General features: G+C 36.3%; 12 protein-coding genes, 2 long non-coding RNA genes and 1 other non-coding gene across 25 annotated transcripts; 6 read left to right on the forward strand and 9 right to left on the reverse strand.

Moving 5' to 3' along the window:
• Nucleotides 1-1,601: 1,601 nt before the first annotated feature.
• Nucleotides 1,602-5,438, forward strand: LOC121801642 (integrin-linked protein kinase 1-like). Of its 2 annotated transcripts, XM_042201176.1 has the most exons (11): nucleotides 1,602-2,056; nucleotides 2,240-2,314; nucleotides 2,718-2,834; nucleotides 2,989-3,083; nucleotides 3,377-3,497; nucleotides 3,594-3,673; nucleotides 3,858-3,917; nucleotides 4,117-4,238; nucleotides 4,325-4,410; nucleotides 4,499-4,614; nucleotides 4,998-5,438. In XM_042201176.1, the coding sequence occupies exons 1-11, from the start codon at nucleotides 1,784-1,786 to the stop codon at nucleotides 5,125-5,127; spliced, it is 1,275 nt and encodes a 424-aa protein (XP_042057110.1). In that variant the 5' UTR covers nucleotides 1,602-1,783; the 3' UTR covers nucleotides 5,128-5,438. The 2 variants fall into 2 exon arrangements, with proteins under 2 accessions (XP_042057110.1, XP_042057111.1); XM_042201177.1 differs by lacking the exon at nucleotides 2,240-2,314.
• Nucleotides 5,439-5,578: 140 nt separating this feature from the next.
• LOC121801560 (transmembrane emp24 domain-containing protein p24delta9-like) lies at nucleotides 5,579-7,628 on the reverse strand. The gene is made up of 4 exons (XM_042201074.1): nucleotides 7,258-7,628; nucleotides 6,633-6,842; nucleotides 5,931-6,007; nucleotides 5,579-5,850 (listed from the first exon to the last, which is right to left on the reverse strand). Exons 1-4 carry the CDS (start codon nucleotides 7,474-7,476, stop codon nucleotides 5,706-5,708), a joined length of 651 nt encoding a protein of 216 aa, XP_042057008.1. The 5' UTR covers nucleotides 7,477-7,628; the 3' UTR covers nucleotides 5,579-5,705.
• Nucleotides 7,629-10,062: 2,434 nt separating this feature from the next.
• On the reverse strand, nucleotides 10,063-11,917 carry LOC121798073 (thioredoxin-like protein 4B). The gene is made up of 4 exons (XM_042196900.1): nucleotides 11,730-11,917; nucleotides 11,464-11,621; nucleotides 11,027-11,125; nucleotides 10,063-10,334 (listed from the first exon to the last, which is right to left on the reverse strand). Exons 1-4 carry the CDS (start codon nucleotides 11,859-11,861, stop codon nucleotides 10,313-10,315), a joined length of 411 nt encoding a protein of 136 aa, XP_042052834.1. The 5' UTR covers nucleotides 11,862-11,917; the 3' UTR covers nucleotides 10,063-10,312.
• Nucleotides 11,918-12,185: 268 nt separating this feature from the next.
• LOC121798071 (rhamnogalacturonan I rhamnosyltransferase 1-like) lies at nucleotides 12,186-15,946 on the forward strand. The gene is made up of 8 exons (XM_042196897.1): nucleotides 12,186-13,035; nucleotides 13,431-13,498; nucleotides 13,578-13,666; nucleotides 13,746-13,908; nucleotides 14,137-14,426; nucleotides 14,644-14,848; nucleotides 15,086-15,243; nucleotides 15,336-15,946. The coding sequence occupies exons 1-8, from the start codon at nucleotides 12,783-12,785 to the stop codon at nucleotides 15,607-15,609; spliced, it is 1,500 nt and encodes a 499-aa protein (XP_042052831.1). The 5' UTR covers nucleotides 12,186-12,782; the 3' UTR covers nucleotides 15,610-15,946.
• Nucleotides 15,947-16,016: 70 nt separating this feature from the next.
• LOC121798072 (ribulose-1,5 bisphosphate carboxylase/oxygenase large subunit N-methyltransferase, chloroplastic) lies at nucleotides 16,017-18,158 on the reverse strand. The gene is made up of 6 exons (XM_042196899.1): nucleotides 17,575-18,158; nucleotides 17,476-17,504; nucleotides 17,113-17,324; nucleotides 16,885-17,010; nucleotides 16,396-16,806; nucleotides 16,017-16,328 (listed from the first exon to the last, which is right to left on the reverse strand). The coding sequence occupies exons 1-6, from the start codon at nucleotides 18,066-18,068 to the stop codon at nucleotides 16,113-16,115; spliced, it is 1,488 nt and encodes a 495-aa protein (XP_042052833.1). The 5' UTR covers nucleotides 18,069-18,158; the 3' UTR covers nucleotides 16,017-16,112.
• A 360-nt stretch (nucleotides 18,159-18,518) lies between these two features.
• LOC121800363 lies at nucleotides 18,519-22,785 on the reverse strand. The gene is made up of 4 exons (XM_042199934.1): nucleotides 22,604-22,785; nucleotides 21,601-22,523; nucleotides 20,293-21,501; nucleotides 18,519-20,185 (listed from the first exon to the last, which is right to left on the reverse strand). Exons 1-4 carry the CDS (start codon nucleotides 22,783-22,785, stop codon nucleotides 18,519-18,521), a joined length of 3,981 nt encoding a protein of 1,326 aa, XP_042055868.1.
• A 3,839-nt stretch (nucleotides 22,786-26,624) lies between these two features.
• LOC121800364 lies at nucleotides 26,625-27,638 on the reverse strand. Its single transcript, XM_042199935.1, has 5 exons — nucleotides 27,634-27,638; nucleotides 27,398-27,518; nucleotides 27,080-27,319; nucleotides 26,881-26,991; nucleotides 26,625-26,798 (listed from the first exon to the last, which is right to left on the reverse strand). Exons 1-5 carry the CDS (start codon nucleotides 27,636-27,638, stop codon nucleotides 26,625-26,627), a joined length of 651 nt encoding a protein of 216 aa, XP_042055869.1.
• Nucleotides 27,639-27,689: 51 nt separating this feature from the next.
• Nucleotides 27,690-29,149, reverse strand: LOC121800530. The gene is made up of 4 exons (XR_006050530.1): nucleotides 29,034-29,149; nucleotides 28,089-28,173; nucleotides 27,885-28,002; nucleotides 27,690-27,786 (listed from the first exon to the last, which is right to left on the reverse strand). It is a non-coding gene; the product is annotated as an uncharacterized LOC121800530 (long non-coding RNA).
• LOC121797919 lies at nucleotides 28,981-32,093 on the forward strand. 3 transcript variants are annotated; one of them, XR_006049986.1, is made up of 12 exons: nucleotides 28,981-29,160; nucleotides 29,296-29,357; nucleotides 29,488-29,532; nucleotides 29,742-29,810; nucleotides 29,915-30,028; nucleotides 30,614-30,708; nucleotides 30,758-30,907; nucleotides 31,092-31,220; nucleotides 31,302-31,375; nucleotides 31,457-31,549; nucleotides 31,631-31,679; nucleotides 31,982-32,093. It is a non-coding gene; the product is annotated as an uncharacterized LOC121797919 (long non-coding RNA). The 3 variants fall into 3 exon arrangements; XR_006049985.1 differs by lacking the exon at nucleotides 29,296-29,357; XR_006049987.1 differs by lacking the exons at nucleotides 28,981-29,160; nucleotides 29,296-29,357; nucleotides 29,488-29,532; nucleotides 29,742-29,810 and adding an exon at nucleotides 29,536-29,556.
• Nucleotides 32,094-34,248: 2,155 nt separating this feature from the next.
• On the forward strand, nucleotides 34,249-34,322 carry TRNAI-AAU. The gene has a single exon. It is a non-coding gene; the product is annotated as a tRNA-Ile (tRNA).
• Nucleotides 34,323-36,814: 2,492 nt separating this feature from the next.
• Nucleotides 36,815-40,305, forward strand: LOC121797999 (phosphate transporter PHO1 homolog 3-like). The gene is made up of 10 exons (XM_042196807.1): nucleotides 36,815-37,539; nucleotides 37,621-37,984; nucleotides 38,059-38,179; nucleotides 38,255-38,384; nucleotides 38,464-38,584; nucleotides 38,674-38,932; nucleotides 39,012-39,311; nucleotides 39,398-39,676; nucleotides 39,749-39,885; nucleotides 39,974-40,305. Exons 1-10 carry the CDS (start codon nucleotides 36,960-36,962, stop codon nucleotides 40,071-40,073), a joined length of 2,391 nt encoding a protein of 796 aa, XP_042052741.1. The 5' UTR covers nucleotides 36,815-36,959; the 3' UTR covers nucleotides 40,074-40,305.
• A 2,326-nt stretch (nucleotides 40,306-42,631) lies between these two features.
• Nucleotides 42,632-46,039, forward strand: LOC121801585 (phosphate transporter PHO1 homolog 3-like). Its single transcript, XM_042201105.1, has 10 exons — nucleotides 42,632-43,275; nucleotides 43,454-43,784; nucleotides 43,867-43,987; nucleotides 44,065-44,194; nucleotides 44,280-44,400; nucleotides 44,489-44,747; nucleotides 44,826-44,930; nucleotides 45,025-45,498; nucleotides 45,568-45,704; nucleotides 45,794-46,039. The coding sequence occupies exons 1-10, from the start codon at nucleotides 42,696-42,698 to the stop codon at nucleotides 45,891-45,893; spliced, it is 2,358 nt and encodes a 785-aa protein (XP_042057039.1). The 5' UTR covers nucleotides 42,632-42,695; the 3' UTR covers nucleotides 45,894-46,039.
• Nucleotides 46,040-52,930: 6,891 nt separating this feature from the next.
• Nucleotides 52,931-55,732, reverse strand: LOC121797881 (transcription factor MYB106-like). Of its 3 annotated transcripts, XM_042196641.1 has the most exons (5): nucleotides 55,483-55,732; nucleotides 55,164-55,293; nucleotides 54,199-54,818; nucleotides 53,771-53,807; nucleotides 52,931-53,167 (listed from the first exon to the last, which is right to left on the reverse strand). In XM_042196641.1, the coding sequence occupies exons 1-4, from the start codon at nucleotides 55,613-55,615 to the stop codon at nucleotides 53,782-53,784; spliced, it is 909 nt and encodes a 302-aa protein (XP_042052575.1). In that variant the 5' UTR covers nucleotides 55,616-55,732; the 3' UTR covers nucleotides 52,931-53,167; nucleotides 53,771-53,781. The 3 variants fall into 3 exon arrangements, with proteins under 3 accessions (XP_042052575.1, XP_042052576.1, XP_042052574.1); XM_042196642.1 differs by lacking the exon at nucleotides 53,771-53,807 and having other exon boundaries at nucleotides 55,483-55,729; XM_042196640.1 differs by lacking the exons at nucleotides 52,931-53,167; nucleotides 53,771-53,807 and having other exon boundaries at nucleotides 54,004-54,818; nucleotides 55,483-55,728.
• A 31,688-nt stretch (nucleotides 55,733-87,420) lies between these two features.
• On the reverse strand, nucleotides 87,421-91,448 carry LOC121799228 (mitochondrial uncoupling protein 3-like). Of its 6 annotated transcripts, none has more exons than XR_006050211.1 (3): nucleotides 91,086-91,448; nucleotides 88,574-89,489; nucleotides 87,421-87,932 (listed from the first exon to the last, which is right to left on the reverse strand). XR_006050211.1 is itself a non-coding variant. In XM_042198557.1 (2 exons), exons 1-2 carry the CDS (start codon nucleotides 91,413-91,415, stop codon nucleotides 88,947-88,949), a joined length of 873 nt encoding a protein of 290 aa, XP_042054491.1. In that variant the 5' UTR covers nucleotides 91,416-91,448; the 3' UTR covers nucleotides 87,421-88,946. The 6 variants fall into 6 exon arrangements, 1 of the variants encoding a protein (XP_042054491.1); XR_006050215.1 differs by having other exon boundaries at nucleotides 87,421-87,962; XR_006050214.1 differs by having other exon boundaries at nucleotides 87,421-88,466.
• Nucleotides 91,449-92,651: 1,203 nt separating this feature from the next.
• LOC121799227 (transcription factor MYB106-like) lies at nucleotides 92,652-94,749 on the reverse strand. Its single transcript, XM_042198556.1, has 3 exons — nucleotides 94,543-94,749; nucleotides 94,331-94,460; nucleotides 92,652-93,536 (listed from the first exon to the last, which is right to left on the reverse strand). Exons 1-3 carry the CDS (start codon nucleotides 94,682-94,684, stop codon nucleotides 92,837-92,839), a joined length of 972 nt encoding a protein of 323 aa, XP_042054490.1. The 5' UTR covers nucleotides 94,685-94,749; the 3' UTR covers nucleotides 92,652-92,836.
• Nucleotides 94,750-103,289: the final 8,540 nt, after the last annotated feature.

Consider the following 103,289-nt stretch of genomic DNA (forward strand, 5'->3'; position numbering starts at 1 on the left):
TCGCTGATTTTTTCGTCGCGACCTTGACGAATAGAAAGCAGCTGAGCCGAAGTGATCCGGGCTTCCGCTTTCTGAAAGAACCTCCTGTGGAAAGCATCCATTAGATCTCGGTAGGATCTAATGCTGCCTTGAGGAAGGCTGTCGAACCACCTTCTGGCGTTCCCGATGAGCAGCTCGGGGAACAGCTTGCACATGTGGACCTCGTTGAGACCCTGGTTCGCCATGTTATATTGATAGCGTCCCAAGAAATCATGAGGATCCACGAGTCCGTTATAGGTTATCGACGGAGTTCGGTAGTTCCGCGGCAAAGGAGTTCGGGTGATATCGTCCGAGAACGGAGTCTTTAATGCTCCGTACATGGCGAACCCGACATCTCTTCGGTACGGAGGAGATGGAGTTCTCCTGTGGTTCCGGTACCGAGGAGGAACAGGAACATGTCGGGGTTGAGGATTCTTTCTCCTGGAAGACACGTCACTACTGCGGTAGTGACTTTCATGTCTGGATGAGGAGGGAGAACCCGCCGTTGTCTTCTCCGGCTGTTGGCTCTTCTGCAGGAAGGTTAAGAACTCCTCCTGCTTCTCGGCCAAGAACAGCTTGACAGCTTCATTTAAATCGGGCTGCTGGGAAGACTCGGTGCGATCTCTCTTGGAGTGGCTTGTTCCTTCTTCGTGAGAACCGGAGGTAGATGTCTCCCGAGGCCGTTTTTCAGACCTGCGAGCTGGACTAGCTTCCTCACGGTTATCACGAACGGCATTATGGGTGTTACGTGATCTGGTACGCATTTTTGGGGTGGAAAAGGGTCAAAAATTCGCTTTATCACAAATTTTGTTCTTCGTTTCCCACAGACGGCGCCAGTGATGGCTCCGCGAATTTTCGACGGTGATGAATGCAGGAAGATGCAGATCACGACACAGAGATTTTACGTGGTTCGATTTACTGAGGTAAATCTACGTCCACGGGAAGAAATGAGGGCAGAGTTGTATTGCTTGATCTGTTTTCTTACAGCTTACAATACAGACTTGCTATTTTGTATTTGATCTCTAGAAAGCGAGAGAGTCTAACAGAACTTAACCCTATCTATCTGATCTAGGTTCTATTTATACATTGAACCTAGATCGTGGCATGCAGCCATTTACTAGGTAGTGGATGTCGTGGAGATCGTGGCGATCTTGCATGGGTCCACTATCCTGCATGAGTTAATGACTGCTTGACACCACTAAATAGATCGTGGGTGGTGGAGGTGGAAATCCTGTATGAGTCTACTATCTCCTAGTTCGGTCGAATACTGAGACCGAACTGCTGAATTATGGCCGAGCAGCTTTTGCCGATCTGAGAGTAGAGCTTGATGCCGACCTGAGAGCAGAGTTTGATTGGTTGGCTTTTACCGAGCTGTAGGCTGGGGCCGACCTCTTTGGTTGTGCCGAACTGAACTCTTTAGTCATGCCGGACTGATACTCTTTAGTCATGCCGAACTGATACTCTTTCTTGGGCTTTAGGCAGATGGGCTTTACTGCTGTTGGGCTTGTTTAGTACGTACTCCATCATAAAGCATGCAGCCAATTTGTAGTTTCAGTAGTTTTAAGCGTTTCCACAACGTTTTCTCATAATTTTCCGAAGTTTAATTTCTTTTTCGGACTTGAGTTCTAAGGAAATTCCAATTTATACATATCAATTTTATTTTTAAAAATTCCTCGTTTCCAGATCTTTCATTGATTGCCAACAAAATACAGTTTTCGTTTCTCGTTGATCGTTAAGAAATCGAAGTGTGAAAGAGCATCGGGCGATGAGCGGAAGTGGCGGATCAGCGGAGGATATGGAGAAGAAGAAGGAGAAGGCGCGGGTGAGCAGAACGTCTCTGATTCTGTGGCACGCGCATCAAAACGACGTCGCGGCCGTGAGAAGGCTTTTGGAGGAGGATTCCTCTTTGGTGAACGCCAGAGACTACGATAATCGGACTCCTCTCCACGTCGCTGCTATCCACGGCTGGGTCGACATTGCCAAGTGTCTTCTCGACTACAAAGCTGACATTAACGCCCAGGATCGATGGAGGAACACGGTGAGCCTATATTGTGTGTCCATGCAGCTTTTCATTACTCGATTTCGATGACCTGCTTGGCTAATAGTTGTTGCTGACTGAATCGTTGTGATACTGTTTGTTTCAGATATGTTTGATTCGTGAATTGCTGAAAATATACTGTGGTTTTCTGTTAACTATTTTTATAACTGAATTTTGTAACAGCCTTTAGCTGATGCTGAAGGAGCTAAAAGATCTCGGATTATTGTATTATTGAAGTCGTATGGAGGACTGTCTTATGTAGGTTCTTCCCTTTGTCACTATCTTACAGCCTTGAAGATTTTTTATTAATGGTTTTTTGCAAAGACCTGTTTCTGATTGCACATAGATTTGTGAGGTTAGTATAATTATTTTTGTTTATGTATTTGCTGATATCCTCTGTTTCCCCTTTTACTTTCTGTCTTGTTGTTAAGCCGGAGATTTTCTGTTTCTCAAGTATAACTTGGGATTGAAATTGAAATCATAGGATGCCATCTTTTATTTTTTTCGTGGAGCTTCTCTACATGTTATCTTTCCTGACCTAAATGAATCATCATTTAATGAGACGAGATGCATGAGATGGCTGAATTATTAGAAAAATTTAATATTATAAACCCATTCTATAGTTTCTTAGTTTGATACTTTGAGTGGGGGCATATTGCAGGGCCAGAATGGAAGCCATTTTGAGCCAAGGCCTGTTGCACCCCCTCTACCTAACAAGTGTGACTGGGAGATCGAGCCTTCTGAGCTGGACTTCGCAACCTCGACTCTGATAGGGAAGGTCTGAATTCATGTGCAGAACACTAATGAATGTTTCCTGCTTGAAGCAGCAATCCTATTCACTATATTCCTTTTAAGTATAGTAATTTAGAAAGCAATGCTCTTGTTTTGATATGTTACTAGAAACTCTTGCTGATGACAACTTATATTGTTAGGGGTCTTTCGGGGAGATACTAAAAGCTGGTTGGCGAGGAACACCTGTCGCTGTGAAACGCATCCTGCCCAACCTTTCAGATGATAAATTGGTGATGTATGTCTTCCACTCTTCCTCAGTAATGATATCATTCATACAGTGTGAAACTTCCCATTTCTGCCTTTTTTCATGCATTTCTGATTCCTGAATGGAGCTTGTGGTCATACAACGTTGGCATATCTTACTTCTGGGTCCGAAATTGTTCTATAGGATGTGCCATTTATTTTTGTTTGGCCTATCAATGGCATCATTGATATGAAGTTTTTGAGTTGACACCACACTATGTGTTATTTCTGGCCTTTTCTTCCTAGCATTAAGATAGTTATCTGAATCTCTTGCTCTGAGTTCAGCCAGGACTTCAGGCATGAGGTCAATTTGCTTGTGAAGCTTCGTCATCCAAATATTGTCCAGTTTCTAGGAGCTGTTACTGAAAGGAAGCCCTTAATGTTGGTTACAGAATACTTGAGAGGGGTAAATGAATGTTCTATCTGTCCGCATTAAAAATTATCCTTTGAAATATGGAAAGTTAATATAACCTGAGCCCTGTTTTATAATCATTTTAAACAGGGTGATTTGCATCAGCATCTTAAGGGAAAAGGGTCGCTCACTCCATCAACGGCAGTCAATTTTGCACTAGATATTGCCAGGTACTCAATCTAGTTAATAATCTTTCACTCTGTTCCATAAAGAAAATCAGTCATCTGTTTATCAACCGCTGAATCTACTACTTTGGAGGACTACTTTAATTTTGTTGCATGAGAAAGAAATACCTGTTAGATACATAGAATTTGGAGCATAGTAGTTTGATTTCTGCAATTTTCTTTTGGGCAGAGGCATGGCATATCTCCATAGTGAGCCAAATGTTATAATACACAGAGATTTGAAGCCAAGGTTAGTTTCTTTTATGGCGGTAAAAGGGTAAATGATTTTCTTAATACATCTACATTGTGCTGCCTCTCATTGTATCACGCAAAATACATGTAAAAAAATACTGTGAAATTTTGGTGTATCATCTGTATGCTGAACCTCAGAGATACCCAGTCTCCCATCTGAGGTTACAAGGCAATATCTGTGTATGGTTTGTTTCCAGGAATGTTCTTCTTGTCAACTCAAATGCCGATCATTTAAAAGTAGGAGATTTTGGGCTAAGCAAGCTCATAAAGGTGCAACATTCTCATGATGTATACAAATTGACTGGCGAGACTGGAAGCTGTGAGTTTATTTAGAAATGTGGTTCATTCAAAGCTGGAAGTTATGGCTAGTCCTTAACACTTTACCTTTCTCTGTGATTTCATTAGATCGTTATATGGCGCCTGAAGTCTTCAAGCACAGGAAGTATGATAAGAAAGTTGATGTGTACTCTTTCGCAATGATATTATATGAGGTATTTTGTTGTATTTAATCCACAAAAAGATATATGAGGAATTTGTGTATCATCAAATCCACCATCAAGGAACTATATACTATTGCAGATGCTTGAAGGTGAGCCACCAATGGCAGCTTATGAACCATATGAAGCTGCTAGATATGTGTCTGAAGGACACAGACCGATGTTCAAGGCCAAAGGCTACACATCTGAATTGAGAGAGTAAGTATGAAAATAGTGAAGTAGCATGATATGAAGTGAGGCTCGTATATTAATTATAAATGGCTGAACTATTTTTTTTTGTAAAAATCTGATGAGATTGTTTCAAGTTGACGTGAACATAGGCAATAAATTATTTACTGAGATCAGAACAGTGCTAGAAGTGTTTACTTGAACTGTAGGATAGTGATCTGCGTACTTTGATAATAATAAGAATGTTGGTCACAGAAGATCACACCTCAGCAAAAATGTCTATAATGTTGGTTTTTGAGGAATGCATTGTTGTTTTCTGTATCTGTTTTGTCATTAAATGTCTGTGAGTTCACCATCCTTATAATCTGAGGCACACATGAATACTTATTTTGTCGACCGATTTTTTCTTTTAGGCTGACTGAGCAGTGCTGGGCACCAGACATGAATCACAGACCTCCCTTCTTGGAGATTTTGAAGGGACTTGAAAAGATTAAGGAAACACTGACGTCTGATCATCACTGGCACCTCTTTTCATCTAGCTGAGGTGCTCAGTTGAACTTACGCTGTCTAGTTTCTCCATTTTAATTTGCAGCATAACATGTTGGGGTTTGTGAATAGATTACAGCAAAGGTTAGCAACATCCTACAGGTGTATGACGTTTATTTAGACATTGGGGAATCTCCATTTTCAAGTGTTTTATGTTGTAGGTTCCCCAAGTTCTTTACTCCCATTACTAATACCATTAGTCATGTTGTTCATCTTTCTTTTTATTTGATTTTTACGCTGGTTGTAGCTAAGATATTCAAACAGCTTGATAGAGGGAATTCTAAAATTTATTCAAATTGTAAAGTTCATCTTCTGATTTCTCTCTTGGGTTTCAGTTTGATATTCTCAAGTTTATAGTTTTACACTGGGTGTGGCTGAGATATTCAACTTTAGCCCATAACAAAGACAAGTTAAAATATAAGTATACTGTCTAAAATAAAACCGCCTATAACAACACAAAATGAAATTTATTACTGTTCCGTTGCCAAATCGAATCAAAACTGTAATTCATCTCTTCTCTAAGTAATTTTACAGTGCGCAGAAATGCTAATAAATTACACAAAAAGTACAATAGATCAGATGAGCTTCTTCTTCTCGAAGAAAGATTTCAAATGCCATAGCTGGATTCCAGATACCGATAGGCAAACAAGAATCGATAGAAAACTAAACCAGAACATCTTGCTGTTAGTAGCTTTATTCAGCAGCTGCATCTCTTCCTCCCTGCAATAAGATAGCATTAACTACTAACTCGAACACAGCAAATCAACATACTTCAATAATAGAATCTTGACCTGACTCACCTTTCACGTAGGTAGAACATCTCGTCGTGGATGGATTGGACTGTTTCTAACATTTTCTTCAGTTCTATTTCCATCAACTGATCACAAGGGAAGAAAACCCAAGAAAGTTAACAATCAATGTAGATAGAAGGGAATGATTTCAAGAACCCTAAATTTGATCAAATCAGAGAGGATCACAATCAAAATTCAAAAGAAAATAGTTCAAATCACAATGCGACATTTGATTTGCGAAAAGGCACATGGAACACAAGAGAACATATAAAGCCAATTTGAAGTACACTGGGACTAGGAAATGTGCCATCGGAGAAGAAATACTCTCAACACAATAGGAAAGAGCAGAAACCATTATGGTATCAACACAACCATTTTATGATGTCATATTTTGCTGCACCATTCTTGAGTGAAAAGCAAAAACCACATTTTTTTGCATCATATGATGGAAGAAATCTTTTCAAAGGTAGTCTTCTTTGTATTTTCATTAAATAGATGATTGCAGGGAATTCAAGTAAGATTTAGGTTTAAAGTGACAAGTAAATTACCCAGCAACTAAACCCTATTCAGCAACCCAAAGAAGTGAAAATCATGATGCCAGCAATGAAAGATATACCAAATCGACAGCTTATACAAAAACATGCCGATGAGCAACCAAAGACGCAGAAACAAAACAGAAGAGTATTGTGTATGCTGTATACAATCACTTACTTCAACGGAACCTTTCTTGGCGACACTGGTCCACTCCTTGGCAGCAATGCCGGACTTCCAGTCAAAGTCAACAGTTACGGTAGTAGAAGGCTTGTTGTCATCGGCAAAAAAGCAAGCCATGTAATCACCTGCCTCGACTGCTTGAAATGCAAAATGCCCCTCGGTGACATGTTCCGATGAGTGATAACTGTTTCCATATGCTGATGTAACCTGTAAACATACATTCGGTGTATGCAATTGAAACAATCAAATAAAAGAATTTTAAACTAATAAAAAAACCAGTCCAAAACCTCCATTTAACAAAATTTACGAAAGAATTGATCGCATAGATGATCCAAGAAACGATTTTTACACTAATCAACCTGCCCAAAACATTATTAAGCAAAATATTTTCTAATGATCATTTCCCAAGATGAAACCTTTCCTATTCATCAACTCAACCAAAACTAATCTGATGCCAAACAAAGCAAAACCTAGAAAATTATGGCTCAAAACTGTCAACATCATGAATTGCTCTCGAGATATATAAATGGCAAAATCATATAGAAATTGACAAAAAACCGCAACAGCACAAAAAAGAAAAGAAAAAACAAATAAGTTGAGCTTCATAAACAGAGAAAATTACCCGAACGGTGACTTTGTGAGAGTCAGGGAGAGGGTGTCCTTCGTTGGGATTCACAATATGATATTTTCCAACAGTCATAGAATTGCTCTTGATGTCCTCCGATATGCATTTGGTGTGGCCGGATTCCAGATCGAACCGAATCGATTCCGCCGGGATCCATAACAACAAAACTGAAATAAAAAGGAGCAAAAAACCCGTTCTTTGGATTTGGATTTTCATGTTAACGATGATGAAAAAACAACCGATAGTTTCGAGAGAAAGAAGGGATTTCCCCCCTTATTTAGGGAAATTATTGATGTCTGAATTCAGACCAAGTAATTGAGTTTTCTCCCAAAATTCACCGATTGATCAGAAATTGCAGTCAAAGTTGAATATGCTAATTGCAATGTTTTATTGCTCTGCTCTTTTATCGCGTCACAAGCTATTCGATATCCAATGAGATTGTTCCACGTAGGATTTTAGTACTTGCCACGTTGAATCTATTTCACAACTAAAAAATCTACTGTACTACTTTCACATGTGCGTTACAGTATTCATTTACCTTCCATAATTATGAATACATAATTAAACAATAATAATTGCATTAATCCAAGAAAAGTTTTAAGTGAATATATCCAAGAGTAAACTGCATCAAAATGCCCTAATTTTTTGCTGTTTAACAGCAGAGGCCTCTAACTTTTAAAAATCCCACCAGAGGGATCTAACAAAATATGTAATCACACATCGTGTTTTTTCGGACCATAACAACCTCAGGGCTTGGAAGGGCAAAATCGCCCTTTTGTATGGCCGCCACTGCTGCATGCACTGTTGATGGGATCTGCGAAAGTAATTGATGTGACAGCAAAGCATGGTTCTTGTCCCCTATTATTTTCCCACGCTCGGATCTGCATTGTAATTTTTTAAGCCGAAGTTTAGTTTCATTTCACCCGCAATTTTTTGTTTTCATTTCATATTTATTTGACTCAGTTCAAGTATTTTCGAAACCATTGATTATTCAATTCCCTTTTTAATGTTATATGGCATTGTTGTTGACAAATTGTTAGGATAAGATCATCTATTAATATGGCACAGTATAATAAAGTTGACTAATGAAATTTAAATAAATCATAGAAATAAAAATAAAATAAGCATTTGTCCTTATTTACATTTTTTTATTAAATGGTACGTTTTCCACTTTAATGTAGTACTAGTAGCTTTTAAAAACACAAATAACTTTTTGAATATATACTTACTATTTTAACATGGGAATTGCAGCATTAAAAATATAAATATTATGAATCCAAATCAATTTTTATAAAAATTAAAAGGGATACTGTGACACAACATCCCATCGGACTTTCATCTTCATACGTGACTAAAATCCTATTCTTCTGCTGGGCACATTTGTTTGCTCCAATAAAAGTAGTTCACTTTTATATTTTATTTTATTTTATTTTATTTTTTTAATTACGTATTTCTATTTTTGATAATTTTCTTTCTATTACCAATTGACCATTTTCCAGAGTAATACTTCACTCACACTTTTTTTCATATCTGTCCCATATTATAAATTTCACATTAGAACTTACAGCACACGTCTTCCAAATTCTTTATTTTTTAGAAATTGGAATAAGTATTTATCTTGGTTATGTCCGTTGTTTAATTTGCAAAATAAATTGATAACAAGCCCATGTTATTTTCTCGATGAGAAAGGACCGCACAGAGTTTATTTAACATAATCGAAATTCAGAGCCAATTAATTCTATATGGAGTACTACACCATTACCTAACTTCCTCCAATGTAAAAGCCACAGCACGTTTGCATTTATACCAAACAGCTACATCAATTAGGAGAATGGAATTATGAAGACTATACTGTTTGACAAGACAGCCCCTGCACATGCAGACTATGTGCAGGCATAGGGAGCAAGTGTAGTACGTAAAAGGCCTAAACTGCCCTTCAACCTATTTGGGCATTTTTGTCCGAAAAATGACAAAATATACACGTTTTGTGATTACATATTTTGTTAAATCCCTCTGGTGAGATTTTTAAAAGTTAGGGGCCTCTGCTGTTACACAGCGAAAAATTAGGGCCTTTTGGTGCAGTTCACTCTATATCCAAATCAAATTTATGAAAGTAGAATCCGTAGAAGTTCAAGTATCTAAAATAAATGATTATTTGTTGTAATTTTATAATACGCCAAGGCCCATTTAAACTCCTATAAAAAATCGTTGTCCGATAAATTTAAAATCTCATAAATATTAGTACAACCCATTATAATAGCACAATGATAGATCTAATTGCTTGACGCCTCCTCGATTAAAAAATTATCTTCAATTGATTTTGATACAAGCATTGATGGAATAGTATAACAATCTCACATAGTTTGATCAAACTTTATTCTTGTGAAGTTATGAAATTGAAGCATGACAATGCCTCCTTATTCGTTCATTTCTTAAAAATAGAAACTTTGAAAACAACATAAATGCAAAATTAATAAAAAAAAAGAAAATAAAAGAAAAAGTAGTAGAATTAGTGTCGTGGATTGTGAGGTCCATTTCTAAAATGGAGATTATCTATTTTAGGAAACATACTAAAATGGAGAGTATCAAATTGATCAATTACATTTAGCTAATGAACGCATTGCATGTATTTTGATAAGTTATCAATCCAACCACATTCACCAGAATAAACAAGGGATTAATGTAGTACTGTATCAAATTATCGAGTCTTGAAGAGAGGGAAAAGAACATCAGTTGAAAGTATTAAAAGATTTAAACTGATAGTAATCAGTACTAAATTTTTCAGGAGTCACAGGAACAAAATTCCAAAAAGAAAGTGAAAGTATACCTGAGAAAACTTTTATACACAAGAAAGTTAGATGGTAGAACGAAACAAATACTGTAAACTCAATAGGTCTTCGCTCGATACCATGCAAGTGTTATTGCATTACAAAAACAGAGATTTGTTGTTTTGGTAACCTTTGTAATTGTATCTCCTAAACATCTTTATATAGCACCTGAAACTTTGGTATTCTCTCAGGAGGAAGCGGGCAGTTTACAATCAGCTTGCCCTTCATTGCAGCTCTATATATCGCCTGCAATTACAACGTCTAAATTTACATCCTTGGACCATACGTTCCTTCAAAGTCAATATACACAACATAAACAAGAACGAGCTTTACATATGCATACACGGCCAAGCAAACGAAAAAGAAAGAATGCAGTGTACGAGCAAGAGCTAGAGTTGGGATCAAGGCCTCCGATTAATTCATTTGTAGACATTGCCTCCTTGACTGCTGACAAAAAGACTCTGCCTTCAGCTACTTACCGAAGCTAAGCCAAATATAACAATGCCTTCATTTTCTAGAAGTCCTATTAGAGATATTTTCAACCACTATGGATTACCATCAATCTCTACATCTATTTAGATATTTAACAAAGAAGACTAACTAGAAGATTCTCAGATATTCAAAGGTTTCCATGTGTTACTTCATGTGATATCATATTTCTGACATGTGAAACTAGCCATGGTTAGAATTCTTCAAAGGGGCTCAAAACATGAATGGGTGAGATCCTATGCAAAATAATGATTTAAGACCGTCCTTAATTCTCAAACATGGATGGACTGGCAAAGATGCCATACTATGAAAAAGAAATCGGAAGTTAGCCGGCTAGTTGGTTTATGATGAAATGTTAAGGAAGGATGAGATTGCTCAATTAGGAAGTAAAAGTGATGAAGCATTCACTCAAGAATCCAGTGACAGGGAGAGAGAGAGAGATGAGATACTTCCCCAACATCCACAAAGTCTTGCTTTTTCTGAAATGTACCATCCTATTTAGTGTGATCTGCACTTCTGCAATAGGTAAGAAACAGTGATCTGCACTTCTGCAATAGGTAAGAAACAGAGATGAGTTATGCAACTGCACATGTAACACAAGAGACTCTAAGCTATTCCTATGCCAAGAGGTGGATAAAGAGAAATGATTCCACTAACATCAAATCATCCTCAAACTATCAATAAACAAAATGGAGTACAAAAATATAGATTATCAAATAAATGGACAATACACATTCCACTTGACTAAAGTTGCATTTTAGGGAAACATGAGAATTCGATATTATCTTTCATCCTTCCATCACAAATTCACAATTGAAGATCCTTGACGGTGCAATTGATTATATAAAATCAAATTAAGGCGAAAATTGAATTGAGTGAGGAGTACCCGGAATCCATTTTCATGTGATGAGCATTGAAGAAGAAGACGATGGAGGGAACATATGTAATATCGAAATACTTGAGATAAACTTGAATCTCCTCCGCCGCCGCATCCACTAGCGCCACCGTCGCGAATTTCGACACGTCTTTCGCCGATTTATACAGCTTCCGACCAATAAACATATGGTAACATCAAATCAACTATGATTCTGAATAATAATCGATGGAATTTGGGGGATATAGGAAGATTTAAGGGAAAAGGGGAGCGCGTACGACGTCGTCGAGCTGAAGGCAGACGACATCAGAAGAGAGACCGAAGCGAAGGACGAGGACTTTGTCTAAGGTGTCTTTGATGAGAGAATCGACCTCTTGCTTCTTCCTCAGAGTCGGCAGCAAATACTCCATTGTTGAGGTTCTGGAATGTGAAAATACACAAAATTTGGTTATATTTTTATTTTCTTATGAATTTTGAAAATGTAATACACATATTTTAACTGTTATCACCATTATTTACTCATCACAGTCACACGCATTAATCAACGCCACATTAATCGTCCACTTAATTGAAACCTCATAATTTGGAAATCCACTCTAAACTCTCATATCCCATATTCCCATTATCAACAATTAGTTAATCAAATCAAGAAATTAAATAAATTAATGGATTATCTTGGCAGGTAAGCGCAATTAATATTCTTAGTCTGAGACTAATCAGTGGAAGGCTGGAAGCAAGTGATTTTGGAACCGAAATTCCTCAGTTTTTTATACAATTGCAGAAAAATATTAGATTCAATTCCCACATTCTCTAAAAAAGTTGTGTATCAAATTTAGGCCACCAAACAAAGGACTTCAAATCTGCAAGAGCCCAACAAGAAATCGACTAATGAAAGTGAAGAAAACATAGAGTGAGAGAAATTAAATACGAATAACCGTGCGTTTCCCTCACTCTCTAGATCTTGTTGAAAACAAGATAGCAGTTTTGCAGTTCGTTTCACACTTTCCTCTAAATAATAAACCATTTCCCGTCTGATTTACTCCTCATTTAATTTACTCGATTTTCCCTCGTGAAATCAACCGCTCTCTCGCTCTACAATCTAGATCCCCCATTTCTGATTCCGATCCCATTTCTTTAACCTATTCATAAAAATTCATTTTTTGAAGTGTTTTATGTACTAGGCCTTCATTCAAACCAAGGGCGCTTGAATCTTTACCAGCGCCCACCTCCGAATCTCACGCAAATCACATAAAGATCAATTCTTTTTGCACGAATTTAGGTTACGCTGACTGTGACCGAGATGAAGATTTGGCGATGGTAATGGGGCTTCAATGGAGGCGGCTAGATTAGAGAAAAGTGTGGAGAAATCGCCTGCAATGCAGGGGCTGCCGGCGATGCAGAGGACGAGGTTGCAGGTGTGGTTTATTAGGGTTTGTTCTAGTATACTAATTTGGACGTGCTTGGTTCAACTCGTGGCGGTTGGGGAGCTCTGGCACCCTCGTTTGCTTACCGGAAATCCGGGCTCCGAGAAAATGTCGGCCCATCAGGAGAAATCGTTGCCTACTCCGCCTCCGCTGGCAGCCAGTGAGTAGCATTTTCTTAGAATTCGTGGTGGATTTTGGTGTGGTACTTTGTTGATAGGATGTTGTGTTTATGAATTATGAGTTGCTTTGCTATGATGTGAAGAGAAATATGCCAATGTAGAATGATGTATGGGTGGTTATTGCAATTTGATGAACATAACAGATGAGTAATGTTTGAGTAGGATGAACTACTTTTATGGAGAATTGATTGAATTGAGTTGTACTGGTTTGGGAAGAAGGTGTTTTGTTGCTTACTTTATGAATACATGTTGTTTCATATTAGGATCTTGCACTCGCAGTTTCTTCCTAGGGATTGAGTAGAACTAGAAGCAACGTTTCGTTTCTGGAGATGTCATTTATATCAAAATTTTAGCATTGACAACTACTTTTTTTCAGGGAATTACACAAGTAATGGCTTTCTTAAAGTATCATGCAACGGTGGCTTGAATCAAATGCGCTCTGCGGTATGAATTTGTGTCTGATTTCTCATTTCCTCTCTAAGTGTGTTTCACTTGTCTAATTTTGCACCTTTTGGAGTTTCAGATATGTGACATGGTGACAATTGCTCGCCTTTTAAATCTCACACTGGTTGTTCCGAAGCTTGACAAGACATCATTCTGGGCCGACCCTAGGTATTTGTCGTTATATGGATTATTGCTATCTTTCACTCATAGGCATTTTCAAATGGTTTGCTAATTGCTACACATGCAGCAATTTTGAGGATATTTTTGATGTGGAACATTTCATCAATTCATTAAGAGATGAAGTCCGAATAGTCAAGAGGTTACCAAAGAGGTTTGGCCGACGATATGGATATCAACCACTTGTGAAGGCTCCTGTTAGCTGGTCAAATGAGCAATACTACTTACAACAGGTCCGTAAGTTTATTTCTGATGATTTTTTAAGAATCATTGCAGGACCTTGATTCCCCCCTTCTATAACTAGTGTTTATGATTTCTACATAGAAACTGAGAACACTTTGGAACCTTGAAAAGAATGAATGTATTGTAGTTTTTGCCATGTTAAATCAAAATAAATGTATTCTTATTACCATTTGTTAATCAGAAGTTTGCTGGACGAATTTTAAAATCGACCTCTGCAGATTCTTCCACTCTTTGCTAAGCACAAAGTGTTACACTTCAACCGAACAGATTCAAGGCTGGCCAACAATGGGATTTCCCTGGAGCTTCAGAAGCTTAGGTGTCGTGTCAATTTTCAGGCACTAAAGTTTACCCCTCAGATCGAGTCACTGGGAAACAAGTTGGTCAGTATTATCCAACAGAAAGGACCCTATTTAGCCTTGCATTTGAGATATGAGATGGACATGTTGGCTTTCTCGGGATGCACACATGGATGCACCGAAGAGGAAGCAGAAGAGCTCAAACGAATGAGGTAGTTGCTTCAGCAAATCTGTCACTTCTTTGGTGGAATGATGATGTCTAATTCCTGAGATAAAACGAGAATAGAATTTAATTTGTAAACTCGAGAGAATGGTTCGTCTATGTTTTCGGTGTTTTAGGTGCATGATGTATACTCATCCTTGCCATTCATTTACTGCTGCTTAGGTTTGCTAACTTTCCTTGCTTCGTTCTTGACTTCTATGCATCAGGTATGCATTCCCTTGGTGGAGAGAAAAAGAGATAGTATCTGAAGAGAAGAGGTCACGTGGCTTATGCCCTCTTACTCCGGAAGAGATGGCTCTGATTTTGCAAGCATTGGACTTTAGCAGAGATACGCAGATCTATATTGCATCTGGTGAGATCTATGGCAGTGAACGGAGACTTGCAGCACTAAGAGATGCTTTTCCAAGGATTGTAAGTCAGTTTCTTTGTGCCTGTGTGTGCTCAAATTTGTTACCAGAAAACGAGTATTTACCCACAATATTTGGTGTGTGGATACTAAGGCTGGTGGACCGTGGACAGGAGTTTCAAACAAACACAAGTTCATGAAATTAACTGTGTTCTATGTGGATCTCTTTAGTTTATATGGTGCGTCGCTCTTGATATTTTAGGTCGCTACTCCACTAAGTTTCCACCATCTTACAAATTCAGGTGAAAAAAGAAATGCTGCTAGACCCTGAAGATTTGCGGCAATTCCAAAACCATTCATCTCAAATGGCAGCGCTTGATTTTATGGTTTCTGTTGCCAGTGATATCTTTATTCCCACGTATGACGGCAATATGGCAAGGGTTGTAGAAGGCCATCGTAGGTACGGGGATGAACTCTTCTAAGTGGTGGATGCTATATCTTAATCAAATCTAGTAACGCAAAATAAGATCCCCATTTTCTGATCTTTTGCAGATATCTTGGGTTTAAGAAAACATTCCAACTGGATCGTAGACGACTTGTGGAATTGTTGGATTTACATCATAACCGAACTCTCTCATGGGACGAGTTTTCAGCTGCTGTGCGGCTAGCTCATGAGACAAAAATGGGACAGCCCTCTCTCCGTAGAGTTATTGCAGACAAGCCCAAAGAAGAAGAATATTTCTATGCGAATCCTCAGGAGTGCTTGCGTGAAGCCACGAGCTGTGCTAACTTGTCTCCAGTTGGAAATGCTACCATGTCTTTGTGAGATTCACCTCCCAACGAGGAGCTACTGAGATATAATATGCGGATTGAGCATGGAGTGAGAGCATTGATGCCATTTGAGAAAGCAAAGGCTTCAACTTGGCAGAATGCTTCGACGAATCCTCTAGAGTTAAATAGCAAGAGACCTAACTTATTGATAGGTATGTGATTTTGGTCGTCACACGGTGTGATATATGAATTGCATGAAGAAATGCATGAATACTAGAATTGCCTTCATTCATTTTGTTCATAAGCATTTCTTTTCTGCTGCTGCTGGTGGCTGCAGTTTGTATCACATGATTCCCTGCTATTTATATATAAGTTGCGCCAGTTTGTTAATATCTTATTTTCTTAATACATAAGAATTCATTAATGATCTTCAGTGAATAGTGTTGTAGAAACTCTGAACCCTAAATATAAATACAAATTCTTAGCTTAAAACTTGAAAGGGACATCCCTTCCAAACAAGCATCAACTGATAAAAGTGTTTTGGACTTTGAGAGTGTTCTATTTAGGCTCCCAGAAGATGATATCACCTTGCTCACCAACTAGACCAAGATCCTTGAGCCTTCTCTCTTGGTAATACTCAAGAAAATCTAACTCTGACTCTCTCTCTCTAAAGATATCATCTATCTGCTGCAACACCTTCTTCTCTCCTCTTCTTACCCCAACTGCCACTGCTAGCCTTGAACTGAGATTCCCTTCTTCAATCAGCTTCTCATCCTGCAAAATTCCATTATAACGTAAGCTCAAAACGATCCTGCTAAATAAAAAACTCATTAGTTGTTACCTCTTCAATGGAGGTGTGGTAGCCAGCTAGTGCAGATTTGCATGCACTGCGAACTACTTGGCATATGAGTTCCTCATTGGCACGACTGACTGGCAGCTCGAGAAATCCCCATAGTTGGTTTCTGAATATAGACTCTAGGAGGAAGGCATCAGTCCCACCAAGCGCCAGTAGCCGGAGATATTGAAGCATTTCTGTTTGGAGAGCTTGTTGGCCATCCTTGATATCAAAGTAGGCAGATTCACCCAAACCATTCATCTCAGCTATGTCTAACTTGTCCTCGAAAAATTGATCAGATTCAGATATTTCAAGTGTCAAAGTGAAGCCATTACGACTGGTGTTTTCCAGTTCAATAAAACCATAGTCCAGAGCCATATCTGCACTACTTTTGTTGAGATCATATTGGATGAAAACCTGCCCAAAAACAGATTACGAAACACGAAAGCTCTGAAACTTATGCTAGAACTGCAGAAATGGTGATGGAAAATGCACCTGCTCACCAGCCTTGAGAGATAAAGGGCTCCTTATTTGAAACAGATAATCCCATGAGAAAAGCCCTGCTGCCCCTCTAACCTCGTGCGCATGATCTTCGGTTGTAACCTTCATGCTGTGGTTGATCTGCACAGGCGATCCAAGAAAGTTTCCTAACCACATTTCCTTGTATATTATATACTACATATGAGTGAAACTACTAAAGTCACAGAAACTCAAAGAGGTTACCAGGTCAGCAAAGGGGATGATAACAAGATTTTGGTTGCGAATGCGCGAAAATGCCCTCGATCTGAGCATTCCAAATGCCCAGAAGAAATCATCCAGTGTTATAGGAAGAGGGAAGAGCTGTTTGTTTGGGAGTATGATTTCCTTTTCTACGTTCAGAAATTCATTTTTCACATACTCTTTTATACTCAATGTAGTGCTCAACAGTTGGGTTCCTGCAAAACAAGTAGTAGCATATCAATCACAACACCTATATTTCATTCATCAAGGTAAAGAGTAAAAACCTAGTTTTGAATCGAATCAAATCAAAGTAGTAGGTAGCATAAAGATGAATTTTTTATGATGAAAACAAATGAAGAAACTGACCTTGAATCTCAAGAAGCTCCTCTTGTGACCTGCACTGGAGTGGAACAACACTTATGAATATAAAAACGAACAAATGAAGAAAAAACAACGAAAACCCACCAATATATAGTAGAATCAGTTCCCTGTGGAAGAACATCAAGGTAGTATTTCCACTTAGAGTCGTCCCCCTTGAGCCTCTCCCGCAGCAAAAGTAGAGCAACGGAAATCCACGGCTTCAATCCGGAGCAAAGGCTTCCGATATCGGAGGTCGCGGCGGCGTCTGGATTAATCCAGAACTTTCTCGGGACCTCCAGAACGACGCCGTTTCGCGGGATGTCGCGCGTCGCGACGAGCCCGAGCCCCTCGGGCCCGATCCCCGGCTTCACGGGGGTCTTGGACGAGAGTATCCCTTCGTCTTTGAGCCATTGCCAGAATCTATCGACTGTTTGCGGGATTTGGGGCTCGGTTTCTGTGGAGGAGGAGAGAACGGAATTCAGCGAGAGTGATCGGTTGTTGAAATGATGAAAAGTTGGTCTCGTTTTGAAGCGGTAATCTTGGGGGGGTTTCAGTATAGATGAAGGTTTTAAATGGTGGATGGTGGAGAGAGACGCCATTGATGGTTTCTTCGATTTGGTTTTGTGTGGATTGACAGTTGGGAGATGAGGTGGTTGTTGATCAAGATTTTTGGTTTTGGATAAACCTCTCTCCACTTTTCCTCTCTTTTCTTATTCTTCTTTTAGAAATAACTAGTTTTACCACCCGTGCTATGCACGGGCCATAAAACTTGTAAAAATTTCTAAGATAAATGAACTTAAAAAATGTAGATGACAAAAAATCCATAATTATGCTTGTAGACGGAAAATATCAAGACAAATAAATAAGTATCTATTTCCAATGAACAAATAATTTTTTTGAATTTGAAACGCATATATAAGTGAACTAAATAAAATACAATACAGAATAAAGATGAGATAATGATACTTATATACATACATTATGCATAAATGAACTCTAAACAAAAAATTTTAAATATGAAATTACGCAAATATCAACAATACAATAGTTCATAAGTTTTGAAAAACTTCTTTATAAACAATGTTAACAGTAGAATCACCATTGCCTTCACCTCGTTCATCTTTACACACTAAAATCTTCAAACCTTCACGACTTGTGACTCTTGATATAGCAACATACAGTTGTCCATGATTGAAAACAGGTTTTCTCAAAAATAATCCAACATGAGAAAGTGATTGACCCTGACTCTTGTTAATGGTCATTGCGTACGACACTGCCAAAGGAAATTGTCTTCTTCGGAACTTGAAAGGCAATCTCGGATTAGATGGTATTAAGGACATTCGAGGAATCAAAACTTTATGGCCAATATTATGGCCACCCAATACCTGTCCTTCTAACACATAATCACCTAATCGTGTAATTATCAGTCTTGTGCCATTACACAACCCATTTGACATATCTATGTTCCTCAACAACATCACAGGAGTACCAACTTTCAGCAACAATTCGTGGTTAGGTGTACCAGAACACTTCAAACTATTCAAAAACTCAACAGAATGTATCTCAGCAAGACCATTTGATGTGGAATCAGAGTTTGAAATACTATCACAACTAAAGTAAACTCGACCTTGAGACTGATCCAAAGAAATCATGAATTGGTTAACCTCATCAACAACCTCTAAAGTAGGAGCAAGTATAGCACGACCATGCAAACAACTAATCAATTCTTCAGGATTCATGTAAGAAGGATAGACGTTTGAAACAATGGTTCTAAGAGGATCACCAGAATTTGACAAAACAATGTCAATAGGAAGTTGAATAGCCACTTCACCATCATTTGGACCACCAACAACACCATCGCCAATAGAAGCAACCCAAGAGGAAAATTCCTTCAATTTAGAGGCCTCATCAACACTCTCCACATTCAAAAGCCTCATGTTTTTTGTCAGCCTTAAAACTGTGCAACTCTTCCAAAGATAAGATGAGTTAATGGTAGCATTCACAACATCTTGACGACTACCTTTAGGAACAACTGGCAAGATCTGTCTAAAGTCACCACCAAAAACAACCGTTTTCCCCCCAAACGGTTTGTTCCTATGTAATTCATCACATACACGCATAATATCTCTTAAAGTTCTATCCACGGCTTCTATGCAATGTTTATGAATCATCGGAGCTTCATCCCATATAATAAGTTTAGCTCTCACAATCAACTCAGCAAGTGCACTGCCTGGTTTAATATTGCACATAGAATCTTCATTCACATTAATGGGAATTTTAAACCGAGAATGAGCTGTTCTACCACCAGGCAATAATAAAGATGCTATGCCACTGGACGCCACATTTAAAACAATATCGCCCTTCGAACGAATCCCTGCAGACAATGATCTCCAAATGAAAGTTTTCCCAGTACCTCCATATCCATAAACAAAAAATATTCCTCCATTATTAGAATACACAGACGACATTATAGTGTCATGGACAGAAAGTTGTTCATCAGTAAATTTGGAAATAAATTCCAAATATTCACTTGCTAAACCCTCGCGATCATAACACAACTCATCCGTAATCAGTCTATTTTCACTTGATTCAAAATACTGATTATCAGGATACGACAAACCATGAAAATCACGTAAAGTTTTGCCAACATTCTGCAACAATTTCTCAATTTCTGCCAATGCAAAATTCTGAATTTCATCCTCACTCAAGATCAGACCTATAATAATTAAGAATACGTTGCTATAATTAAACTTACATATACATTGAAAATAATAACAAATAAAATAATAAGCATGCAACAAAAATAATTAAAAAATAACTTACCAGGATAATTTGTTAATTTCCGGCGATTATAAAGAACATCTTCGGATAAATATTTCCAACAACTTTGCCAAACAAAGTCCGGGCGTGAAATAGATTCCGATGTTAACAAACTCACAAAGAGCAATCTCAAAGAGTGAGCTGAAGCCCAAAAAGAAGCCTCTACAATTCCATCGACATATTCCTTATCATCATCCAACAACCCTAAAGCAAAGCAAGCATCTCTAAATGTATCATACTGAATGCCATTAACAGATCTGATGTCTTCATAGGAAGAAGCTCCTTTAACAACATTCAACAAACATCTGAGATAATACATATCACCAGAACCAGGAGCAACATAAAACAACCTTCCAATCGAATATCTTTGTTTTCTAGGTTCCCAGTGATTCTTCTTCCATACAAATTTCGTCGGAAATTCACCATAAGTGAGATCCCTACCTTGAGAATATATCTTATTTGCTTCCATCCAAGCCAAAAACTTACTCTCATGAATTGTCTTACGATTCAAAACAGTATCCAAGTCATCAGCTTCATCAAAAATGACATGTTGTTGATCTGGAAGATGAAAACTCAATCTTTCAACAGGAGGATCCTTATATTGAATTTCAAATCCAAAAATTCTCCAAGCAGCTTCACAAGACGATATATACCTACAGTCGTAGTACAAACTTACTTCATCAATACATCTCTCAACACCATCCGCACCAGATTGGAAAAAAGAAGTTGTCACACGGTCATAGCCCTTATTTATATACTTAAACAAATACTTAATAGATTGCGACTGATTGCACCACTCAACGTTGACATGACCGCCATACTTCATAAGAAGAAAACGATTGTGGGGAACAACATATCTATTATCTAAGGGCACACCATCCTTCATAACAACACGACCATTATCTCTACGCCTATAAGCAGGATAGCCATCATCATCAATGTTTGTGGCCGCAAGATATTTCTTGGGAAAATATTTGGAACAACGTCCATTGACCATGCAAGGAGATGATTTTTTTACAACACCACACGGCCCATGCATCATGAATTCTTTCACATACTCATGATAGTGAGGATCAGTTACTTGGTCAGGAAGTTCAGCTGAAATTATCTCATCAATGCGTTGAGGCTTAGGCTGTTTGTCCTCATTGCTTAAAAACAGCAAAATATGGGCATGAGGCAATCCACGTTTCTGAAACTCAACGGTGTACACAACTGCACAAATTAATTTAACTAAATTACTTTTTCAAAAATAACTTATAAAATATTTTTAAAGCAATGTCTTTATTTAGAACCAACAAAACTCAAACATACCTGCTTTCACAGCTCCAAATATTTTTTTACTCTTAAGATCTCTTATCAAATTATCCAACTTGACTTTAAAGATCCTACAAATAATATCAGGACGATCATCTGATTTCAAACCCTTAGATGCAAGATATCGACATATCTCTGGCCACTTAGGATTGCACGTAAAGGTAATAAACAAATTTGGGTAACCAATCCACCTACAGATCGCCATAGCATCTTGATAATTCTGAACCATATATCGAGCTCCACCAACAAAACTTGAAGGCAAGATAATTCGTTTCCCATGCCTTGAACCATCTGTCTCACCACGAAGAACAGCTTCCGCTAAACCACTATACAATTCAGCCCGCAACCTTTTTTGATGGGTTCGTACAAAAGTAAGACGTCCAGTCTCAATCATCGTATAGGCATCAACAACAAACTGCTGAAACAATCGCCTTCCAAATAAAAGAATAGAATACTCAGAAATTCTTTCATGTAAGCGAAACGCAAAAAATTCTTTAGGACTAATACTTTTTCTGTGAGTCGAAGAAGAAGAATTTCTAGAAAATCCAATATCTTCTCTATAACCATCCTCCCCATAAGGAAACAAAAGTGGATACTGAAGTGGAAGATAAGAAGGATGCAGTTCACTAATGCGTTGTAACTGCCCTGACTTCTCTACAACAATAATATCTCTGTCACCCAATGCTTCATCAGAATCCCCAACGACAAGCACAGCAACCTCAGAAACAGAAGGTAGGTTATAAGTTCTTCCATCCCTACCTCTCTTACCAAGCAACCTTAAACTTACATTGGGTCGATTTTCATGTCCAATCATTTCTTTGGCCATACGAAAAGACTTTACTAACGCATTTTCTTCATCCAACATATGTTGCAAATCACTAACAATCTCTAGATGAAGATTATTCACAGCATCCCTTTGCCTGTTAAACCAAATTTACTATATTTAATTTTTAACAAAAAAAATATAAATTAAACGTGTTAAAAAATGAAAACTATTTACCTCACGGACGTTATTCTATAATTGATCTCATTGTCCGTGTCATACACATATAACTGGGCAAACTTTGGTTCGCAACCATCTAATGGTAGTAAACTTCCAATTAAGTGGTAATTTTGCCCGTGTAAACGAAATACAGGCGGACCACCACCGGTGTTCACACTATGATCAACTTTCCCTCCCATGGAGGTAAAACCAAACATCGAATTATATGAACGAATATTTTTCAAATAGTGACTACTTTTCGCGTCATTAGAGAACATTAGTTGTTGCAAAACGGCGGGTGGAGAAGTCAATTTTGGAATCTCAATATTTCCATTCATACAACAACCCGAATATCTTGGATTAATGGCCTTATTTGGTTTGCCAAGACGTTCCTCATACCAAAATAATGCCCCACAATGTGAACACATATACGAAGGATCACCAATATCCCAAAATTCTATAAAAAAAAAATGTTAGTAAAGCATAAATAAAAAAACTAATTATATTTTAAATATACAATCAAGCAAATAAGAAACAAAAAAAGTAACCAAGGTACGATAAAAAAATACCTCCAGCTCCATTAAAATTGAATGAACCAAAAGAGCTCTCATTGACAACACACTGATTGCGTTCATCAAGCACATCATCACTTATAACAATAGGACTTTCAAACGATCCACACACATCAACTACAAAATATATACCAAAATTAGTAGAAAATTAGTACACAATATAGACGTACAATATCACTTTCCAAATTAAAAGATATACAATAGATTGCTAATATCATTTAAAAATAATTTCCAAATTGTTCAAATTAATTTAAACAATATTACAAATTACCATCTTTAACCAACAAATAAATAAGAGGCCAAATCTAATAGCCCAACATATATATTAACATAAATAATAATAATGAATGGAACATAACAACTGAAAAAAATTAATTTCAAATATAATCATGTAATTCACATAAAATACAAAAATATTATAAATTATATTTTGTACAAAAAAAAATTAAAGACATAACCTTTTTTAAATACATAAATAAGAGGCCAAATCTAATAGCCCAACATATATATATTAACATACATAATAATAACGAATGGACCATAACAACTGAAAAAAAATAATTTCAAATATAATCATGTAATTAACATAAAATACAAAAATATTATCAATTATATTTTGTACAATACATTTCAATTACCATAACTGTTAAATAATGGAAAAAAATTAAAGACATAACTTTTTTTAAATACATAAACTTTTTCAAATAAAAAAGTCTTTTTATATACATAAACTATTGATTAAATAAATAAAACAAAACATATATACAAAATTCATACTTATTAAATATACATAATACACAATTTAATGGCCCAACACTCACAAACAATTTCATTCTTATCAAATATGGCTAATACACAATTAAATAGCACAACATATTAAAACAAAATTAATACTCCGAATTATATGATATTATGAATGAAAATAAATACAACAAACTTTATAATTAATATAGTAAGTATTAATTTAAAAAATAACCAAAAATAATATTTAAATAAAATATTTGTTTTTATATAAGTGTTAAAGACAATTATTGGATAATAATTATACATACTAATACACAATTAAATGGCCCAACACATACAAAAAAAACAAAATATATAAGCCCATCTCTGATTTAGTACATTGGTCCATACATCTAAATAATGAAGGCCCAAAACATAAGTCCAAACGTATACAACATATAAGTGGGGAATTATTTGATTTAATTAGCCTAAAGTTTCTTTTAATTAACCCACTTAAGAAACTAAACCATAATTTATAAAACAGATATAAATGATTTTCTCCTCATTCTTGTCGGCGCAGATCAAGAAACCCTAGCTACTTACTCATCTCCTCCACCGAAATTCAGGTGATCCGTCTTCAATCGCCGGTGGAGGGGGACAACACTACACCTTTACAGCCAAGACCATCTATTTTCCAGATTTGCAACTACAATCCTACCAACACAATCTCAAACCTTAGAATTATCTCCCTGTAAAAGCCCCGATTTCATTTTCAACCTAGACGACGGGGAGTGGCGTAAAACCGGTAAACCAAAGCAAAAGGCCATTGATATGCTACTAAATCAAATCAGATCAGATCCGGATGAGATAAGTTTCTCACACAATGTTCATTTATGGAATATTTTTCTCAATTACATTTGGAAATGTTGTTGGTAGATCTACTGAAGCAGATCTACATTTTTGTGACTATTAGTATAGATTTGTAATTCTTGTCGAATTCAAGTAAATTTTAAAACATTTACACTGATACATATGCACATCAGTTAATCTGAATTCTTAATCCGGATTCATAATATATTGAAAACGTTGCTAATCTATGAGATTATCATTTGCAGATTATAATGTATATGTATTCTGTATAACAGTCATCCAAAAAAATTCAGAAGTCATACATAACATCCATGTAATAAATGAGTTTTATGTAATACGTCATAGAGCTTCAGGGAAAATTTCAGAAAAGTAAAAGTTACATAGAATACCTGATGTTGTAGCTGTTAACTGTTGATAAGAAGAACTCTTAAGTATAGCAGATCTTTTTAACTTCTTCATTGATTAAGAAGGTAATAACAACTAATATGTGTCTTAATGATGTTAAAAAACTTCAGAGTATAGTGAGGCCATATTACTCTCTGCAGAACTGCATATTTAAACCTTTAAAACTCCACAAATACCAAGAAGACCTTTCAGATTATCCCACAAAACAGATTATCTAAATTGTTATTTAAGAAATTATAAGGCTGAAAGCCTATCTTAGAATTTTTCACTAACAGGATTCTCACATTAAGCTTAATATTGAACTTAGCTAAATGGCAAAAAAATTAAAATAGTACTTGTTTTTGGTACCTGTTTAATGACAAATGATCTGATTTCCTCGGAATTAATACTCTGAATTTACATATATCAAGAATAATCAATAAGTTTTACAGCCACAATGTTCACTGGAATGTCTCAAGTAGCTAAAATCCATGCATTTCTTGGATTATATAGGATTTTCATTGTGTATGATTATCCCCCAAGAAACTTAGTATTTAAAAGGTAATGTTCTTGTTACATTTATCTGATAGTGAAGGGTTTTTGCAGATTCAAACTCATCTCCTATAATTAATGACAACACTTTGATAAAGATGATTGGTAGGCTGAATGAGACCACTGGAGTGCTCCATGATTATTTGCAAGATGCAAAAGCAAGATTATCTTCATATACACAGGTATTAATCCTAAATTCAAATCTAATGTTTAGGATATCCCACTGAATGAGATGATGTTAAACAGTGTTAAACCTATTAAACAGGTGTTAAATTTGATTATGATTCTTCATAATATTTGATTACATAACTCCATCATGTTAGATTATGAATGAGTAATATATTTCTTTTAAATTTATATATTATTTATGTATCTGATTTGACCTCATAACTCATTGGGTAAGACTTGTGCTGTTTGATTCTTTGCATCCAACAGGTTGAATATTAATTCTCAAATTAAAATTCTTAAAATTTAAACTTGTAAAAAAAATTGACTCCACATATGCCATGTTTAGCTTACATCAAGGTTTATAGATAGTTATGAATCCGAATGCAAATAGATTACTTCAATGATCAAGTTCTAGAATTGCCTTTATGTTTATACATTTAATTATACTCATCTACTGACCTTCATCACATATTTCAAAAGTAAACATTGTCAAAGATGCAAATACAGAATAAGGGGAAAAAAATGAACAATAACTTCAACACTTCATTATAAAATTAAGGGACAACTCTACCTTAAAAATTCTTGTTGAAGATCTCAAAATACTAACTTGACTACATGGAAACCATGCACATGCCCAAAGAGCATCAAAAAATTGTCAAGTTCAGTGACAAAATACAAAACCAACACAAAACAACAGAGAATGAGAATTGTTTTCAGATACAAATAAAACAAAACAGTGCAAATAGTAAACACCAACTATGATTGCCCCTCTAATAAGAACCATCAATTTTCTCTTTCTTCTTAATCTGAACTTCATCACCATGATCACATTTGTCAAATTCTAAATCCAAGCATCGCTTCACAGAGCCTTCAACACCCCATCCATGATTTGTATCATTAGAAATAGCGGACAAATCAGGTGTAACAAACACTTTCTGAGAACCCTATATTAATTCTGAAAGTTAATTATAAAACAGGAAAATAATTACTAATTAATCAAAATAGCTGAAATTTATACACAAATACCTCAGCAGCATCAACTACAGAATTAAATTCAGCTCCTTCAACCAACAATTTACTGATATTCTCATTAGCTAGAGTGGACAGATCAGTTGTAACATAGGACTTCCGAGAAACCTATAAGTAAAGTGAAATCAGGTAAAAACAATATGAACTATTTCAAAATAAAAAAAACAGTTAAAGATTAATAAGAAACTATAAATACCTCAGCAAGATCAGCTCCAAAAAGTAGATGAGATAACTTTGTATCAAATTTAAAGATCTGTTCACCCATGTCTTTAGGAGTATACTTGTCAACTATTTCAGGGAGATTACAAACTTTGTTGACAGTAAAAGGGTAACTTCTATAATACTCAATATGATTTTTCAGCTGAAGTTTAAACAATACATTCTGACCCACAAGAATCTCTTCAATAAGTGCAGGAATGGAATTCTTAGGAGCAACCTGCTGAAATAGAAATGAAATTAGAACTCACCAATGATAGAGAACCAAGATTAAATTTCAGTATTTAAATGTACAAACCTGACCACCATTTCCTAAAAAATCAGTCACATTTCTTCCTAACAATTGACTGCCTTCCCTATCCCACAATAACAGAGAAGCATTGCTGGTATGATCAACAACATTCACCACAAACTTGAACCTAAATAAGACAATATTTTTGATATAAATTACTTAACTATATATGAGTTGAATATATATATATATATTATAATTAATAAATATACAATCAGAGACCAAGTATCATACCTTTTCACTGCATAAGTATGAGTTTTTGTACAGCCCGAACAGTTAAACTTATTGTCCACTTCTCTGACCTTCTTAACACAAGTCTTACACGCCAAAAAATACCATTCACCGTAATGACACTCAACTGACTCGATTTTACCGAATACCCAACATGAACCTTCCTGTGAATCACAAAACGAAATAAACTATTGAAATATTACACAAAGTACTTCACTTGTACATCATCATAATCACCATCAGATTGATACTTATTCAATACCTCTAGGCAAGACAAATCCTCAAGGGACTTCACTTGTAGATCATCAAATTCCCCACCAAGTCTTTGTCCTCCTTCAATGACAGAAATTTGCTGAACAAAACTGCTGTCATCTTTAATTCTACACAAAAAATGAAAAAATTGATAAATGTAGTAATTAACTTCAGAAACAGTTGACTTGAAAATCCAATACATAAAAATGAGTACCTCATCCTAAAATCTTTAACTTCTTTAACATCAGCATTAATCACAACCTTAGAAGCTTGAAAATGTGTAGAAATGCGAATTTCACCTAAAACATAAACACTACAAAGATTACCACAGATAATGACAAATAAATAAGTAAACAATCACAAAATATCAAAATAATGAATAACCTCTAAATAGATTGCGCTTGCAAAACTGAATAATCACAATTGGAATTGTTCCATCACTCTTTTTCAGTTGATCTAGGTATAAGTCAACATTGGATTCCCATATTGTACAAAACAGTTTGTTATGGCTGTTAAGAAAGAAATTCAATTAGTTTAAGAAAAGCTGCTAATAAAATGTGACTGCCCAAATAGTAATGAACTTACTTCTCATCACAAATTTCAATCTCAATCAATCTATACTTAGATTGAGAGATAACTCTACCAGGTCCGGTTATCACACCAATGACATCTAAAAGTAATTCATTAAGATGGACAGAACATAGGTTCAGTACATACAGTGCAATAGATGGTACATTGAATAAGCACACTAAAGTAAATGTCAATAACAAAAAACTTCATACCAAAGAAGGATGAATCATCAACATTTTCATATTGTGATATTTCAGCAAAGGGCTTGAAGTCAAACATTTCTCTCAAAAACCTAAGATCATTAACCTCAACCATCTCCGTCTTGACATTCATTAGCAATCTGAACTGGTGGTTTGATGCTTTGTTTCTGAGAGTATTAGGTCTGACAAAGAAATTTTTAATACAAAATATCCCTCCTTCCCTGATTAGATTTCCAAAATTTTGTACTAAACTGTTGGGAAAAGTAGCTTGAATTCTAGTACCCTGAAAATCAATAGCAAAATATATGTTATAAAGAATAACATCTGTTCTTACTTATACTTCAGAAATCAGAATGTGCTAGCTTGCATATTCTGCATAGATTATCTACCTTGGAGTCATGAAACACACATTCTAAGCTTTTGTCATTCTTATCTTCAGGTAAACCTTGAAAAGCCCGAACACACCTCACTTTGATTGTGGAGGTGGTAATTGCCTTGCTGAGATTGTTAACACAGGTAATGAATGGAGCCATTATATCAGAAGTGGTCCTGTAAAATGCCAATTATTTGGTTCAATTATATACATACAAATTAATAATATAAGCAACTCACACAACTCTGTTATTAAACTCTCTACTTAATGATCTGCAGGTACCTATTTCAACTATCAATAATGCAGTAGTGAAATACTACAATGAAAGATACAAAGAAATGTAATGAAACCATCTATTCACTATAAAGACTGATTAACTAACAGATAGATGATAGCAACAGATGATGAAGTAGAGTTGTGAACAATGTATATTACAGCAGCCCATAACTATAGATTCCACATATGTGCAGGTATAATGCATCAAAATGGGAGATATCATTGACAGAAAAGGGAGGGTAAGAACATCTTTTACCAAAATGGTAACAACGTATATTACAGCAATCAAAACAATTCCATTCAAAACACTTTTTCTTCTTTCAGTTAAGCAAACCTTATTTTGAATACTGATGTTTACACCTTTTTCTTCTTTCAGTTAAGCAAACATTAGATTTGTGAACAATGTATATTACAGCAGCCCATAACTATAGATTTCACATATGTACAGGTATAATGCAACAAAATGGGAGATATCATTGACAGAAAAGGGAGGGCAAGAACATCTTTTACCAAAATGGTAACAATGTATATTACAACAATCAAAACAATTCCATTCAAAACACTTTTTCTTCTTTCAGTTAAGCAAACATTATTTTCAATACTGATGTTTACACCTTTCAGTTGCATAAACCTGAATCTGAATTCTATTAAAGATAAAAGATGGTGAGAATGAAGATCAAAGGAAATGAGGACCAAAAAATAAGGCAAAGAACATAAGATGGCATATCATCAAAGGTCAGATATACTAAACTAAACTACTGAAACAGCATTATCGTTTATGAATATTGAAGAAGTAAAGTAGAGGACAGTAGAGCTGCAATATAACAACAAATTATTAACTACAGATACAGCCTATATCATTAGACAAAACAGTTGATGAGTATGAGAAATACACAATGGAAGTAACATATACCAAGTAAAAAAGGGATTTCTTGGTTCTTTTAGGAAGATGTTGCAGGATGAGTAAAAGAGAAGCACACTTGGGTATTTATAGATGTTTGGTGATGTATATTTGCAAACACAGCAGAATAAAATAAAATAAACATTGGAAAACATACATAATTATAGGTGAGACCTTTCAAATAACACAAATAAATTATAATAACAGAAAATTAGGTATTTAGAACTAACTTTCGATTAAAAAATAGATGCAGCAACCCTAGACTAAGTTAGTTAATAGAACAATTTAATATATACACACTCAGATTAGATTTTTGTGCATGCTCTATTAATTATAGGCCGCATTAATTGGGTCACATGTCAGCCGCATTAATGACAATTAGTGGCTGTTGCCATATTAATATTAACCCTATTTTGCAGGTATACCAAAAAAATAAACAACTCCTACTGACAGAAGAGCCGCATCTAACCTTGAAAAAGGAAGGGAGAGAAGAATGCTGCAACCAATAAAATAGGTAACCACAGATAAAGGATGCACGCCTATAAGCCTCTTCACATCTGCAGATTTGTGTCTTTGTGTAGGTGAAGGAGAGAGAATATTAGGTTTCATCATCACACAAAGAAGAAAGAAAGAAGATGTGTGTTAGATCCGTTTATATTATACACTCTACATCGAGGAAAAAGAGAAAAGCAAGAAGAAACAACACAAAATAGGTATCTACTTCCATTTATTAGCTTGAATACATTTATTATTGCCAGTTTAACTAAGTAATTCATACTTTATTTTGTTTACACTAAACCTTAACAAAGTAACACAACTAAATAACATAGCTAACTACAAATAGATGATGCACGCCTATAACCCTCTAAAGGTCTGCACATATGTGTCTTTGTTTAGGTGAAGGAGAGAATAATAGAGGCAATCATTACACAAAGAAGAAACAGAGAAGATACATGCTTAATCCGTTTATATTCTACCCTATACAACGTGGAGAAGAGAAAAGGAAGAAGAAAAAACAAAAAATAGGTAACAATTTCCATTTATTATCTCCAATAAATATATTATTGCCAGTTTAATTTTTTAATTTATACTTTAATTTGTTTACAGAAAATCTTAACCAAATAACACACCTATCTTTTGTGGAAAATAGAAGAACATGAAGAATAATTTGCAATTATTTGGTAAGACCTTTAGTTTAAAGAGCTTTAAGAAGTATATTACATGTTTCTGTCATACTAATCAAAATCTGATTTGATCTGCAGGTTATAGTACAAATAATTACATTGAAGCTTGAACACTATATCATTACACACAAAACTGTGCAAAACAGAAGAGGAAGAAAAAGCAAAAAATAGGTAACAACATGAATGTATCCCACTTTAACAACTCTATTATTTTCAGATTAAGATACTAATGTACAAAGGATACATTTGCAGGATATTTGAATCTTAATCTTACTGGAAAAATATGAACAACCAAAAACAGGTACTATTCTTATTTATTAGATTTGCAAACTTGGATATTGAAATAAGGACACTGCAACAATATGAATTCAATGTCTAAGTTTTTCAATCATATGCTTATAATGGACTGTAGATCTATTAAAAATAACATTAAATGATACATTTTGCTTACGCGGCTGAAATTCTTAAACATTAAATGATACATTTAGATTATGCAGCTTTGAAATTATTAAATTAGCACTGAGATATTAAATTCTTAATTTCTATATATTTATTATATTTGTACTCATATTTTGTACTAATATATCCTTTATACTTGTTCAGGTAATTGAAGCATTGGAATTTGCAGAATATATGTAACTCAATCACATTTGAAAAGTTTGATATATTTGATAGATTGCACAAAATAGGTTTGAGGATTAATAATTCAAACATAGTGAACTGCACAAAACAATCAATAAAGCAACCAAAAACAAATAACAAAAGCAGCACAACAACATTGGAACCATAAATGACAAACAATTTTCGTGAAAACGGCAAAAAAAAAAATAAAAAAAATTGGACCTCATTTTCCCGCCAAAATGCTGCCAGGTGGCAGACACAAAAACTGTCCCTTTAGATATTGATAGATATCACATTCACTTAGACTAGTAAAAGTAAATCTTAATTAAAATTTAAAAATTGGTTTATGAGACTTTTCTTCTATAATTCTATTCACAACCATTCAACCAAAATCATTAAAACTCTCACATTAATCATTGGTTAAACTTATATTTATATTTGAGGGAACATTTTTTTTTCCACAAACGTTGTCAAAGTATCATTTTAGGTCCGTGAACTTTGAAAATATCATTTTAGGTCCGTTAACTATGAGTTAATATCATTCTAAGTATATTTTTACTATTTCCAAGTTTTTCTGGACGAAAATATCCTCAATCCATTGAAGGGTATATATTTTTAATAAACTTATCATATACTCATATTTTTTATGAATATCTTTACTATATACTCCCTCGGTCCCGGATAATTCGTCTCACTTTGACCGGGCACGGGTTTTAAGAAATATAATGAAAAGTGTGTTGAAAAAGTTAGTGGAATGTGGGTCCTACTTTTATATATTAGTTTTATAGTAAAATGTGAGTAGGAATGAGTTAGTAGAATATGGGGTCCACTACAAAAAAATGGTAAAAGTGAAATGAGACAAATTATGTGGAACGGACCGAAATGGAAAAATGAGACAAATTATCCGGGACGGAAGGAGTATTTTTTATGAATTTCTAAATATAATTTAACCTTCAATATTATCACTTAATTTTGTGACATGCAAGAAATGTTCCTTATTCAACTTTTTATAATTAAAGAATTTCAAAATAATTTTAAGATATGTATACTCGTAAAATTAATGTCCCAGTCAATAGACGATACTTAAATACTGATATATTGATATTATTTTAAATAATATATTAATATTCAAGTATCGTCTATTGACTTTGACATTAGTTTTATGAGTATACATATCTTAAAAATATTTTGAAATTCTTTAATTATAAAAAGTTGAATAAGGAACATTTCTTGCATGTCACAAAATTAAGTGATAATATTGAAGGCCAAATTATATTTAGAAAATTCGTTAAAAAAATATGAGTATGTGATAAATTAATTAAAAATATATATATCCTTCAAGGTATTGATGGTATTTTCGTCCATAAAAACTTTGAAATAGTAAAAAAGTACTTCGAATGATATTAAGTCATAGTTGACGGACCTCAAATGATATTTTCAAAGTTCACGGACCTAAAATGATACTTTGACAAAGTTCGTGGACCAAAAAAAATGTTCCCTCTTTATATTTTCACATCATTTTACTTTTCGCAATCATTACGGATGCAATCAATATAATACTATAAGTTAAACAGATAGGAAAAGATCCCTGCAAAAAAGTCCATTTGCAACTATGTCTATAAGCAAACATTCAACACACCAATCACACAATTAGTTTTACCCATAGATATCTATAGCTTTTTGTTTTGTGAATGCATCGTCTTTTTTCGTGATATGTGTGTGAAGGGAAAACTAAAATGTAGTATATGTGTTTTGCTGATCATTCTATATGATCAGTGTTCAATGAAGTGTTAATATTGCTGCCGATGCATCATATGCATACCCTTAAGTTGGTACATAATTACTGAATTACTTTGATTAGATGTCATCGATTCGTCAAACCCTCTCTCCATATATTTACATACTCATAGTCCATAGACTAATTATGAAAATTTACCCGTGATTAAGTATCATGTTTATGCCCTTCGGTTACAAGGAAACAATTATTATTATATCTTTTTTCCTAAAAATTGTTGTACTATTAATTTTAAAATTTATTGTATTTTGTGTATAGACTTTCTTATCCTTTAAGCTATTTATTTGAATTTTGTATAGAATTTCGAAATAAAATATAGTATGATTTTTTTATTATTGAAGTTTTAAAACAAATCTAAATTTTTATGCAATTAATTCCACTAATCATTCTATACCATTAAAACATTACTAGTATCTATATTGTATGTCATTATAATAACAGTGTGACCACAAATGGCCTATTAGCTCAGTTGGTTAGAGCGTCGTGCTAATAACGCGAAGGTCGCAGGTTCGAAACCTGCATGGGCCATCCATATATCTATTTTTATTTTGATTTGATTTGATTTTATTTTATTTGACATTGTGATGCGCTATATTTAATTTATTGATTAATTGGTCATATATTTTAGTGCGCAACGATTTTAAATGTGCTGCTTTCTAGTTCGCTATATTATAATCTAGTGATTTACTACTTAGCTTAAATATTTTATTTCTCAGACCCGATTTTTTTTAAAGAAAAAACTTCTATTGCGAATTATCTTATTATTTTTTTCTATTTAGATAATAGTACAACTTTGTTATATGTTTCTATTTAACCTATAGATAAATTAGATTTCTAGGATTCCAGCCTTCTACTTTTATGAATAATATTGATTGATTTATCTCTATCAAAATCAGCTAAGAGTACATTATTCAAGACTCAAGACATAAACTACATTTATTGGAAAAAAAAATTCGAAAGTCATATACTCCTATAAAAACTGATTTTAAAAAGTACTGGATGGATTTTATAGCTTAGATAAACTTTATGAAAAATTCATTTCCATAACAATATCATTTTGGCCAGAAGAATATTTTTCTACATTTTTTTTGTGGCAGTTCGAGATTTTGCCATAATGTTCTGATTGTTGCCCATTGGAGAGCAACCAATTGAAACCGATACAATTATTGATTGGTAGTTTTATAAGCATTTTATTGTCAAAAAAGTTATTCAGTGACTGAATGCACAAGATTATTTTAATAAGATAAATTAATAAAAATTGACTATTTGTATAAATTTAGAATGAATCTATAATTTTAGTACCTATAATTCTATAAAACATCCCTCTTGGTGAGCTATAATAATGCTTTTTTTAGAAAAAAATTGAAGTGTTCGAATATATTCAAGTCAACAAATAAGACTAAAACCCTTCGATTAAGCTAGAGAACAACCCCCCCCCCCCAAAAAAAAGTAAGAAATGAAATCTTTGAACTACTTTTCTTAGATTCTCAATCTAATAATAATGCTATTTGTAGGTCTAATTTAAACTACTAATAATACACCTATAAAAACAAAAGATATTAAAATCTTTGAGCTACTTTTCTTAGATTCTCAATATAATAATAATGCTATTTGTAGGTCTAATTTAAACAACTAATAATACACCTATAAAAACAAAAGATAGAAACACTGCCACGTACCAACTTATTCCAATTATTTAACATCATAAAGTAGTATACCTCATTACATTTGATTTGAATTAAATGATAAATTAATAATTTCGAGTGTTCCAAAAAAAGAAATGCTTTTGATGCCCTTCCCCTTTATACTTTATATTCTTAAATCACGCGTTATCCTTCAAGTCACGTCGCCTTAAGTTTTAATTAGGGTTTTCATTTCACCTCTATTTTACCAACTTTTTTTCCTAGCTTATTTAAAACATGTGTAACCAACAACATTACACTATTGTTCTCTGTATCACATGTTTTAATGTTACAAAAGCTACGCATTGAATTAAATTATTTGTAGCGTGGGCATGCAAAAGCCAAAAGCTAGAAAATCATGAGATATGACTCATTATTGCATTTAGCTTTTCTTTATTAATTCTCTATTTTTATGGCCATACTCTATGTTTTAATATAAGAATTTTCGGTTACATATTTTCTATGTTGCTGATGGTTCTCGATTATGGTTAGTTATTCTATAATTAGACTTCTTATATATTAAGTTTGATTAAGCTTTTTCTTTCTTTCACGGGGTAGGACGGGGAAGAACCCTAGACCTCGTTCGCCCTTTGGATATCCCTGAAGAAATCCGAAGGGATCTCCCCCCACACGCCGTGCACAAGATAAGCAACTAGGTCAATTTTACATGTGCATGGATTGAAATTCATACACTTATTGCATATAATTCATGATTTACATCAATTAGCCACTACCAATTCATTCGTACGCCGTTTTACCTTATAGCAGATTGTTTCATTGATTTTAAAATTATTTCATTTGTGGACTAATTTCGAACATCTTGTCAACTCCCTTTTCAAGTTTTTGATTAATTTAGTTATACGTAGAATATATACGTAAAATCAATGCATGCATTTGAATTATTAAAAACGGTTTGACGAGTATGGGTTTGACACTAATGACAATTGATAGTTGAATTAGGCAAAAGATGAAACGTTGAAATCTTGCTTTTTTCTTAATCCGTGGTTAGTGAACTTAAATCACAAATTTATAAGCATAGATATGAATTAATAGATTTACGAACATCAAACAAATAATCAGCAATCTTGACCACTGTCAAAATATTGGTTTGGTGTTGAAAATTCTTTAAACAAGTGGATCTGGAAAACGACAAATGCTCAACAACTTTGTCACATTTCAAAATTCCGACAAAGTTAAAGTATATATCTAATGTGTTGTGCTTAGACACTGGATATGATAAATATTATAAATAATTGGTGCAAGGGTCAAACTATTTCTGCACTGTGATATTTTTGTTAATTTTTGTCTGCGTATATTTAAATATAATCATTAACTATATATAATACCTTGCAGCGTTGAATGTTCACAAACATCACCTGATTTTGAAAAACTTCTCATCTAACAGTCTTCTCTTTATATACACTGCATTCCACATTTGCATTCTTATCCAATAGCTGGTAAGTAAATCTATCACCAAAAAAAAATGAAGTTTGGCAAAGAATTTGCCTCACAAATGGTGCCAGAGTGGCAAGAAGCATACACAGATTATAAGTTCTTGAAAACTCTAGTAAAAGAAATCGAAATTTACAAGCAAAGGACCAGATTGGCAATGCCGGCCGGTCCGGTGCGAAGCCACACTCTCTACAGAGCCTTCAGTGGGCTAACACAGAGGGTGAACTCCCCGGGAGCTCATCAAGCGGCAGGTGATGTTGAAAACCAAGCCATTCTGGTGCAGAATGTGAGGCGGGAAGGGGAGGAGCGCTCGGAGACGATGTTCCTGGGGGCCGCGGCCGAAGGAGGGGAGTATGAGATGGTGTATTTCAGAAGGCTGGATGATGAGTTCAATAAGGTGCAGAGGTTTTATAGGTTGAAAGTTGATGAGGTGATGAAGGAGGCTGCAGTGTTGAACAAGCAGATGGTGGCGTTGATCGCGTTTCGTGTGAAGGTGGAGCATCCTCAGGGCTGGACTAATAGTGTGGAGGAGACTACTCAGCTTGCCTCAGATGCTGCTGCTTCTTCAGCTGCATTGTTTGCCAACACACCTTCTGCAGTCAAAGCAAGCAGTGAGTTTGGTTCTACTAAATCTTGTTTTCTTTTGTCTGTAGCTGTGCTGTGATTCATGTTAGAGAGTTTTGGTGGTGCAGGAAGGGTTCCGATGGCTGTAATAGATGAAGAAGGTTCGGTAGCGCACAGGGAAGGGCAGTGTGATGAATCACATGAGGATATGAAAGATGGCAATGGAATTGAGGTGGTGAATGAAGGAGTTCAAGAAGTGAAGCAGAGGAATGAGATCAAGGCGAAGAAGAGGCCGCCGCCTTTGGAGATTCTTGATCGTGTGAAGTTCAACACGAGTCAAGAAACTCCTCGTTCGACAATCAAAGGATTCCTCAATCTTCCTAACCAGGCAGATTTGAAGTTCACTGAAGATAATTTGAGGAAAGCAGAAGATCAGCTTAAGAGGGCTTTTGTTGGATTTTATCAGAAGCTCAGGCTTCTCAAAAGCTACAGGTATTATTAAGGCTGCTAATATCATTATTATTTTCTGATTTATAATTTACATAATGTTTGTGTGATTGCGACAGTTTTCTGAACATTATGGCATTCTCAAAGATCATGAAGAAATATGATAAGGTTGCTTCAAGAAATGCATCAAAATCTTACATGAGAATGGTTGATAATTCCTATCTGGGCAGCTCTGATGAGGTGAAAATCATTCACAAATTCCTTAGTTATGTAAAATAGTGCAACTTGAAAAATAAGGTTATCATGTTGGTATAGGTAAGCAAGCTGATGGAAAGGGTAGAAGCCATCTTCATCAAGCATTTCTCGAACTCGAACCGTAGCAAAGGAATGAACATCTTGAGGCCTAAAACAAAAAGGGAATCACATAGAATCACATTTACCATGGGTAAGAAGTTGGGCATTTTCTGCCTGGAAGGTCTATTTTTCATGGGATGTTTGTTCCTAACATGCAAGAAAACCTGCAGGATTTCTGTTTGGCTGCACCATTGCTCTTATCGTAGCACTAGCTCTGATTGTTCGAGCACGTAATATAATCGACAAAGAAGGCAGAGTGCTCTACATGGAAACCATGTTTCCCCTCTACAGGTAAGAGAAATCAAACCTCTTCACCATCACGCCATTTTTATTTAAATTTATTCCAACTTTTCACTAAGATGAATGAACTTGTGTGACAGTTTGTTCGGATTCATCGTTCTCCACATAATAATGTACGCTGCAAACGTATACTTGTGGAGGCGGTATCGAGTGAACTACGCCTTCATATTTGGATTTAAGGAAGGAACAGAACTAGGATACAGAGAGGTTCTGCTTCTTGGAGCCAGTTTAAGTGTGCTGGCTCTAGCAAGTGTTCTTGCTAATCTAGACATGGAAATGGATCCAATCACAGCTGACTACAAACCCATTACAGAACTCCTTCCTCTTGGATTAGTATTGGTAATAATCTTAACCATGATTTATTTAATGAAATATATGCATATGTTGAAGACTAAACATTTTTAATATTTTTGCGCAGCTTGTGATTGTGACTATGCTGTGCCCTCTCAACATCTTGTACCGTTCGAGCCGCTATTTTCTACTCGTCTCCGTCTTCCACTGCCTCTTAGCTCCTCTCTATAAGGTTACATTGCCAGATTTCTTCCTAGCAGACCAGCTAACAAGCCAAGTTCAAGCTCTAAGAAGCCTAGAGTTCTACATTTGCTACTACGGTTGGGGAGACTACAAACGCAGGCAAAATCACTGCAGATCGAACGATGTTTTCAACACCTTCTCCTTCATCATCGCTGCAGTCCCATACATGTGGCGCCTCCTTCAGGTGCATACATAATATCAAGACCATAAATAATCATGTTAATTAAACTGCAAAAGGAAGCTGATGGTTAATTTCTTGATCATGTGCAGTGTCTACGTCGTGTATACGATGAGAGAGACCTCCACCAAGGCTACAACGGGGTGAAATATCTTTCAACAATCATAGCCGTGTGCGCAAGAACAGCCCACACCCTCAACAAAGGGCCAAAATGGAAGATCATAGCCTGGATCACCTCGATCATCGCCACCATCATCAGCACTTATTGGGACATCGTCATGGATTGGGGGCTCTTCCAAAGCAAATCCAAAAACAAATGGCTGAGAGACAAGCTGCTTATCCCACACAAGAGTGCCTACTTTGCAGCCATTGTAAGTTCATCATCACTAATATTTTTCGAATAAGATCAAGACTTTTACACTAATATATACGTTTCGCTGCAGATATTGAATGTGTTATTGAGATTAGCATGGATGCAGACTGTGATGAACATCACCGTTTTCTCATTGCATAGGCAGACCATGGTTGCGCTCGTGGCTTCCCTAGAGATCCTTCGTCGCGGTCTATGGAACTTCTTCAGGTTAGTGTTATTACAGCCACAACATGATGAATTTGGATGGATGATGGATTTTGTGTAATGGAATTAGTTTGTTATAATGTACGCGCAGGCTGGAGAACGAACATCTCAACAACGTTGGCAAATTCCGAGCTTTCAAGTCAGTGCCGTTGCCGTTCAACTACGATGAAGATGAAGATAAAGATGAGTAGACTTGGCAGCTACACACAGTTGTATAGAGATAAGACTAAGAAGTTTCACATACTTTTCATCTGCACCATGCATGAGAGTCGTAATATTCTTTCATTTTTTACACGTAAGTCTTCAGTCAGATTCACATATTCTAACCACAAAGTACTGTTTTTTTGTCAACAAATTCAAAATCTGCCAACTTATCGTACAAATTCAAAGATAAAAAAAAATGTCAAAAGACTACTTTTCTCACTTCACTAGTACTTTATTTAACTACCAAACTCATTATATATTTACCTGTGAAGTGGAGTAAATATCAAAATCACGCAAAATCTACCAAATTACTGTGGAGTAACCGTTGCTCAAAATCACGCAATAATAATTTAATTTTAAATATCAAATGATTTAGTACTTGCCCATTGATGAAGAACAAAACCACGGTAATTAAGTTAAGCATGAGACGTGTTAGGTGACACCAACCGACTCGACCTCGCTTTTATAATAGAAGTAGAGTTCAAATTCACGTTCCAATCCCCAAATCAAAATTAAATAAAATGTAAGCATAACGACGTATATCTTAGGGAATTAAATATACGAATTGTGTTAGCTACTATAATGACCTAAGCTTTAATAAAAAAATTGTAAAAATGGCTATAACTTTTTAAATACTATAAAATGCGAGATGAGATCCTCTGTTGTGCAAAATGCCACAAGCAAAAGGGGATGCTGTGGTGATCCAAATCATTCATTTCTGAAATAAAAAAATGTAATACAAGTACGTAAAATTATAGAAGGTGTGGATCTCCACAACATCTCCTGCTGTGGCATTTTACAAAGCAGGGGGATCCCACCCATAAAATGCTTCAAAGTTAATGAAGCATTGAAATTTGTAAAAATGGTCGAATTAGTTTTACAACTTGTCTCAAATTCATGCCATTTTTTTTATTCTTTTTCAGTTTCATATCATTATCCAAAATTCTTTACTAAAGCTCAAGGAGAACTCCAAAATCCTTGCTCCTATAGTCATATATTCTTTTGGTTTGAATATATGATGAATTTTTACTGGTAATTTCAATCCCGTATGAAGTTTAAATTATACTCCCTCCGTCCCGGGCTACTCGCTCATTTCCTTTTCGGCTCGGAGATTAAGGAATGAGTGTATAGGAAAGTAAAAAATGACGGCTGTAGGTGAAATTTTTTACTAAAAATAGAAAGAGTGCAAGTAACTTGGGACGCCCAAAAAGGAAATAAGTGCGAGTAGTGCGGGACGGAGGGAGTAACTAATTAAGTTTAGTAATATCCAATTAAAATTTATTTATCTTTAATGGAAATTTATTAAGTTTGATTTAAAACTAAAAAAGTTCTAATTTGGATCAATTATACGTATAATTAAATCGTGTGAACACACTGGGTTAATAACTTAATACTATGACACTTTTTGACCCCTAACGACATGTAGACAATGTACTTTAATACGGTTATTTCCTACGTACCGTGTCAAAAGTAGTTAAAACAATTCACCTTTAAATTAAGAGGGAACATTATTTTTGGTCTACGAACTTTGTCAAAGTATTATTTTAGGTCCGTGAACTTTGAGTTAGTATCATTTGAGGTACTTTTTACTATTTCCAAGTTTTTTGGACTAAAATACCCTCAATACCTTAAAGTGTATATATTTTTAATAAATTTATCATATACTCATATTTTTTTATAAATATCTTTACAATATATTTTTGACAAATTTTCTAAATATAATTTGACCTTAAATATTATCACTTAATTTTGTGACATGCAAGTAAAATTGCTTCTTTAATTTTTTATATTAATTTATTTAAAAAATTGAATAAAGAACTTTCTTTAATAATAAAAAATTGAATAAAGATCTTTTTATAAATATCTTTACAATATATTTTTGACAAATTTTCTAAATATAATTTGACCTTCAATATTATCATTTAATTTTGTGACATGCAAGAAAAGATCTTTATTCAATTTTTTATTGTTAAAGAAAAGTTCTTTATTCAATTTAAAAAAAATTAATATAAAAAATTGAAGAAGCAATTTTACTTGCATGTCACAAAATTAAGTGATAATATTTAAGGTCAAATTATATTTAGAAAATTTGTCAAAAATATATTGTAAAAATATTTATAAAAAATTATGAGTATATGATAAATTTATTAAAAATATATACACTTTAAGGTATTGAGGGTATTTTCATCCAAAAAAACTTGGAAATAGTAAAAAGTACCTCAAATGATACCAACTCAAAGTTCATAGACCTAAAATGATATTTTCAAAGTTCACGGACCTAAAATGATACTTTCACAAAGTTCGTGGACAAAAAATGATGTTTCCTCTTAAATTAAATAAGAGTTAAACAGAATAGATCAAAACCAGCAATCTTGACCACAGCAATATACAATTTTAATGTGTTGAAAAATTCAATAAATTAATAAAGTTTACGTGTGTCGGAATATTCACAAAGACCATTGGATCACCTGATTTGAAAATTCTTCAGCTGAATATTTCTATTATTGAAATAGTTTCCTCATCTCTTATATATACTGCAACCTATATTTGCATTCTTCATCATTAGCTAACTAACTAAATCTGTCACACACACTCACAAAAAAAGAAACATGAAGTTTGGTAATGAATTTGCTTCACAAATGGTGCCAGAATGGCAAGCAGCCTACACAGATTATAAATTCTTGAAAAGTCTTATAAAAGAGATCCAAGTTTTCAAGCAAAGAAACAGACCGGCCAAACCGGCTGGTCCGAGGCGAACCCAAACTCTTTACAGAGCCTTCAGTGGCCTAACACAGAGGGTGAACACCCCAAGCTCTCATCAGGCTGCAGCTGACATTGAGAGTCAAGCCATTCTGGTGCAAAACGTGAGGCGAGAAGGCGAGGAGCGTTCAGAAACGATGTTTCTGATGGCTGCAGATGAAGGAGGGGAGTACGAGATGGTCTATTTCAGAAGGCTGGATGATGAGTTCAATAAGGTGTTGAAGTTTTATAGGCTGAAAGTTGATGAGGTGATGAAGGAGGCTGCTGAGTTGAACAAGCAGATGGAGGCATTTATCGCGTTTCGTGTGAAGGTGGAGCATCCACAAGGCTGGACTAATAGTGTGGAGGAGACCACTCAGCTTGCCTCAGATACTGCTGCTTCTTCAGCTGCATTGTTTGCCAACACTCCCTCTGCTGTCAGAGCAAGCAGTGAGTTTTCTACTATATCTTGGTTGTTTTCAGACAAGATATGTCTCTGTGTGTTTCATGTTAGAATACTACTAATAATAAGTTATGTACTAATGCTTGGTTGTTTTCTGACAATATCTGTGTATTTGTGTGTGTTTCATGTTGAGAGTGCTAATGATTAGGTGTTTTGATGATGCAGGAAGAGTTCCGATGGCTGTTATAGATGAAGAAGGCTGGATACCCGGCCATGGGCCGTCTGATAAATCAGAGGCTGATAGGAGAGAAGGAAGTGTTGAGATGAAGGCGGTGAATGTTATCAAGGCGAAAAGGCCAGCGCCTCTGGAGGTTCTTAAACAGGTTAAGTTTAACACGACTCAAGAAACACCTCGCTCGACAATCAAAGGATTCCTCAATCTTCCCAACCAGGCAGATTTGAAGTTCACTAAGGATAACTTGAGGAAAGCAGAAGATCAGCTTAAGAGGGCTTTTGTTGGATTCTATCAGAAGCTCAGGCTTCTCAAAAGCTACAGGTATATACACAACTTTTAGACAGATATTTTTAATGTTGGTGGTGTTTGTTATATTCACATACTATTTGTGTAATTGGAACAGTTTTCTGAATATTATGGCATTTTCAAAGATCATGAAGAAATATGATAAGGTTGCAGAAAGAAGTGCATCAAAATCATACATGAGAATGGTTGATAATTCCTATTTGGGCAGTTCTGATGAGGTACAAAAAACATTCACAATTCCGATTTTTAATGTAGATATTGCATATGAAATAAGGAGGTTATTGTGTTATTATAGGTGAGCAAGCTGTTGGAGAGGGTAGAAGCCACCTTCATCAAGCATTTCTCTAACTCAAACCGAAGCAAAGGAATGAACATCTTGAGGCCTAAAAGAAAGAGGGAAACACACAGAATTACATTCTCTACGGGTAAGACATTCGACGTTTTCTGTCTCAAGCTCAAATTTTCTTCTCAGAAGTGAAAAATAACAGGCATGAGATCTTTGTCCTGCAGGATTTCTATTTGGTTGCACAGTTGCTCTTATTGTAGCACTGATTCTGATCGTTCGTGCACGTAAAATACTCGACAAACAAGGTAGAGTGATCTACATGGAAACCATGTTTCCCCTCTATAGGTAAGAAAAATCAAACCTCTTCAACATCACTCCATTTTCTTTTAATTTATATCAACATGTCACTAAGCTGAATGAATTTGTGTCACAGTTTGTTCGGGTTCATTGTTCTCCACATGATAATGTATGCTGCAAACGTGTACTTCTGGAGGCGGTATCGAGTAAATTATACCTTCATATTTGGATTCAAGGAAGGAACAGACCTAGGATACAGAGAGGTTCTGCTTCTTGGATTCAGTTTGAGTGTGTTGGCTCTAGCAAGTGTTCTTGCGAATCTCGACATGGAAATGGATCCAATCACAGCTGACTACAAACCTATTACAGAACTACTTCCTCTTGGATTAGTTGTGGTAATAATCTTAACCATAATTATATTTAATGAAATATTCATATCTTGAAGATTAAACATTTCTCATATTTTTGTGCAGCTTGTGTTTGTGATTATGCTGTGCCCTCTCAACATCTTGTACCGTTCGAGCCGCTATTTTCTACTCGTCTGCGCCTTCCACTCCCTCTTAGCTCCTCTTTATAAGGTAAGAAGAAACATAAGATCTTGTGATTGATTGATTAAACTAACATAGTGATGCACACTATTCTTACAAACATATTTTTGTGTGTTTCTTGAAGGTTACATTGCCAGATTTCTTCCTAGCAGACCAGCTAACAAGTCAAGTTCAAGCTCTAAGAAGTCTAGAGTTCTACATCTGCTACTACGGTTGGGGAGACTACAAACACAGGCAAAGCAACTGCAAATCCAACGATGTTTTCAACACCTTCTCCTTCATCATCGCTGGAGTCCCATACGTATGGCGCCTCCTGCAGTGTCTGCGTCGCCTCTATGACGAAAGAGATCCTCATCAGGGCTACAACGGGGTGAAATATCTGGCGACGATCCTAGCAGTCTGCGCTAGAACAGCCTACACCCTCAACGGAGGGGCTACCTGGAAGATCATAGCATGGATAACCTCAATCATAGCAACGATCCTCAGCACGTATTGGGACATTGTCGTGGACTGGGGGCTGCTTCAAAGCAAATCCAAGAACAGATGGTTGAGAGACAAGCTGCTTGTCCCACACAAGAGTGTCTACTTTGTAGCCATTGTAAGAACACCACTAATTTTGTAGAAGCAGATTTTTGGTGCATAGTTAAGAATGATCATTTCCTTGCAGATTTTGAATGTGTTGCTGAGATTAGCATGGATGCAGACTGTGATGAGGTTCACTGTTTTCTCACTGCATAGGCAGACAATGGTTACACTCGTGGCTTCTCTAGAGATCCTTCGTCGCGGTCTCTGGAACTTCTTCAGGTAATTACAATCTTCAAATTTTGAATTGATGGATTTAGTTCTGCTAATAAATAGTATGAATCGTGTAATGAAATCTGTTTGATATGCAGGCTGGAGAACGAACATCTCAACAACGTTGGCAAATTCCGAGCTTTCAAATCAGTGCCATTACCGTTCAATTACGATGAAGATGGAGATAAAGATGAGTAAAAATGCAGCTGCAAGATTTGTATACAAGTTAAGAACAAGAATGAAAATTTTGAACTAGTGTCCTATTCTTTTGATCTTTTACACATTCCAAATTGTAATCTCTTTAATTCACATTTGCATAATATCAAATGCTTTTATAAACTAGTGATTTCATTTTCAAAGAACACAGCCATGCTTGATGACAAACTTCAATACTTCCAAACCAAAACACAGCATGAAAATGACAGCAAAGGACACAAAGATAAAGATCTCAGACATTAATAATTGCCACTTTCTATAATACCCCTACTACAAAATAATGATGATTTCATTTACTCCATATAGTACTACTGACAAAATTAACATTCCACCAATTTATCTATCCCACAGGCACGAGGCATATCCTAGAAAATATCATAAGTATACTCAACTAAGTGACTAACCATACTTCTTCTTTTTAGCTTTTTAAATAGGTGAAAAAAGTGTATCTATATCTAGAACAAATAAATAGTGGGCATCCTATAATCTAGAAGCTCTGAAACCACCCAAAAAAAACTGCAGTAAAAAATCATGGAATGCTTCTTCTACTCAAGTTATATGTGACATCAAATCTTGAAATCTAATAGTCCAAATCATAATTGAAGTTTGTACAATCACGAACGGAGGTAGCTCATAGCTAGCATGGGCAAATGCCCCACCTCAAATTTCACCATACACATATATATAAATTATATGATAAAATTAATTTATTTTAATTTCTCACTATTTGCCCCTCTTAAAACTCTTAAATTTTGTCTATGTATAATTTTGCCCCTCTCTCTATATAAATTCTTGGCTCAATCCTTTTATACAATATATAAAGTTCGAAAAAAATTAAAAAATAAAAAATAAAACTCAAGCAACGTCTATCTAATTTTGGTTTGAATATATGATGCATTTACAACATTACACTGATCATTAATTTCAAGTTCATGATACCGTTCCACCATGGTTGAGTCGTTTTTCCATTTTGGGAAGTTCCTTCATAGTTGAATCATTTCACGGTAGTTTTTCCACATTCATCTCCAACCAAACAACTCTGAACATATTGAAATCGTGAAATCTTGCTTCTTTAATCTGTGGTTAGAGAACTTGAATCTTGCTGCTTTACGAAATCAGAGATAAAACCATGAGACTTATATACTAGTTTCAGTTTTATCTTGACACCGATGTGGGACAGTTATATTTAACACGCCCCCTCACGTGTGGGCCGGAAAGGACATCGGTCTTCCATCACGTGGGTAGGCAATGCAAGAGAAACCATCATCGATGTGGGCCGGAAAGGACATCGGTCTTCCACTCGTGAGATAGATAAGAGATAAAGAGAAAACCATCATCGACTTGGGCCCGCTCTGATACCATATTAGAAATGGACCACTCACCCCTTAAAAGGCCTTATAAGGGGGAGGGTTATCCACACTTATATAGATTAGATGGGATCTTCACCAAGTCGATGTGGGACAGAATTTAGAGGATTTAACAGAAACTACCATATTCCTTGTGATGTTTTAATTTTGTGTGTGTTTGATGTTACAAGTCTATACGGCTATTTTTAAATGTTATCTTTATTTCCTAGTCTTAAATTAAGTTGATGGGAGTCATCGGAAACTTGAAAAGGGATGTCTCTCTCGAGCGTCGGATTGTTTACCAATCTGTATTTCTGTTTCTTCTGTTCCTCCTCTTGTATTCTTGCCTTTTAACTCTACATAAAACAATTTAGTAGTACTTGAAATAAAGACTGGTACGGAAAAATCTAAACACTAGTAAAAAATATACAATTTGGTGATGCTCTCAGGCCCACCAAAAGTTGGGCTGTATAGCTGCTGTACAAGGCCCAATATCAGTTATGTTACTATATGATTGCAAGATTTTGTTACATTCGAAATTTATATGCAAGTGGATTCATTTATTCGAATATAGAAAAATAAACGGTAAATTAATCTACTTTTGACTTACTAGACTTTAGTTTTGGGCTTTGGAGGGTAGTAAATGAATCATCATCCACATCACGTTTTTATAGTGAGATTACGTGTTGAAACATCACATAATTTAGATTAGTTCTTTATTTACAAACTCTGGTTGATAGCATCTAAAATTATAGTAAGAAATTATAAATCCATGTGGTCCAACCGTGCTATTATTATTTTCACAAATTACTAGCATGAAAAAGACCAAATTATATATTTAAGCATTTATTTTATCCACGTGAGATCTCAGGCAACGGAACCATCAATCAAAAGATGATTGTGAAATATCCAAAGCATGGTCGATTGAATTATGGGACATTTAGAACTATGGCAAATCAATTTTGACTTGAGGAAACACGATTAAATGCAGTTGATTTCCGACGAGACGAAGAGAAATAGTAGTACTATAGAAATGGACCCTATATTGTTACATGTCACCAAATTTTCCCTTTGTTAATTTATTACAAGTCACATGCAGTCGTATACTTTTTGCTACGCGTACATTTAGTCATTTAGAGAGTGAACTTAAAATATTTCAAGTACAACAACACCACTTTTCTTAGAGAAGGTATTTAGTTGGGTAAATTGCTTTAAAAGTCGTCAACTTTGCAAATAGTTTGGTATTTCCCGTAAACTTTAAAAGTTGCATGAAAAGTCATGAACTTTACATTTGGGGGCCGATTTCCAGTGTCGGGTATTCCGGCCATCCGGGAATTGTGAGGTGGAGGAATCGCCACCCTACCTATGGAGGAAACACGATGGGATTGTAGATTGACGAATCGCGACCAGTTACATGTCGCAATGGAGAAGAAAGAGTTGAAATCTCGACGGGAATTGAGATTTCTGTCACAGAGAGAAGAGACATAAACCCTAAATTGATATATATTTTAATTTAATTGAAACTAAAAAACGACGTCGTTTTATTGTTCTGCCGGAGATTTTGCCATGTCACGCCTCCGGCGAGCCACGTAGGATTAGTTTTTGCCGGAAATGTACCGGGTCGGGTCGTACGGGAAATTTGCAACACTTGGTAAAGTTCATGACTTTTCATGCAACTTTTAAAGTTTACGGGAAATACCAAACTATTTGCAAAGTTGACGACTTTTGAAGCAATTTACCCTATTTAGTTCAATTCTATCTACATTTGGTATAATATATTACTATATAATTATCATGATAAAATGTCTTTAGTGTATGAGTGGAGTTATAATCCAACGTGTGACAGATCAAATTGTGAGTTGTGTGGACGACTCGAAAGGAAAGTCAAATCTCTAATAACTAAAATTAAAATTGTGATAGTTATATTATGGCATGTAAATGTGTAATTATGTATTATGCTCTAATTAAACAGTTGCTAAGTGTTATAGATCATCATTACTCAATCTTATTAATCCGTACGTGAGTTTGGAGATGTCCATAATTATATAGTTAAAGAGTTCACCCACAACTTACTAGACATTAATTTAGTCTACATCATATTATTAAATGTATGAAAAGATGGATACGATAGGCCAGCTGCTACATCACATGTAGCCATATTGTACTTCTCCTTAAATTGGTTATAATTAAAAACCTCCAAATTATATTTGCTACTTTTGCAACATAAAATATACGCCAAGAAATAGTATTACTAACAATTAGCAAATGGGAATTGTTATTATGGAAATATTTACAATAAATAGTGCCCACAACACTATAATGTAAGTTGACAGCTTTTGAAAATTCTCTTGATATACAATCAGTGTATATTAATTGGTAAGTTATATATACTACTCCATCCAAAGTATTTATTTATTCAGATTATTAATTCAAAACAACCACTATTCCACTAGCAATGGTGGTGATATCTTATAGTAGTAGTATTATTTGGTAAATATTTTGTCAGAAATATGATAGCCACACCACACGCAACATAGTTATATTAACTTTTAGAATCGACACCAATAAATTTGCTTGTCAAGAATTACTTTAGTTACTACTTTTTACCGGTACCTGTAAATGTTTGGAAGGACTCATTTAAGGCTTGATGATCTGACTACTTTGATGGAGTATTAATTATATTCTGGAAAAATATCAAAGCAATGTTTGTTTGTACATTATCATTTCAAAGTAAATAACACATTAAGTAGGATGGCAGCCAATGGGATCATGAATCTTGAAGAAGTATGTGGTTGTAAATTGTAGTAATAGGCAGGATTAATGTCATGATTTATGAAGGTGAGCCCTAGCGTCAATCAAAGTCGACAATGTGATAATTTTGTATCTTTGGTGGGTCATCAATATTTATCTCATTATATTACCACCATATGGAGTATCATATACTACTAAAGATGTTAGTATAGCTAATTAAATACATATAATTAAATGTCTGAGAAAAGGGGGAAATAAGCCTTGTTCACAAATTCACAATCACATCCAAAGAAATTCTATTTTTGGTTATTTACCGTGTGTGAGGGGGGTATCCGAACTAAGCGGGAGACTAGCTCTATTTAAAGAAAATAGACGGTGCAATAAGAGCATCCACAGTGGGGCGCCTTAAAGCCCGCCCTATGCACCACCACGTCAGGATTTTATCCTCCTCCCCTTCCACCTGCAGTGGGTCGCCCTAAGCATTTTACTATTGTTTTGTTAATTAATTTAAATATTTTCAAATATATAAATGCAAACTTAGAAAAAACACAACGATTAACTAAGAACGGCAAAAAATTCATTGATTATAAAAAAAAGTTACACGGGTTAGAAATAAAAAAAATTGACTATCCTACAAAAGCCCCAACTTCCGGCTCAACTCGTCGATCAACCTCTGGAGGAATTCGGCTCTGGCCGGATCCGTAATTTGAGAGTTTAAAAGTTAATCGAAAAGTTACAAATGAAAAGTGAAGTTGGGGTATATATATAACAAATTTTTCGAATTAAAAAAAAAAACTAAAACGCGTTGCATCGTCCGCGGCGCTCACAGTGAGCCACAGTGGCGGACGATAGCAGGCCTGATGTATCGGGCGGGTTATCGTCCGCCCCACTGTATATGGCCTAAGAATGACTCTGAATAAGAAAATCCATTTTACATTTTTACTGTATTAGTTTTTTGGTATTGAAATTTTGTACTCCAAAGTTGAATTGCCATCTCATTTATAACCTTCTATGAGAGAGGAATAGAGGAGAAGATTTGTCGATTTAATGGGACGTTTAGTTTTATGTAACCTTTTTTTCTTTGGATCTCCTTCATTTTTCTTTGGGCTTTAACTAGACTTAGCTCATTATTTTATTTTGTGAAAGAAATAGAAATTAGAGACCCATAGAGCCAACAATTTGATAGACAAATGAAAATAAAAGATACCTTTCCATCAACGAATATCACGTATCTCACTTTGATCTAGCACAAAATTTTAAAAATATGAAAGTGAATCCTACTTTTATATTATAATAATATTAATTTTATAATAAAATATGAAGGATATGTATCAAAAATAATAAAAATAAAATAAAACATTTAATTGATATTTTTAAATGATACTGTAGTACTCCTACTTGATATAAAATATTTAATAATGGACGAAGTAAGTATTTGGAAGTTAGCGAGGGAGGAGGTAGACGGAGATCAATGAGGGAAAGAAAAGCTTAGCCAACTTTCACCTCAACTATTATTTTCATTTTTCTTCTTTACAAAAAGTACCACAGACTTTTTATTTATTGGTATAACTCACGATTCAGAACGGCAGAACCTGTTTTTCAGAAACAAATTAAGAAACATGTCTAGTAGTACTTACTAATTTACTCCATTTTCCCAAGATATTCAATTATTTTTTGTCCATGAACAAATTAAGACCCTTTCAAAATAAACATAAAATAAAATGTACTCCAAGTTACCCTAGATATTCAATTTTTTTTTGTCCATGAACAAATCAAGACCCTTTCAAAATAAACATAAAATAAAATGTACTCCCTACTTGTCTTCATGGAACAACTACATCTAATAACTATTTCGATAATGGTAATATAAAATATACAAAAATTGTGAATTGAAACATGACATTTTTGGTATTAGAAGTTAAGAAATAAATCTACCGACGCACAGAAAGAAACACTAGATGTAATAAATATTTTTGTCGAATATGTTTATGACTGCATGTTTGTAATAATTAGTATAAGCTGACACGGACATTAATATTATTACAAAACCTAATATATAAAATTCACCCGACTCAACCTTTATCCTCAGATTTAATGAGAGTTTTAACTAAGAACTTTTTTACTCAACGGTTCAATTACAATATAGAACTGTTTGGAACCTACATTATTAATTTTGGAATACATTTTTCAACTTCCATATCATGAGAGGGTATTGAAGATTTTCAGTACTTCACTTCACTCTTTTATTTACTGCATGCATGCTCCGAATTTTTTGAAGAACTATAATAATAGCGTATGAGAAATATGAATTAATTCTGACAAGTCTGGCTGCTGAAAATTTAATATCCTTTTATAAATTTATATAATCATGAGTGGAGATACTGTTGCTGATAGATAGGGTGCATTTATTGTTGTAATTTTAGCGGATCTCATGTCTTAACTGATTATTATACTAGATTCTTCTTTTACCATTATAATTAATTTCATTGAGAGTTGAGACCCAATAAACTCAAACTTATAAAAATCTCACCAAATTAGTTGCATATAAAATAGTAGTAGTACATCAAATCACATGCAATAGTACGTAATTTTATCGAAAAAACACATGCAACCAGGGGAGCTTGGTCTCCTGCTCTAGCAAAATGCACAAAACAAAGGATGTTGTGCACGTCATAACCAATATTTGTGTATAAAAAAAATAATTTAACTTGATATAAAACAATGGAAGATTATGATAGTGCACAACTTCCCTTGTTTTGCATTTTGCCACAACAGGGGCTCGCAACCAAGGAAGGAGCTATGTGATGGCCTGGTGGGGTGGGGCCGACCACTCAGGTACTTTGATTTAAAAGGGTTATTTTAATAATTTTAAATTTTATGTTATTGTAGACTAATAATATAAATATATTTTTTGTGAATTGAGAAAAAAATCAAGCTAAAACGTGAGTGAAAAAAAGGCGTTTTCAACTAGTAGCCAGCAAGCGCAACACCTATAAGAATCAAGATAGACAACTAATTCTATACCTAAATTAAGAAAGCAGAGAACAACCAAGATCAAACAAAGACGAAAAATGGAGGCACTGCAACCCAACCCAAGCAACACATACTCTAAAGATGAAGGTCAATCACGCACCACCATCAATTTTGATCATCCAACCCCTGTAAAAAGAAAAGGCAAAAAAATAATTTACGGTTATCCAAAAAAAAAATAGAGAAAACACCTGTAAACACACCACCAACAAATGAGGTAATTATATTACGTAAGTAATCAGTCAAAGAGTTATATGATGTTGATTACACGATCTTCAATTCTATATATATATTGTCAGCCTCCATAATATACATATATATAGTGTCTCTATATATATCTCTTTTATGATTTATGAAGGAATGCAGAATCCTGAAATCGATACTTTAAAGCACCAGAGTGGTAAATGATCAGTCTGACTTATTGAATCGAATCGAATCGAATCATGATCTTCTCTCCAAGTGAAAAAAATGGAGTACTATACAAATTAAAAAGAAATTAAAGCAATCAGAAAAAGAGCATTCGTTTCTGGAGAAATAATTAGTAAGTGTTTAACACATTTTAAAAGCAAAGTATGTTTACAAAAACATCTTTGATACTCCCGTTTCTTTTTATCATAGGATGCTTCTGTCCATTCCACTGAATATAATGAAATGATGCAAATCTGGAATGGAAATGAAGGCCGTTTACAACGTTTTGTTTTCATATTTAATTTTAAGTGAATAGATTCTGACCTCATTTTTGATCAATCCAGATCAATGGACCACGAATCTGCCAAATATTAATAAGGATAAGCATTTAATTAAAATGCCAATGTGTCTACTGCATATTACATGTATTGTCAAATTGATAACAATGTTTTTTGAACTTTTATTCTTACATTAATTATATGATCCACACGGATAAACAAAACAAAATCAATCTTAAAAAAAAAAAAAAAAACTCAGTACAACATTGTTAAACCGTCTTAGACGACATCCATGAATTTCAGATTACCTAAACCTCAACACACACACACACACTTATAATTATACTCCATTAAAAAACCTAGAACTTGAATTTCCCACGTTCGAATATTATTTTGTATAGTGGTCAGGCTAGAAAACTGGCGAACCCATAGGGGAATTGAAGACGTTGAGAATATTGGTCCAGTAGTTGTTACCCTTATTATCGTCGAACACAACGTTGTCGTCGTGTCCAAAGCCATCCAAGAAGCCCGGAAACCTCATCGAATCAGGCACGGTGTAAGAAGTGGAGCAATTAGGGTCTGTGATATGATGATCATGCAGCTCAACCGAATTCCCCATTATGTCCTTGTTCTGATCCTCTTGATACCCGATCAATCCCACGGCGTTCATGTTGTCGGAGAAGTTGAGTATCGACGTGGGGGACTCGAGGTTGGCGAAGAGGCTCGCCCCCGCCACGTCCTTCCTCGAACTCCTCGTCCACGTGCCTTGCCACACTTTGAGTATGTCGAGGCAAGGCGGCCGCGACGACACAAGGCCAGAGGCAGAGGCGGAGTTCATCAATTGAGAGGTGGCGAGCTGTTTTGACTCGCGCACGATCCGTGCCTCGGCTTCAAGGCGAGCGCTCTCCCACTGAGCCATGTGGCTGAGGTTGGCTATCTGCTTCGGCTGGCTGCAGCCGAGGGCGTGGTTCTTGGGCTTATGCGTGGTCGGGTCGAGCCCCATTTTCACTAGCCTTTTCTTCAAATGAGTGTTCCAGTAGTTCTTGATTTCGTTGTCGGTCCTTTTAGGCAAGTGGCTCGCTATTGCAGACCACCTAGTAAACAACAATTAAGATTAAGAAATGACTTTACAAGAAAATGAAAGACGCATAGAGATAAAGCCATTTTTGTAGCATGATTGATATTTGGACTTCAAATCTTAAACAGTGATGTACCTTAGCAATTACTCCTCACACATGGATACACATTTATGTTGCTCCTCACTCATAAACTATCTAGGCCCTACTAACTGCCTAGGGATTAATCTATCTCCTCAAATCAAATTAATTCCCTACATTTCTCTCTCTCGCTCTCTTACACTTCCTAGATTACCAAAAATGAACAGCCATCATATTCAACCAAATCATCGATGTTATAAAAAATTCTAACTAATTAATCACCTGTTTCCTAGGAGGGCGTGAAGCTGAATGATGGTCTGCTCTTCTTGTAAACTGAACTTGCCCCTCTTAATATCAGGCCTCAAATAGTTCGTCCACCGCAATCTGCAGCTCTTCCCACACCTCTGCAGCCCTATTTAATTGAAGAAAATAAACAAGCTCATCGTCATTCCATTATACATACATATATTCATATGCAACTGCATGCATATAGTAATTATAAGGGTCTTTTTGCTTGTTTTGCTAGGGTAGATAATTCATCTATCTTGCACAGTTATCTTTGGCCTAATTAAACTGCCCCTAAAAATGAACATAGACCTACCGGCTTTTGGAGGGAGAGCGCGCCAGCTGCCATGGCCGTGTTCTTGGACATATGCGAGAAGCTTCTGATCTTCTTCGGGAGTCCATGGCCCTTTCTTCAAGCCTTCCTTATCACAGCATGGGGACCGGCCCATGTTTCTTTTTTTTTCCTTTTCAAGTGATCTAGAGTAGAGATGATGTTTGATGGAGGGCTAAGCTAGATAGATCATAGATGGATGTGAGTTTGTAGCTCTCTGCGTTGTAGAATTTATACAACGATATAATACAATTTAATGCTTATGAGTACTGTGTTTATGGGATTTGGTATGAACGTGTTTATTGCTACTATTTTATTTACTTCTCAAGGGATATCAAGCTGGATTATCGAGTCATTCAAATTTATTGTTTTATTTCATTTTTTTGCTTTCCTTTAATTTGTGTGAGTTTAAAAAGAGTATACCAGGAAAAGTGGGTGGATTTAACGATATGCTGTGTGATATTTTCAGTTCGTGTCATGACTCATGTCAGGATCGATTAAAAGAGAGAGAGGAGAAAAAAAAACTAGAGTTACGAAATACTATCTTGTTACAAGAGTTTTTTGGTATATAAAAGGTAAAAAAAAGTTGCTATAGTATTATTGTTTTCACTTTCTAGCTTCCAATTTCGAAATAGGAATTTTGTGTGATTTAAGTAATTTTTGTTGTAAGTTTGACCGTTATTTTTAGGTCATCCGCAACGCGTCTCGCCCCCGCCTCGGTCTCGTCTCGGAGAGACAAGACGGCAGCGAGACGGCGATGCAGCCATCCATCTCGGTCTCTTCTCGGCGGGCGTCTCAGCCCGAAGGGTGGGTTGGCGAGACGTCTCGCCACGCGCCAGCGCCACGTGGCGAGCGTTGGCGCTAGGCGTGACGCCCACTCGCCGGCCCGCGAGTGGACGTCGTCATGCTGACTCAATAAATGATTTTTTTAATTCGATTTTAATAAAAATAAATAAATAAATAAAAATTTAAAAACGGTAATATTTTAATTTTTTATTTATTTTTATTCTATAAATACTCCTCTTTCATTCTCATTATACATACAAACACACATCTGAACGGTAATATTTTAATTTTTTATTTATTTTTATTCTATAAATACTCCTCTTTCATTCTCATTTTACATACAAACACACATCTATTCTTCTCAATTCATCTCTCTTTTCTCTCCAATTTTCATCTCACCTCTCCAATTTTCATCTCAAAATGTCCGGCGACGGAAACTCCGGCGGCTATGACTTGAACACGTTTGGCGACTGGGGGGCATGTACAATGTCTTGGGTGCTTCCGGTTCCGGTTCGTCGACGCCGGACACCCAATATCAAGCCCATCTTGCCGGAATTGAGTATATGGCAAGACAAATTGGTATTCCGCTTACAGGTGGCTTGAGTGCACCGCCACCGCCTTCGGGGGATGATTCACCGGCGGAGTAGTTTTTCAGTGTGTAATTTTTAATTTCTAGTATTTTAAATTATGTCTTTTTTATTTATTTTTTTAGATTTTAATTATGTATTTTTTTAATTATGTGTTTTTTTTTTGTTTTTTTAGAATTTTATATTGTAATTTTATTTTATTTAATTAAGTGTGTTTTTATTAATTGAATTTGTTGGAAATAAAAAAAATGAAATTGAATGAATAGTTAAGGGATGAGATGGTTAGGAGATGGAGGGATGCAAGTGTTGTCTCTTAGTTAAGAGATGTAGTGAAAAGTATAGTGGGACCCATGAATAGTTAAGAGATGAGACGGTTAAGAGACGGATAAGAGACAGCGTTGCGGATGACCTTAGTGTTCACACTCTACATTTCCATATTGGGTCCACAGAAATTTTTATTTAGGTATAATTTTCTATTTAAAAATTTTGATACAAAAGGACGTAGATGTGAACTGGCATAAGACAATCCATTTGTTGTTTAAGGTTGAAATCATTTAGTTTAGAGTTGGGACCTGCATGCTTGTTTCGGGTGCTAAAACGAACTTTGGAACATAATTGTGAAAATTAATATACTAAGAATTATCAATTTTTTAAATGTTAAAAGATCGGGACTTTTATATCATTAAAAGGCCCAAAGTTAGGTGCATATATATGTATTTTTTTCCTAGATGCATATATAAACTAAATCAACCTAATATGTTGCAACTTGCAATAGCATTTAGGGGTTGATCCTACGGGAAACTAATTAATGACTATATATTTAATCTAAAGAATCTTAAATAGTGTCTGTATCTAAAAGAAACTTAAAATGAAACACAACTGATAGATCATAATATTAATTTATAATTCTAAGAGTAACAAGAGGTCGCATCAATTCTTAGCTCAATTTCATGACAATGAGAACAATGTATATATAAAATTGAAATTTTATCCAAAACAATAATATGGTTATTAATCCCCAGTAGTAATAATCATAACACTTTATGAAGTGGTTAAATTGATTTAATGAATAAAAGTGTATATTTCTTTTATGCTCCATCCGTTTCCAAAGAGTATGAACTTTGAGTTCTGCACGGATTTTAATGCATTATTGGTAAAGTAAAAGAGATTGATAGAGAAAGTTTTTTAAGTATTGTTAGTGGAGAAAAGGTCTCACCTCATTAGAGAGAATAGAGTTTCCACAATTGGAATGTTCATGCACTTTGGGACAAATGAAAAAGGAAACAGTGCATACTCTTCAGGGACAGAGGGGTAGTATTTACTTACTCCCACCGGTATTTAAAATGATTTTATTTCTAATGTTAATTACTTTAAAATAGGTTGGATTATATACTTATTATATTAGGGTTAAAGGAACAACAGAATATACACCAATTTTGATTTCGTACTACGGAGTATGATTTTAACCATGCAATATGTGGAGTAGTACTTATTTGGAATGTGTAATGTATCAGAATTTCAGTCTAAATTGAAAAGGTGCCAAAAAACATGAAATGTGCAAAGTTCAGTTCATAGACCATTTATCAATTTTACTCTATAGGATTTGGTCTAACGTGTTTATTGCTATTATTTTTATCTACTACTATAGGATTTGGTACGGTGTTTATTGCTACTATTTTAATATACTACTCTATGATTTGGTATGGTGTTTAATGTTTATTGCTATTTACTGCTCAAGAGAAATGAAAAGTTTGATTTTCGAGTAGTTCAATTATATACTACTCCACTACTACTACTATTATACATATGTAAATTGTTCTTTTTTGGCTTTCCTTTTGTATGAGTTTAAAAGAGTATGTGAGAAAAAAAATGGAGAATCTAACGATATATTGTGTTGATATTTTCAGCTAAAAATTAAAACATGTATAGTATTGGATAGTGCAATGTGATTCTGATGATCGTACTACTTGAAAAATTTCCTGTACAAGAGTTTTTTTTATATAAATGGAAATTAAAGTCGTTATATTGTTTTGAAGATGTGATCAAGAGGAGCTGACATGGTCCTGCAAGTTTTTATTTAGATATACTTTTAATTTTATAAATTTGGTTCGAATTGTTTTGAATTCATATAAGTATACAACATAGTTGGCTCCTCCATGTTGGTTTCGGGAGCTAAAACGAAGTTTCGAACATAAGTATTAAAATTAATTTATTAGTCTGTATCAGTTTAGTTTTAAAATTTTAGTAAAAGGTTGAGACTTTTAAACGGAATTTCGAAGATATTTAATCAAAACAAGTTGAAAGATTAGGTACTTACACACAAAAAACTTATTTTTTAAGGATACAAAAATCGAGACCAATTACTTGCGTTGCGAAATTTTTAAAAAATAACAATACTTTAGAACACAAAAGAAAGCGTCCTTTAATTAATGATAAATTAACTTAATCTGTTGCTTTTTTAGAACGTTTTTATTTATGTCATCTAATTTTAGTTAGAACACCAATAATAAGAACGTTTTTTGAAGTGTTGGTGGTATATTTAGAAACACAAATTATTGTTCTTAAATGCATTAAAAACATCATTACCGTTTTTTTTTTGTTGTAGTGTTAGTTATTTGCTACGTAATTATGTCAAAATTACAAATTTTATGCTAAGGACGACAATAATGAAATTAATTTGGTATCAAATCACAAGAGTATTTGTATTGGTGCAAACAACAAAAACTAGTTTGGCCTACTAATTTGCAAAGTAAATAAATCAATTTAATTTTATGTAGTTATTTGATGCGTCTACGGTATGGCAACGTCGCAAGACAAATCAAAACTTCAATGGTTCCAATTTTCTGAAGCTAAAAGGCAAATTTCCAAACGTCGCCTCCTAATATTGAACAATTAGCATCTACCAAATTCTAAATAGTCATCTAAGAATAATTAATAATAAACTATTATTATTATTATTGTTATTGTTATTATTCAATATGCATTTAAGAATTTGATTTTATCAGTCAAGCTGGTCATGGGAATCAGGTAAAGAAAAGGAAAAAAAATAATCAAATTAGTAAGTTTAAAGACTTGTCCTTAGATTCCATTAGTAGGCTTGCACAATTTAGTAGTATTTCTTTTCTTTCCCTAAGTAGTATTTCTTTTCTGATATACTATACAGGGGTAGTACCTTACATTTAAAGAACTGTACCCTAGCTATACTATTTATTAATTTGCTCCTTTAAATAAAATCACTGTATATATGTAATTGTATTTATTATGTATCTAAAAAATTTAAAAGGAATAATTATATTTATCGTACTTTCTGGAGCCATAAATATTAATTCCAGAACATTTAAATTCATGAATGTATAGAATATGTATTGCAATTATAAGAGCATCGTCCGCCCGACGATAAGCCATGCGGACGATAGGCCTTCGACCAGGCATCGTCAGCGGTATCGTCTGCCTCACTGCGAGCGACGCGGACAATACCGCAGACAATGCAACGCGTTTTTTTTTTAATTCTTCAAAATTTATATATATACACCACAACTTCCTTTCACTCTTCCATTCTCTATTTACACTATAAAATGAATCCCGATGATTACCCAAGTCCGATGTTCGGTGGTGGTGCACGGTGGCCGGGTACAGACCATGATGAATATCAGACTTCGACTCCAACACACAGTACGATCCCGATTTCAGTACGGATTCGTACGGGCTTTCACCCGTGCCCCCGACCCACCCGCCGCGCCTCTGGCTCCGCCGCCGCCTCAGGCTTCGCCACCAAGAAGAAGCGGAACAGGCAAAGGGCCCAGAAGTTTCCGCTTCCGGAGAAGAATGAAGAGTTCGCCCCAGGGAGGACGAACTACAACCCGGATGAAACCATCTTCTTGACGAGGTGTTGGATTGATATTTCAGAGGACCCGGTGTTTGCTAACAACCAAAAGCAAATAGCGTACTGGGAGCGCATTACTGATCGCTACAACGAGGCCAAGCCGCCGGCCGCCTACAAACGCTATAGGGAGCAGCTCCGCAAGCACTGGGATCAGGTAAAAAAGCAGGTCATTTTGTTCTCGCCGGAGTACGAGAAGTGCTTGAGGGAGAAGGGCAGCGGTAAGAGTTTGATGGATGTCCTTCGTACATTTCATTGTACGGCGATTTCAAGCATTACAACTCATGACTCCTCTTGAAGGACAAGCAGAAGTTCCAATGAGGGATTCTGCCCCTATCGGCTGTGGCGAAGAGGACAAAGAACACCGCCGCCGGTGATTATACGAGCAGCGACAGCAGCGCACCTCCGATGGACCTCTACTATCCGATGTACGAGGATGAGAGTTCCGGCACACCGATGTCCTCCCGGCATCCCATTGGCAGCAAGGTTGACAAGAACAAGGGCAAGGCGAAGGCGACATCCTCACAGGCCACGGCCCCGACCCCGGCCACGACTTCGGCTGCGGGACATGCCTACGGGGAGTTGGTGGCGGTCGCCAACCAGAGGACGTTGTTGGACACGCACCATGGCCTCATGCAGTGCGAGGACCCGGGCAAAGCCGAATACCTCAAGTGGATGATCGATAATCTGGGCCGCAAGCTGAGAATGATGTAGAGTATATTCTTCCTATTATCTGTAGTGAACTTGTTTTTTTATTTCTAACTCTTGTAACTTTTTTTTTAATTAGTAATGTAGGATTTGTCTTTCATCGTAGTGCTTTTTTTATAATTTTTGCATGACATATTTGAAAACATAAAAATTTAATTAACAAAATAGTAGTTAAAACTATATAGCGGATTTTAGGGTGTCCCACTGCAGGTGGAAGGATAAGAGGATTGAATGATAATGCGGTGGAGCATAGGGCACCATATAGGGCGGACTATAGGGAGGCCCAATCGTAGATGCCGTAATGGATTAATCTAGTTTCTGTAACTGCAGTAGCTAAATATTTATAGCACTCTTTTTAATTATGGCACATGCGTATGGGGTTTACTTCTTTTTCATTTTTACTACGGAACTTTTTTTATAACTTAATCGGATTAGATGATGATCTCTCTGTGATAAATAAATTTTGGTTACGCAATTTTCAGCGGTAATGCAAATAAATAATGATTTAATACTGGATATGTTTTCAATAGAAATCCCATAACGCATCACCCATAGTTTGAGTAATTAATCACATGCTTGTCTCGTTAGCAATAGTCACTATTCATAAACATAGTACTAATAAAGTAAAAGTGATAATGATCCAATAAATCACGATAGATACCTCACTGGATCACTGATTTTTGTATGCTCAAATGAATTTTATAGTAACATTTTTATGGTATCATTATTCGTTATTTTGCAATTCTATTTTTCAACAGCCAATTTTTAAGTTCATTGGTGATATTTAAAATTTGGTTATAATTTGTGATTTTAGCAATCAATAAGCCAAATTTCAAATCAAAAGTAACAAGCTATATAAGTGTCGTGATTTATTTGGAAATAAGTAATCCTAATGTAAAAAGTTGAAATTAAAGGATAATATTCACCGGAAGTTCTGAAATATCTGACTAGTACCTGAATTTCATTAATACTAAACACGCCTACATGTTTAATCAGAGCAACTGATTTCATTTTAAGCCACACACTATTAAAGTAAATTAAAGCTTAGATGCTTTTGTATGCATGTGAGAATAGTAATTTAATACCAGTATTAATGTATTTTGTCAGTGATATTGTTGTTGTGTTATATTTATATCAACGATATTAGGTTGCAAGCTAGAGTTTTGTTGGTACAATACCAATTACTTTCTTCTTCAAATTTAAGTGGGAGTTATTTTGTGGTACATGACTAGTAAATTTGGTTAGGTGGTGATTTGTTTATGAGAGAATAGGCCCACGTAATTAACATTTGATGGACAGATTAAATTCAAAGGGTCCTAGCTAATTATTGCTGCTTTTATGTTACATTTTATTAGATGCTAGTAATATTTCGATCAACTACATTCCATTTTTATATTAAATGTCGAAAATATGGATCGGGTTTTGTGACAAGTCACTTTCTAATACTCGATATTAAATTTCTTAATTTATTTATCCCTCAAAAGGAAAGGAAAAAACATTCGCTATATATGTTCCTGAGTTGGATACGTTGGGAATAAATAATCCTCCATAACCTTACTTTATCCATTTTTAACTCACAATTTTGATCATAGGATGTGAGACGAGGAAGGTGAGTAAAAAATTCCTACAGTTTTTTTTTTTATCAAATATGAGTTTGATTGTTAGAGATTCAAGATTTGACATTTCACTTCTATGAGGATAGAGAAGAATGGATGAAAGAAATTAGACTCATACATCAACAACGAAAATGAAATGCAGTATAGCTAGTAATTAAGATATTTCTTCTCCAAATTAAGGTTTCGAGTAGCATAGGAACAGATAAAGATTCATTATTGATAATCTTAAAAAAAACAGCAGCCACATTGAGATGGATGAAACGCATCGCATTGCAATTCTTAATATTCGTTAATTCATTTTTCTATATATAAAAATACCAAAATAATCACAATTCAGTTTCATAATTCTAATTTCTTACTAAAATAAATTTTAAATTTGTATATTTAATTAAGTATTATTATTTTTATTTTACGAATTTTTTTTATACATTGCATAATATGTAGTAGAAGAAAGATGAAATAAAAAATGTCAGGTTGCAATTTGATTTGATATATGTAACGAATGAGAGGGCTTGGGCATCGTGATGTGGTATGATTGGATATTTGAGTGAAATACTAACATGACAACTAAAAAAGTGGTATGTAATGCGGTGGGTTATTTAATAGCCTAAGAGCATTCCTGATCATGCCACGACTCCGTGCCACATCATCATTCTCGTCATTTTTGCACTTGGCCGTAAAATTCTCACAGGGGACGCCTCCCTCCATGCCCCTCCCCATTAATTTACATTATTAATTCGAAATAATAATAATATTATTATTATTATTTATAGTTAAATTTAATAAATTTATTTTTATAATAATATAATGTATCAATTTTATTTTCAATCACTAATCTCATTAAATAATTAACACAATCATTTTAGGACACCCACACTGGGGCGGACGATGGCGCGCCCGATGCTATAATAATATAATGTATCAATTTTCTTTTCAATCACTAATCTCATTAAATAATTAACACAATCATTTTAGGACACCCACACTGGGGCGGACGATAGGCCGCCCGATGCTTCGGGCGCGCCATCGTCTGCCACTGTGGGTGCGCGGACGATGGACGATGCGTCGTCCTCGCCAGACAGATAGTCCGCGGAGGAAGCGCGGACGATAGGGCATCGTCCGCGCCATCGTCCGCCCACTGTGGGCGACGCGGACGATGCATCTCGTTTTTGTTTTTGTTTTTTTTTTTTGAATTTTGTCTATTTAAACCTCGTTTCTCATTCTATTTTTCATACGAACATTTCTCGCATCTCTCATTTCTCTCATTTCTCACATTTCTCCATCTCTCACCAACCAAAATGAACTACGACGACGACCGGAGTTCCTCGGAGGGCGGTAGTCCGACCTTGACTCAAGCCTTAAATGCAACCGTTCAAGACGCAATGGCGGAATGCTTAGCCGAAATGCAGCGCGAGGAGGCGGCGGCGGCGGCGGAGCAGATCCCCAGGCCTATTCGAAGTCGGACGTTTTTCCTCCGCGAACACACCGCAGCTCACGAACGTCTAGTTGCAGACTATTTTGCTGAGCAACCACGGTGGGGCCCGACTGTTTTCCGCCGCCGGTTTAGAATGCCTCGTTACCTTTTTCTCAGCATTGTCCAGACGTTAGAGTCACGTGATAAATACTTCCAGTGTCGGGAAGATGGCATCGGCAGACCCGGATTTACGCCGTTTCAGAAGTGCACGGTTGCACTCCGTCAGTTGGCCTACAACACGACGGCGGACATGTTCGACGAGTACCTCTACGTCGGAGAGACAACAGGCCGCGAGTGTTTGAAGAGATTTTGTAGGGGAGTTGTGGAGGCCTACAGGGACACATATTTGCGAAAGCCGACTGCTGTAGATTGTCAGGGCCTGATGAAGATGCACGAGACGGCACACGGCTTTCCTGGGATGCTAGGGAGCATCGACTGTATGCACTGGGAGTGGAAGAATTGTCCGACGGCGTGGAGAGGCCAATTTACTAGTGGATACAAGGGCAGCCACCCGGCGATGATCCTCGAAGCCGTCGCTGACCAATTTAATTCGTATTGTAATGTATTAATTTTTTAAATGAAATGAAGGTTTTTCCCAATTTTTGTATTTATTTAAATATTCAAATAAAAGAAAATGCTTAGGGCGCCCCACTGCAGGTGAATGGTAGGAGGATAAAATGCTGACGTGGCGGTGCATAGGGCGGGCTTTAGGGCTCGCCTTAGGGCGCCCCACTGCTGATGCCCTTAATCGTGAGTCAATTTCAACAATCACCAATTTTCACGAATGAAATAATAATTAATTAAAAAATAATTAAAGAAAATATAGAAATATGTAAAATTCATACATTTTTTATGAAAAATATGGAAATATGAAAATTTCCCATTAATCACTTTTCATGTACGGAGAAATGGAAATAAGAAATTTTCAATCAGTCTCGGCATCCTCCCTTCCCTCCCCCTTCGTAATGGATTTTGATATTACAATCTAATAAATGTTCTTTTGTGATGGTTATTGATATTTTTATTGGAGTGTATGGCCAACTAATTAACGGAGTCAATAAAACTAGGCAGTCACGTTAACATTTCTCACACAATCTTTTTATCAGATATACATAAATTAATAAATCTAATTATGCTCGAACACTTAATTGCTCTATTTTATTAGTTCATTAATAGTTTACGTTACAATTTTAACTTTCTTTTTTATAAAATTGAACATAAAAACAAAAAAAAAAACTTTATATAGGAGTATATATATATATATGATTAATCATAATGTATCTGTTTACCATCACTCACATATTTAGACAAATAAAATTAAATATGGTCCCAAATATTTCACCCGTGTTCCATGAATTTCTACACCTACAATATTTATATGCTACTTATGGTCCCAAATATTTCATTTGTGCTCCATTTTTCTTTGCACCTACCTACAATATTTATATGTTACATTAATACTATATCACTTAATACTTTCTACTTTCAAGTACACACAATATTCTACACCGATTCCTTTTTCTACTATCAAAATACCAAAAAAACGCGGGGTCGAATTTTTTAGATGACCCAAAATTATGATCATTTAAATATGTACTTATACTTTTTAGATTTTTACCTGCCGTGTTATTGTTTTCCTTCTCCGTTTTGGGTTGATTTTACTATATTAACATAATAATACTAACAACAACAATAATAATAATAATAATAATAATAATAAATAATAATAATGATGATAATGATAATTGTGGTGAAGCAAACCATATCCCACATCGGAGAATAGACAAGAGTTGCAGGCATATAAATGGGCTACCCCAACTCCATTAGTATGAGGCCTTTTGGGGAGTACCCAAGAGCAAAACCGTGAGGGCTTTGCCCAAAGCGGACAATATCATACTAATGTGGAGTTCGGGTGTGCACCACCGATACCCAACAGTGGTATCAGAGCCCTGGTTCAGGGGCTGGGCCTGTGTGGCTCGGGGTTCGGTGGGTTGCGCTTGCAAGTTCTCCGATGTCTCTCCGTGAGCTCGACCAAGACTTGTGGTGACCTGGTGACCTGTAACATGGGGGCACAGACATGTGGTCTTGGTCTGGTGGTCTTGGTTTGAGGGGAGGATTGTGGTGAAGCAAACCATATCCCACATCGGAGAATAGACAAGAGTTGTAAGCATATAAATGGGCTACCCCAACTCCATTAGTATGAGGCCTTTTGGGGAGTACCCAAGAGCAAAACCGTGAGGGCTTTGCCCAAAGCGGACAATATCATACTAATGTGGAGTTCGGGTGTGCACCACCGATACCCAACAATAATAATAATAATAATAATAATAATAATAATAATAATAATAATAATAATAATGAAATCATAAGAGTATTTATAATGGTAAAATCTAAGTATATATTCTTCTGTGGTTGTTATTAAGATGTTTATGAGAGTACCGGCCGAGTAATTAACAGATTTCGACAAAGCAAATTCCTTATGGTCCCAAATATTCCATTTGTGTTCCATGTTTCCCTACATGTACAATATATAAATCCTACATTTTGGGTATAATATATATACGTATATGATGGGGTACGTACTAAACAAGCCCAATAGCAGTGACGGCCCATCAGCCCAAAGACCAAGGAAGAGTATCAGTTCGGCATTACCAAAGAGTTCGGCCCTAGCCTACAGCTCGGTAAAAGCCGACCAATCAGTTCGGCATTACCAAAGAGTTCGGCCCAGCCTACAGCTCGGTAAAAGCCGACCAATCAAGCTCTACTCTCAGATCGGCAAAAGCTGCTCGGCAATAGTTCAGCAGTTCGGTCTCAGTATTCGACCGAACTGGGAGATAGTGGACTCATGCAGAACCTCCACGACCTCCACTACACGATCTATTTAGTAGTGGACCCATGCAGGATCTCATGACCTCCACGACATCCACGATCTAATTAGTGATGATGTAAGCCACGACCTAATTAGAGATGATGTAAGCCACGACCTAGTTAGTGGTGATGCAAGCCACGATCTTAGTTCAATGTATAAATAGAACTTAGATCAGATAGGAGAGGTTAAGTTCTCTAGAGATAAAAGATCAAATAGCAAGTCTGTATTGTAAGCTGTAGAAAACAGATCAAGCAATACAACTCTGCCCTCTTTTCTTCCCGTGGACGTAGATTTACCTCAGTAAATCGAACCACGTAAATCTCTGTGTCGTGATCTGCATTTTCCTGCATTCATCACCATCAAAAATTCGCTAAACCATCACTGGCGCCGTCTGTGGGAAACAGAGAACCAAATTTGTGATAAAGCGAATTTTTGACCCTTTTTCCACCCCAAAAAAATGCACACCAGATCACATACTACCCGTAATACCGTTCGTGAAAACCATGAGGAAGCTAGTCCAGCCCGCAGGTCCGGAAAACAGCCTCGGGAGACATCTACTTCCAGTTTTCACGATGAAGGAACAAGCCGCTCAAAAGGTCCACACACCGAGTCTTCCCAGCAGCCTGATTTGAATGAGGCTGTCAAGCTGTTCTTGGCTGAGAAGCAGGATGAGTTCTTAGCCTTCCTGCAAAAGAGCCAAGAGCCGAAGACGAAAACGGTGGATTCTCCTTCCTCATCCAGACATGAAAGTCACTACCGCAGTAGTGCCGTGTCTTCCAGGAAGAAGAATCCTCAACCCCGACATGTTCCTGTTCCTCCTCGGTACCGGAATCACAGGAGAACTCCATCTCCTCCATACCGAAGAGATGTCGGGTTCGCCATGTACGGAGCATTGAAGACTCCGTTCTCGGACGATATCACCCGAACTCCCCTTCCACAGAACTACCGAACTCCGTCGATGACTTATGACGGGTTGGTGAATCCTCATGACTTCCTGGGACGCTATCAGTATAACATGGCAAACCAAGGTCTCAATGAGGTCCATATGTGCAAGCTGTTTCCCGAGCTGCTTATCGGGAACGCAAGAAGGTGGTTCGATAGCCTCCCCCAAGGCAGCATTAGATCTTACCGAGATCTAATGGATGCTTTCCACAGGAGGTTCTTTCAGAAAGCGGAAGCCCGAATCACTTCGGCTCAGCTGCTTTCTACACGTCAAGGTCGCGACGAAAAGATCAGCGACTTTATGACGAGGTTCCACAAGGAATGCCTACAAGTAGATTATCTCAATGATCTACTTGTCATTTCGGCATTCCAAAATGGAATCCTGCCCGGAGCTCTCTACAGAAAGCTCGTGGAATGCAGTCCGCAAACAGCTCAAGAGATGTGGGACATTGCGGACCAGTTCTCCCGTGCCGATGAGGCAGACCGTCGCAAACGGTCTTTAGACAGCTCATCCCGAGGAGATGGGAGGAAGCCCGATCATAGCGATCAGGGACATCCTCGCCGAACTCTTTTTGGCGATCAGGGACATCCTCGCCGAACTCCTTTTGAAAGGATTCAAAGGACTCCGGTGCAAGACCGATTGGGGCCACGTCTCAATCCTGAGAAGCCGCCCGCCCGCCGTGATTCCGGTTGAGATCGGCGTACCCAGTCCCCGAACTCTTAATTTCTCCTCAGAAATGAATGATGACGGACTGAGAGCCGAACTAGATCTGGCCGAAGAAAGAAGAGAATTGGCCTGCATAAAAGCAGCCAAGTACAAGGAGCAAGTAGCCCGGTATTATAACCAAAGGGTGAAAAAGCTGCAATTTCAAGTGGGAGATCTCGTCTTGAGAAACAACGAAGTAAGCCGAGCAGAAAAGCTGGGCAAACTCGAACCCACATGGGAAGGTCCATATCGGGTGTCAGAAGTCCTCGGCAAAGGGTCTTATAAATTGACTCACATGTCAGGAGAACAAGCACCCCGAACATGGTACATTTCCAACCTCATGAAGTTCCATTTGTAAGAGACAGTCCGGTCAGTCAGTCTTGTGTCTAGTTCGGTCCTAGGGGTATGTGCTTTCTTTGTTTTTTTTACTTGTGTTTCATGTTTGTCTATGTGCGTTTTGTCTGTCTATGTGCGTGTCGTCTCTTACAAATGTTACTGAGGTATCTTGTTCTTCAAAGGCTGATCCCCTTTTTAGAACATATATAAGCCAACGATTGTGAGTCCAAGCTTCTAAGGAGGATACAAGACCACAATTCAGCTTAAAAAACAAGCAGTTCGTCTGAAACGAACTGCAACAATAAGCCAACGATTGTGAGTCCAAGCTTCTAAGGAGGATACAAGACCACAATTCGGCTTAAGAAACAAGCAGTTCGTCTGAAACGAACTGCAACAAAGGGAAAGTCCGATCCACGCGATAAAACTCGCCGAATTAGGACAAGGGAAAGTCCGATCCACGCGATAAAACTCGCCAAATTAGGACAAGGGAAAGTCCGATCCGAGCGATAAAACTCGCCAAATTAGGACACAAGCTTAGTCCGGTCAAAGAAATTTACTTCATAAGACCAAAGACGAGTCCGGTCAAAGAAGTTTACTTCATAAGACCAAAGACGAGTCCGGTCAAAGAAGTTTATTTCATAAGACCGAGGACTAAGTCCGGTCAAAGAAGTTTACTTCATAAGACCAAAGACGAGTCCGGTCAAAGAAGCTTACTTCATAAGACCGAGGACGAGTCCGGTCAAAGAAGTTTACTTCATAAGACCGAGGACGAGCACGATGAAATTTTTTCGCTGAGCTGTAAAATACGCAGTGATAGAAGCAAAATGAAGATTTCATTTATTAAAACTTGTTCGGCATACAATTCTGCTGCCCTACGAGAAGGCGTTACGCCATTACAAAGGACTATTCTACTGTCCCTGGTTGCTAAAGTTGAGCCATCTATTCACAAAATCCTCGTGAAGCCGAGTTCGGGCGTTCTCGGCAGCTGAAGAATAAGCAGGTCGACGAGATGCTCTAATCGACCTACCGCCTCTTCCCTGAGCCCGGGAAGCTCTAGCACCTCGGCGGCGAAGAGTCTCTTCACGAAGCATTTGTTGATCTTGCTCACTCATAATCACAGCTCCTCTACGAACTTCAGTCCGTCCTTGTCTTGACGTTTCCGGTTGCTCCTGAGTCCGTTCTCGTCTTGACGTTTCCGGCTGTTCCTGAGTTCGTTGCTGACTTGGAGTAGGGTTTTGAGCAAGTGAATCAGGGGTTCGAGCTGGAGTGCGACCATCTGTTGGCGGGAAATGCCTAAGGAATCTCTCGATTGAGGGACGCCGGGAAAGAATAATGTCGTACCGAGAAGCCCAGCGCCGCAATGATTTCACGACTTGTTGGCAAGCCGAGCTCTCCAGCGCATTGTTCCTCCGGAGTACGTGATATTCCTCCCACAGTTCGTCAACTCGTTCCTGAACTTCAGAGATGGTCATTCCCCCGCGCCTGCAGATGAAATCCTCATACGCAGTCCTCTCAGCGACGGCGGTATTCAGCTCGGCCTCCAGATCTTTCTTTTCGGACTCTAAGTCCTTATTGTCGGCCTCCAGCTTCACTGAACGAGCCAAGAGTTCGTCATTCTTCACCTGGTCAGCTGTGGCTCTTTTCTCAGCTTCGTCTAAAGCCGAAGAGTACAGCCGCTTCCAGTGAAGTACCTCCAGCTCCTTAAGAGTTCAGAATATAGAGCAGCTATGTCAGTTCGGCATTTCAGATTACTGAGCAGGTAGTAAACCACAACAGGAGTAAAAGAGAGTACGAAAGGCTATACGAAGACACAAGAGCAGAAAGAAGAATTTTTTCATTCATAAGAAAAAAATTTTCTACACAAGGGCTTCAAGGCCGTTTTACAAGAAGGAAGAAACTAAACTAAGAGAAGGGAGACGAAATCATACTCCGCCAGCTTCGTCTCCGCCTTCTCGGTGAGGTTCAGCTTCCTTCTCCTTGTCTGCTTCAGCTTCAGCCTCGGCCTCCCTGCTCTCCCCAGCCTGCTCGGCGCCACCGTAGCCAATCTGCTGCGCCTCCTGCTCGGCCTGCTCATCGCCGGTCTGCCGCTCATGCTGCTCGGTATCATCCTCTCCATGGAAAATTGGAGCGGGTGAAACTGACCCTATGGAGGCAAAGATAGCCTCCATGTTCTCATCGCGGTCAGCTCGGCAACTACGAACTTGGTCTGCAGAAAGCAGGACCGAGGACGAAGCAAGCTCCTCAAGCACCGGCAGACTCTGAAGCCGAGCTGCTATCTCTCGGCCGTACAGCGGCAGGATGACTTCGGGACCCTGCTCGGCTTTATCGGTCATCAGTTTCAGCAGATCACCGACAAAGGCCGAAAATTGGTTGCTCAGAAAGAGTTTCTCCGCGAAAGCACGGAGAGCCTCTCCTTGGGCAACCACGGCAGCAGCATCCCTCCGTTTCGTCTGCTCTCGCTGGATGACGAGCTGGTTTTTGGCAAACTGAGCTTCATCCTGGGCCGAAATCCTAGCAGCTCTGGCTTTCTCAAAGTTTGCCTCAGCCTGCTCGGCCCGGTGACAAGCAGCCGCCAACTTCCTCTGCATCTCAGCATAGTCGTTGGACGCTTTGGAGAGTTCGACGGCGACGAGCTTGGAGAGCATATCGTTCCTCTGAAAATGGAAAAAGCAAAAAGTCAACAGAGGGGCTACAAAAAATACAGAGAAAAAAAGCAAGGCCAGAAAATCAAGAAGAAAGTTCACCTCGGCGAAGTCCGTGGGCCATAAAAATGGCTCACAGATATGCTCCGAAGGAGGCGCCAAGACCACGTCTTTCTCTGGCGCTCTTGGGGGCTTCTGGGTCTTCCCCTTCCTACTTGCCGAAGTCGACTCCGGCTTCTTTGGATCCGAAGAGGTCTTTTGCCTCTTCGGATTCTTCTCGGCATCAGGCGCCGAGCTGGTAGCCTTCTCTTTCTCCGGCTCCTTAAGCTCGGAGGATTTGCGGCTAATCTTATTCAGCATGTACACTGCCAAAAAGCAAGAAAACAAGGTTAGTTTTCGTCGTCAAAGCAGTAATGCATAAAAAAGAAATCCTCACCCTCAGCCTCTTCGTCCGAAGACGAGGAGTCGAACAAGAAGTCGCCCTTGACGAGCTCAGACTCCGAGTACTGCTTCCTAATCATGGGAATCTTATTGAGCTCGGCCTCGAGCTCGTCCAACGGTTCTACCCGAGGGTGAGGAATAACGGACTTCGGCCCTCTCCAGGAAAAGTCCGAAGCCGAAGTCCTATTATAAAAAAAGAAGCGATTTTGCCATTTCGGCCATTTGGTTTTACAAAAGGCTCTAAAGGGCTGTAAAGGGATCAAGTAAAACCAAGATCCCTTCCTCTTAAACTGGAAGAAATTAAGGATTGCCCTCAGAGACAGATCCTTGTCTAGCCGACGCAGTTCGGCAGCAAAGGCCGATAAGTGCCTCCAAGAGTTCGGAGTCACCTGACCTAAAGGGAGTTGAAAAAAATCTAGCAGCTCTACAAAGGCAGGGGGAAGAGGGAAACGAAGCCCGCATTCTAAGCCGGCTTCATAAACGGTGGCGTAACCCTCCGGCGGCGAGTCAGCCCTATGAAGGTCGTCGGGAATCGCAACCTTTCCCCCAGGAAAAAAATATTTTTCGTGTAAGGATATCACAGTATCCTTACTCAAGATGCTGTGAAAATACTCTACGGTCTTCTCCCCGGATTCTTTCCGGCTAGAAGACCCCTTACCCCCTTTCCTACCGCTACCTGACTCAGAAGACGAAGAAGAAGACATAGTTCTTACTCTTTGAATGTCTGAAGAAATTCTGAAGAAATTCTTGAAAGCGGAAGAAAATTTTTTCGCAAAAGAGAGAGAATGCAGAAGAAGCAATAGCAAAAGTGTTCAACTGATGAAGAAAGGACGTATTTATCAGATTCGGAGAAGATTTCAAAATCATCGCACCGTTTCGAATCCCACCTTTTCAGGATTCAACGGCCGGATTTTACTGTCGCATTTAATGCTGTCACGCGCAAGGCACGTCCCCTAACGTCAGCCTCCCCCGCACCTTTATCCAGAATGCCGAAGTGACTCGCTTCGCCGAAGTGATTCACTTCGCTTTTCGGGGGGGGTAGTGATGGGGTACGTACTAAACAAGCCCAATAGCAGTGACGGCCCATCAGCCCAAAGACCAAGGAAGAGTATCAGTTCGGCATTACCAAAGAGTTCGGCCCTAGCCTACAGCTCGGTAAAAGCCGACCAATCAGTTCGGCATTACCAAAGAGTTCGGCCCAGCCTACAGCTCGGTAAAAGCCGACCAATCAAGCTCTACTCTCAGATCGGCAAAAGCTGCTCGGCAATAGTTCAGCAGTTCGGTCTCAGTATTCGACCGAACTGGGAGATAGTGGACTCATGCAGAACCTCCACGACCTCCACTACACGATCTATTTAGTAGTGGACCCATGCAGGATCTCATGACCTCCACGACATCCACGATCTAATTAGTGATGATGTAAGCCACGACCTAATTAGAGATGATGTAAGCCACGACCTAGTTAGTGGTGATGCAAGCCACGATCTTAGTTCAATGTATAAATAGAACTTAGATCAGATAGGAGAGGTTAAGTTCTCTAGAGATAAAAGATCAAATAGCAAGTCTGTATTGTAAGCTGTAGAAAACAGATCAAGCAATACAACTCTGCCCTCTTTTCTTCCCGTGGACGTAGATTTACCTCAGTAAATCGAACCACGTAAATCTCTGTGTCGTGATCTGCATTTTCCTGCATTCATCACCATCAAAAATTCGCCAAACCATCAGTATAGTTTTATACTTTCTACTTTGAAGTATACTGTATATTTTAAGGGCTGTTTCTAAATATGATACACCGATTTCGAATACTCGTATTCTAAAGTGGATTTAATTGTAAATTGGTTTGGAAGAGAAATAAATCCATTCGTTTTGTGGGACTTAACTCGAATTTATAAGAAATGTTTTTTACTACTGAGTATAAGAGCATCCACGTCCATGCTTTTCTACAAGAGCATGGATATGTGCTCGGATCCACATTTATTCATTTTTTACTCCATACTCTTACGCAAGAGCACAATCCCCACATCCATGTTCTTCTGCAAGAGCATGCTCAAGGGTCCCACCATTCTATTATTCAATTTAAATACTTCAATTACTAAAAATATTTCCACAATATTAAAACGGAATAAAAATACCTGAAATACTATTACAAATTACTAAAAAAAATTAAAAATTACATAATTAAATCCTAAAAATTAAAAATTACATAATTATATTCATAATCAAAAAAATTGAAGTATAAATGAGAGATAATTTGATGTAAAGAATGGATGATGAATGTGGGTATTTATAGATGATTTTTGGATTAAATATTTTTTTAAAAAAATCAAAAAAAATTGAAAAAATGGCAAAAAAATGGCTATATTTATGGGAATCCGAAAATATTTTTTTTCTTTTTTCCGGATTATTTTTTATTTTTTATGAATTTAAAAAAATTAACGGAATAAAAAATGAGCCAATCAGGAGGCGCCACGTATGCGTTTTCATCGGCACGGCGATGCTTTTACTGTCGAGTAGGGTCGTGCCATCGGCAAGAGCACAACAGCTCACAGTGGTGAGCACCAGTGGCGGACGCAGGTGGAGGAGGTGAGGGGCTTAAGCCCCTCCCAACCCTTTTTTTTAAATAAATTTCTATTGCAAATTTTTTAAAAAATTTTCGAACCTATAGTCAGCCCTCACCAAGTTAATAGCTTTAATGTCTAAATTATTAGAGGTTTAATGGAAAGGAGAGGCTGAAAATTAAAATTACACCTAAAAACTTCACAACAATGGAGTTGAGAAATGAGAAGAGGAAGACGATGAATAGTAAAACAATAAAAGTAGAAAAAGTACTGTCCGTTCCCTATTTAAAGTACTGCACTATTAGACAATAAATAATAATAAAAAGTAATACACTAACTTACAAATAACTTAAATAAATAAAATAATAAAAGTTGAAAAAGTACTGCACTATTCCTATTTGACGGCAGGGGTTAGTTTCAGGGCAAGTATATTAATTAAGAATTAAAAGGATTTGTCATCTAGCCCTACTTCTTTCATAGCGCGGAGCAAAACAAAAATGAAACTTCTCCCACAAATTCCAAAAGAGAATTACTTATCTTCTTCGCAACTTTAATTGGTAGAGTAAGGTCAGTTTTTCCTTTTCTTTTGTCATAGTTTACACAATCACAATGTGTTAGATACTTTAGATTCATAAATTTTATTTACATAGTATTTTGTGATTTATTGAACTAATTTGCTAAATTGCATAGCGTGTCTTGATCGAAGAAATTCTTTCTCTGAATTCAATGAGCATCAAGTCATTCATATTGCTACTTTATATCCCGAGGACTTCTCTGCGAGCGAATGTTTACATCTTCCACGACAAGTTAGTAACTTTATTGCTAATGTGCGGTGTGATCCTCAATTTGTTGCGCTTAGTGATTTGGGAAGTTTTGCTATGAAAATGGTCAAAACTAAGAAGCATTTAGTTTTTCCATTGGTCTATCGGATTATTGAGTTGGCATTGGTTTTACCTGTTACCACTGCTTCTGTTGAGAGAGCATTTTCTGCAATGAAGACTATCAAGACTGATTTACGAAATCGAATGGGAGACGAGTGGATGAATGACAGTCTAGTTGTGTACATTGAGAAGGATATTTTTTCAACGATTGATAACGAGCCGATCCTGCAGCGTTTTCAATCGATGAAAACATGTAGAATTCAGTTGCCGCCACTTTAGTAAACTGTATTATTCTTTTTGTCAAACCTGTTTTGGATTAATTTTATGTATTAGATATTTATTTATTTTTAGAATTTTTATTATTGTTTATATATATATATATATATATATATATATATATATATATATATATATGTGTGTGTGTCTCCTGCCAAGATTTTTTAGTGAAGCCCCTGCCAAGATTTATTCCTGCGTCCGCCACTGGTGAGCACGGACGTGCTCTTGCCGTCGACAAGAGCACAACTCTTTCAGAAGAACACCGATGCATCTGCTATAAAGCTAGCAAAAAGGGTATAAAAATTTGAATTGTACCAACACTGACCAAAATAAGACGATCTATAAATTTACTATATGTGCATGAATTACATATTGTGGTGGAATCACTAGGAAAAACGTGGTTGCCACGTGCTAAATATCGATTCAAAATACACGGGGTAAAACAAAAAAATTAAAAAAACAAAAACATGCTAAAGTATCTAATTCTCATATGCACCCAAAAACTGTATATCACATCATCACTTTAGAATTTTGGTTACTATTAAAGTTTAATTTGTTGTGAAATTGTAAAATATGCTTATAGTACTAAAATTTAGTGGAATGACTGTATAAAATATGGAATACATACAAAAGATTAATGAAAGAAGGCTTAATTAAATGATATAAATATTTGATTTAATTTCGTTATCTCTTAAAGCATAGCCAACCGAAGTAAAAGACCAAACTAGTAGTTGAATGATTTTGTTATTATAAACTGGTTGAATTATTTTAACTGAAACTAATTTGAATCTATATTTTAGCTGGTGATTCATATTAATGTTGGAAAAGAATCAGGGGCCACCTAAATAAATTCAAGATAATCTGAAAACAAGATAAAATAAAAGTATGTATATTTATAGCCACATGAGAAGTTATAAATGCACTGGAGATGAGAGTGAGGTATTAGAGCACCCGCGGCGCATCTTGCGGGTGTCTCTTATCTCGTCCTTCCGAGACGAGACCGGCGCGGGACAGGTATTAGACCACCCGCAGCGCATCTCGCGGGTGTCTCTTATCTCGTCCTTCCGAGACGAGACGGGTGCGGGACGGGTATTAGAGCACCTGCAGCGCATCTCGCGGGTGTCTCTTATCTCGTCCTTCCGAGAAGAGACGGACGCGGGACGCGTTGCAGCGTCCCGTCTCGTCGCCATCCCGCCGAGACACCCGTCCCACCGAGACGGATGGCGAGTCGTCTCGCCACGCGTGACGCCCACTCGCCGGCCCTCGAGTGGGCTTCGTCACGCTGACGCAATAAATCATTTTTTTAAAATTCGAATTTAAAAAAATAAAAAATAAATAACGGTAATATTTAAATTTTTAAATTTTTAAATTTTTTTCTTTTTTTTATTCTATAAATACTCCTCTTTCACACACACAAACACACATCTATTCTTCTCAAATCATTGCTCTTTCCTCTCCAATTTTAATAGCAAATCATCTATTTTATTCTTCTCCCAAATTAAATCCATTCATGGATCTATTTGAGCAAATGCGTCGAATAATGGAAGAATCGCTTGAAGAAGATCGACGTAGGGAGGCAGAGGAAGCCGCGCAGCCCCAAAGACGATCCCGGACTTACATCCATCGTAACCGGGAGGAAGCCGCCGCAAGGTTAGTACGCGACTACTTCTGTGATAACCCGGTATGGGGAGATACATACTTCCGTCGCCGTTTCCGCATGCAGAAACCGCTATTTCTCCACATCGCAAATACATTGGCAGCCCGGGAAGAGTTCTTCCAAGAAGGGTTCGACGCCGTTGGCCGTCCCAACCACACGACGCTGCAGAAATGTACTGCAGCAATCCGTCAGCTTGCTACTAGACAAACGACGGATTTATTCGACGAATACCTCCACATTGGAGAAAGCACTGGGAGAATGTGCTTGATGAACTTCTGCAAAGGCGTCCGGGCAGCCTTCACCGAGGAATTTCTCCGGAAGCCAAGCACGGCAGATTGTCAGTTTCTGCTCCACCTTCACGAAGAAGTGCATGGATTCCCCGGGATGCTTGGCAGCGTCGATTGCATGCATTGGCAATGGAAGAATTGCCATGTGGTGTAGAGGGGGTCATACACGCGCGGCCACAAAGGCACCCACCCCACCGTTATACTTGAGGCCATTGCCGACTATCGACTATGAATTTGGCATGCGTACTTCGTGGTCCCCAGATCGAACAACGACATCAACGTGCTCAACCAATCCGACCTCTTCGCCGAAGTTTTGGATTGTAAAGCGTCGGCCATCAACTTCATCGCTAACAACTGGCGGTATAAAATGGTGTACTATCTTGCCGACGGCATCTACCCGAAGTGGCCAACCTTCGTGAAGACGTTCAATAGGCCGGTGAATGAAAAACATGCGCTTTTTGCGCAGAAGCAGGAGACTGCTCGAAAGGATGTGGAGATGGCGTTCGGGGTTCTCCAAGCGCGCTTCAATATTATCAAAGCCCCAGCTCGTACGTGGTTTATGGAGAGTATGGTCGACATCATGTATACGTGCATAATCTTGCACAACATGATTTTCACCGACGAAGGACCTGAGGCGGGAAATTGGTTCGACCCAGAAACCCCGAGAAGCTCTACCGCAAGTAGTCCGCCTCGCAGTGGAGTGCATCCGTATATACAAGATCGGTTGTCTATTCGGGCAAGGACACGTGATTCTACCGCCCACGCCCAACTCCAAGATGATCTAATTGAGCACATTTGGGCAAAATTTGGCAAACGGTAGACCCACATTATCTTTCTTCTGCTTCTTTGAGCTTTGAGATTTTGAATTTAGAGAGAGTGGGCGGAAGAAATTAAATTATGTATTTTTCATTTTTTTTAGGATTTTTAATTATGTTTATTTTTTATTTTTTAAGAATTTTAAGTTGTAATTTTATTTTATTAAATGAAGTGTGTTTTTATTAATTGAATTTGTTGGAAATAAAAATAAGAAATGAAATTGAATGAATTGTTAAGGGATGAGATGGTTAAAAGACGGATAAGAGATAGAGGGTTGCAGGTTATGTCTCCTAGTTAAGAGATTGAGTGAAAAGTATAGTGGGACCTATGAATAGTTAAGAGATGAGACGGTTAAGAGACAGCGTTGCGGATGGCCTAGCTATTAGTTCGAAATTCTATGTGAATATTAATTTTAGAGACAAATGGATTAAATTGGAGTGATTGTCTAAACAGGAAATTTTTTTATAATAATGAATACTACATTTATTATAAAGTAGATGTCTGTTGGATACACTGTTTACATATTGATTTTCTTGTTAATGTAGGGAAAGAACATTAATGTTTGGATTGGTACTTCTGATCTGAGAAACGAGTATCATAAGTAGCTAGCATGTCACTTTAAAAATTGGTAAGAAATAATTTTTTTTACTAAGAGCATTAGCAATGGGGCGCCCTATGGCGCGCCACGTCAGCAGTTTTATCCTCCTACCTCCCCACCTGCAGTGGGGCGCCCTAAGGCGCGCCACATCATCATTTTGTTGTTTTGTTTAATTAATTTAACTGTTTTCAAATAATAAGTAACGAGTAAATAAAAAACGGTCTAAATAACAAACGGCGAAGTTTTAATAAAAAAAAGTTACATCATTGAACTAATAAAAAAAAACTAAGTTGGACCAATTCCCAACTTCCGACGCAGCTCATCGAGTAACGCCCGGAAATATTCAGCTTCGTCGGGGTCGGTACACTTCTTGAGGGCTCTGTGCGTCTGCAACATCGTCCTTGCCATCGACAGCCGCAATGGGGCGGACGATTGCGCGGACGATGGCCATCGTCCGCGCTATCCTCCGCGACCGAAGTATAGGGCGCGACTATCGTCCGCGCCCTATGGCGCGCACCCGCAATGGGTGCGGACGATGGATGGCGCGGACGATGCGCGCCATCGGGCGTGCCATCGTCCGCCCATTGCGGATGCCCTAATTATGCCCATAAAATATAACCTAGCACCCAGAATTGAGTCCAATATAATAACAGGAACATGATTTTCTTGTTTCTGCTACTATAACATTAGCTTTCTGAATAAATAAATGGTTATGTAGTTTATAATATCTAATGATTATAAGTATGAAGATGGGATCAACGAGAGCAACTAAATTGGAGAGTGGGTACAGAAATTTTCTATTATATATCATTAGCTAGCTTAAACAATTAACCTCTCCAGGTTTTTTATTTCGAAAAGAAAGATACATATACTAATCGACATTCAATTGCAATGATTGAATTTAATGTATCTAATGATGTTTAATTACAAATAATTCACAAACCAGTATATACATTATACATATGTACATGTGATCAAATGAGAAATAATTGCTAAAAAATTATTATAGGCTAAGCGCGCTTAATTTTGAAATTGTTAATAGTTTAAAATAATTGCTATAAAAGAGAAATGCTATCTTGTTGGTATGAATATAATCACAATTCACAAATATAAAATCCCATACCTATACATTATCAAAATCTCCATCTTCTTTTGTGTTTGATTTATTTATGACTCATTCCTTATTATAAGTAGGAGTTACTTCTTGTTCAGGCATATGCATCGACATTCACCTTCTAAGAGCATCTTCAACACAATAAGCTATATAGAAAAAATATATCATCATTTACCTTCTTTAAAAGGAAAATAATTCCAAAAAAGTAGTTTCTAAGAGCATCTTCAACACAATAAGCTATATAGAAAAAATATATCATCATTTACCTTCTTTAAAAGGAAAATAATTCCAAAAAAGTAGTAACAAATTCTAAAGAAAAAAGATATAGAGAAAGATAAATAATTTTCTAAAATAAAAAAATATAGACTAAAGACCCATTTTGGTCCTTAACTTATTGCAATTTTACGATTTTGGTCCAAAACACTATCTTTTGAATTATTCGGTCCCTCACAAATAAAAACGGGTCACATTTGGTCCGAATCTGATGGAACTGTTAAAATTTAACAGTCAACGTATTTTAATTACATTTTGACCGGATTAAATTAATAAATATATTTTATTAATGTCTAATACTCTAATTAACCCAAACCTAAAAAATTAGGGTCCAAGGAGGCGCAACCACCTTGGATTTCGCCGGAGGCGGTGGCGGAGGTGGAATGTTGGAAATCTCCGCCAATGTGCGGTCAGCTGAATCAGAAAGAGAGGCGGATGAAGACTGAGACGACGACGGCTGCTTCGGAACCCGCAGCGCGCGGGATCGAATCCCTATCTATCTCCCATTAATCAATCTTGAATGAATTATTAAAGCCCCCCACCAAAAGATTTTCCCTCTCTCTCGTCTCAGTCCATGGCTTTCTCCTATGGCCTCTCTTCCACCAGAAACACCACCGCTGCATCTCTCCTCCTCCGCAGCTCACACATCCATCTCCCCCATTTCCGACCCAACACTCACCTCCTCTTCATCCTCAACCCTTACCAACGACAACCATCATCCTCTCTGTCCCTCTCATTTTCCACCTCAGCAGCGCCGCCGCCCACAGCCGGAGTCCCTCCTACCGTGACCTCGAATATTCGTGGAGGAATGTGTGCTATACGCCGTCGATCACGACGTTTAACTCAGAGGCTTCCTGTCGCGCTGTTCACATCCACGACGCTGCGGGAGCTCGAGCTCAGGCAGAGAAGAGAGTGTTGAGAGATAGAGATAATTTGTTCTTAAAAAATAAGAAAAAAGTAAATATTTTTATTTAAATTCATAATCCAGTCAAAATAACTTAAACAACCGTTGACCGTCAAATTTTAACAGTTCCGTCAAATTCGGACCAAATGTGACGCGTTTTTATTTGTGAGGGACCGAATAATTCAAAAGATAATGTATTGGACCAAAATCGTAAAATCGCAATATGTTAAAGACCAAAATGAGACTTTAGTCAAAAATATATAATACATGTAACATTCCAAAATGTAAATGTATAATACCTTTTCAAACACCTTCTACTTATAGAATGATTTTTCATGAAAAGAAGACATGTATAGTAGTTTTAAGATTTTATTTCTCTATTGATGGAAAGGTAAAGATGCCTCTTTCAAATGAGAAAATGTATAATACCTTCTCAAATACATTTTTCTTGTAGAATGATTTTTCACGAAAAGAAGGTAAATACTATGATAGTTACTATAAGATTTTACCTCATCATTTACATCTCCCTTGGAGATTCTCTAAGAACGGCCAACGGTCTCTTATCCATTTCGATACATCTCCTAGCTATGGCTTACTAATTATTCTTGTTGGTCTCCAGTAATTGTCTCATTATGGTCATTTTTTGCGTAGTCCATTTTAATTTTACTTATTTCACTTTTATTATATATCTGATTAACTTTTACACTCATACTCCAATTATTATGAATTTAATACCCCTTCCGTCTCATAAAAATATATGCACTTTTCATTTTCACTTGTCCCACAAAAATATGTGCATTCTATTTTTGGAAAAGTTATATCAATTAAATAATGTAGGTCCCACTATCCACTAACTCTACTTTAACTATCAGAGCATCCGCAGCGGCATGTCCGTCCGTCCGTGTGCTGGCACGACACACCCCTGTACGCCGCTGCGCTCTTGCCGCTGGCACGGCTCTGCTTCATACATAGAGCACGTCTGTGCCGCTGAGTAGGGCGACGTGACACGTTTCTATTGGCCGTTGGCATTTTCTTTTTCTTTTTTTTTTAAAATAAAAAATAATATAAAAAATTAATATATATATATATATATATATACACATACGAATTCCCAAAAATATACAGATTTTATTACCATTTTTTTGAAATTTTTTTGAACTTTTTTTAAAAAAATTTAATCCCAAAATCATCTATAAATACACACATTCATCATCCATTTGGGTGAAATTCGGCCACGAGTAGTGATTTTTTTTAATTTTATGAATTTAATTATGTAATTTTTAATTTTTAGGATTTGAAGTATGTACTTTTTTATTTTTAGGATTTTAATTATGTTATTTTTAATTTTTTTGTAATTTATAATAGTATTCCGGATATTTTTAATGCATTTTAATTTTGTGGAAATGTTTTTATTTAAATTGAATAATAGAATGGTGGGACCCTTGAGCTTGTCCTTGTGGAAGAGCACGGATGTGGGTATTGTGCTATTGCCCAAGCACATGGAGTAAAAGTGGGTTCGGGCCCACATCCGTGGTCGTTGGCAAGAACACGGATGGAGATGCTCTCATTCTCCTCATTTCTCTTACTTTACTAATTTTATCTTAATTCTCGTGTCATATCCATTGCCCATATTTTTATGAAACGGATGGAGTATATAAAAGAAGACCCGCCCTCACTAATTTTTTCTTCTCATTTTTTTTAACAAGTCAAATAACTTTATTGAAATCTGCTCCAATAAAAAAATGAGACAATTGATATCCTCCATGTAACAAGTCAACATTTTGTTATATAGTACATGTAAAATAGCACACTGAAATTCTACCTCCAATTGTAATTCTCACTTTAATCATAGAAATATAAACTGAAATCATAGAAAAATACTACTCGATGAATCTGATTTGGTTTTCAACATTATAATACTCCTATATCTATTATATTTTACTATTAGAGTGTCCACTATGGGACAGTCGCGCCTATAGCCCCGGCGGGAGTGGTCCCGGGGCGGTCTATAGTGGAGGTGACGTCCGCCCCCGGGGCGGACGAAGAAAATGGGGGCGGTAGGCGGCGGACGGGCATGCGGCGAGTTTGGGGTGAGGACGCGCCTACTCCGGGGCGGACGCGGCGGCGCCTACTCCGGGGCGGACGCGGCAGCGGTAGTCGGCGAATTTTTTTTTAATTCAATTTCATTCACCTATAAATACACCTCATTTCATTCATTATTTTCACATCATTCCAACTCTTCATCACTCAAAATTTCTCTCACTAGAATTTGTGGTCAGAAATGGACAATTTGTGGAAAGACACGTGGAATGCTCTGATTCAACAGTGCAACACCAGGCCGCCCGGGAGGAGGCGGAGGCTGCGATCCCTCGTGCGATTACTCATCGGCGGACCATCCAACGAGACCACGTCGGTGCGCACCAGCGTCTAATGGCTGATTACTTTGTGGATAACCCCTGTTATCCACCCGAGATATTCCGCCGGAGATTCAGAATGTCGCAACGGCTATTCAACCATATAGCGACGAATTTGGCGGAGCGTTACCAGTGCTTCACCCTCCGGCGTGATGCCGCGGGCCGGATCGGGCTGTCTACGCAACAGAAGTGCACCGCTGCAATCCGGCAACTTGCCTACGCCGGACCAGCCGATATGTTCGATGAATACCTACAGATGGGTGAGACAACTAGCCTCACGGTGCTTAGGTAGTTTTGTAAGGGGATCCGGAAAATTTTTGGTGGGGAGTTTCTACGGAAGCCCACCCCTGATGAGTGTCAGAGCCTGCTGGATATGCACAGTTCGATCCACGGGTTCCCAGGAATGTTAGGAAGCATCGATTGCATGCATTGGGAGTGGAGGAACTGCCCAGTGGCATGGAAAGGTCAGTTCACAACTGGATTCAAAAGCAAACATCCATCGATGATTCTGGAAGCCGTTGCTGGCTACCGTTTGCGGATCTGGCATACGTATTTCGGTGTGGCAGGTTCGAACAACGACATCAATGTTCTTCTGGCATCGCCGCTCTTCAACGATGAGTGCCGGGGGGCGGGTCCAGAAATCAGCTTCGTAGCCAACGGCACGCAGTACAGTACGGGATACTATTTGGCAGATGGAATATATCCGCGGTGGCCCGTATTCGTCAAGACTGTCCACCAACCGGTTAGACCGAAGAAACAATATTTTGCGCGCAAACAAGAGGGTGCTAGGAAGGATGTTGAGCGGGCTTTTGGTGTCCTCCAATCGCGGTGGGCCATTATACGGTGCCCGGCACGAGTTTGGCACGAAGATGATGTCGCGAATATTATGTTAGCGTGTATCATATTGCATAATATGATAATAGAAGATGAAAGATTTGCGGCAGAGCGCTGGGCACCAGAAGAGGACGCAAGTACAAGTCACGGTGTTGCCTCCGCGCCGATCCAGATGGGCGTACCACAGAGCAATGAATATTTGATCCAACGTTTCACTGATATGCACAGGACCACATCACATACCACACTCCGGGCCGATTTGATTGAAGAAGTGTGGGCACGTAGAGGAGGTGGCGGTGCAGTGTGAACACCTTTGTGATTTGCACTAGATAAAATTTTCGTTATATAATTTTTCCTGTACTTTAATACGACGAAAATTTAGTGTTTAATTTTAATTTCTTCACGTATAGTCGTTTTCTTCTAATTACGTATAGTCCGATAAATTTATTCATAATTGCTTGAAACAGTAAAAAAAAATTGATTATAAAATTTTGGGGCTATTGGTGTACACCATAGTGGCGGAAATAAAAATTTGGGGTTGTGGATAAAAAAACTGGGGCTATGGATAAAAACTGGGGCGGGACTATTTGGGTGTCAGGCTTATAGGGTACACCCTTATAAAAGTGGAAACTAAAAACTAGAGAACAAATGCGGTATAGCCTGCTTTTTTTAGTTTAGTTTTGACTTTTGATAATAGAAAAGGAATGAAAAATCGTGTTTGATCTGTATCTCTATCAAATATGGAAACTGAACCAACCAAATACAAAAAAGGGTTATGCAGATCAGAAACTCATTGATTCTAATCTATTTTTGGTTTCATGACAATCTTTTAAAATTCGATCCAAATTATGAATTGTTCAATCAGTCATCACATTTGTGAAGCTGAATAACTGCCACAAATAGTAAAAAATATTATAGATTTAGTTAATGATAAATATAAAAGACGTTGTATATTACTACTAGAATTTTAATATCATTAAATGACAATAAATCTATAGATAAATTTAATATCAAATAATAATTTTTGTTATAAATAAATGCATCTTAAACATAACAACAAATTGAAAATTATAAACCCAAACAAATAATCATCTCTTTCACTTTACAATTTAAAAGTTAATAAGTACAACTTAAATCATCAAAGTCATAATTTAATAGTATATTAACTTTATTTATTCTCTTACAAAAAATCAATAAATCGCCAACGACCGATTCACGGTCGGTTTGTGTAATAAAGTAATTTTGGATTTATTGGATAATATCACATCATAATCCTATTTATCATTGAGGAGCAGTTATTGTTTTCACTGAAAGAAAATTCTAGTGATAAATTACTACAAGGAATTAAACAGCACATTAATAACATGCACTGAACGTGGTGGGCAATAAAGAGTTATTCGTAATGCAATTCATTTCATTTTGAAAATAAGGTGATGTATTGATTTGATTTATTTATTGTGGGCTTAACGTTATAAATATGAACAATAGTAAATGTATCGAGTTAGGCCGTTGTGCAGTGATTATTTTCCAGTTCATGAATTCAGGGCCATATTTATTTATGAAGTGATGGAATTTTACAACTCACTGCACATCTAAATCTGTTTACAAAATTGCTTTTCCTGGTTACATAGTTTATGGGCAAATTGCTTTTCCTTTTCCTGGTTTCAATCACTCATTTACTTTTATCTAAACTGCAAAAATTTAAAAACAAAGAACCCTTTTAATATATTTATGTGTGATCGCCGTTATAGACACGTGGTGCAAATGGGTGTTTTCTTCCTTAATTGTTTAATTCTCAAACATCACACGCCACTAACTATAAAAAGTCAACTATCAATCAATATGGTAGTACTGTTAGCTAAATAGGCAAAATATTGTTTTACTAATTTCTTCTTTGTCTACTTGCCATATATTCACTTTCTTTTTTAATTTCTCATCTAAAAAGATCTATTACTAAAAATAGAAACGTATATATCTCTACTTTATCTTCCTCTTACTTTATTCACCTATCTATCACACAAAATAAAACTGCATAAAATCTCATGCCGCCCAAAAAATAGGTATCTTCCTTGAGACGGAGGGGCTATACAGAGTGATCTAAAACCCAGTTTTCAGAAATTTCATATCATCTTACACAATACCATATCCTATTATACACCTTCTACACATCCATACATCATCTGGGAAGAATTTTAGGGTATGAAAATAGTTGACATTGATATTAATTTTATTATTATTATCTAATATTCAAACATCGTTTTACTTTTATAATTCATGTTCCTAATGTTTTTTTTTATTTTTTGGCCAATAGTTAAGAGAACATGTAGTGAAACACTATGAATTAATTAAGAATAATTACATAAAACACATACTAACCTTTTATTTACGAACACATACTAACCGTTAATTTCATGTGTCTATCGACAAGCAAATATTTGCATGTAGGCTTTCTCTAAAAAAGATGAAAAAAAGCCAACACTTGAAAGTAGTAGTAGAAATAATTGGTCGCTAATGACAAGGCTTGAGAAATTTGAGGGCTGTTGACAAAATGAAAAGAGGCATGGTGTGACCACAGTAGTAGAATGTTTTCAGGCAAAAAAAGAAAGCTAGAGAGAGGGAGCGTATGAGAAGTCATTAGCAGTAAGGAGAGGTGGCGCCACAGTCATCAATATTCTCAGTAATGACCTCCACAGACTCTGCCATTGTGAGGCACACAACTCGATAGCCTTAACTGCAGCCATACCAAATCCAAGAATATTAACAACTTACATCAAATTGGTTGCTCATTCCTTCCCTCCTTAACCAACTGGACGCGCTCCCCTAATATCGAGCGTTCCTGGTATGAATGTCATCATAAAACTACCATCTGTAAATAAACAAACCACACAAGCAGACACACACTCCTGGCATATCAGAATCAGACCATCCAACTTCAAATTCCTTACAGTCACAGATAAAGCTTGTTAACATATCTTTTAGTCCACATTTGAAACATGCTAACTCCAATTAAAAGTAGGATCAGATCATCAGATAAATATAAATTGTGTAGCAGTAATAATCTCAGTAGGTCCTCATCTAGTTTACACCACTTCCATTACAGAATAATTCTCCTAGAAAAATAAAAACATAATGATGTGGCGGCTAATATTAAGTCAAAAAGGCCTACAAACAAAATTAAAGCATGGGACAGACACAGTTGGAGAGTCGACTATCCTTTTTCCTCAAACTATCCAAAGCATAAGAAATCGTTCCTTTGCATGTGGCTAATCATTCCCAAACCTGCCTATACGTTCTTACAAGTATAGAGCAAGTAAAAACCAAGTACATATGCATGATTCAAGTAGCAGCAACAAAATAATCATCTCCAATCCTGCTGTAAAAAAGTATAAAAAGTAACACACACTGAACAAAAGGTATTGACAGAGCCAGTAAAATAATTAAGAACAAATACTCTGCATAAATGTAGATGACCAATACCTTACTGGTAACGATGCAGTGATGCACTCGAGAATTTTTCTTCAAATGAGCTTAGTTTGTTCAGGCTACAAGTAATTTCCGGTATAGCCAACAAGTAAAGCATTTAAGATTTCACAGTTCCAGATAAATTGAATTATAAGAATGAATTCTGAATCACGTATAGTCTCTTATATCTGTCAGCTGCACATAGTAGCTATATGTACATGTACTGAATCCAGAAGATAAAAAATTATGGCCATTTGGCCAGAATGATAGGAGCTAATGCCTCGAGCAGAAACTACAAAACCATGCGGGATTCAGTCCTTGACTAAATCATCATAAAAATTAAGAGGAAAAGGGTACAAACATTGAAAAAATCCACCTCAGGACTAAGTTAGAAGGATTGTAACCCAGAAATCTGTCGGAACTTCTCATAAGAGACCCAGAATACAAACTGCCAAGGTCCAAGCCTAGCCCATGTTGGGAGGAATCCCTTCCACAATGCCCTCAATCCCTCAACCTTTACGGTTTTCACAAGGCAATCGTAGGAATTTCTATACTTTATCTTGTCTTCTACTGAAGCAGACTGATTCATCATTCTAGTCTTAACCACATCTGCAGGACAGCTTAAAGTAGTGGCTAAAAGGCCGGACATTATGGAAGATAGAGTGTGAGCATAAATATCGTCATCACATATCTGGTTTTTTATTATGAACCGTTTGGCATGATCATAACAAGCTAATTCTCCCATGTTTACTAAAAATGCTCTTTGTACATTTGCAGAAACACCTTTCAAGAGGCATAATATTCCTTCAGCATGAATAATCCTGTTTAGGGCATCAAAAAGCCCTGCATATCGGGGCTGGAGTCCCTGACTCGAAATAAGGCCATCTGCTTGCATCCTTACTTTGATGAGATCCGCAGGGCTAGCAATGACCTATACTGGAAAAGCAAATGTAAATATAACGCAAACAATAACTAGATCTAGAAGAGCATGATTTGACATTTATCGACATCAGTAGTTTTCCATCAAAGGAAAAAACATGCTTTTTAATATTATTATGCAGTAATTATTTGAGAAATGTATGATCTAAACGATGTAAAATTCTAATAATTGTTGCTTGATCAGATAACATAAATAAACACAAATCCATTCAAAATTTGGTTCATGTTGATGTTGCCTTTGAAGCACATAAAAGATAAACAAACAAGTAAGGTAAAGGTATACAAAAATTCTTTAGATGCAAGTACAAGGATAATCTATTTGTGTTGAAAAATCAGAATACTCAGGGAGAAACTAAGTAGCATTAGTCATTAAGAAGTATTTATACGAAGACTCTGGACTCCAGAATAGACGATCTACAAGGTATGCAATACTGAACAACATAGAAATGAAGAAATGCTACAAAACCCAAATTCATAAGTTATCCATCTAACCATTGAGTTCTACAGCGTAAACATAGACACTTGTAATTTCTCAGTAAACAACAAGGGATAATTAATTCAATCCATTCACAGCCTGATCATGAATGCTGATAAACCATAGTATTATTAGGAATTCAACTTGTAACCATTGAGTTCTACAGCGTAAACATAGACACTTGTAATTTCTCAGTAAACAACAAGGGATAATTAATTCAACCCATTCACAGCCTGATCATGAATGCTGATAAACCATAGTATTATTAGGAATTCAACTTGTTCACTCTGCTATTTGGTAGTTGTACTGAACCAAAACTCTCAATGCTTACCATGACATGACAGGAAAACAGCTAAAGAAAAACCAAATTTTCACAAATATCTCGTTCATCCTGCCTATCCTTAACAGATACCATAACAATGCATCTTCCTTCCAGCCAGCATATTATCTTTAACACCAATTTATGAATCATTCATCCCTTAATATATTAATGAACAACATATAAATGTTCCTATGAATATTGTTTTTAGACCCAAACCAATTCAAAATATGGTTCAGCGTCTGTCAATTGGCCAAAAGATTATCCTCTGAGGGCTTTAGCTTTAGCTGATAACTTGAATATATATAAAGACAATATGTTAATCCACCATATACTTTGATGAATTATGCAACTCTGAATCTGTTGTACCTGTAATCATCCTTCAAGTACTTCATCTCATACACTAGATGTCCAGTCTATAACCCGAATGAAGTGCCCCTAACAGTCTAACTCTCTAATTCATTTATACAGTTTCTTCTTTAAATAGCTACCGAGTAGGATATGAATCAATAAATTAGTTTTTTCCAATATTATAATCATAAAGGCTTCTTCAGAAAAAAACATTTCTCCTAATCAATCAACTCCAAACACAAAACAGCATGAATTTTCCATGTATTCACAATGTCTATTCTCTAAAAATAAGTAAAGCAAATCTACTCCATAAATACTAAGAATTTTAAGGATAAAAATCTTAGTGTTATTGTATTCGGCGTCTAAGGAGAAATAAACAAAATCCGCGCGCGAAGTGTGTGCAATATTTATGCAATTGAATAGAAAAATCAAGCGAAACCTACCTGAGCAATAGCTCCAGAAATCCCACCGATTACTGCTTTGCCGTAAAGGGGGAGAGAACGATCAGACGATCGCAAAAATTTGTTGCGAATATGCTCGTAGCCGACAATTCGAGTACGAGTGTAGAACATAAGAACAAAAACAGCGGGAGACAGGCCTCTATACATTCCAAAAAGGCCATCATTCCGAGCTATGTCGAGCGCGATCCTGAACGACGACGCTGGACGGACAGACCGAACGGACTCGCCGTGGAGCTGGAGGCGAGTTTTGAGAAGATCGATCGGGAATGTCGTCGTCTCCGCCACCATTGCCGCGACTGACGTCACGGCCATCTTCTTCACCCCTCGGTCACCGGCGTCATTACAAGAAACTGTTTGAATGAGAAAGCTTTTGGACTCGAAACAGCTTTTTGCTTTTTACTCGAGCGATAGTGATTGGGCTTGATTGTTTGGGTTTCGTGAACAAGCATTGGGTTCCTAGGCCCAATAATCAATAGCTGTGGCCCATTCATACGATGATGAATGAATCCATTATACTAAATGGAACCTTATCCGTTGAACTAACTGAGCCCACGGTATTGTGTAAATTATCCTTTGATTATATTTTATGCCAAGTACTGTTTGCAAGATTACATATCTTGATTATATATATAAATGTTTGGTTTATGAGATTGAACAGTATAACTTAATTTTATATGAATAATCATATGATTATGAGTCATATTTACCTCTCACCAACGAAAATAATCTTACACCTTAATCCTAAATGAATAATTATATATCCTCACCAACTAAAATAATCTTACACTTTAATCCTAAATGAATAATCATATAATAAAAACATCATGAACCTTTCGTAATTTTTCTAGTTAAATTACATGTTCTCTCTTGTCACTTCTCCGTCCTTTCAAAATATAATAAAAAACTCATACTTACACAGTAGTGTACTAGTAGTTCATAAAAATTTCCAATGTTTCTCTTGTACATATAGTGAATCTTTTCGTACACAAACATATATAATAAGCAGTAAATTTAAAGTATTTATTAGTAGTGTTACGTTTATTTATAATTGCATAGAACTTAAATCAATAAAAAATAGGTGGAATTACTGGAATATGGGGTTGCAGTGGTCGCATTATAATACTATGCTACACGGTTAATTTAATTATGGTGCATGAACAAAGCAAGACATATATATTTGATTTAGATGTCAGCTTCAACTATAGAATCTATTAAAAATATATAATGATCATTAATTGGATATAAGTAATACTCGTATTATGATTTGTACAAGTGTACTAGCTATATATAGTAACTTATTTATATGAGGTGGCACTCAAATTAAACCACATTTGATCAAAGAAGAATTATAATATTATAGGTATATTACACACCCTAGTAGTGTAATATCATGCTATCACCATGATTTCACGCAGTACTGTTTCGATTCGTGAACATGGTGTACGAATTATCAGTAGTGTGGGGCGATCTTGCCGGGAGACCTCAGACACAGGTTATTATTATTTTTCTTTGTAAGCGAATATTTACGATATAATAATACCATCAGCATAAGGAAATTAAAATAACTTATCTTCCCAACTTCAAATTTGTTTAATAAAAAAGGGACGCTTTAATGATAAGAAACCCTAACTAGCTAATCTTGTCAAATCATGAGAGAAGCAACAACACTATCTTAATTGCCAACATTAACCCTACACCCTAATCTGGATTAGCACATTTTCCCCTAATCACCCCTACAACGTGGGCATCTCCATCATCGGCGAGCTCACCAAATTTAGCAAGTAATTCCAATAATTCTTACTATCTTCAAATTCTCCGACGAGGGGAAGTGGCTCGGAATCTTGACTAAGTGGAGCAAAGTCCGGCAGGCCGCAGTCTTGGAAACTCGGGGCGTAAACGTCGTCCAGCTGATACGAAAAGTCCATTTTGCCCTCCTCCTCGGCGGCGTAGCCATCCACACCGTAATCGCTCGGTGCTACCGGAGGAGCCGGGAGGCTGTTGCAGGAGAAGTTTAGGGTCGAGGTCGGTGACTCGAGACTGCTGCTGCAGCTCGCGGCAGAGCTGAAGAAGCAGCTGGGGATGGCGCTCGACTGCCACACCTTGAGCACGTCCAGACACGGCGCCGCCGCCGCCATAAGCCGCGGCGGAGGCGAAGCCGGGGAGGCAAGTTTGTGGAGGAACGGGAGTTTGTACATGAGCTTCGACTCGCGGGCGAGGCGGCTCTCAGCTTCGAGCCGAGCGGCTTCCCACTGCGCCATATGGCTGAGTTCGGCGTGCTGCTGCGACTTAGCCGAGCCGGACGGGTTGTTCTTCGGCTTGTGGGTTGCCGGGTCGATGCCCATCCGAGTCAACCGTTTCTTCAGCCGAGTGTTCCAATAGTTCTTGATCTCGTTATCGGTACGTTTCGGTAAATGAGCTGCTATTACTGACCACCTGAACATTAGATAATTACCAAAGCTAATTAGCAAATACCTTAACCAACCTGATAGATGACAGTGTCACTGTCGTAGATACACGTCACTATGAATTAAGACATTTTCAATTGTAACAAAATAGTACTATGACTAATCATTACTCCATTCATAATTGATGCAAAAAAAAATTTTAGGAGTAATTTTTTTAATTACTTACGTTAATTTATTAGTACCTTGTATTTTTAAATACATTATCTACGCTCCAAAACTCGTCATCATCTAGCATCCCAATTAAATTTATGGAACTCAAATAAATATGACCCATGTAAACGAAATACGTACTCCACTTGATAAATTACTCATCACATAGCCGTTTCTGTTACAGATTTTTCAAAAAAAATCCGACAAGACCACCAATTATGTTTACCTAGTAAGATGTGAAAGTTAAAATATTGAAAGTACTACTCCCTCAGTCCGAGCTAGTAGGTGTCTAATTTTTTTACCAGTTTGGGTTTCAACAAATTATTTGAATTTGTAAAATAAAATATTAGAAAAAGTCAGTGGATTATGATAGGTCAGATTGTATAATAAGTAAAATATAAGTCCAATAAATTAGTGGAAATAATTTAAATATTTATTAGCGAATGTAAAATTAATGAAGGGAGTATCATAAATTTTTATGTAGGAGTATGTTTAAAGAAAAAGTCAATGCTTTGAAAATAGAAAAACAAATGTTGGGATTTGAAGGTTTCAAGCTAAAACTGGAAAGCAAAACACAATGAATGATTATGATTGATAATGTTTAAGAATGACCTGTTGCCTAAAAGAGCATGGAGCCTAATGATTGTCTTCTCCTCGTAATTGCTGAACTTTCCTCTCTTGATATCTGGTCTCAGATAGTTCGTCCACCTCAATCTACAGCTCTTCCCACACCTCTCCAACCCTAAAAAAAATAAAGAAATCAATACCACTATTTATCTTTTGGTTAAGTTACATATGAAAAACAAATACTCCTACTACAATACCAGCTTTAGTAGGGAGAGTTCGCCAGCTGCCATGGCCATGTTGTTCGATATATGTGAGCAGTTTCTGATCTTCCTCTCTGCTCCACGGCCCTTTCTTCAGCTCCGCCTTGGGATCTTTGCCGCTTGCTTCTTTTCCTACCATTTCTAGGGTTTAACCTAATATTCTCACAGCAACACGCACTACTAGGTGAGAGGGAAATACTTTAATCTGCGAGATTCAGAATCTGGGGTGATGATTTCCATGTACACAGTATTTATACAAGACTAAATAGGACTATGAATTAATGCGTTGGTTACTCTATAGTAGTATTCTTTGAGGAGATTATAAATATTTTACCTAATGAAATTTATGTGGGAAACCACCTATGTGCAGCATTATGCAACCATAATTCAAAATTTCTGAGATGCGTATTTCCAAGAGATTGAGGGATAAATAGGAAAATTTAATGCAATGTTAAATGGCTGTCTGGCCATTAAAGGGGAGTGACGTCAGAATTAGGACCAGTGATTATAGGATGATAGCATGAGTGCTCGGGCCTGTCGTTTATGTCTATTTATGACATGGGCCATCTAGATTTTCGAGTCTCTTTCTGTCATAAATAAAAATGATCTCACTCGGATACGGTTAGTTATTTTTGTGGGAGATATCATTATACTCCAAATTATTACCCATAGATCCAATCAAAATATAATTGAGTATTAATATAGTAGTACTAAAGAGAAGTCACATAAAATTGTGAAATTAGTATTAATGAATTGTGTGTTCCACATTATTAATTGTTTAAAACCTTTTTATTTTGAATTAATCTACGTAATTTTATTAGATGACTCAAAATAGTAAAATTAATTAATTTTATTATAAAGGAATCAGACCTTTTTTTTCAGGAATGAGACCCTTTATTTTCATACTTGACTAACATTTGATTTGATTTATTTTTTTAGTATAGATATCTTTATCTCACACATATTATAAATTAAATATTTATAGAGCCTTTGATAAATTAATAAATTAAATTATTTTGGATTCATATTTTATTTGATAATAAAATGTGAGTGAGATAATTTTAATGAAATGTGAGGTCAATTACCAAAACTGATATAAAGTAAAAGATAATTATTCATAGAACTAAATGCAAATTAGGATGATTAATAGCGAACAGAAGGAGTAATTTCTTTTATCTTGTGAAAAATAAAAATGATAAAACTGAATAAGTGATAATATAAAATTGAAGCAGTGAGTAATAAGTTTGAATAAGTGAGCAGTGAGCACTGTGTTGGTTAATTTCCGTGTTAAATTTAATTAACTAAAATTAAGTTGTTGGTATTTTGAAATTGTGCATTTGAAAAGAAACGTGGCATTTTTATTTTTTAAAAAGGAACATGGAATATAGAATTAAAGGAAATGAAATATATATATAATGGATGTAGAAAAAGAAATTTAAATAAGAGGAAAACAAAGAGAGAGAAAAAAGAAAAGAAAAATATATAAACGGTATAAAAAAGGAAAGGACGGAAAAAAAAGGGAAAAGGAATAGTAGGGCGCCAGTATTGTGGTGGGGTATGCTCCCCAAGACAAAACTAAATTAGGGAATTAATTATGCTTTCAAAATATGGCGACTGTATTGTGGTGGGGTATGCCCCAAGACAAAACTAAATTAGGGAATTAATTATGCTTTCAAAGTATATACTCCTTCTTTCCATAAAAATATGTGTAAATGAAATCAGAATTAATGTATAATTGATAAAGTAAAAAATTAGAAACGGATAGTTAAAGGGATATTAGTGGATGATGTCACTCATATTATTATTAATGCTTAAAAGTGAATCAATGATATAATTTATAAATAAATTGATGTATATGAAAAATGAGTTGGAGACAATTTCCATAAATGTAAATACACTTATTTTTGTGGACGACCAAAAATAAAAACATACATATTTTTATGGAACGGGTATTATTTTTCACATTTCTTTAAATTCTTATTCCCATTTATAAGGGGTACTTTTTGTCATGCCCTCTAACCATTGTTACGTGGAGTAATCATTCTTCCCATTTTTGATGGCATAACACAATTTTTAAAGCTCACTCCCTCCGTCCCATAGTAGATGTCACACTTGGGAGATGACACGAGATTTTAGGAGATGCTATTTAGTGTGTTAGGTGGTGAGAGAAAATATAATTTTATAATTGATGTGAGAGGAAACTTTTTTCAAAAGAAGAAATGTGACATCTTTTGTGGGACAAACTAAAAAGGAAAGTGTGACATCTACTATGAGACAGAGGGAGTACTTCTTTTTATATCTTTTTCCATTCCTTTCTAATTGATTTTTATATTTTCACTTTTTAATTATCAATTAAATTTATTTTTATTACCAAAAAGTTTATGGATTAAAATACTCAGAGTGTTGGAATTTGTTGCTGAGGTTCCAAATTTCATTGAGGAGGTCGGCTTAGATGTGACCATGTACTTGTTCTTCGCGGATAGAAGCACGTACCAGTATCCTTTTAGAATTTTAGAAGCACGCCTGAAGTTGGATGGTCACTACTGACAATAGAGCTAGAACCTCGTTGCGTGTCCTTCAATTATTGACAGTGTTTCCTTTCACTTCCAATTCATGTTATGCATTACTCATTTGTCTGTATTTAGTCTCATTTTGACTTGACATGAGTTTTTAGATATTGTTTAGCTTTGTGAAGAAAAATAGAAAAATAAGTTAGTGGAACGTGAGTCTCACTTCTATATATTAGTTTTATAATAGAATGTGAGTATAATGATTTAGTTGAAAGGAGGTGTCCACTTACCTAAAACGAAAAAAAGCAAATGAGACTTTAAGACGCGGACAACCCAAAATGGCAAATTAGGACATTTTTTCACGGACGAAGGGAGTATAATATATGTATACATGACATCGAAGATGCACGATCAGTACTACGCACATGTTTGGCCTTTCATCATCGACCAACGTGATTGGAGCACTTCCTTTCGCCTCCTGCTCCTGAACAAACAACGTCATCGGCTTTGTCAGACACGTGATTGTTTTTACGAACACCAACCATCGTGGATAGATCTCATCCACCAAGCAATTTCTCATATTGTATGGGGTGGCCATTGGCAATGAATTGTACCTTCAGTGCTATGCTAGTGCATACCTTGTTGAATAGAGGCAATTCGTTCAAGACGTTGAGGTCGTTGTTCGACCAAACAAATTCAAACGATGCATATCAGTTCCACATATGTTGGTCAACAACTGCTTCGAGCATAATTGTCGGATGTGTGTCTTTATATATCCTTTGGTGAAGTCCCCCCTCCATGCTGATGGACAAATTTTTCATCCCAATTCATGCAATTGATGTTACCAAGCATCCCGGAAAAAACTATGGACCCTTTCGTGTATATCCGCCATACAATTGGTATCATGCACGTACGGTTGGTCTTCTCATATAATCATATTTATTGAACTTTGAATTTCAAAATCCATTTTATCGAATTTATCTTACTCAATTAAATACTCAATGGATATATTATTTAAAAAAACAATTTCAAAATACATTTTTTCGAATCCCCACCTGTACTGGATTGACAAAGAAAACTTGGCTATATTGTCACATGTGATATTGGGCACAATTTTGTGTAGACATTGAGAGAGGTACTTTGGTTGGTTGAGTTATTAAATTAGTTGTAATAATGGCAATATATTTTTGTATAAATAAATGAATTTAAGCTTAAAGATTTCGTTACGAAGAGTCAAGAATCATAAGAAATGACACTATGTATAAGTATTACTCCCTTCATTTCTTATTAATTATCCATTTTTGCTACTTTTATCCGTTCCCTATTAATTGTCCACTTTCATTTTTTACCATAAAATTATAAGTATGTTTCACATTACACTAATTTATTCCACTCACATGTCACGTACCGACAGGCAGTCCGATCCGGTTCACCTCTAAAAACCACTAGCACATTGAATCGCCGCTGAACCGGCTGATTCGACCGTGAACCGGAAACCTGGTTTTCACTTTTTCAAAATATTTTTTTAAGATTTGTTGTTGCTAGGGCTTGAACACATGACCTCATCTCTAAATATCTACTCCTTTACCACTCAACCACATGGTCATTTTGTAATATTATGAACATTAATTATCCTTATACATTAAATCTGAAATTATTTTTCCACCGAAACTAATAATTCATTTTAATTTTATATTCTTTTAAGAAATTGTTCATTATAATATATTCTTATATTTTAATTATACTTTTACAATCACTAATATTTTACAATATAGGAGTTTATAATTATACATATAGTTTAATACTAGTTTTTAATATTGTGTATTATAATTTATTATTGTATTTAAACTTAACGTCATTAAATATTCTAATATACTAGTACAAGACTTGTTTTCTATAATACTACTATTAAATGTATAATACTATAATATTTATTGATAAAATATTTAATTAAATTTTATTATTTAGTACTAAATATATATATATATATATATATATATAAACAGTATTCCGGTTCAACTAATGGTTCGACCAGTGAACCAGTAACGCCGTCGGTTCGCTTGTCGGTCCGGTTTTTAAAACATTGGTTAATGCTCATTTCATGCAATCATAACGTGTGACATTCATGCATTTTTTCTCTGGACCACTTTCTGCATGGAGTGAATGTCGGTATTTATCAACCGCTCCCCAAGACAAAATAAAAACTAAAAATAGGTCCTCTCTTTGAATCTCAGTAGGGTGTGAATGTGTGATCCAGTTTCCTTAAATGAACATGACATGCTTTTTTTTTTTACTTATTGGGGATGCTAAAATATTTCATGACATAATAATTGTTGTCTGTTAATTAAACATAATTAAAGCGTCAAGAGCAATTTAACAATTAATCTACCCTAAAAATGTAGTAGTAGTAGTAGTAATTAAGTAACAATCTAATTCCATTCCTATAATTTCTTTATAGTGCTATAATTGGTATAGTACCACTACCATCATTTTGGTTTTTATGATAGTAATGTTTTAAAACGACGTGTACTTACCCCCATTGCGGGAAATCCGGATATTCAACATGCTACTCCTTTTGCGATTATAAATTTATAGAGATATATTGTAATAATACTAGTAATAATATCGTCTTTACTTTTGTATATTTAAGAAACTAATTATTTTTTAAAATTGACTCGAGACAAATATATTTAATCCTAAATACGCCAACCGGCCTAACACGGTAACACCACCGAGCCATGGCCTTTAACTTTACCTATATAGAAAAATTATCGTTTCAAATTTCAAATTTTTTCAGTATATATACTAAGTATGTCTTAAATTATTAATAAGAAATTTGTAAATCATGAATCATCAATTTTGTTCAACTGAACTCTGTATCCTTTTTTCAGCTCCAATAATTGGCGTAGCCCTTCAGATTGCCACCGTGCATTTATTTTTAGATAGCTAGGTAAGATTTTGAACAACAAAAATTCAAATGTGGTAGAAAAATCTGGAGGTCAAAATCGGGTTTTTAAGCCAAAAAACAGATAAGTATAGTTGTCAAAAAATTGATAGTTAATTATTAAAAATAGTTATTGGTCTCAGAAAATTAAAATTTTTGGTTGAAAGCTAGCTGGTCTTAAAATTCATGAACTTAGTTCTTATAGTAAATTTTGTAAAGTCGTTTTTCTTAAAATTGTAACTGAACTTGTGGGAAATTCTCCACTAAGTTCACAATTTTTACAACTAAATTTAAAAATTATCGAAATATCCTATTTGGCCAAAAATTGTAATTTTAAAGACTAATAATCTTATTATCGTTGCTAAGGTAATAATATTGGTCATTATATTTTAATGTTTTTAGTCTAGGAAATATTATAAGACTAATTTTGCAAATTTATAAAAGTGCAAATAATTTATAAATTTATTTCCATTATAAGCAAATGTCGGACATATCTCATTTGAATTGTGAGAAGACTTGTGTGTATATTATGATAAGTTTTATTAATGAATTGGTAATACCTGAAGTTTTGATTTGATAAATGAGTCAGTATTCTTCTATTTTAAATTAACCTTATTGAGTGTTTTATTTGATATACACTTACTATTATTTGGTAAGTACAGATATTAATTAGATGAACATGTGAGATTATCTGTATATGAAATTTATGGTTAAACACGTTTTTATTTGATTACACATATTTAACGTGATATGAGAAAAATATAAATTGAATATTGTTTAGTTTAGGAAAATTTGTGTGATAAATGCTAAAGAAAATTTTAAAGTTAGACTATTGGTATCCAAAATAAAAAAAACTTCGGCCAAATTAGGTATTTCACCCGAGCTTAATATTTGATCGCAAAAGTCACGAGCTTAGTCATTTAGTGAATTTCCCATATATACGGTTTCAATTTTTGGAAAAACTAACTCATGGAAAATTCATTACTCCCTCCCTCCGCCCCACATAAAGTTTATCAGATTTTTTTCATTTTCGCCCGTCCTGACAAAATTTTCACTTTTCACTTTTTACCATTTTTTTAGAGGACCTAATATTCCAGTAACTCATTTCCACTCATATTTTATTATAAAACTAATATTTTCTTTGTCCCATTAAAAATGAAACATTTTCTTTTTGGATTGTTAAATAAAATATTTCCTAAAATTGAAACAACTCTAACTCTACTTTTTCATATCTCTTACTTTGCTCTGTCTTCATTAACTCACAAAATAATACATATAAAATCCCGTGTCGATTTCCAAATATTTCATATTTACTAGGAGGGAGGGAGTATATAAAAGTAGGACTCATATTTCACTAATTTTTTCAACTCACTTTTCATTATACTTCTTAAAACCCGTGCCCGGTCAAAGTGTGACAAATTTTATGTGACGAAGGGAGCACACGCTAATAATTCATGTTTTTAACTATATTTTGTGAATAACACTAAATTTCTACCAAAGTTATATGGTTTTAATGACCAATAGTCTTAAAAAATCTATTTTAATACTCCCTCCATCCCAAGGTAAGTGAAAAACTTCTTTTGGGCACGGGATTTAAGGGATTGATATTTAAATAAGTTAAAGTGGAGAGAGAAAAGTAGAGGAGTGAAGAGAGAATAAAGTAGGTAGAGAATAAAGTAACAGGGAGATTTTTTTTGCTAAAAATGGAAATGGCTCACTTATAGTGGGACATCTCAAAAAGGAATCGACTCACTTATCTTGGGACGGAGAAAAGTAGAGGAGTGAAAAGAGAATAAAGTAGGTTGTAACTAGGGGTGTGCATTCGGGTTTCGGTTCGGTTTTTTGCCAAAACCGAACCAAAACTGAAAAACCGAATTTAGTTCAAAATCCAAACCGAACCGAACCCGAAAAGCCGAAACCGAAAAACCGAAAACCGAACTTAAAAAATCGAAAAACCCGAACAAAACCGAAAAATCCGAAAAAAAACCGAAAAACCTGAAAAAAATAAATATATATTTATATGTGTATTTTATATTATTTTATATATAATAATAGAATATATATATATAATATAAAATTAATAATACATATAATATATACTCCCTCCGTCCCGAGCTACTCGCTCATTTCCTTTTCGGCACGGAGATTAAGGAATGAGTGTATAGGAAAGTAAAAAATGACGGCTATAGGTGAAAATTTTTACTAAAAATGGAAAGAGTGCAAGTAACTTGGGACGCCCAAAAAGGAAATACGTGCGAGTAGTGCGGGACGGAGGGAGTATTATATAGTAGAATATATTAAAAGAATATATATATTATATATAATATATTAAATTAATAGAATATATATATAATTCGGTTTTTCGGTTTTTCGATTTTTTTCTTCGCCCGAACCGAATTGAACCGAAAAACCGAAATTTTTTTATTTTTTAAAACCGAACCGAATCGAAAAACCGAAAAAACCGAACCGAATTTCAAAATTTCGGTTTGGTTCTGTTCGGATATTCGGTTTCTGGTTTTTTTGCTCACCCCTAGTTGTAACACCATTGACCTCAAACAAAAAAAATATCGTCATTCACCTTTAGCATTCAACATAATCACGAATGAGGTCATTTTTTTTACCTTTTTGGACATTTTAGGACCAAAACACCCTCAAGCCTTGGATGATAGTTTTGTACATTTGAATGCTAGGGTGTATGACGATATTCTTTTTGTTAGGGGTCTGTGGTGTTACAACTCCAAATGCCATGGACTAAATGCGTAGTTTACTCCTTTTTATATATTTTGAAATCCTCTTCTACTGTCTTTTATCCCCATTCTTCAGTAGTATTTTTGAATCTGCAAATCCATAAAAAAAACTCGACTGTTTCTTCTAATACAAGAGGTTCAAATGGTTGCAAAGGTTGTCGGTGACTAAGGTTCGTGTACGAATATTGTTGGTATCGAGAAAGAGCATCCATTAAAATAATGGCAGATCCACAACGTGAAACGTATGGAATGCTTTACCTTGTGTGTTAAAGCAAGGGCAAGATGAGTGAATGTCATTTTTTCCAATGGTGAAAATTAGGGCAAGATGAGTTGATGCCATTTGGAGGGCATTTTTGCAAACAATGAAAGCTGGATATTTTCAAAATCGTTTACGCATACAACATCCACCCAATTATTTTGCAGTCAATATTTGATGTGGAAGATTTGGAGGAGAAGATGGAAGTTTCCATCTATATAAAGAGAGTGTATTTATTGTTGATATATGAGAAGATGGGAATATGAGAGTTGGATTGTAAGATGGAA

The sequence above is a fragment of the Salvia splendens genome, chromosome 4 (genome assembly GCF_004379255.2).
Source record: "Salvia splendens isolate huo1 chromosome 4, SspV2, whole genome shotgun sequence".
NCBI lineage: Eukaryota > Viridiplantae > Streptophyta > Magnoliopsida > Lamiales > Lamiaceae > Salvia > Salvia splendens.

What these genes read in the sequence shown, in the direction of transcription:
- LOC121798071 (XM_042196897.1), top strand. Translation starts at nt 12,783, where the DNA reads ATGGAGGCGGCTAGATTAGAGAAAAGTGTGGAGAAATCGCCTGCAATG. An exon ending in TGAATCAAATGCGCTCTGCG is followed by an intron (nt 13,499 to 13,577) that starts GTATGAATTTGT and finishes TTGGAGTTTCAG; the next exon opens with ATATGTGACATGGTGACAAT. An exon ending in GAGATGCTTTTCCAAGGATT is followed by an intron (nt 14,849 to 15,085) that starts GTAAGTCAGTTT and finishes TTACAAATTCAG; the next exon opens with GTGAAAAAAGAAATGCTGCT.
- LOC121797999 (XM_042196807.1), top strand. Translation starts at nt 36,960, where the DNA reads ATGAAGTTTGGCAAAGAATTTGCCTCACAAATGGTGCCAGAGTGGCAA. An exon ending in AGGCTTCTCAAAAGCTACAG is followed by an intron (nt 37,985 to 38,058) that starts GTATTATTAAGG and finishes TGATTGCGACAG; the next exon opens with TTTTCTGAACATTATGGCAT. An exon ending in GGTCTATGGAACTTCTTCAG is followed by an intron (nt 39,886 to 39,973) that starts GTTAGTGTTATT and finishes ATGTACGCGCAG; the next exon opens with GCTGGAGAACGAACATCTCA.
- LOC121801585 (XM_042201105.1), top strand. Translation starts at nt 42,696, where the DNA reads ATGAAGTTTGGTAATGAATTTGCTTCACAAATGGTGCCAGAATGGCAA. An exon ending in AGGCTTCTCAAAAGCTACAG is followed by an intron (nt 43,785 to 43,866) that starts GTATATACACAA and finishes TAATTGGAACAG; the next exon opens with TTTTCTGAATATTATGGCAT. An exon ending in TCTTAGCTCCTCTTTATAAG is followed by an intron (nt 44,931 to 45,024) that starts GTAAGAAGAAAC and finishes TGTTTCTTGAAG; the next exon opens with GTTACATTGCCAGATTTCTT.
- LOC121801560 (XM_042201074.1), bottom strand. Translation starts at nt 7,476, where the DNA reads ATGAAAATCCAAATCCAAAGAACGGGTTTTTTGCTCCTTTTTATTTCA. An exon ending in CCAAGAAAGGTTCCGTTGAA is followed by an intron (nt 6,008 to 6,632) that starts GTAAGTGATTGT and finishes CCTTGTGATCAG; the next exon opens with TTGATGGAAATAGAACTGAA. An exon ending in ATGTTCTACCTACGTGAAAG is followed by an intron (nt 5,851 to 5,930) that starts GTGAGTCAGGTC and finishes ATCTTATTGCAG; the next exon opens with GGAGGAAGAGATGCAGCTGC.
- LOC121800364 (XM_042199935.1), bottom strand. An exon ending in TTTTAGGAAATGGTGGTCAG is followed by an intron (nt 27,320 to 27,397) that starts GTTTGTACATTT and finishes CTATTTCAGCAG; the next exon opens with GTTGCTCCTAAGAATTCCAT. An exon ending in TTGGAGCTGATCTTGCTGAG is followed by an intron (nt 26,992 to 27,079) that starts GTATTTATAGTT and finishes CTTTACTTATAG; the next exon opens with GTTTCTCGGAAGTCCTATGT.
- LOC121801642 (XM_042201176.1), top strand. Translation starts at nt 1,784, where the DNA reads ATGAGCGGAAGTGGCGGATCAGCGGAGGATATGGAGAAGAAGAAGGAG. An exon ending in AGGATCGATGGAGGAACACG is followed by an intron (nt 2,057 to 2,239) that starts GTGAGCCTATAT and finishes ATTTTGTAACAG; the next exon opens with CCTTTAGCTGATGCTGAAGG. An exon ending in TTTGCACTAGATATTGCCAG is followed by an intron (nt 3,674 to 3,857) that starts GTACTCAATCTA and finishes TCTTTTGGGCAG; the next exon opens with AGGCATGGCATATCTCCATA.
- LOC121799228 (XM_042198557.1), bottom strand. Translation starts at nt 91,415, where the DNA reads ATGGCCGTGACGTCAGTCGCGGCAATGGTGGCGGAGACGACGACATTC. An exon ending in TTTCTGGAGCTATTGCTCAG is followed by an intron (nt 89,490 to 91,085) that starts GTAGGTTTCGCT and finishes TTTCCAGTATAG; the next exon opens with GTCATTGCTAGCCCTGCGGA.
- LOC121800363 (XM_042199934.1), bottom strand. Translation starts at nt 22,785, where the DNA reads ATGGGAGGGAAAGTTGATCATAGTGTGAACACCGGTGGTGGTCCGCCT. An exon ending in TATAGAATAACGTCCGTGAG is followed by an intron (nt 22,524 to 22,603) that starts GTAAATAGTTTT and finishes TTGGTTTAACAG; the next exon opens with GCAAAGGGATGCTGTGAATA. An exon ending in ATTTGGAGCTGTGAAAGCAG is followed by an intron (nt 21,502 to 21,600) that starts GTATGTTTGAGT and finishes TAATTTGTGCAG; the next exon opens with TTGTGTACACCGTTGAGTTT.
- LOC121798073 (XM_042196900.1), bottom strand. Translation starts at nt 11,861, where the DNA reads ATGGAGTATTTGCTGCCGACTCTGAGGAAGAAGCAAGAGGTCGATTCT. An exon ending in GCCTTCAGCTCGACGACGTC is followed by an intron (nt 11,622 to 11,729) that starts GTACGCGCTCCC and finishes ATTGGTCGGAAG; the next exon opens with CTGTATAAATCGGCGAAAGA. An exon ending in CACATGAAAATGGATTCCGG is followed by an intron (nt 11,126 to 11,463) that starts GTACTCCTCACT and finishes TACCTATTGCAG; the next exon opens with AAGTGCAGATCACTGTTTCT.
- LOC121798072 (XM_042196899.1), bottom strand. Translation starts at nt 18,068, where the DNA reads ATGGCGTCTCTCTCCACCATCCACCATTTAAAACCTTCATCTATACTG. An exon ending in GGAGCTTCTTGAGATTCAAG is followed by an intron (nt 17,325 to 17,475) that starts GTCAGTTTCTTC and finishes CTTGTTTTGCAG; the next exon opens with GAACCCAACTGTTGAGCACT. An exon ending in CTCTCAAGGCTGGTGAGCAG is followed by an intron (nt 16,807 to 16,884) that starts GTGCATTTTCCA and finishes GTTTTTGGGCAG; the next exon opens with GTTTTCATCCAATATGATCT.
- LOC121799227 (XM_042198556.1), bottom strand. Translation starts at nt 94,684, where the DNA reads ATGGTAGGAAAAGAAGCAAGCGGCAAAGATCCCAAGGCGGAGCTGAAG. An exon ending in AACTCTCCCTACTAAAGCTG is followed by an intron (nt 94,461 to 94,542) that starts GTATTGTAGTAG and finishes TATTTTTTTTAG; the next exon opens with GGTTGGAGAGGTGTGGGAAG. An exon ending in CATGCTCTTTTAGGCAACAG is followed by an intron (nt 93,537 to 94,330) that starts GTCATTCTTAAA and finishes TCTAATGTTCAG; the next exon opens with GTGGTCAGTAATAGCAGCTC.
- LOC121797881 (XM_042196640.1), bottom strand. Translation starts at nt 55,615, where the DNA reads ATGGGCCGGTCCCCATGCTGTGATAAGGAAGGCTTGAAGAAAGGGCCA. An exon ending in CGCTCTCCCTCCAAAAGCCG is followed by an intron (nt 55,294 to 55,482) that starts GTAGGTCTATGT and finishes TCAATTAAATAG; the next exon opens with GGCTGCAGAGGTGTGGGAAG. An exon ending in CACGCCCTCCTAGGAAACAG is followed by an intron (nt 54,819 to 55,163) that starts GTGATTAATTAG and finishes GTTGTTTACTAG; the next exon opens with GTGGTCTGCAATAGCGAGCC.